The 144,179-nt window shown below is 51.2% G+C and overlaps 3 protein-coding genes across 3 annotated transcripts in view; 2 read left to right on the top strand and 1 right to left on the bottom strand.

Annotated features, from left to right (window-relative positions):
• Window positions 1-3,780: 3,780 nt before the first annotated feature.
• Window positions 3,781-48,723, bottom strand: LOC149430000 (stromal interaction molecule 1-like). The gene is made up of 5 exons (XM_089666268.1): window positions 48,398-48,723; window positions 14,776-14,906; window positions 12,418-12,532; window positions 7,421-7,532; window positions 3,781-3,904 (listed from the first exon to the last, which is right to left on the bottom strand). Exons 1-5 carry the CDS (start codon window positions 48,504-48,506, stop codon window positions 3,781-3,783), a joined length of 591 nt encoding a protein of 196 aa, XP_089522394.1. The 5' UTR covers window positions 48,507-48,723.
• A 7,233-nt stretch (window positions 48,724-55,956) lies between these two features.
• Window positions 55,957-70,174, top strand: LOC149430001 (rho-related GTP-binding protein RhoG-like). Its single transcript, XM_089666267.1, has 2 exons — window positions 55,957-56,880; window positions 68,108-70,174. Exons 1-2 carry the CDS (start codon window positions 56,726-56,728, stop codon window positions 68,703-68,705), a joined length of 753 nt encoding a protein of 250 aa, XP_089522393.1. The 5' UTR covers window positions 55,957-56,725; the 3' UTR covers window positions 68,706-70,174.
• A 69,746-nt stretch (window positions 70,175-139,920) lies between these two features.
• LOC149430002 (rho-related GTP-binding protein RhoG-like) overlaps window positions 139,921-144,179 on the top strand; it is a 9,552-nt gene continuing 5,293 nt past the window's right edge. Inside the window, exon 1 of the mRNA XM_089666266.1 lies at window positions 139,921-140,052. The gene's annotated coding sequence lies outside the window, so the exon portion shown is untranslated. The remainder of the gene's footprint in view (window positions 140,053-144,179) is intronic.

Raw genomic sequence — 144,179 nt, forward strand, 5'->3', positions numbered from 1 at the left:
ATAAACCCAAGTCCTCATATACAGAGCAGGACCCCATGTCGTTGTATACAGGATGTGTCCTACTACACAGTGATGGGGCATCTCCATGGTGGTCACGAAGGTGTAATGAGGACTTGGGTTTATTGGACCTTTGGGTCCGTTTTATGGTCCCTTTGTAGGATTGGCATTCGCCGTTCAGACATTTTATACTTGTGACTCCATAAAGTCCCAGGCGGGACCTTCCTTTGTGCTCTGGACTGTTCATCTGGGATGCCGGCAGGACACTATTATGGGACCCCTGCATCCACGTTGTTACTCCGGCTCTCATGCGCCGTGGTCAGGGCACAGCCGGGCGTGGTCCTCCATATACAGACCTCCGGTGATGTGCTGAGGTATGTGCAGGGCAAAGGGTTTAAATCCCTTCATCACCGGGGACTGATGTGGTGAGAAGGTCGGAGTCCAGGCCATCCTGACCCTTCAGCTTTGGGTGGAGAAGGTGCGGCAATGACCGCTGAAAGGGGCAACGCAGCCTTAGAGATCTGACTGGTCCTCTTCGGGGGTCAGAGGTTAAAGGGGAAGTGTTTGAGAAGGTGAAACGTTGGGGGTGGGGTTAATTCAAGGAGTCAGGCTAAGCTTCTGAAGTGGGGAGGATTAAGTGTTAGGAGGGTCCAAGACGGGGGGGCTTAAGGGTCCAAGACGGGGGGGGCTTAAGGGTCCAAGACGGGGGGGGCTTAAGGGTCCAAGACGGGGGGGGCTTAAGGGTCCAAGACGGGGGGGGGCTTAAGGGTCCAAGACGGGGGGGGGCTTAAGGGTCCAAGACGGGGGGGGCTTAAGGGTCCAAGACGGGGGGGGGCTTAAGGGTCCAAGACGGGGGGGGCTTAAGGGTCCAAGACGGGGGGGGCTTAAGGGTCCAAGACGGGGGGGGCTTAAGGGTCCAAGACGGGGGCTAAGGTTTGGAACAAGGTTAGGGTCCACTTAGAACCTTGACTGGTTTGTATGAATCCCAGTGTCCCCACCAGGAAGATTTCCCCTCACTTCCTGTCCCAGTGTGGGGGAAGAGGAGGGTTTGGGGCTGAATTTCTCCTGACGAGAGTACATATCTGACAGGGGTTCTAACACTTCTTCGCTCTCCATGGAGGGGAGGTCCACCAGTAGAGGTGATCTGTGTGTAGATCTGAAGGCCTCCTTTACAGAGCCGTGTCTGGGCTGGTGACCCCTTTAGCTGGCGCTGGATTGGCTCAGCGAGGGGTTGGCGGTGGATTTTCCAGAGCCTGGCAGCGCGGTCCTCCGGCCTCACTCCCCACATCCGTCACAGTCCCGATTCCCGGAGGACTCCACTTCCTCCTATTATGAAGGAACATTTTGGCCGTTCTTGGCCGCGCGGGTCGGGTTTCACGCCGTGCGAATTTATAAATGAAAAGACCTAAAAATAATCTGTGTTTATGGAAGGCGCTGTGTGTTCTGAGGGGCCGCCGGTTACCAGGGAGAGCGGAATGCACAACTCACAGCAGAAATCTTCCAGAAAACCTCCTTCGGGGGGACAGACGGAACGCAGGAACCCGCCAACCACACACAACCACAGATATTACGGGGCCCAGAAATTCCAACGACAAGTCGCTAACCTGATTAGGATTTCATCTCAGTCACACGGCCTAGTGCTGCAAGATTCATCAGGCTTGTCACAGGAGGAGCCACAGGCAACGCCAAGGCCTGGAGGAGCCACAGGCAACGCCAAGGCCTGGAGGAGCCACAGGCAACGCCAAGGCCTGGAGGAGCCACAGGCAACGCCAAGGCCTGGAGGAGCCACAGGAAACGCCAAGGCCTGGAGGAGCCACAGGAAACGCCAAGGCCTGGAGGAGCCACAGGAAACGCCAAGGCCTGGAGGAGCCACAGGAAACGCCAAGGCCTGGAGGAGCCACAGGCAACGCCAAGGCCTGGAGGAGCCACAGGAAACGCCAAGGCCTGGAGGAGCCACAGGAAACGCCAAGGCCTGGAGGATCCACAGGAAACGCCAAGGCCAGGAGGATCCACAGGAAACGCCAAGGCCAGGAGGATCCACAGGAAACGCCAAGGCCAGGAGGATCCACAGGAAACGCCAAGGCCAGGAGGATCCACAGGAAACGCCAAGGCCAGGAGGATCCACAGGAAACGCCAAGGCCTGGAGGATCCACAAGCCAAGGCCTGGAGGATCCACAAGCCAAGGCCTGGAGGATCCACAAGCCAAGGCCTGGAGGATCCACAGGAAACGCCAAGGCCTGGAGGATCCACAAGCCAAGGCCTGGAGGATCCACAAGAAAAGGCCAGGAGGTGCCCAGGTCAGGCAAACAAGTGTGCAATCAGGTGTCAGCAAAACCTTCACAGCATGATATCCAACAGACAGCCAAATAACCCGAGACTTATAGGGAACAACCCCAGCGATACCCCGCCAAGGTCAGACTGTGAGGGAATCTTTTGTTCACCCTTCTACCTCTTTCACAAGGGAAGGTACCACAGCCAGACTGGTGCATGAGATGCCAGAAGAACGCAAGGATGAACAGGGACCCATCATCCACCACAAGACCAGGAGGATCCACCACAAGACCAGGGAGGATCCACCACAAGACCAGGGAGGATCCACCACAAGACCAGGGAGGATCCACCACAAGACCAGGGAGGATCCACCACAAGACCAGGGAGGATCCACCACAAGACCAGGGAGGATCCACCACAAGACATCTGCTTTATCAACTCCTGGAGACAGGGCCCTTCCCCTCACCAGAGGTAGACTATGGAGTCCAATCAGACTCTGCCGGGGATGTCACCTGCGTGGCACAAGGTCCCAATATCTGAGCACAAGAATATACAAAGTCCAAAGCATACATCAGGTGTCCCCAACAGAGTCCCCCTTCCCATCAGGCGTCCCCTGTTTGGAAGGAGCAGGGGGTTTGTGGGGGGGGATTTGGGTGGAGGGAGGCATTTTTTGGGGGGAGCGAGGCATTTTTCGGGGGGTTCTGGGGTGGAAGGAACAAGGGTGGGTTTGGGTTGGAAGGAATGGGAGTTCTGGGTGGATGGAGGAATTTTTTGGGGGGTTCTGGGGTGGAAGGAACAAGGGTGGGTTTGGGTTGGAAGGAATGGGAGTTCAGGGTGGAGGGAGGAATTTTTTGGGGGGTTCTGGAGTGGAAGGAATGGGGGTTCTGGTTGGAACAGGGTGGGATTTGGGTGGGAGGCAGGCATTTTTTTGGGGGGGTTCTGGGGTCGAAGGAATGGGGGTGGGTTCTGGTTGGAAGGAACAGGAGGTGGAAGGAATCGGGTTCTGAGTGGAGGGAGGCATTTTTCGGGGGGGTTCTGGGGTGGAAGGAACGTGGGTGGGTTTGGGTTGGAAGGAATGGGGGTTCTGGTTGCATTTGGGTGGAGGGAGGCATTTTTCGGGGGGTCCTGGGGTGGAAGGAACGGGGGTGGGTTTGGACTGGAAGGAATGGAGGTTCTGGTTAGAATAAACAAGGGGTTTGGGTGTGGAAGGACCGGGGGGGGGGGGATTTTTGGTGGAGGGAGGCATTTTTCAGGGGTTCTGGGGTGGAAGGAATAGGGGTTCTGGTTGGAAGGAACAGAGCGTTTGGAGGAGGAGGGAGGCATTTTTCGGGGGGGTTCTGGGGTGGAAGGAACATGGGTGGGTTTGGGTTGGAAGGAACAGGGGGTGGAAGGAATGGGGTTCTGGGTGGATGGAGGCATTTTTCGGGGGGTTCTGGGGTGGAAGGAACGGGGGTGGGTTTGGGTTGGAAGGAACAGGGGGGATTTGGGTGGAGGGAGGCATTTTTCGAGGGGTTACTCACACAGTGGGGGTCCGAAGAGCACCGTGTCCAAGGCTTTGAGCTGCATCTTCTGCCTGTGGCTCCTGTCGGTCATCTTCAGGAGGGTCCCCGTCATGGTGGCGTTGGTGACGGCCAACCTGGGGGGGGAGAGAATGGAGTCAGACTGGAGGAAGCCATAGATCGTCCCTCACCTCCAACATTGGCCAAATGAGTGCATTACGTCGGAGCAGCCAATGAGAACTCTCCGCTGACAGGCCTGACACACGGCATTCTGGGTAAGTGAACGATCGATGTCCCACGTGGGGAGAACATTCTTCGATCACCCGGAATGACACGTTATCGCTCAGGACAGTCATAAATTCCACGCAGTCCTCATCGCTCATCACATTGATGATCCTCGGCACCGCGCCCCCCGGGCTCCGAGCAACCAGGAGGACAGGAAACGATCCCGGAGTCACCATGGCGATGACACCAAGGACGAACGATGCTACTGAACCGAGGACACCGAGTTATAGAGAAACCTCCATCTCCTGTGTACGCGGCACGTTCTATTCCGGGTTCTCACCCGCTACTGTCCTGTAGATGTTCCATGCATTGCTGTACCGACCCGTCTAGGCCAGGCAGAGACCCGGGAGATGAGGGCTTCATGGGCCCCATCACTAACCTGCAGCATGTAGAGGACGACCAATCACATTTCATGAGCCCTAGAAGGAGGCTAATCACATGACCAGGGTGGGAGGAGCCATGAGAAATGCTGCGGGCGCCGTGCAACGCCGTCCCGATTTCTACGCAGAGCACTGCTGAGAGCAAACGGCGGCACCGAGCCCATTCCGCGTCTCTTCCGTACTCTCATTGCTAGTCATGTGACCATAGTGAGGTTTGGGGGGGAAGGGGGGGGGGGAAGACAGGGGGCGGAGCCGTATTACAGCGACACCCTCACGTCTCCAAAATTCACAAGTTGTAGACAATTCGGTCCGGGATCTCACCCAAGATGGAACTCCGACATCGGCTCCATACTCCGCGACTCCCGCAGTGATGACACCACCTCGAGTGGTCACATGAGTGGGCGGGAAGACACGCCTCTATTACAAGGTAGGCGGGGCGTCGCCTAAGACGTCCAGAAGATCGCCATCGAAATTGAGGTCTACCTAACCGTAAAATTTGTTAGTTTAGTATGTGGGGGGAGGGGTCAAATTGTAAAACCGCGTCAGATGCAAGGAGGCGGGCGGGAGGTGGGCGTCGGGCGGAAGGAGACCGGGTCGAGGGCGTCGGGCGGAAGGAGACCGGGTCGAGGGCGTCGGGCGGAAGGAGACCGGGTCGAGGGCGTCGGGCGGAAGGAGACCGGGTCGACGGCGCCGGGCGGAAGGAGACCGGGTCGACGGCGCCGGGCGGAAGGAGACCGGGTCGACGGCGCCGGGCGGAAGGAGACCGGGTCGACGGCGCCGGGCGGAAGGAGACCGGGTCGACGGCGCCGGGCGGAAGGAGACCGGGTCGACGGCGTCCGGCGGAAGGAGACCGGGTCGACGGCGCCGGGCGGAAGGAGACCGGGTCGACGGCGCCGGGCGGAAGGAGACCGGGTCGACGGCGCCGGGCGGAAGGAGACCGGGTCGACGGCGCCGGGCGGAAGGAGACCGGTTCGACGGCGCCGGGCGGAAGGAGACCGGGTCGACGGCGCCGGGCGGAAGGAGACCGGGTCGACGGCGCCGGGCGGAAGGAGACCGGGTCGACGGCGCCGGGCGGAGGAGACCGGGTCGACGGCGCCGGGCGGAAGGAGACCGGGTCGACGGCGCCGGGCGGAAGGAGACCGGGTCGACGGCGCCGGGCGGAAGGAGACCGGGTCGACGGCGCCGGGCGGAAGGAGACCGGGTCGACGGCGTCGGGCGGAAGGAGACCGTCGACGGCGTCGGGCGGAAGGAGACCGTCGACGGCGTCGGGCGGAAGGAGACCAGCGACGGGGTCAGGTGGAAGGAGATGGTCGATGGTGTCAGGTGGAAGGAGGCGGTCGATGGCGTCGGGCGGAAGGAGGCGGTCGATGGCGTCGGGCGGATGGAGACTGTTGATGGTGTCAGGTGGAAGGAGACGGTCGATGGTGTCAGGTGGAAGGAGACGGTCGATGGTGTCAGGCGGAAGGAGACGGTCGATGGTGTCAGGCGGAAGGAGACGGTCGACGGCGCCGGGCGGAAGGAGACGGTCGATGGTGTCAGGTGGAAGGAGACGGTCGATGGTGTCAGGTGGAAGGAGACGGTCGATGGTGTCGGGCGGAAGGAGACGGTCGATGGTGTCAGGCGGAAGGAGACGGTCGACGGCGCCGGGCGGAAGGAGACGGTCGATGGTGTCAGGTGGAAGGAGACGGTCGATGGTGTCAGGTGGAAGGAGACGGTCGACGGCGCCGGGCGGAAGGAGACGGTCGATGGTGTCAGGTGGAAGGAGACGGTCGATGGTGTCAGGTGGAAGGAGGCGGTCGATGGCGTCGGGCGGATGGAGACTGTTGATGGTGTCAGGTGGAAGGAGACGGTCGATGGTGTCAGGTGGAAGGAGACGGTCGATGGTGTCAGGCGGAAGGAGACGGTCGATGGTGTCAGGCGGAAGGAGACGGTCGACGGCGCCGGGCGGAAGGAGACGGTCGATGGTGTCAGGTGGAAGGAGACGGTCGATGGTGTCAGGTGGAAGGAGACGGTCGATGGTGTCAGGTGGAAGGAGACGGTCGATGGTGTCAGGTGGAAGGAGACGGTCGATGGTGTCAGGCGGAAGGAGACGGTCGATGGTGTCAGGCGGAAGGAGACGGTCGACGGCGCCGGGCGGAAGGAGACGGTCGATGGTGTCAGGTGGAAGGAGACGGTCGATGGTGTCAGGTGGAAGGAGACGGTAGATGTGTAGAGGACGTCATCATGCTCAGCAGACACACCCTAATTACAACACATCCACTGACACCCCCTTGGACATTTGGATTGGTTGTCTTTAGATCTATGACACCCTCTCTCCGCGGACAACAAAAGGACCCTCAGCCCTGGTTGGACATCACAGTCACGTTCCCGAGACTCGATGACTCAAATACATCAGACTAGATTCAAGTCGAGTTTCCTTGGCCCGAAATTCGTCCGGTTCCTATCGATCTGCATGCGGCCCCCTCTCTGTCCAGCAGACGTCAGACCTCTTTCTGTGGAACATTGGTGGTGGAAGACCCCCCGAGCGTCGCTCGTGCACACGCAGGGGTCGATCTTCAGCCGGACATGAGCGAACCACCATAGAGCGATCTCGGTTACATTCCTGTCTGGAGGTGGCAGCAAACGATGCCGAAACGTCTTCTAGAAACGGTCAGATGTGTGAATGGCGCTGGTTTGGTCGTCTACCATTTATGGGAATAACTCCTGACCCCGGAGGACGATCGCCGTCTGTCTGCTGGTGCTCAGACTGTTGTCCCGCGAGCTGGAGAATCTCCGCACAAGGTGAGATACAAGTGTCAAACTCCTCCCCCTGGGACAAGGGAGGCTCCTCCCCTGCCCTCTTCCATTGGCGTATTTAAGTGGACGAACTACTCAAAAGGCACCACCAATAAGAAATGGGCAATGCAGGGGTTAATGAAGACAGAGGACCACCAGCATGCTGAGAAATGTCTGAATACTCCCGGGGCCACAGACCGAAGGGGCCCTTACCTGGGCATATCCCGACCACTGAGCTGCAGCTTCCGGAACGTCTCCTCGTACTGCGGGAGCTCCACATAGTTCTTCAGCCACTCCACCACCTCGTCCAGCGTCCAGTTATATACTAGGAGACAGGAGAGAGGCGGGGTCACACAACGCAGGGGGCGGGGGGCACACAAAGCCAACCTTGACTCATGTCCTCTCTGCTGACCTCCAGTCCTCTCCGCTGACCTCCAGTCTCCCCGCTGACCTCACACCTTCTCCTGACCTCCAGTCCTCCCCACTGACCTCACACCTTCTCCTGACCTCCAGTCCTCTCCGCTAACCTCACACCCCTTCTGCTGACCTCCAGTCCTCTCCGCTAACCTCACACCCCTTCTCCTGACCTCCAGTCCTCTCCGCTAACCTCACACCCCTTCTGCTGACCTCCAGTCCTCCCCGCTAACCTCACACCTCCACTGTGGACCTCCAGTCCTCCCCGCTGACCTCACACCCCTTCTGCTGACCTCCAGTCCTCTCCGCTAATCTCACACCCCTTCTGCTGACCTCCAGTCCTCCCCGCTGACCTCACACCTCCACTGTGGACCTCCAGTCCTCTCCGCTGACCTCACACCCCTTCTGCTGACCTCCAGTCCTCCCCGCTGACCTCACGCCCTTCTGATTACCTCCAGTCCTCCCCGCTGACCTCACACCCCCACTGTGGACCTCCAGTCCTCTCCGCTGACCTCACACCCCTTCTGCTGACCTCCAGTCCTCCCCGCTGACCTCACGCCCCCTCTGTGGACCTCCAGTCCTCCCGCTGACCTCACGCCCCCTCTGCCAACCTTAAGTCCTCCTCTCTGCTGACCTCAAGTCCTCTCATGCCACCTCTGCCAACTAACCCCCTCCAGTCCTCCATTGCCTGAGAAGCTCCCAACCTCCCGAACTGACCTCCTGCTGTCCTCAGATTGGATCTCAGAAGGTGATGGTCAGATTTTACCACCCCCCCATGTCTTTCTGGCATTCATTCTATGGTTCCATGAACACCCTGCCATGTCACCATGTACAGCAACCGGAGTGAGCTTCCTATTAGACACAACATGGCGAGCAGACTGTATATAGTACTGAGGGCGGGGCGCGGGGGAGGTGTCTATACAGTGGATATAAAAAGTCCCCCCCCATTTCAGAACTTTTCCCTCCTTTTATGTGACCATAAACTGTACAACTCAGGTGAAATACAAAACTGAAATCTTTTAGGTGGGGGGAGGTAAAAATAAAAACACTAAATTAATCTGGTTGCATAAGTGTTCACACCCTTACACTCATTCTTTGGCGACGCCCCTTTTGATTCTGGCACTCCATCTTTTTGGGGAGGAGTCTATCAGCACAGCACATCCTGACTCAGCAATATTTGCCCGCTCTTCCAGATCTGTCAGATTGCGTGTCATCTCCTGCGCACAGCCCTCTTCACATCCCCCACAGATCTTCCATCGGGTTCAGGTCGGGGCTCTGGCTGGGCCATTCCAGAACTTTCCTCTTCTCCTGGTCATCCCATTCCTCTGTGGATTTGGATGGACTCTTTGGGTGGTGGTCACGCTGGAAGGATGAAGTTCCTCTTCATGAAGCCGGAAGGTTTTTGTGCCGATATTGACCGGGATTTGGGACTGTTCTTAATTCCCTCCACATGGACAAAGGCCCCAGTTCCAGATGAAGGAAAACAGCCCCCAAAGCATGATGCTGCCCCCACCATGCTTCACAGTGGGTATGGGGTTCTTCTGGTGATGGGCAGTGTTTTGCATCAAACATATCTTTTGGAATTCTGGCCACAAAGTCCATCCTTGGTGTCACCAGACCAGAACACATCTCCCCACATGCTTCTGGGAGACTTCAGATGTTCTGCAGAACGTAGCCAGGCTTGGATGGTCTTCTTCGTAGGAAGAGTCTTCCGTCTTCCGCTCTACCCCATCGCCCAGACATATGAAGAACACGGGAGATTGGTGTCACATGGACCACACAGCCACGACTTGCCCCATATTCCTGCAGCTCCTGTAATGTTGCTGTAGGCTTCTTGGCCGCCTCCCAGACCAGTCTTCTCCTCGTCTTTTCCTCCATTTTAGAGGGACGTCCAGGTGTTGGTGAGGTCGCTGTTGGTGATGTCACTGCTGCGCCACATTTCCTCCCCTTGATGACGGTCCTCGCTGTGTTCCATGGGATATCTAATGCCTTGGAGATCCTTTTGTCCCCTTCTCCTGACTGATACTTTGTAACAATGAGATCCCTCTGATGCTTTGGAAGTTCTCTGCAGACCATGGCTTCTGCTGTAGGCCTCTTGGCCGCCTCCCAGACCAGTTTTCTTCTCATCTTTTCCTACATTTTGGAAGGATGACCAGTTCTTGGTGACGTCACTGTTGGTGATGCCCAGTTCTTGGTGACGTCACTGTTGGTGATGCCCAGTTCTTGGTGACGTCACTGTTGGTGATGCCCAGTTCTTGGTGACGTCACTGTTGGTGATGCCCAGTTCTTGGTGACGTCACTGTTGGCGATGCCCAGTTCTTGGTGACGTCACTGTTGGCGATGCCCAGTTCTTGGTGACCTCACTGTTGGCGATGCCCAGTTCTTGGTGACGTCACTGTTGGTGATGCCCAGTTCTTGGTGACGTCACTGTTGGTGATGCCCAGTTCTTGGTGACGTCACTGTTGGCGATGTCCAGTTCTTGGTGACCTCACTGTTGGTGATGCCCAGTTCTTGGTGACGTCACTGTTGGTGATGCCCAGTTCTTGGTGACGTCACTGTTGGTGATGCCCAGTTCTTGGTGACCTCACTGTTGGTGATGCCCAGTTCTTGGTGACCTCACTGTTGGTGATGTCCAGTTCTTGGTGACCTCACTGTTGGCGATGTCCAGTTCTTGGTGACCTCACTGTTGGTGATGCCCAGTTCTTGGTGACGTCACTGTTGGTGATGCCCAGTTCTTGGTGATGTCCAGTTCTTGGTGACCTCACTGTTGGCGATGTCCAGTTCTTGGTGACGTCACTGTTGCGTCATGTTTCCTCCACATGATGGTGATGGTCTTCACCGTGTTCCATGGGATATCTAATGCCTTGGACATTCTTCTGTCCCCTTCTCCTGACTGATACTTTGTAACAATGAGGTCCCTCTGATGCTCTGGAAGTTCTCTGCAGACCATGGCTTCTGCTGTAGGCCTCTTGGCCGCCTCCCAGACCAGTTTTCTTCTCATCTTTTCCTACATTTTGGAAGGATGTCCAGTTCTTGGTGACGTCACTGTTGGTGATGTCCAGTTCTTGGTGACGTCACTGTTGCGTCATGTTTCCTCCACATGATGGTGACGGTCTTCACCGTGTTCCATGGGATATCTAATGCCTTGGACATTCTTCTGTCCCCTTCTTCTGACTGATACCTTGTAACAATGAGATCCCTCTGATGCTTTGGAAGTTCTCTGGGGACCATGGCTTTTGCTGTAGGCCTCTTGGCCGCCTCCCAGACCAGTTTTCTTCTCATCTTTTCCTACATTTTGGAAGGATGTCCAGTTCTTGGTGACGTCACTGTTGCGTCATGTTTCCTCCACATGATGGTGACGGTCTTCACCGTGTTCCATGGGATATCTAATGCCTTGGACATTCTTCTGTCCCCTTCTCCTGACTGATACTTTGTAACAATGAGGTCCCTCTGATGCTCTGGAAGTTCTCTGCAGACCATGGCTTCTGCTAAGATGTCAGGAAAGACAGACTAGAACAGCTGGACTTTATTTGGGGGTCATCAGAGGCACATCACATGATGGCGGGTGAGTCCTGACTCCTATTTACCACGATGGCGGGTGTGATTGCTTCATTCTGAACACAGCGACATCCCCACTTATGTAAGCACATTATTTTACGATTTATTTTTACCCCCCCCCCCCCCCCCCAAAGATCCCGGTTTGTTGTTCAGCTGAGCTGTACAGTTTATAGGTCACATTAAAGTTCTGAAATGACTGATCTTTGTCTCATTTATTACATCAAAGAAACCTCATGGGTCGGCACGGGGCTCTAGGACCTCATGGGTCGGCACGGGGCTCTAGGGACCTCATGGGTCGGCACGGGGCTCTAGGGACCTCATGGGTCGGCACGGGGCTCTAGGGACCTCATGGGTCGGCACGGGGCTCTAGGGACCTCATGGGTCGGCACGGGGCTCTAGGGACCTCATGGGTCGGCACGGGTCAGTAGGGGTAGTTATGAATCGGTATCGGTCTGTAGGGGTAGTTATTGATCGGTATCGGTCTGTAGGGGTAGTTATTGATCGGTATCGGTCTGTAGGGGTAGTTATTGATCGGTATCGGTCTGTAGGGGTAGTTATTGATCGGTATCGGTCTGTAGGGGTAGTTATTGATCGGTATCGGTCTGTAGGGGTAGTTATTGATCGGTATCGGTCTGTAGGGGTAGTTATTGATCGGTACGGGTCCGTAGGGGTAGTTATGGGTCGGTATCGGTCTGTAGGGGTAGTTATTGATCGGCACGGGTCAGTAGGGGTAGTTATTGATCGGTATCGGTCTGTAGGGTAGTTATTGATCGGTATCGGTCTGTAGGGGTAGTTATTGATCGGTATCGGTCTGTAGGGGTAGTTATTGATCGGTATCGGTCTGTAGGGTAGTTATTGATCGGTATCGGTCTGTAGGGGTAGTTATTGATCGGTATCGGTCTGTAGGGGTAGTTATTGATCGGTATCGGTCTGTAGGGGTAGTTATTGATCGGTACGGGTCCGTAGGGGTAGTTATGGGTCGGTATCGGTCTGTAGGGGTAGTTATTGATCTCTTCCGAAACGTCATGATATTGATGAAGATTTTTTGGTGTTCTAATTGGAGAAATCCCTTCTAGGAAGGAATGGGGTTCACCCTTGGGACTGAATATTGGACTGGAATACGGGGCACCCGGAAAGCGACTGGTGGGGGTGGGGACGTTTTTTTTTTTTTCTGTTTGTTTTTTTTAAGGGGGGGGGGGAATCTGTTGAGGTTTGGAAGGTTCACAGTCGTCACTCACCCTCAGAGGCCTTCCAGGTGATCCAGAGATCCTCCACACTGATCAGCTTGTCCTCTCCATGGAAGGTGCTGTGCTTCACCGTCGGGTCGTGATAGTTCAGATCTTCCCGCAGGAACTGCCGGGGGAAAAAAAAAAGAGCGCGGTGAGGGCGGTCCATCCCCCAACATGCAACAGGTTCAACCCCCCCACCACCCCATACACACACCTCGCTCCATCATCACTTCCCCCTCACCCCATCATCACTCATGTGCCGGGTTCAACCAACTCCCAAGCCATGTGCCCCAACCACAACCCCCAGTACGCAAACCCCCCCCCCCCCCCCCGCGCGCGCCATTAGCCATGTGCCCCGACCACAACCCCCAGTACGCACCCCCCCCCCCCCGCCATTAGCCATGTGCCCCGACCACAACCCCCAGTACGCACCCCCCCCCCCGCGCCATTAGCCATGTGCCCCGACCACAACCCCCAGTACGCACCCCCCCGACCACAACCCCCAGTACACACCCCCGCGCCATTAGCCATGTGCCCCGACCACAACCCCCAGTACGCACCCCCCCCCCCGCCATTAGCCATGTGCCCCGACCACAACCCCCAGTACGCACCCCCCCGACCACAACCCCCAGTACGCACCCCCGCGCCATTAGCCATGTGCCCCGACCACAACCCCCAGTACGCACCCCCCCCCCCCGCCATTAGCCATGTGCCCCGACCACAACCCCCAGTACGCACCCCCCCCCCCGCCATTAGCCATGTGCCCCGACCACAACCCCCAGTACGCACCCCCCCCCGCCATTAGCCATGTGCCCCGACCACAACCCCCAGTACGCACCCCCCCCCGCGCCATTAGCCATGTGCCCCGACCACAACCCCCAGTACGCACCCCCCCGACCACAACCCCCAGTACGCACCCCCGCGCCATTAGCCATGTGCCCCGACCACAACCCCCAGTACGCACCCCCCCCCCCCCCCGCCATTAGCCATGTGCCCCGACCACAACCCCCAGTACGCACCCCCCCGACCACAACCCCCAGTACGCACCCCCGCGCCATTAGCCATGTGCCCCGACCACAACCCCCAGTACGCACCCCCCCCGCCATTAGCCATGTGCCCCGTCCACAACCCCCAGTACGCACCCCCCCCGCCATTAGCCATGTGCCCCGACCACAACCCCCAGTACGCACCCCCCCGCCATTAGCCATGTGCCCCGACCACAACCCCCAGTACGCACCCCCCCCGCGCCATTAGCCATGTGCCCCGACCACAACCCCCAGTACGCACACCCCCACCCCACGCCATTAGCCATGTGCCCCAACCACAACCCCCAGTACGCACCCCCCCCCCGTGCCATTAGCCATGTGCCCCGACCACAACCCCCAGTACGCACCCCCCTCCCCGCCATTAGCCATGTGCCACAACCCCCAGTACGCACCCCCCTCCCCGCCATTAGCCATGTGCCACAACCCCCAGTACGCACCCCCCTCCCCATTAGCCAGGTGCCCCAACCACAACCCCCAGTATGCACCCCCAAGCGCCATTAGCCATGTGCCTCAACCACAACCCCCAGTATGCACCCCCAAATCCATTAGCCATGTGCCCCAAGCACAACCCCCAGTTTGCACCCCCCCCCCCCCTCCATTAGCCATGTGCCAACCTCCGGCACGCACCAACTCAATCCATCAGGTGTCCACTACGCATCCCCTTCCCCCGCCAAGCCTCCCCTTCCCCCGCCACGTGTCCTCTTCCCTTCCCCCGCCACGCCTCCCCTTCCCTTCCCCCACCACGTGTCCTCTTCCCTTCCCCCTTGCCCCGCGTCCCCTTCCCTTCCCCCGCCACATGTCCTCTTCCCTTCCCCCGTGCCCCGCGTCCCCTTCCCCCTTGCCCCGCGTCCCCTTCCCTTCCCCCTTGCCCCACCACGCGCCCCCCTTGCTCCGCTACGCATCCCCTTCCCTTGTCCCGCCATGCATCCCCTTCCCTTCCCCCACCACGCATCCCCTTCCCTTCCCCCTTGCCCCGCCAAGCATCCCCTTCCCTTCCCCCACCACGTGCCCCCCTTGCTCCGCATCCCCTTCCCTTCCCCCGCCACGCGTCCCCTTCCCTTCCCAAGCCACGCGTCCCCTTCCCTTCCCAAGCCACGCGTCCCCTTCCCTTGCCCCGCCTCCCCTCCCCTTGCCCCGCCTCCCCTTCCCTTGCCCCGCCACCCCTTGCCCCGCCTCCCCTTCCCTTGCCCCGCCTCCCCTTCCCCCGCCTCCCCTTCCCCCGCCTCCCCTTCCCCCGCCACGCATCCCCTTCCCTTCCCCCTCCACGCGCCCCCTTCCCCCTCCATTACACCGAGTGATTGTTTCCCATCAGTGGTCTCACCTCATCGCTCTCTTCCACATCGACGTTCCCATTGGCGTCATCGTCCATCTGCTTGTGTATGCTGACCACGGCCTCGAAACTCAGCAACTCCTCTTCATTGTGACACAGGAGCTCATCGATCCGACAGAACTCTGCAGAAAGAGGCGGAGCCATGAGAGGGCGGCCAATCCCAGCACTAGATACATTGTAGGCGGGTTTCATCTGATGGTGGAATATATTACATGATATATATATGCCCCTCCCCCGGACTGTATACAATGTATATACACGGCTCCACCAATGAGAGGAGGACTCTGAGAACCCATCAGATCCCAATGGGGAGGAATCTCCTGCTGGATCTCTATACTGACCATGGACGGGGATGGGTGATGGGGGGACACCCCATCATTGGATGGAAATGATGGACCTACAGAGGACGGAATTCATAGACACCCCGAAAATCAAAGTGAAGAAATGATGCAGAAAGCCAGTCCATGTTGGTGAAATGTCATTGCAGCAACTCAGAATGGCCCTCAGTAGTCTGTGTGGCCCCCACGTGCTTGTATGCATTTCTGACAACGTCGGGGGAGGGTCCTAATGAGACCACGGATGGTGTCTTGGGAGATTTCCTCCCAGATCTGGACCAGGACATCACTGAGCTCCTGGACAGTCTGAGGTGCAACCTGGGGGCGTCGGATGGACCGAAACATGACATCCCAGAGGGGCTCTATTGGGTTTAGGTCAGGTGAGTGTGGGGGCCATTCAATGGTATCAATTCCTTCACCCTCCAGGAACTGCCTGCATACTCCCCCCACATGAGGCCGGGCATTGTCTGCACCAGGAGGAACCCGGGACCCCCCTGCGCCAGGAGGAACCCAGGACCCACCGCGCCAGGAGGAACCCGGGACCCCCCGCGCCAGGAGGAACACGGGACCCCCCGCGCCAGGAGGAACCCGGGACCCCCCGCGCCAGGAGGAACCCGGGACCCCCCCGCGCCATTGTACAGTCTGACAATGGGTCCAAGGATCTCATCCCGATACCTAATGGCAGTCAGGGTCCATTGTCTAGCCTGTAGAGATCTGTGTCCCTCCATGGATATGCCCCCCCCAGACCATCACTGACCCACCACCAATACGGTCATGCTGAACCATGTTACAGGCAGGAGAACGTTCTCCACGGCTTCTCCAGACCCTTTCACGTGTCACATGTGTTCAGGGGGAACCTGCTCTCATCTGTGAAAAGCACAGGGTGCCAGTGGTGGACCTGACAATTCTGGGGTTCAATGGCCAATGCCAATCCAGCTCTGTGGTGCCAAACAGTGAGCACAGGGCCCACTAGAGGACGTCAGGCCCTCAGGCCACCCTCATGAAGTCTGTTTCTGATTGGTCAGAGACATTCACACCAGTGGCCTGCTGGAGGTCATTCTGTAGGGCTCTGGCAGGACTCATCCTGTTCCTCCTTGTACAAAGGAGCAGATCCCGGTCCTGCTGATGGGTTAAGGACCTTCTACGGCCCTGTCCAGCCCTCCTAGAGGAACTGCCTGTCTCCTGGAATCTCCTCCGTGCTCTCGTCTCCCGGAATCTCCTCCGTGCTCTCGTCTCCCGGAATCTCCTCCGTGCTCTCGTCTCCCGGAACCTCCTCCGTGCTCTCGTCTCCCGGAACCTCCTCCGTGCTCTCGTCTCCCGGAACCTCCTCCGTGCTCCCGTCTCCCGGAACCTCCTCCGTGCTCCCCCCCACCGGAACCTCCTCCGTGCTCCCGTCTCCCGGAACCTCCTCCGTGCTCCCGTCTCCCCGGAACCTCCTCCGTGCTCCCGTCTCCCGGAACCTCCTCCGTGCTCCCGTCTCCCGGAACCTCCTCCGTGCTCCCGTCTCCCGGAACCTCCTCCGTGCCCTCGTCTCCCGGAACCTCCTCCGTGCTCCCGTCTCCCGGAACCTCCTCCGTGCTCCCGTCTCCCGGAACCTCCTCCGTGCTCCCGTCTCCCGGAACCTCCTCCGTGCTCCCGTCTCCCGGAACCTCCTCCGTGCTCCCGTCTCCCGGAACCTCCTCCGTGCTCCCGTCTCCCGGAACCTCCTCCGTGCTCCCGTCTCCCGGAACCTCCTCCGTGCTCCCGTCTCCCGGAACCTCCTCCGTGCTCCCGTCTCCCGGAACCTCCTCCGTGCTCCCGTCTCCCGGAACCTCCTCCGTGCTCCCGTCTCCCGGAACCTCCTCCGTGCTCCCGTCTCCCGGAACCTCCTCCGTGCTCCCGTCTCCCGGAACCTCCTCCGTGCTCCCGTCTCCCGGAACCTCCTCCGTGCTCCCGTCTCCCGGAACCTCCTCCGTGCCCTCGTCTCCCGGAATCTCCTCCGTGCTCCCGTCTCCCGGAATCTCCTCCGTGCTCCCGTCTCCCGGAATCTCCTCCGTGCTCTCGTCTCCCGGAATCTCCTCCGTGCTCTCGTCTCCCGGAATCTCCTCCGTGCTCTCGTCTCCCGGAATCTCCTCCGTGCTCCCGTCTCCCGGAATCTCCTCCGTGCTCTCGTCTCCCGGAATCTCCTCCATGCTCTTGAGACTGTGCTGGGAGACACAGCAAACCTTCTGGCAATGGCAGGTATTGATGGACCATCCTGGAGGAGTTGGACTGCCTGTGTGACCTCTGTAGGGTCCAGGTATGGCCTCATGGTACCAGTAGTGACACTGACCCGAGCCAAATGCAGAACCAGTGAGAGACAGTCAGGGAAGATGAGGAGGGAGAAATGTCAGTGGTCTCCACCTATAACACCATTCCTGTTTTGGGGGTCGTCTCATTGTTGCCCATCTAGTGCCCCTGTTGGTGACTTTATGACTACCAAAGCAGCTGAAACTGAAGAACATCCCCCTCTGCGACTTTCCTGACCAGATCCTCTGCGACTCCCCTGACCAGATCCTCTGCGACTCCCCTGACCAGATCCTCTGCGACTCCCCTGACCAGATCCTCTGCGACTCCCCTGACCAGATCCATATCCCAGGAGGTTCATCGACTTCATGTGACTCGGATCACAAAGTCGTCCTGTCATTTTTTGAACCGTGTACACACACATGTGTACACACATACACACACACACACACAATGTACAGGAGGAGTGCGGCGGTTATTGCGACGGGCGGGAAGTGGAGGAGGAAGTGGCGACAGATGCCATGAGCAGAGATCACACATCTTCAAAGGGAGAGATGCAGCCAGCCAGGTCACCAGAAAGCCACTTGGAGGATGTCTGAGGGGTCAATGATGCCTTATTACTCAGCAGAGACGTGTGCCATGTTACAGGAGACGTGTGCCATGAAGACTCAGCCTGAGGCCGTGTTCCAGGCGACACCACAGAGTTCGGGCCGATCGTTTCCTCTCCCCTCTATGAGGAGTCATCAGACCGGTCAGACCAGCCCAACCTCCCACTGACCTAACTTCCAGGAGAACACCTCGCCAACTGTCACAACCAAACACACCGTCAGGAACCACAAACCATCTCAGAGGGGGGAGGGGTAGATGTCACACAGGACAGTTGGGCATTGGGGGGGTCAGATAGGACTTTTGGGGGACCCATGAGTAGGGGAGAGGTAGATGCACATACTGGGATGAGTCTGATGTGTGAACAATCATCTGCCAAGTGAAACAATCCACAATCAGTTCCAGGCGAGGATCCAGGTCATGTGACCTCCATACACCCAGAAAACCAACAGACTGTCATGGCGGTCGGCCAATCCTCAGGAGTAGAGATCCAGCCAAATCGGTTCTCTTTGTTTTGGATGGAGTGGGGAAGCCTCCAATCATATCTCCCAACACCGACCATCTCCCTCCACCAGTTCTGGACAATGCTGGTCCCCCAGTCATGGTACGAGCGTCCTTCCCCCGGTCCTCTAGTCATGATATGAGCGTCCTCCTCAGGTCCTCCAGTCATGGTACCAGCGACCTCCTCAGGTCCCCCAGTCATGGTACCAGCGTCCCCCTCAGGTCCCCCAGTCATGGTACCAGCGTCCCCCTCAGGTTCCCCAGTCATGGTACCAGCGTCCCCCTCAGGTCCCCCAGTCATGGTACCAGCGTCCCCCTCAGGTCCCCCAGTCATGGTACCAGAGTCCCCCTCAGGTCCCCCAGTCATGGTACCAGCGTCCCCCTCAGGTCCCCCAGTCATGGTACCAGCGTCCCCCTCAGGTCCCCCAGTCATGGTACCAGCGTCCCCCTCAGGTCCCCCAGTCATGGTACCAGCGTCCCCCTCAGGTCCCCCAGTCATGGTACCAGCGTCCCCCTCAGGTCCCCCAGTCATGGTACCAGCGTCCCCCTCAGGTCCCCCAGTCATGGTACCAGAGTCCCCCTCAGGTCCCCCAGTCATGGTACCAGCGTCCCCCTCAGGTCCCCCAGTCATGGTACCAGCGTCCCCCTCAGGTCCCCCAGTCATGGTACCAGCGTCCCCCTCAGGTCCCCCAGTCATGGTACCAGCGTCCCCCTCAGGTCCCCCAGTCATGGTACCAGCGTCCCCCTCAGGTCCCCCAGTCATGGTACCAGCGTCCCCCTCAGGTCCCCCAGTCATGGTACCAGCGTCCCCCTCAGGTCCCCCAGTCATGGTACCAGCGTCCCCCTCAGGTACCCCAGTCATGGTACCAGCGTCCCCCTCAGGTACCCCAGTCATGGTACCAGCGTCCCCCTCAGGTACCCCAGTCATGGTACCAGCGTCCCCCTCAGGTACCCCAGTCATGGTACCAGCGTCCCCCTCAGGTACCCCAGTCATGGTACCAGCGTCCTCCTCAGGTACCCCAGTCATGGTACCAGCGTCCTCCTCAGGTACCCCAGTCATGGTACCAGCGTCCTCCTCAGGTACCCCAGTCATGGTACCAGCGTCCTCCTCAGGTACCCCAGTCATGGTACCAGCGTCCTCCTCAGGTACCCCAGTCATGGTACCAGCGTCCTCCTCAGGTACCCCAGTCATGGTACCAGCGTCCTCCTCAGGTCCCCCAGTCATGGTACCAGAGTCCCCCTCAGGTCCCCCAGTCATGGTACCAGCATCCTCCTCAGGTCCCCCAGTCATGGTACGATCGTCCTCCTCAGGTCCCCCAGTCATGGTATCAGAGTCCCCCTCAGGTCCTCCAGTCATGGTACAATCGTCCTCCTCAGGTCCCCCAGTCATGGTACCAGCGTCCTCCTCAGGTCCCCCAGTCATGGTACCAGCGTCCTCCTCAGGTCCCCCAGTCATGGTACCAGCGTCCTCCTCAGGTCCCCCAGTCATGGTACCAGCGTCCTCCTCAGGTCCCCCAGTCATGGTACCAGCGTCCTCCTCAGGTCCCCCAGTCATGGTACCAGCGTCCCCCTCAGCTCCCCCAGTCATGGTACCAGCGTCCCCCTCAGGTCCCCCAGTCATGGTACCAGCGTCCCCCTCAGGTCCCCCAGTCATGGTACCAGCATCCTTCTCAGGTCCCCCAGTCATGGTACGAGCGTCCTACTCAGGTCCCCCAGTCATGGTACCAGCGTCCCCCTCAGGTCCCCCAGTCATGGTATGAGCGTCCTCCTCAGGTCCCCCAGTCATGGTACCAGAGTCCCCCTCAGGTCCCCCAGTCATGGTACCAGAGTCCCCCTCAGGTCCCCCAGTCATGGTACCAGAGTCCCCCTCAGGTCCCCCAGTCATGGTACCAGCGTCCCCCTCAGTTCCTCCAGTCATGGTACCAGCGTCCTCCTCAGGTCCCCCAGTCATGGTACCAGCGTCCCCCTCAGTTCCTCCAGTCATGGTACCAGCGTCCCCCTCAGGTCCCCCAGTCATGGTACCAGCGTCCTCCTCAGGTCCCCCAGTCATGGTACCAGCGTCCTCCTCAGGTCCCCCAGTCATGGTACCAGCGTCCTCCTCAGGTCCCCCAGTCATGGTACCAGCGTCCCCCTCAGTTCCTCCAGTCATGGTACCAGCATCCTCCTCAGGCCCTCCAGCTGAACGCACACCAATCCTAAACTGACACAGAACAGAAAAGTTTCCTCTATCTGGGTGACAGAGCCGAGTCTGGAATCCAGGTCACCCAAATCCATCATCAGCTGAGGACACGTCCTTCTAATTATCCTGGAGGCCCCTGAAGCCCCCCAGGGCCCCGTCTGCTCTCACTGCTCATTAAACTTCATGGAAGAGAGAAACATTCCGCCTGGATGTGATCGTCTATCAGTGTCCGGGGGACGGGCACAGCGCCAGGCAAGAAAACGTTTTACCAAAAGAGGACGAAAAGACGAGGAAAGATTCAGGTGATGAAAATACAATATCGTGACAGAGCTCGGCCGGAGAGGAGACCACAGACCACGATACCCCTACAGAGCCGGCCAGAGAGGAGACCACAGACCACGATACCCCTACAGAGCCGGCCAGAGAGGAGACCACAGACCACGATACCCCTACAGAGCCGGCCAGAGAGGAGACCACAGACCACGATACCCCTACAGAGCCGGCCAGAGAGGAGATCACGATACCCCGACAGAGCTCGACCAGAGAGGAGACCACAGACCACGATACCCCGACAGAGCCGGCCAGAGAGGAGACCACAGACCACGATACCCCTACAGAGCCGGCCAGAGAGGAGATCACGATACCCCGACAGAGCTCGACCAGAGAGGAGACCACAGACCACGATACCCCGACAGAGCCCGGCCAGAGAGGAGACCACAGACCACGATACCCCTACAGAGCCGGCCAGAGAGGAGACCACAGACCACGATACCCCGACAGAGCCCGGCCAGAGAGGAGACCACAGACCACGATACCCCTACAGAGCCGGCCAGAGAGGAGACCACAGACCACGATACCCCTACAGAGCTCGGCCGGAGAGGAGACCACAGACCACGATACCCCTACAGAGCCGGCCAGAGAGGAGACCACAGACCACGATACCCCTACAGAGCCGGCCGGAGAGAAGATCACAGACCACGATACCCCTACAGAGCCGGCCAGAGAGGAGACCACAATACCCCGACAGAGCTCGGCCAGAGAGGAGACCACAGACCACGATACCCCGACAGAGCTCGGCCGGAGAGGAGACCACAGACCACGATACCCCGACAGAGCTCGGCCGGAGAGGAGACCACAGACCACGATACCCCTACAGAGCCCGGCCAGAGAGGAGACCACAGACCACGATACCCCTACAGAGCCCGGCCAGAGAGGAGACCACAGACCACGATACCCCTACAGAGCCCGGCCAGAGAGGAGACCACAGACCACGATACCCCTACAGAGCCCGGCCAGAGAGGAGACCACAGACCGTGATATCCCGACAGAGCCGTCCAGAGAGGAGACCACAGACCACGATACCCCTACAGAGCCGGCCAGAGAGGAGACCACAGACCACGATACCCCTACAGAGCCGGCCAGAGAGGAGACCACAGACCACGATACCCCTACAGAGCCGGCCAGAGAGGAGACCACAGACCACGATACCCCTACAGAGCCGGCCGGAGAGAAGATCACAGACCACGATACCCCTACAGAGCCGGCCAGAGAGGAGACCACGATACCCCGACAGAGCTCGGCCAGAGAGGAGACCACAGACCACGATACCCCGACAGAGCTCGGCCGGAGAGGAGACCACAGACCACGATACCCCTACAGAGCCCGGCCAGAGAGGAGACCACAGACCACGATACCCCGACAGAGCTCGGCCGGAGAGGAGACCACGATACCCCTACAGAGCCCAGCCAGAGAGGAGACCACAGACCGTGATATCCCGACAGAGCCAGCCAGAGAGGAGACCACAGACCACGATACCCCTACAGAGCCCGGCCAGAGAGGAGACCACAGACCACGATACCCCTACAGAGCCGGCCGGAGAGAAGATCACAGACCACGATACCCCTACAGAGCCGGCCAGAGAGGAGACCACGATACCCCGACAGAGCTCGGCCAGAGAGGAGACCACAGACTGTGATATCCCGACAGAGCCGGCCAGAGAGGAGATCACAGACCACGATACCCGACAGAGCCCGGCCGGAGAGGAGACCACGATACCCCGACAGAGCCCGGCCGGAGAGGAGACCACGATACCCCGACAGAGCCCGGCCGGAGAGGAGACCACGATACCCCGACAGAGCCCGGCCGGAGAGGAGACCACGATACCCCGACAGAGCCCGGCCGGAGAGGAGACCACGATACCCCGACAGAGCCCGGCCGGAGAGGAGACCACGATACCCCGACAGAGCCCGGCCGGAGAGGAGACCACGATACCCCGACAGAGCCCGGCCAGAGAGGAGACCACAGACCGTGATATCCCGACAGAGCCAGCCAGAGAGGAGACCACAGACCACGATACCCCTACAGAGCCCAGCCAGAGAGGAGACCACAGACCACGATACCCCTACAGAGCCCGGCCAGAGAGGAGACCACAGACCACGATACCCCTACAGAGCCCGGCCAGAGAGGAGACCACAGACCACGATACCCCTACAGAGCCCGGCCAGAGAGGAGACCACAGACCGTGATATCCCGACAGAGCCGGCCAGAGAGGAGACCACAGACCGTGATATCCCGACAGAGCCGGCCGGAGAGGAGACCACAGACCACGATACCCCTACAGAGCCGGCCGGAGAGAAGATCACAGACCACGATACCCCTACAGAGCCGGCCAGAGAGGAGACCACGATACCCCGACAGAGCTCGGCCAGAGAGGAGACCACAGACTGTGATATCCCGACAGAGCCGGCCAGAGAGGAGATCACAGACCACGATACCCGACAGAGCCCGGCCGGAGAGGAGACCACGATACCCCGACAGAGCCCGGCCGGAGAGGAGACCACGATACCCCGACAGAGCCCGGCCGGAGAGGAGACCACGATACCCCGACAGAGCCCGGCCGGAGAGGAGACCACGATACCCCGACAGAGCCCGGCCGGAGAGGAGACCACGATACCCCGACAGAGCCCGGCCGGAGAGGAGACCACGATACCCCGACAGAGCCCGGCCGGAGAGGAGACCACGATACCCCGACAGAGCCCGGCCGGAGAGGAGACCACGATACCCCGACAGAGCCCGGCCGGAGAGGAGACCACGATACCCCGACAGAGCCCGGCCGGAGAGGAGACCACAATACCCCGACAGAGCCCGGCCGGAGAGGAGACCACGATACCCCGACAGAGCCCGGCCGGAGAGGAGACCACGATACCCCGACAGAGCCCGGCCGGAGAGGAGACCACGATACCCCGACAGAGCCCGGCCGGAGAGGAGACCACGATACCCCGACAGAGCCCGGCCGGAGAGGAGACCACGATACCCCGACAGAGCCCGGCCGGAGAGGAGACCACGATACCCCGACAGAGCCCGGCCGGAGAGGAGACCACGATACCCCGACAGAGCCCGGCCGGAGAGGAGACCACGATACCCCGACAGAGCCCGGCCGGAGAGGAGACCACGATACCCCGACAGAGCCCGGCCGGAGAGGAGACCACGATACCCCGACAGAGCCCGGCCGGAGAGGAGACCACGATACCCCGACAGAGCCCGGCCGGAGAGGAGACCACGATACCCCGACAGAGCCCGGCCGGAGAGGAGACCACGATACCCCGACAGAGCCCGGCCGGAGAGGAGACCACGATACCCCGACAGAGCCCGGCCGGAGAGGAGACCACGATACCCCGACAGAGCCCGGCCGGAGAGGAGACCACGATACCCCGACAGAGCCCGGCCGGAGAGGAGACCACGATACCCCGACAGAGCCCGGCCGGAGAGGAGACCACGATACCCCGACAGAGCCCGGCCGGAGAGGAGACCACGACACCCCGACAGAGCCCGGCCGGAGAGGAGACCACGATACCCCGACAGAGCCCGGCCGGAGAGGAGACTACGATACCCCGACAGAGCCTGGCCGGAGAGGAGACCACAGACCGTGATATCCCAACATAGACCGATAACATGCGCATGGCCCCCCTGGTGGAAGGGGGCGATGGGTGGGGGGGCCCCAGTGATCACCCATGATGGACGTGGATCTTGTTCGGTGTATTCATAGATATGAAGTCTGTGTGGCGCCATCAGATGAGACTCTCCACGGAGCGCCGGTTATGAGGGTGAAGTCAGCACTTCGGGACAATTCCCACAATCACAATCTGATATGTATCAGGAAATGTGAGATACGGGACCGCGGGGGGGGGGGGGAGGGGGGAGAGGGGCAGGTGACATAAATGACTTTCCGTCTCAGGGATCATTATATTCCGTCCAGGTATGCCCGGATCACATGACTCCCCAGCAATGCCGTGTCTCCCCAACAGGACGGCGCCATCTCTAGTATAGTCTCAGTATACAGTGTACCGGGGAAGGTGGGGTGTTCCGGGGAGAAGTATTCAGTTCACCGGGGGAAGGTGGGGTGTTCCGGGGAGCAGTATACAGTACAACGGGGAAGGTGGGGGGTTCCGGGGAGCAGTATACAGATCACCAGGGAAGGTGGGGGTACCAGGGAGCAGTATACAGTACAACGGGGAAGGTGGGGGTTCCGGGGAGCAGTATACAGTTCACCAGGGAAGGTGGGGGTACCAGGGAGCAGTATACAGTACAACGGGGAAGGTGGGGGTTCCGGGGAGCAGTATACAGTACAACGGGGAAGGTGGGGTACCAGGGAGCAGTATACAGTACAACGGGGGAAGGTGGGGGTTCCGGGGAGCAGTATACAGTTCACCAGGGAAGGTGGGGGTACCAGGGAGCAGTATACAGTACAACGGGGAAGGTGGGGGGTTCCGGGGAGCAGTATACAGTACAACGGGGAAGGTGGGGGGTTCCGTGGAGCAGTATACAGATCACCAGGGAAGGTGGGGGTTCCGGGGAGCAGTATACAGTACAACGGGGAAGGTGGGGGTTCCGGGGAGCAGTATACAGTTCACCAGGGAAGGTGGGGGTTCCGGGGAAGGTGGGGGGTTCCGGGGAGCAGTATACAGTACAACGGGGAAGGTGGGGGTTCCGGGGAAGCCTACGTGGCCGGAGATCAGAAGATCCTACTAGTGACCTCTCAGGGAAGGGAGATATGAAAGATCTAATCAGAGAGTTATTTATAGATGGAGGATAATCCTCCCGGAGGCTGCAAATTCCTCCATCCCGGAACTCCTCACCAATGCCAATACTACCCCCAGATACTATTACCACCACCTCCAGGGACTACTACCACCACCACCACCTCCAGGGACTACTACCACCACCACCACCTCCAGGGACTACTACCACCACCAGATCCAGACAGTACTACCACTGCTACTACCACCAAAACATTATTACTACTACTACTTCCAGATCATATTACTATTAGTACCACCAGTACTTCCAGACCATGCTACTACCACCACCACCTCCTCCAGGCCACTACTACCACCACCTCCAGGCCAGTACTACCACCACCACCTCCAGACCACTACTACCACCACCTCCAGACCACTACTACCACCACCTCCAGACCACTACTACCACCACCTCCAGACCACTACTACCACCACCTCCAGACCACTACTACCACCTCCTCCAGACCACTACTACCACCTCCTCCAGACCACTACTACCACCAACTCCAGACCACTACTACCACCTCCTCCAGGCACTACTACCACCAACTCCAGACCACTACTACCACCTCCTCCAGGCACTACTACCACCAACTCCAGACCACTACTACCACCTCCTCCAGGCACTACTACCACCAACTCCAGACCACTACTACCACCTCCTCCAGGCACTAATACCACCACCACCTCCATACACTACTGCTACCTTCCAGACCACAGTATTACCCAGCACCATTACTGTCCCCATTCTCTGGGCTCCCCTCCTCCATATCCCCATCCCTGGTGCTTCCTATAAGCCAGTTCCCACCTCTGCGGTACCATGCATCCCTGTTTTCACCTTCAAAAGGTTCCATGCATCTCTGTCCCCAATCCTGGGGCTCCCTCTGTCCTTGTCCACACTTCCTGGGTCCCTGCATCTCAGACCCCATTCTTGGGGCTCCCTCTGTCCTTGTCCTCACTTCCTAGGTCCCTGAATCTCTATCCCCAATCCTGGGGCTCCCTCTGTCCTTGTCCTCACTTCCTGGGTCCCTGAATCTCTATCCCCAATCCTGGGGCTCCCTCTGTCCTCACTTCCTGGGTCCCTGCATCGCAGACCCCATTCTTGGGGCTCCCCATCTCTGGTGTTCTCTGCATCCCTGCCACCATTCTCAGGGTTTCCTGCATCTCATTCCATATTCTTGGGGTTCCCCATGTCTGTAGCTCTACTGTAGGCCTGTCCCTCTTTGCAGTGCCATTGTGTCGGTGCCCATTGTCCCAGTGTCCCCATATCTGGTGTCACCGATCCTTCCTCTCCACATTATAACATCCTGTGATCGAGTGACAAGCATCTCAGATATTTCACCTTGTCGGGGGAAGAGTCTGGAAATAGCTCAAGACAATAATCAGAGCAGCTGTTATCCGGCCCGGCTTCTTCCAAGTACTGGAGGCTGGGAAGACCGACCACTGGTGAGTCCAACCACCTGGAGCAAGAGGATGAGACCGACCCCACTTCCACCGAAAAATCAAATGGCCTCCCATGTAATGTTCTACCACCCACCCGCCTCCCGTCCAATGCTCTACCACCCAACCGCATCCGGTCCAATGCTCTACCACCCAACCGCATCCGGTCCAACGCTCTACCACCCAACCGCATCCGGTCCAACGCTCTACCACCCAACCGCATCCGGTCCAACGCTCTACCACCCAACCGCATCCGGTCCAACGCTCTACCACCCAACCGCATCCGGTCCAACGCTCTACCACCCAACCGCATCCGGTCCAACGCTCTACCACCCACCCGCCTCCCGTCCAACGCTCTACCACCCAACCGCATCCAGGTCCACTGCTCTACCACCCAACCGCATCCGGTCCAACGCTCTACCACCCAACCGCATCCGGTCCAACGCTCTACCACCCAACCGCATCCGGTCCAACGCTCTACCACCCAACCGCATCCGGTCCAACGCTCTACCTCCCCCAACCGCCTCCCATCCAACGCTCTACCTCCCCCAACCGCCTCCCATCCAACGCTCTACCTCCCCCAACCGCCTCCCATCCAACGCTCTACCTCCCCCAACCGCCTCCCATCCAACGTTCTACCACCCCAACCGCCTCCCATCCAACGTTCTACCACCCCAACCGCCTCCCATCCAACGTTCTACCACCCCAACCGCCTCCCATCCAACGTTCTACCACCCCAACCGCCTCCCATCCAACGTTCTACCACCCCAACCGCCTCCCATCCAACGTTCTACCACCCCAACCGCCTCCCATCCAACGTTCTACCACCCCAACCGCCTCCCATCCAATGTTCTACCACCCCAACCGCCTCCCATTCAATGTTCTACCACCCAACCGCCTCCCATCCAATGTTCTACACCCCAACCTCCTCCCATCCAATCCTCTACCACCCAACTGCCTCCCATCCAATCCTCTACCACCCAACCGCCTCCCATCCAATGTTCTACCACTCAACCTCTTCCCATCCAATCCTCTACCGCTCAACCTCCTCCTATCTAATGTTCTACCACCCAATCACCTCCCATCCAACCACCTCCTGTATAAATACACCCAGAACACAATGTGAAAGTGACAACGTCACGTATGTATAAAAACACGTCTCAGGGAGAATCTTATCATAGAATACCGGCCCTTCCCCCGCAGAGTCCCATTTCCTCCATAGTGACTCACTTCCTCCTCACCACTAACCCACATTGATGATAACCAGAGCCATGACGACATGAAAACCTCAAACATTAGTCACAGAGGACCTAGATGTCTACAGACCAAATATCCTCCAAACCGTCACTTCTCGCAGATATAACACCAACATATACCATAGCACTTCACATGCCAGTCCACAATGAACTCACACTGGGCCATCTGCTGAAAGTTCCTCCATCTCTCTGGATCTCTAGAAGTTCCTGGTTCTGTAACCCCGCCACCATCCCTGTGCCCATTATGAGGGGTTCCCACCATCCCTGTGCCGAGTCCCCGGATCTGTACACCCGCTGTGCTCATTATGAGGGGTTCCCACCATCCCTGTGCTGAGTTCCCGGGTCTGTACATCCGCTGGGCCCATTATGAGGGCTTCTCACCATCCCTGTGCTGAGTCTGGGGGCCTGCTGGGCCGGATCCTCTTGGTGGAGTCAAGCTGGAGGAAGGTTTACAGTTGCACAGCGACGGGTCTCCAGTAGAGGACAGTTGGTCAGTCTCTGGATTTCACATATGTTATGGTGGGGTTGGTGGACGGGTGACAGTTGTGTAAACACAGAGGAGGCATGAAGGAGATCCCTCCACCCCGGGTCTGTCACCGAGGACATCACAGCTTAATACAGAGTCCATGGGGCCATTCACTAAAGAGGTGGTCATCATCACAAACATCACCACCACAAACACCACCACCACCACAAACATCACCACCATCATCATCACCACAAACATCACCACCATCATCATCACCACAAACACCACCACCACCACAAACATCACCACCATCACCACCACAAACATCACCACCATCATCATCACCACAAACACCACCACCATCACCACCATCATCACCACCACCACCACAACCACCACCATAAACATCACCACCATCACCACCACAAACATCACCACCATCACCACCACAAACACCACCATCATCACCACCACAAACACCACCATCATAAACACCACCACAAACACCACCACCAAGAGTACAATATGGAATAAATACTCCACTAATGATTCTCTCAATCCACACGTGGGGTATTCCCGATGGTATAGGTGGGCGATATTCTAGGAATCTCAGCGAGGAGACATCTATATACAATGTATCGGTGGGGAAATGTTCGGAGCTCCGGGATGGAAAGGAATTGGCACATTGTTCTAGGAGACGTTCTGTGAATGAAGCCACACGATGACCTCCTCCGAGTCTTCTCTGCACTCATTCATAGAACAACCTTCTTCCGCGGCAGTGGTCTGGGGGGAGGGGTGCTGGGATCAGGAGGTGAAGTGGCCCCTGGTGTAGAAGTCCTCTTGAGGTGGACATTGTACAATGATCTCATACCCCCCCCCCCCCCAGGTTGTAGGATGACTCCGCACTGTTTACTGATCTCCTTGGGGAAGGCGGCAGCCATGGATCACATTACAATGACATTAATAGCCGGGCTGACACATGGCCGGGACGTGGAGTAGAATCACACGGACGGGATCGGGCCTAGGAAGGACCATCGCAGAGATCAGCAATCTGCTTCATAGTGCCACGGAATGGCCCTGAGTGTAGGGGTGTGGGGTGCCAGGTGTGGGGAGCTGAATGTTGGGTGTGGGGTTCCAGGTGTAGGGAGCCAAATGTTTGGTGTGGGGTGCCAGGAGTAGGGAGCCAAATGTGGGGTGCCAGGAGTAGGGTTCCAAGTGTACGGGTGCCAAGTGTAGATAGCCAAATGTTGGGTGTAGGGTACCAGGAGTAGGGGTGCCAGGCGGAGGGAGCCAAGTGTGGGGTGCCAGGCGGAGGGAGCCAAGTGTGGGGTGCCAGGCGGAGGGAGCCAAGTGTGGGGTGCCAGGTGTAGAGTGCTCAGCGCTGGGAGTGTAAAGAACATAAAAGAAACTTGAGGACTCATTATGAGACCTTCATTCACCTTCCTCCAGACCAGATCCAGATTTCTGAGGAATTAGATGGTTGCCAGGGGTAGCAGACCCTTCCCCACAGACTGTTGCCAGGGGTAGCAGACCCTTCCCCACAGACGGTTGCCAGGGGTAGCAGACCCTTCCCCACAGACGGTTGCCACGCCCTTCCCCACAGACGGTTGCCAGGGGTAGCAGACCCTTCCCCACAGACGGTTGCCAGGGGTAGCAGACCCTTCCCCACAGACGGTTGCCAGGGGTAGCAGACCCTTCCCCACAGACGGTTGCCAGGGGTAGCAGACCCTTCCCCACAGACGGTTGCCAGGGGTAGCAGACCCTTCCCCACAGACGGTTGCCAGGGGTAGCAGACCCTTCCCCACAGACGGTTGCCAGGGGTAGCAGACCCTTCCCCACAGACGGTTGCCAGGGGTAGCAGACCCTTCCCCACAGACGGTTGCCAGGGGTAGCAGACCCTTCCCCACAGACGGTTGCCAGGTGTAGCAGTCCCTTCCCCACAGACGGTTGCCAGGTGTAGCACACCCTTCCCCACAGACGGTTTCCAGGTGTAGCGGTCCCTTCCCCACAGACGGTTTCCAGGTGTAGCGGTCCCTTCCCCACAGACGGTTGCCAGGTGTAGCGGACCCTTCCCCACAGACGGTTGCCGCACCCTTCCCCACAGACGGTTGCCAGGGGTAGCGGACCCTTCCCCACAGACGGTTGCCAGGGGTAGCGGACCCTTCCCCACAGACGGTTGCCAGGGGTAGCGGACCCTTCCCCACAGACGGTTGCCAGGGGTAGCGGACCCTTCCCCACAGACGGTTGCCAGGGGTAGCGGACCCTTCCCCACAGACGGTTGCCAGGGGTAGCGGACCCTTCCCCACAGACGGTTGCCAGGGGTAGCGGACCCTTCCCCACAGACGGTTGCCAGGGGTAGCGGACCCTTCCCCACAGACGGTTGCCAGGGGTAGCGGACCCTTCCCCACAGACGGTTGCCTGGTGTAGCGGACCCTTCCCCACAGACGGTTGCCAGGTGTAGCGGACCCTTCCCCACAGACGGTTGCCAGGTGTAGCGCACCCTTCCCCACAGACGGTTGCCAGGGGTAGCGGACCCTTCCCCACAGACGGTTGCCAGAGGTAGCGGACCCTTCCCCACAGACGGTTACCAGTGTAGCACACCCTTCCCCACAGTTGGTTGCCAGGGGGTAGCGGACCCTTCCCCACAGACGGTTGCCAGGGGGTAGCAGACCCTTCCCCACAGACGGTTGCCAGGGGGTAGCGGACCCTTCCCCACAGACGGTTGCCAGGGGGTAGCGGACCCTTCCCCACAGACGGTTGCCAGGGGGTAGCGGACCCTTCCCCACAGACGGTTGCAAGGGGGTAGTGGACCCTTCCCCACAGACGGTTGCCAGGGGTAGCGGACCCTTCCCCACAGACGGTTGCCAGGGGTAGCGGACAGACCCCCGAGAGTTCACACCCCCCAGGTTGGGTACGTTTGCACCCATGATCTGGCACAGAAGGTCGGGGAGGAATCACACCTACGAGTCAGAACTTCATAGAGAACACCAGATCCTGAATCCAGATATTCCCCCCTGGCGATGCGAGTCTCGGCACTGACTGCTGCCGGTCTCCTCAGAGGTGGAACATTCCAGAGGTCAGAGGACAGAAGCCAAGGAATGTGAACCAACAACCCACCTGTCTGACCTCACCGCCTGCATGATGAACGGCCCCACACGGCCCCATGTACACTACGGTGAGGGGGGGGGTGTACCGCCTGCATGAAGGTCCCCACACGGCCCCATTTACACTACGGTGAGGGGGGGGGTGTACCGCCTGCATGATGAACGGCCCCACACGGCCCCATGTACACTACGGTGAGGGGGGGGGTGTACCGCCTGCATGAAGGTCCCCACACGGCCCCATTTACACTACGGTGAGGGGGGGGGTGTACCGCCTGCATGATGAACGGCCCCACACGGCCCCATGTACACTACGGTGAGGGGGGGGGTGTACCGCCTGCATGAAGGTCCCCACACGGCCCCATTTACACTACGGTGAGGGGGGGGGTGTACCGCCTGCATGATGAACGGCCCCACACGGCCCCATGTACACTACGGTGAGGGGGGGGGGTGTACCGCCTGCATGATGAACGGCCCCACACGGCCCCATTTACACTACGGTGAGGGGGGGGGCGTTAGGTGGAGGTAGGATAGGATTTCAGGGATCAGTTAAAGGTGGACTGAGCAGGAGATAGCCGGACAGATTGGGGAAGGGAGTTCCAGAGGATGGGAGAGGCCAGTGGAGGGATTGGCAGAGAGGGGTGGAGGACACTGAATGGAGGCCAGTGGAGGGATTGGCAGAGAAGGGGTGGAGGACACTGAATGGAGGCCAGTGGAGGGATTGGCAGAGAGGGGTGGAGGACACTGAATGGAGGCCAGTGGAGGATTGGCAGAGAGGGTGGAGGACACTGAATGGAGGCCAGTGGAGGGATTGGCAGAGAAGGGTGGAGGACACTGAATGGAGGCCAGTGGAGGGATTGGCAGAGAGGGGTGGAGGTCACGGACTGGAGGCCAGTGGAGGGATTGGTAGAGAGGGGTGAAGGATACTGAATGAAGGCCAGTGCAGGGATTGGTAGAGAGGGGTGGAGGACATGGACTGGAGGCCAGTGGAGGGATTGGTAGAGAGGGGTGAAGGATACTGAATGAAGGCCAGTGCAGGGATTGGCAGAGAGGGGTGGAGGACACTGAATGGAGGCCACTGGAGGCATTGGAAGAGAGGGGTCTTGAGGACAGAGCCTTGTAGCACTCCTACAGAATAAGGAAGTGGAGGTGACACTGAAGGTTCGGTGGGATAGAGAGAAGAACCTGGAATGAGTCTTGAAGACGAAGGGCGACGGCTCCACCCGGGGAAGGGCGACGGCTCCACCCGGGGAAGGGCGACGGCTCCACCCGGGGAAGGGCGACGGCTCCACCCGGGAAGGGCGACGGCTCCACCCGGGGAAGGGCGACGGCTCCACCCGGGGAAGGGCGACGGCTCCACCCGGGGAAGGGCGACGGCTCCACCCGGGGAAGGGCGACGGCTCCACCCGGGGAAGGGCGACGGCTCCACCCGGGGAAGGGCGACGGCTCCACCCGGGGAAGGGCGACGGCTCCACCCGGGGAAGGGCGACGGCTCCACCCGGGGAAGGGCGACGGCTCCACCCGGTGATTTGTGGTGCATACATTCAGCATTGCCGGTGTACACACAGGAGCTCACCATTCATTATCCGGGGTAAGAAAGCACAACAAACCTCCCCCCCCAGGGAGAAAAACCATCTCCAGCTGTCCCCAGTGACACCATCAGGCAGAGGAGCGTCTCCAGCTGTCCCCGGTGACACCATCAGGCAGAGGAGCGTCTGCAGCTGTCCCCGGTGACACCGCACCATGTGCTGCTACCTGTCATAGTAAGTCACTTGGAGGAACGTGAACCTACCAGGGCGCTATAAACGAGAAGCCGCTATACAGAGGAGGTCCACAGTCAGCCGACTGCAGAGTCGGGAGTTCACCGATCAGCCAAATCTGAAATCATCTTTAACATGTTCAAGAGAATTCAAAAAGTTATGGATTTTTTATGAAGAGAATCCCTGGAGACCTTTCCATGGAGGTCCTCGTTCAGGCACTTCCCGTTAGAGGGGGACAACATTCTGCCCCGTCTTCCGATGATTGCTCCTCTGTTGTCACATGAACTTCTAAAGGAGGTTACAACTCGCCGTTTGGGGAGACTATACAGAAACCGTTCACCGTTGTCACCATCAGGAGACCCACCCCGAGAAGTGTCATGCAGCCATCAGTGGGGGAGGGGCATGCAGACAGGAAGTGGCTGAAAAGAGGCTGCAGGAGATGAGCAGCACAGAAATATAACAAATAAAGGAGGAAAACAAAACTGGAATTATAATAAAATGACAACTGATGATGATGGATGGATGGATGATGGATGGATGGGTGGATGATGGAGGCGCACAGAGCAAACCTAAATCTCATCCAGTTCCATCTACTGCAGCAGAAGCAATTTATAACGTGTTGGACCCGCGAGCAGGATTTCAGCACAGAGGATGTCCACCGACTGGTGATAAATATGGGTCACCCAACTCTTCACAACCATCTGAGGAGCTCCAGCCGGGATCCCTTTCTGTAGACCCGTAGCAACCCTTTCCCCTTGCCCACAACCCTACCAAACGTCTCAGATCCATTAACAAGCCATCAGTGGTGACAATACCCAAGATCTCCAATCAGAGGTCAAAGTGGACATTTGGAACCAAGGAATTCCATAAGGAGAAACCATGAGTAGGAACAGCACAAGATGTGGCCTAGGAGATCCATCACACAGTCATTTGTAGTGACAACACCCAGGAGATCCATGACAGAGAAGTCTGTGGTGACAACACACGGAACTCAAACCAGAGGTCACCATGGACATTTGGGTCCAGAGAATTCCATAAGAGAACCCCAGGGAGGTGATCCATAGGAGATCCATAGCAGAGTTGACTGCAGTAACAACACCCAGGAGATCCATGACAGAGCAGTCTGTGGTGACAACAGCCGGAGCTCCTACCAGAGATCACCAAGGACATTTGGGTCTAGGACAGGGGTCTCCAAACTATGGCCCTCCAGCTGTTGAAGTACTACAAGTCCCATCATGCCTCTGCGAGTCTTGCCTCTGGCGGTCAGAGTCTTGCAAGGCTTCATGGGACTTGCAGTTCCTCTACACCTGGAGAGCCATAGCTTTGAGACCTGTGAGATCCATAACCAAGCGATCTGTGGTGACAATACGCGGAACTCCAACCAGGGGTCAACATAGACATTTGGGTCTGGAGGATTCATAAGGGAGCCCTAACGAGAATCAGTGAGTAGGAATGACACAGAATGTGACCTCAGAAATCCAGTAGTGACAACACCTGGAACCCCAACCTGAGGTCACTATGGCCATTTGGATCAGACATCACAGAATGTGACCTGTGAGATCCATAACCAAGCCATCTGTGGTGACAATACTCGGAACTCCAACCAGAGGTCAGACATTTGGGTATGGAGGATTCATAAGGGAGCCCTAACGAGAATCAATGAGTAGGAACTGCACAGAACGTGACCATCCATCACACAAAAATCTGCACAGAATGTGAAATCCATGACAGTTGTCTGTAGGAACAACACCTGGAACCCCCAACCAGAGGTCACTATGGCCATTTGGATCTGGAGGATTCTATAGGAAAGCCCCAGGGAGAAGCCATAAGTAGGGACTGCACAAAATGTGACCAGGGAGATCCATGAGAGAGTAGTCTGTAGTGACAAGACCCAGAGATCCATTAACAAGCCATCAGTGGTGACAATACCCAAGATCTCCAATCAGAGGTCACAGTGGACATTTGGATCCAAGGAATTCCATAAGGAGAAACCATGAGTAGGAACAGCAAAAGATGTGACCTAGGAGATCCATGACACAGTCATTTGCAGTGACAACACCCAGGAGATCCATGAAAGAGCCATCTGTGGTGACAACACATGGAACTCCAACCAGAAGTCACCATGGACATTTGGGTTCAGAGAATTCCATAAGAGAACCCCAGGGAGATGATCCATAGGAGATCCATAGCAGAGTTGTCTGTAGTAACACCCAGGAGATCCATGAAAGAGCCATCTGTGGTGACAACACATGGAACTCCAACCAGAAGTCACCATGGACATTTGGGTTCAGAGAATTCCATAAGAGAACCCCAGGGAGATGATCCATAGGAGATCCATAGCAGAGTTGTCTGTAGTAACACCCAGGAGATTCATGACAGAGCAGTCTGTGGTGACAACACATGGAACTCCAACCAGAAGTCACCATGGACATTTGGGTTCAGAGAATTCCATAAGAGAACCCCAGGGAGATGATCCATAGGAGATCCATAGCAGAGTTGTCTGTAGTAACACCCAGGACATTCATGACAGAGCAGTCTGTGGTGACAACAGCCGCAGCTCCTACCAGAGATCACCATGGACATTTGGGTCTAGGACATCCATAACTCCAACCAGAGGTCACTATGTATATCTGGATCCGGAAGATTCCATAGGGGAACCCAAGGGAGAAGACAGTGGGGGCAACACAAGGAGAGAATGAGGCCGATAGGTTGCAAAGGTCATCCATCACAGAGGAGAGGGTGATGGTGAATCCAAACCGCATAGAAAAGTTGAATTCAAGTCTTGATCTCCAACCATCTTCCACACCTCTTGTCCTATGGAAGGATCTTTCAATTAGTAAGACCTGAATTTAAGAAGTTAAGTGCGCTGGGCTCTATTCAAAGCTGCGATACGGCTACTGACCTCTGTCTCCGTGGGGGGGGGCCTCCTCCTCATTTCAATCTGGGCCGGGCAAGTCTTGGGTGCAAGCTCTGATCCTGTGGTCCCACAGCTCTCCCACCTTGTTCCAGCACCGTGCCATATGAGAACGCTTGCCTGCGGTTGCCCATCACATATCAATGTTCCTTCAAATTTGGTGCAGATACAACCTCCTTCTGACCTCCCTGCATATCTAGATGCATCTGGTTGGCTGGCGGTTCATAGAACCGCTCCTTAGCGCATTACACCGCGTCACCAGAGCTCCGGCAGGCAGTCAGGATGTGCAGGCAGATTAAAGGTTCAAGGTGCGTCATGTGATGGGGAGGAGGGCAGAGATATGGAGGAGGAGAGGGAATGGAGGTTGAACATCCCAATCTCCTTTTCGGACAGGTCAGTCCTGAGAGGCTGCTGCAGTAAATCGTGATCTGAAGAGTCTATAGACTGAGAGGCCCCCCCCCCCCCGCAGGGCCCAACACCCCAAATCTCACCCACAGCAAAATTCACTGCTATTGAAGTTTGAAGATTCATCCAGGCCTGTCCTCTTCTAATCCTAAATTCTACCTTCTGAGTCAGAAGAACCCTCTGAAGTCCAAATCTCCTCCCAACCAGATCCAGTTCAGGCAGATTCTCCGAATGCCTTTCCAGTGGTTTGCAAACTCCGAAGAATGCTCACCGGACTCAGAATGTCTTGTCTGTCCTCCCAATCCTCGCCTCCGCAGAGCCCCGCGCCGCCGCAGAGCTTCACTGCTACTGACTACCCGTGTTCTATTCCATCTCCTTCCAATTCCTGTGACCCCAAGAATGCAGCAGAAGTATCCCCCATGAATCTGGTGGAAGCATTTCCATGAATCTGGTGGATTTGTCACCCCATGATCCCATGAATCCTTTAGATATGTCCCCCTGTGACCTCAAGAATCCTGCGGAAGCGTCTCCCCGTGACCCCATAAATCCTGCAGAAGGGTCTCCCCATGACTCCATGAATCCTGTAGATATGTCCCCCTGTGACCGCATGAATCCAGCAGAACGGTCTCCCCGTCACCTCATCACCCCATGAATCCTACGGAAGGGTCTCCCCGTGACCCCATGAAACCTGTGTATGTGTCCCCTCATGAATCCAGTGGAAGGATCTCCCTTTGACCCCATGAATCCTGTAGATAGATCTCTCCCCATTACTCCATGAATCCAGCAGAACAGTCTCCCCGTCACCTCGTGACCCCATGTATCCAGTGAAAGGATCTCCCTCTGACCCCATGAATCTTGTGGAAGGGTCACCATGAATATAGTGGAAGGGTCTCCCAGTGACCCCATGAATCCAGGGGAAGGATCTCCCAGTGACCCCATGAATCCAGGGGAAGGATCTCCCAGTGACCCCATGAATCCAGGGGAAGGATCTCCCAGTGACCCCATGAATCCAGGGGAAGGATCTCCCAGTGACCCCATGAATCCTGTAGATATGTCTCCCAGTGACACACTGAATCCAGCGGAAGGGTCTCCCCGTGACCCCATGAAACCTGTGTGTCACCTCATGAATCCAGGGGAAGGGTCTCCCAGTGACCCCATGAATCCAGGGGAAGGATCTCCCAGTGACCCCATGAATCCAGGGGAAGGGTCTCCCAGTGACCCCATGAATACAGTGGAAGGGTCTCCCAGTGACCCCATGAATCCAGGGGAAGGATCTCCCAGTGACCCCATGAATCCAGGGGAAGGATCTCCCAGTGACCCCATGAATCCAGGGGAAGGATCTCACAGTGACCCCATGAATCCAGGGGAAGGATCTCACAGTGACCCCATGAATCTTGTGGAAGGGTCACCATGAATATAGTGGAAGGGTCTCCCTGTGACCCCATGAATCCTGTAGATATGTCTCCCAGTGACACACTGAATCCAGCGGAAGGGTCTCCCTGTGACCCCATGAAACCTGTGTGTCACCTCATGAATCCAGGGGAAGGGTCTCCCAGTGACCCCATGAATCCAGGGGAAGGATCTCCCAGTGACCCCATGAATCCAGGGGAAGGGTCTCCCAGTGACCCCATGAATACAGTGGAAGGGTCTCCCAGTGACCCCATGAATACAGGGGAAGGGTCTCCCAGTGACCCCATGAATACAGTGGAAGGGTCTCCCAGTGACACCATGAATCCAGCAAAAGGGTGTCCCAGTAATTTCATGAATCCTGTGGATGTGTCACCTAAATCTGAGCTGGTATCAGCCTCTCGCAGTCCACTGTGCAGCAACACTCAGACTGGGAGAGGGAGGACGAGCCACTTCTGTGTACGGCAGAGCTCATGGGCTAATGAGGGACACGCTGACAGGAGGAGACAGCAGAGAGGAAGAGACAGCAGAGGGGGGGGGGGGGGGACAAGACCTATAAACATGTTACTGAATTGTATCAGGGAAAATTCCAGTCTCCTCCCCTCTGCCAGACAGGGGATGTGCTGTGTGACAGAGCTGTGTAAATGTGAGGACTGGATGGACCAATAGAAATCCTCGCTCTCATTTCTGTATTTATCGGTTTGCCCGGAGCTCAGCTTTCATCTCCAGTGTAGCGGGGGGAAGGAGACTCTGCAGGGCCCCGGCCAGCAGGGGATCAGATGACGGCGCTCTTTATTGATCCTGCTGTTGGAGAGTTGCCACCAGTGGTAGGATCTCTAGTATGACATAACCCACATCATCTCCAGACCTCCAGGGTCAGGCTACTTCTTGGCAGTCAGATCTAGAACAAAGTTCCTGCCAGATACATGGAGCCACGCCATGAAATCACCGCTCCGAGACCCCCGAGGAGGAAAACTTTCCAAGGAGAGGTTGGAGACAAGGTGGAGGGGGCCTTGACCTCGGAGCTCAGGACATTCCTGAACACATGCTGGGTCAGCACCTCGGCAGAGTCTGGAAACTTCATTTCATCGTCAGAGCAGCTTAGAGACCATACAGGAAACCACAAGAGACGCTCGGCCTCCACAGCAAGGCAACATTTCCATTCTGCTACAGAGGACACGTAGGCCAACTCTACGGCAAGGCAACATTTCCATCGAACACGTAGGCCAACTCTACGGCAAGGCAGCATTTCCACCAAACACGTAGGCCAACTCTACAGCAAGGCAACGGTCCCACCAAACACGTAGGCCAACTCTACAGCAAGGCAGCGTTTCCACCGAACACGTAGGCCAACTCTACGGCAAGGCAGCATTTCCACCAAACACGTAGGCCAACTCTACGGCAAGGCAGCATTTCCACCAAACACGTAGGCCAACTCTACGGCAAGGCAGCATTTCCACCAAACACGTAGGCCAACTCTACGGCAAGGCAGCATTTCCACCAAACACGTAGGCCAACTCTACGGCAAGGCAACGGTCCCACCAAACACGTAGGCCAACTCTACGGCAAGGCAACGGTCCCACCAAACACGTAGGCCAACTCTACGGCAAGGCAACGGTCCCACCAAACACGTAGGCCAACTCTACGGCAAGGCAGCATTTCCACCAAACACGTAGGCCAACTCTACGGCAAGGCAGCATTTCCACCGAACACGTAGGCCAACTCTACGGCAAGGCAACGTTTCCACCGAACACGTAGGCCAACTCTACGGCAAGGCAGCATTTCCACCGAACACGTAGGCCAACTCTACAGCAAGGCAGCGTTTCCACCGAACACGTAGGCCAACTCTACGGCAAGGCAACATTTCCACCAAACACGTAGGCCAACTCTACGGCAAGGATACATTTCCACCAAACACGTAGGCCAACTCTACGGCAAGGCAGCATTTCCACCAAACACGTAGGCCAACTCTACGGCAAGGCAGCATTTCCACCGAACACGTAGGCCAACTCTACGGCAAGGCAACGTTTCCACCAAACACGTAGGCCAACTCTACGGCAAGGCAGCATTTCCACCAAACACGTAGGCCAACTCTACGGCAAGGCAGCATTTCCACCAAACACGTAGGCCAACTCTACGGCAAGGCAGCATTTCCACCAAACACGTAGGCCAACTCTACGGCAAGGCAGCATTTCCACCAAACACGTAGGCCAACTCTACGGCAAGGCAGCATTTCCACCAAACACGTAGGCCAACTCTACGGCAAGGCATCATTTCCACCAAACAATTTACAGTGCTGGGCTAACAACTCAAAGATGGACCCACCACGGGACCAGCCACAGTGATGGAGGTCAGGAGGACACTGGGCCTTCCTGTTTGACCAGGTACCTCAATCAACCCTTCCCATCACTGCTGGCATACCTTCATGATACAGTTCTGGGTTACCAACTCATAGGACAAGTGATGGAGGTCAGGAGAACACTTGGCCTTCTTATGCCATGGGGCACCTCAAAGAACCAATGTCACCCTTCCCGTCACTGCTGGTGTTTTTGAGAATGCTGGTTTACCATCTCAGACCTAGGCCCACCATGGGATGAGACACAGCGATGGAGGTCAGGAGGACAATGGGTCTGTGTGAGAGGGCCACAGGGTACTTCAAGGAACCAATTTCACCCTTCCCGTCACTGCTGATGTTTTTGAGAATGCTGGTTTACCATCTCAGACCTAGGCCCACCATGGGATGAGACACAGCGATGGAGGTCAGGAGGACAATGGGTCTGTGTGAGAGGGCCACAGGGTACTACAAGGAACCAATTTCACCCTTCTTGTCACTGCTGTTGTCTATTTTAGAATGCTGGTTTACCATCTCAGACCTAGGCCCACCATGGGATCAGACACAGTGATGGAGGTCAGGAGGACACTGGGTCTGTGTGAGAGGGCCACATGATACTTCAAGGAACCAATTTAAATTGAATAGACATCTGCAATGATGGGAAGGGTGAAATTGGTTCCTTGAAGTACCCTCTGGGGCCCCGAAAGGCCTAGTGTTCTTCTGAGCTCTATCTCTTGTCCTAAGTTGGGTATCTCTGAAACGGGAATCCACTGAAAAGCGAAGAGATGCCAGCAACAACGGGAAGGGAGAAATTGGTTCCTTGAGATGTCTAGTGGCACAGGAAGGCCCAGAGTCCCCAAAGATGTCCATCACTTGTCCCAAGGTGGGTGACGGCAAGGGATAGAGTGCTCGGTTACCATCTCTGACACAGACCCACCTTAGGAAGAATAATGGAGGTCAGGAGGACACTGGGCTTTCCTGTGCCACAGGTACCTCAAAGCCATTTTCACCCTTCCCTTCACTGCTGACTTCAACAGTGTTGAGTTGCCATGTGAGACCTAGACCCACCATCTGAGACCTAGACCCACCATCTGAGACCTAGACCCACCATCTGAGACCTAGACCCACCATGTGACCAGCCATAGTGGTGGAGGTCAGGAGGATACTGGACCGTGCGGTCTACAGCAGTATATTCTAGATAGAAAAAGACCTGCTCTACCTGAAGTTGGCAGATATCGTATATCTAGGTATAAGCTTCCAGAGATTACCGCCCCCCGCAGTCATGGCATGAGGAAACATGTAGAAGGTCTGACAGAGCAGACTTCGTGGGTCATCGTCAAGGTCACCGGCACTTTTGTTATGGGTCACCATTAAGAACCGGCAGCGGGGCACAGAATCCAAAGAAGTCCTCAGACTGCCCAACACTCTCCATGGGATAGAAGGCTCTCAGGTCTCCAGGTCACGGAACATCTATTAGTCACATCCACCTGGACCTCGGGAATACGGAAGAGGCTTTGTGGGGTCTCCAAGAAACTTCTCCAGCTCTAATGAGAGTCAGGAATCAATCAGCATCTGCCTTGACATTCCATGAGGCTCTCGTCCATATGACTGATCATGCAAGCTTTGTAGTAGGCCAACGCTGCCAGAAAATCAGTCTACAGAACTGGAATTGCTAGACATTTGTGCCCATTATGAGGGGTTCCCACCATCCCTGTGCCGAGTTCCCGGGTCTGTACACCCGCTGTGCCCATTATGAGGGGTTCCCACCATCCCTGTGCCGAGTTCCCGGGTCTGTACACCCACTGTGCCCATTATGAGGGGTTCCCACCATCCCTGTGCTGAATATCCGGGTCTGTACACCCACTGTGCCCATTATGAGGGGTTCCCACCATCCCTGTGCTGAATATCCGGGTCTGTACACCCACTGTGCCCATTATGAGGGGTTCCCACCATCCCTGTGCCGAGTTCCCGGGTCTGTACACCCACTGTGCCCATTATGAGGGGTTCCCACCATCCCTGTGCCGAGTTCCCGGGTCTGTACACCCGCTGTGCCCACTATGAGGAGTTCCCACCATCCCTGTGCCCATTATGAGGGGTTCCCACCATCCCTGTGCCCATTATCAGGGGTTCCCACCATCCCATATGTGCAGGATCAGAGCTGGGAATTCTGGGGTGGAGATCTCATGGTGGAGACATCCAAGGGGTGGAGTCAGCCCACCAGGCTCCACTTACAACTAAATTCTGACTTTTGGGTAGACTGCCCCTTTAACACCCTGCTGGTGGTGCACATGAATCTCCTTCATGGTGAGGCCGGCCAGACCCAGCGAGGAGATATTTACATTCATCAAAGCTGCACCTTCCCCTCCGCCCGGAACACACCAAACAAAGCTGCCCGGCCAACGCAACGCGTGGTCACCTCAGATGTGTTGTGGAAACAGATCCAGAGACCGGAACCGTCCATGTGAGGGCCGACCAAGGATGACTGCAACCCACCTTCAAATTACTTGTATTCACCTGGACCTCCCTCGTCTCCCCGCTGGAGGGACCCGGACCTCCCTCGTCTCCCCGCTGGAGGGACCCGGACCTCCCCCTCGTCTCCCCGCTGGAGGGACCCGGACCTCCCTCGTCCCCACGCTGGAGGGACCCGGACCTCCCTCGTCCCCACGCTGGAGGGACCAAATATCCCCTCCGGCGAGGGAACCGGACCTCCCTCGCCCCCCCAGTGAGGGACCCGGACCTCCCTTGCCCCCCCGGTGAGGGACCCGGACCTCCCTAGTCCCCCCGGCGAGGGACCAGGTCTTCCCTCCAGCGAGAGACCCGGACCTCCCTCTTCCCCCCCGGTGAGGAACCCGGACCTTCCCTCCAGCGAGAGACCCGGACCTCCCTCTTCCCCCCGGCGAGGAACCCGGACCTCCCTCATTCCCCCTGGTGAGGGACCCTAAAGTGAGAATAGTCCCCCCCCAGCACAGCAGGTATACAGACACGCCCCCATCCTCGCACATGGAACATGCAGACTGGGCTTTCTGCTTCGTAGTGTTGCACGGTGGTTGGACTTTACTGCTCCTCTCAGTCTACGGAGCCAACCATAAATCCAACTCCATCATACACCTACAGATGACCGAGGAGACATCCGAGCACATGGGAGAAATGAGACAACAACTGCCCTACAGGAAACCCCCCACCCACCCACCAGGGGCTCTACTGCAGGACATGGGTCGCTGTATGCCGCAGGTTCAGGTATTTTAGGGGTACTGCAGCACATGTGGGAGGAGAGCGGGCAAACTGAACGCAAGAAAGGGGGGCTTTTCATGGCCACATCCACCCCCATCTCCACCAACTAGAGTCACACAATGCAATTCTGCCCAGGAGCTGCCCCTCCCACCATTCATGTGCTCATGGAACCAAACATTTCACCTCAAGACCACGAGAAGTCCACAACTCCAATGTAGATAACTTCATCAGTATCTGACCCCAGGTGTCCTTTCACTGGGGACATGCTGAAACTTCTCAGCGATTGCTGGTAACCCCTCAGAAGAGCCATACGCTCCCAGTACAGGGCTATCTGCTCCACCCAACTTGCCCCAGGACGCTATTTCTTCACCACAGGTCATCCAATGATCATCTGAGATCTTCAAAACCTCCAAACCCCCAGAAGACCGGCTGATGTCCCTTCCGGGGCTTTGGGCGTTTTCACGTTCTCAGATGATCATTGCATGACCTCTGACCTGGGCTACTATTCCAAAACTAGCCAACTTCAGGAGACACCTGAGGACAGCCCGGAGGTGGACTATACCAAGACTAGCCAACTTCAGGAGACCACTGAGAACAGCCCGGAGGTGGACTATACCAAGACTAGCCAACTTCAGGAGACCCCTGAGGACAGCCCGGAGGTGGACTATACCAAGACTAGCCAACTTCAGGAGACCCCTGAGGACAGCCCGGAGGTGGACTATACCAAGACTAGCCAACTTCAGGAGACCCCTGAGGGCAGCCTGGAGGTGGACTATACCAAGACTAGCCAACTTCAGGAGACCCCTGAGAATAGCCTGGAGGTGGACCTATACCAAGACTAGCTAATTTCAGACCACTGAGAACAGCCCGGAGGTGGACTATACCAAGACTAGCCAACTTCAGGAGACCCCAGAGAACAGCCCAGAGGTGGACTATACCAAGACTAGCCAACTTCAGGAGACCCCTGAGAATAGCCTGGAGGTGGACCTATACCAAGACTAGCTAATTTCAGACCACTGAGAACAGCCCGGAGGTGGACTATACCAAGACTAGCCAACTTCAGGAGACCCCTGAGAATAGCCTGGAGGTGAACTATACCAAGACTAGCGAACTTCAGGAGACCCCTGAGAACAGCCCAGAGGTGGACCTATACCAAGACTAGCTAATTTCAGGAGACCACTGAGAACAGCCCGGAGGTGGCCTATACCAAGACTAGCCAACTTCAGGAGACCCCTGAGAACAGCCTGGAGGTGAACTATACCAAGACTAGCCAACTTCAGGAGACCCCTGAGAACAGCCCAGAGGTGGACCTATACCAAGACTAGCTAATTTCAGGAGACCCCTGAGAACAGCCCAGAGGTGAACTATTCCAAGACTAGTCAACTTCAGGAGACCCCTGAGGACAGCCCAGAGGTAGACCTATACCAAGACTACCAATTTCAGGAGACCCCTGAGAATAGCCTGGAGGTGAACTATTCCAAGACTAGTCAACTTCAGGAGACCCCTGAGGACAGCCCAGAGGTGGACTATACCAAGACCAGCCAACTTTAGGAGACCCCAGAGAACAGCCCAGAGGTGGACTATACCAAGACTAGCCAACTTCAGGAGACCCCTGAGAACAGCCTGGAGGTGAACTATACCAAGACTAGCCAACTTCAGGAGACCCCTGAGAACAGCCCAGAGGTGGACTATACCAAGACTAGCCAACTTCAGGAGCACCGAGGCCTGGGGAGGGTACTATATCCAGACTAGACAACTTCAGGAGCCCACTGCCAAAACTTTTTACTACAAATCCCAAACAAGTCATCACATGGTCCAGCTGTCCAAACTCCGAGTGAGCCTCCACTGATGTAACATGTAGTCTGGAGGACAATCCATGGAGACCCATGAAGGATGGGATTCCAGTTCAGGAGGGCAGAATTTCCAAGATGAAGAACATGAGGGGACAACCTCAAGCTAACTGGAGGAAAGTCTAAATGTCATCTTAGAAAGTATTTTATTACTGAAAGGGTAGCTGATGGTTGGAAGAGACTTCCGGCAGAGGTAGGTCGGCAGAGGTAGGTCGGCAGTAGGAGGAGTCACACATGGTTGGGACAAACACTGAAAAAAGGGGGGAAATAAAGACCAAAGCCAACAATGTGGCAGACTGGATGGAGGACTTCCTCTGCCGTCACTCATGTATCTCATCAATGTGGGACGGAAAGGGACCAACTCATCACCAGACCAGCCGGGCGACCATCACTGACCAACAGGAGACTACGAGACCCTCACCTCTGATGGCACCCCGACCAATGTACCTCGGGGAGGGGGGGGGGAATGAACAAAATGGAGGCTCCCTGGACAACGGGGGGTCATATTGGGGTTCTCTGGACATAAACACGGTTCACCCCAACAAAGAAATACGTTACGGGTCAACGGGAGCCTTCACCTCAAGTGACCACTGCACTCCCATCCAGGTCTACGGAAACACAAAACCTACTTGAAGCAGGACAGGCGCGGGCCCCAGACCGGGGACAGGCGCGGGCCCCAGACCGGGGACAGCTGCCATTGTGACCAATAGTGAAGCAGCCATCCGGCAGGCTGCTAGGGGGCACCACAGAGGGGAACGAGACAAGGGGACATCCGGGGTATACAAGGAGGACGGCCATGGAAGACAGTTGGGGGGGATGCTCTATGGAGGGGCCCCCTGGTAGGCTCTATGGAGGGGCCCCGGCATGTCTTACCTGCCTGCAGGGGTTCCTCTGAAGGGGCCCTCTCCAGTACGCTCTGCATGAAGGGGACCCCCGGTACACTCTATGGAGGGGCCCTGGCATGTCTTACCTGCCTGCAGGGATTCCTCTGGAGGAGCCTCCCAGTACTGTATGGAGGGGCCCCCTGGTAGGCTCTATGGAGGGGCCCCCCTGGCATGTCTTACCTGCCTGCAGGAATTACTCCGGAAGGGCCCCCCAGTACTGTAAGAGGGGCCCCAGCGTGTCTTACCTGCCTGCATGGATTCCTCTGGAGGGGCCCCCCAGTACTGTATGGAGGGGCCCCCCGGTAGGCTCTATGGAGGGGCCCCGGCGTGTCTTACCTGCCTGCAGGGATTCCTCCGGAGGGGCCCCCAGTAATGTATGGAGGGGCCACCCAATACTATATGGAGGGACCCCGGCATGTCTTACCTACCTGCAGGGATTCCTCCAGAGGGGCCCCACAGTACTGTATGGAGGGGCCCCCCGGTACACTCACTGGAGGGGCCCCAGCGAGTCTTACCTGCCTGCAGGGACTCCTCCGGAGGGCCCCCCCAGTAATGTATGGAGGGGCCCCCATACTGTACAGAGGGGGCCCCCCAGAAGGCTCTATGGAGGGGCCCCCAGAAGGCTCTATGGAGGGGCCCCTGGTACGATCAATGAAGGGGCCCCGGCGTGTCTTACCTGCCTGCAGGGATTTCTCCGTAGGGGCCCCCGGTACTGTATGAAGGGGCCCCCGGTACGATCTATGGAGAGGCCCCGGGGTACAATCTATGGAGGGGCCCCGGCGTGTCTTACCTGCCTGCAGGGATTCCTCCGGAGGTTCCCCCGGTACTGTATGGAGGGGACCCCAGAAGATCTATGGAAGGGCCCCCGGTACGATCTACGGAGGGGCCCCCCGTACGATCTACGGAGGGGCCCCCCGTACGATCTATGGAGGGGCCCCCAGCGTGTCTTACCTGCCTGCAGGGATTCCTCCGGAGGGGCCCAGGTACTGTATGGAGGGGTCCCCCGGTACGCTCTATGGAGGGGCCCCGGCGTGTCTTACCTGCCTGCAGAGACTCCTCCGGAGGGCCCCCCCCAGTAATGTATGGAGGGTCCCCGGTACTGTATGGAGGGGGCCCCCAGAAGGATCTATGGAGGGGCCCCAGCGTGTCTTACCTGCCTGCATGGATTCCTCTGGAGGGGCCCCCAGTACTGTATGGAGGGACCCCCGGTACGATCTATGGAGGGGCCCCGGCGTGTCTTACCTGCCTGCATGGATTCCTCTGGAGGGGCCCCCAGTACTGTATGGAGGGACCCCCGGTACGATCTATGGAGGGGCCCCGGCGTGTCTTACCTGCCAGCAGAGACTCCTCCGGAGGGCCCTCCCCTGTAATGTATGGAGGGGCCCCGGTACTGTATGGAGGGGGCCCCCCAGAAGGATCTATGGAGGGGCCCCCCGGTACGATCTATGGAGGGGCCCCCCGGTACGATCTATGGAGGGGGCCCCCCGGTACGATCTATGGAGGGGGCCCCCCGGTACGATCTATGGAGGGGGCCCCCCGGTACGATCTATGGAGGGGGCCCCCCGGTACGATCTATGGAGGGGGCCCCGGCGTGTCTTACCTGCCTGCAGGGATTCCTCCGGAGGGGCCCCGGTGGGTCTCTCGGCCCGTCCCTGGTTGAGGAAGGACGCGCACACAATCCACACCACCAGCCGGGACCACAAATCCATCGCTGGGCCCAGGAGCTGACACTTCAATACACATCCATCCCGGGGGAGGGGCCACACCGACCGGCCATGTGACGAGACCCCGCCCACACACCGTGCGATGTCACTCCGATCCCTATATACCGATCCTTATCCTCCGATCTCTGAGGACGGTGCGGCCTCCGCTCCTCTCTGCGGCTTCTCCACACCGCTGACGTCACAGATCTCCGCCCCTCCGGCACAGCGCTCCGCCCACAGCTCGCTTCCTCGCCTCCCACGTCACTTCTAATGTCGCCGCTCCAACCCTGACGTCACGAAGCTCCACCCCTATTCCACGCGGCTCCCCATTCCCCTGACCCTGAAAGATCGCTGTCACAGGTCTCCGCCCCACTGTCTGGCCCGCCCACATCTCTCGGTTCCCACCCCCGACTCATGATGTCACAGGAATTCCGCGCCCCCTCTTCCCATGTATGGACGGTCGCCGCTCCCTTTCCTCACCTATCCGCCCCGCCCATAGCTCAGATATATCCGCCCCGTTCACCATTACTCCTCCCCTTTTCCTGATTCCCGCCCCCACCTTTGACATCGGTAAGAAGGGCCCTATAAGTCTTCGTCTCTCACACGCCCCGCCCCCCACAGTTAGCCCCGCCCAAACAGGTGTCGCTGATTCATAACAGCAAAACTCACCGCAAGAAGGGGCGGGGTAGGAGGAGGAGTCATACAGTGAGGGGCGGGGATAGGCGGGATGAAGAATGATTGGATATAAAGGAGGCGGAGCTGACATATAATAGAGGCGGAGCCTAGAGGAGGCGAGGTGAAGGGCGATGACATCAGAGACAAGGCGGAGCTCACCTGCTATAACCTGATATGTGGGCGGGATTAGTCCAAATGGCGGTCAGGTGACACAGAGATCCAATCTGATTGGTCCATTCATCTGTCATCCATCATCCATCCCTCCATCATCCCTCCATCCATCATCCATCCATCATCTGTCCTCATCTTCCGTCATCTGTCATCCATCATCCATCCATCATCCCTCCATCCATCATCCCTCCATCCATCATCCCTCCATCCATCCATCCATCCATCCCTCCATCCATCATCCCTCCATCCATCATCCATCCGTCCATCATCCCTCCATCCATCATCCATCCGTCCATCATCCCTCCATCCATCATCCCTCCATCCATCATCCATCCGTCCATCATCCCTCCATCCATCATCCCTCCATCCATCATCCATCCATCATCTGTCCTCATCTTCCGTCATCTGTCATCCATCATCCATCCATCATCCCTCCATCCATCATCCCTCCATCCATCCATCCATCCCTCCATCCATCATCCCTCCCTCCATCATCCCTCCATCATCCATCCATCATCCCTCCATCATCCATCCATCATCCCTCCCTCCATCATCCATCCATCATCCCTCCATCCATCATCCCTCCATCCATCCATCCATCCCTCCATCCATCATCCCTCCCTCCATCATCCCTCCATCATCCATCCATCATCCCTCCCTCCATCATCCATCCATCATCCCTCCCTCCATCATCCATCCATCATCCCTCCATCCATCATCCCTCCATCCATCCATCCATCCATCCCTCCATCCATCATCCCTCCCTCCATCATCCCTCCATCATCCATCCATCATCCCTCCCTCCATCATCCATCCATCATCCCTCCATCCATCATCCCTCCATCCATCCATCCATCCCTCCATCCATCATCCCTCCATCATCCATCCATCATCCCTCCCTCCATCATCCATCCATCATCTGTCCTCATCTTCCGTCATCTGTCATCCATCATCCATCCATCATCCCTCCCTCCATCATCCATCCATCATCCCTCCCTCCATCATCCATCCATCCATCCCTCCATCCATCATCCCTCCCTCCATCATCCCTCCATCATCCATCCATCATCCCTCCCTTCATCCATCCCTCCATCATCCATCATCCCTCCCTCCATCATCCATCCATCCATCATCCCTCCCTTCATCCATCCCTCCATCATCCCTCATCCACCCCTCCATCATCCATCCATCCATCCATCCATCATCCCTCCCTTCATCCATCCATCCCTCCATCATCCATCCATCATCCCTCCCTCCATCATCCATCCATCATCCCTCCCTCCATCATCCATCCATCCATCCATAATCCCTCCATCATCCCTCCCTTCATCCATCCATCCATCCATCCATCATCCCTCCATCATCCATCCATCATCCCTCCATCCATCATCCATCCATCCATCCATCATCCCTCCATCCATCATCCGTCCATCATCCCTCCATCATCCATCATCCCTCCATCATCCCTCCCTCCATCATCCATCCATCCATCCATCCATCATCCCTCCCTCCATCATCCATCCATCCATCATCCCTCCCTCCATCATCCATCATCCCGCCATCATCCCTCCATCCATCATCCACCCATCATCCCTCCCTTCATCCATCCCTCCATCATCCCTCCATCATCCTTTCCTCCATAATCCATCCATCATCCCTCCATCATCCCTCCCTCCATCATCCCTCCCTCCATCATCCATCCATCCATCATCCCTCCCTCCATCATCCATCCATCCATCATCCCTCCATCCATCATCCATCCCTCCATCCATCCAACCAACCATCATCCATCCCTCCATCATCCATCCATCCCTCATCCATCCCTCCATCATCTCTCCATCATCCATCCATCCATCATCCATCCATCATCCATCATCCATCCCTCCATCATCAATCAATCATCCCTCCATCATCCCTCCATCCATCCATCATCCCTCCATCCATCATCCCTCCATCATCCATCCATCCATCCATCATTCTCCCATCATCCTTCATCCCTTCATCCCTCCCTCCATCCATCATCCTTCGAGCCTCCATCATCCATCCATCCATAATCCCTCCATCATCCATCATCCCTCCAACATCCCTCCGTCCATCATCAATCTATAATCCATCCATCATCCATCCATCCATCATCCCTCCATCATCCATCCATCCATCCATCATCCCTCCATCATCCATCCCTCCATCATCCATCCCTCCATCATCCCTCCATCCATCATCCATCCATCCATCATCCATCCCTCCATCATCCCTCCATCATCCATCCATCCATCATCCCTTCATCCATCCATCCATCCATCATCCCTCCATCATCCATCCCTCCATCATCCATCCCTCCATCATCCCTCCATCCATCATCCCTCCATCCATCATCCATCAATCCCTCCATCATCCATCCATCCATCATCCCTCCATCATCCCTCCATCATCCATCCATCCATCATCCCTCCATCCATCATCCTCCATCCATCCATCCCTCCATCATCCTACATCCATCCATCATCCCTTCATCCATCCATCATCCCTCCATCATCCATCCATCATCCCTCCATCATCCATCCATCATCCATCCCTCCATCCATAATCCCTCCATCATCCCTCCATCCATCATCAATCTATAATCCATCCATCCATCCCTCCATCATCCTACATCCATCCATCATCCCTTCATCCATCCATCCATCCATCATCCCTCCATCATCCATCCATCATCCCTCCATCATCCATCCCTCCATCCATCATCCATCCATCATCCATCCCTCCATCCATCATCCATCCCTCCATCCATCATCCTTCGTGCCTCCATCATCCATCCATCCATAATCCCTCCATCATCCCTCCATCCATCATCAATCTATAATCCATCCCTCCATCATCCATCCATCATCCCTTCCTCCATCATCCATAATCCCTCAATCATCCCTCCATCATCCCTCCATCATCCATCCATCATCACTCCATCCATCATCCCTCCATCATCTATCCCTCCATCATCCTTCATCCCTCCATCATCCATAATCCCTCAATCATCCCTCCATCATCCATCCATCATCCCTCCATCATCTATCCCTCCATCATCCATCCATCATCCTTCATCCCTCCATCATCCATCATCCCTCCATCATCCCTCCATCATCCTTCATCCCTTCATCCATCCATCATCCATCCATCCATCATCCCTCCATCATCCATCCACCCATCCATCCCTCCATCATCCTTCATCCATCCATCATCCCTCCATCCATCCATCATCCTTCATCCCTCCATCCATCCAACCATTATCCATCCATCATCCATCCATCATCCCTCCATCATCCTTCATCCCTTCATCCATCCATCATCCATCCATCCATCATCCCTCGATCATCCATCCACCCATCCATCCCTCCATCATCCTCCATCCATCCATCATCCCTCCATCCATCCATCATCCTTCATCCCTCCATCCATCCAACCATTATCCATCCATCATCCATCCATCATCCTTCATCCATCATCCTCTATCCATCCATCATCCCTCCATCATCCTTCATCCCTTCATCCATCCATCATCTATCCATCCATCCATCCATCCATCCATCATCCATCCACCCATCCATCCCTCCATCATCCTCCATCCATCCATCATCCCTCCATCCCTCCATCATCCTCCATCCATCCATCATCCCTCCATCCATCCATCATCCTTCATCCATCCATCCAACCATTATCCATCCATCATCCATCCATCATCCTTCATCCATCATCCTCTATCCATCCATCATCCCTCCATCATCCTTCATCCCTTCATCCATCCATCATCTATCCATCCATCCATCCATCCATCATCCATCCACCCATCCATCCCTCCATCATCCTCCATCCATCCATCATCCCTCCATCCATCCATCATCCTTCATCCATCCATCATCCATCCATCATCCCTCCATCATCCATCCATCCATCATCCCTCCATCCATCCAACCATTATCCATCCATCATCCCTCCATCCTCTTTCATCCATCATCCCTCCATCCATCATCCATCCACCCAACCATCATCCCTCCATCATCCATCCATCCTCTTTCATTCATCATCCCTCCATCCATCCATCATCCCTCCATCATCCCTCCATCCATTATCCCTCCATCATCCATCCATCCATCATCCCTCCATCCATCATCCCTCCATCCATCCATCATCCCTCCATCCATTTTCCATCCATCCATCATCCCTCCATCCATCATCCCTCCATCATCCCTCCATCCATCATCCCTCCATCCATCATCCATCCATCCATCCATCATCAATCCATCATCCATCCATCCATCATCCCTCCATCATCCCTCCATCAGCCATCCATCCATCATCCCTCCATCATCCATCCATCCATCCATCATCCCTCCATCATCCATCCATCCATCCATCCATCATCCCTCCATCATCCCTCCATCCATCATCCATCATCCCTCCATCATCCTATCCATCCATCATCCATCCATCATCCCTCCATCATCCATCCATCCATCAGCCATCCCTCCATCATCCATCGATCCATCAGCCATCCATCATCCCTCCATCATCCATCATCCATCCATCATCCCTCCATCATCCATCCATCCATCATCCATCATCCCTCCATCATTCATCCCTCCATCATCCTTCATCCATCCATCATCCATCCATCCATCCATCATCCATCCATCATCCCTCCATCATCCATCCATCCATCATCCCTCCATCATTCATCCATCCATCATCCTCCATCCATCCATCATCCATCCAACCAACCATCATCCATCCATCCATCCATCATCCCTCCATCATCCATCCATCCATCCATCATCCCTCCATCATTCATTCCTCCATCATCCTTCATCCATCCATCATCCATCCATCCATCATCCATCCATCATCCCTCCATCATCCATCCATCCATCATCCCTCCATCATTCATCCATCCATCATCCTCCATCCATCCATCATCCCTCCATCCATCCATCATCCCTCCATCCATCATCCATTCATCCATCCATCCATCATCCCTCCATCCATCATCCATCCATCCATCATCCCTCCATCCATCATCCATCCAACCATCATCCATCCATCTATCATCCATCCATCATCCATCCATCATCCCTCCATCCATCCATCATCCCTCCATCCATCAATCCATCATTCCTCCATCCATCATCCCTCCATCCATCATCCATTCATCCATCCATCCATCATCCCTCCATCCATCATCCATCCATCCATCATCCCTCCATCCATCATCCATCCATCCATCATCCATCCAACCATCATCCATCCATCTATCATCCATCCATCATCCATCCATCATCCATCCAACCATCCATCCATCCATCATCCATCCAACCATCCCTCCATCCATCATCCCTCCATCCATCATCCTTCATCCATCCATCATCCCTCCATCCATCATCCATCCAACCATCATCCATCCATCATTCCTCCATCCATCCATTATCCATCATCCCTCCATCCCTTCATCATCCATCCATCCAACCATCATCCATCCATCATCCATCCAACCATCCTCCATCCATCCATCCATCATCCATCCAACCATCCTCCATCCATCCATCATCCATCCATCATCCAACCATCCTCCATCCATCCATCCATCATCCATCCATCCATCCATCCATCCATCATCCAATCATCATCCATCCCTCCATCATCTTTCATCCATCATCCCTCCATCCATCATCCCTCCATCCATCCATCATCCCTCCATCCATCATCCCTCCATCCATCCATCATCCCTCCATCCATCATCCATCCATCATCTTTCATCCATCATCCATCCATCCATCATCCCTCCATCCATCATTCCTCCATCCATCATCCTTCCATCCATCATCCCTCCATCCATCATCCTTCCATCCATCCATCATCCCTCCATCATCCATCTTCCATCCATCATCCCTCCATCATCCATCCATCCATCCATCATCCATCCATCATCCCTCCATCCATCCATCCATCATCCATCCACCATCCCTCCATCCTTCCATCCATCTGCTGTGGAGAAGATGAGGGACATTTCTTCATACTTCCTGGTCCATCCCTCCATCCTTCCATCCATCTGCTGTAGAGAAGATGAGGGACATTTCTTCATACTTCCTGCTCCATCCTTCCATCCATCTGCTGTGGAGAAGATGAGGGACATTTCTTCATACTTCCTGGTCCATCCTTCCATCCATCTGCTGTGGAGAAGATGAGGGACATTTCTTCATACTTCCTGCTCCATCCTTCCATCCATCTGCTGTGGAGAAGATGAGGGACATTTCTTCATACTTCCTGGTCCATCCTTCCATCCATCTGCTGTGGAGAAGATGAGGGGACATTTCATCATACTTCCTGGTCCATCCCTCCATCCTTCCATCCATCTGCTGTGGAGAAGATGAGGGACATTTCTTCATACTTCCTGGTCCATCCTTCCATCCATCTGCTGTGGAGAAGATGAGGGGACATTTCATCATACTTCCTGGTCCATCCTTCCATCCTTCCATCCATCTGCTGTGGAGAAGATGAGGGACATTTCTTCATACTTCCTGGTCCATCCCTCCATCCTTCCATCCATCTGCTGTGGAGAAGATGAGGGGACATTTCTTCATACTTCCTGGTCCATCCTTCCATCCATCTGCTGTGGAGAAGATGAGGGACATTTCTTCATACTTCCTGGTCCATCCTTCCATCCATCTGCTGTGGAGAAGATGAGGGACATTTCTTCATACTTCCTGCTCCATCCTTCCATCCATCTGCTGTGGAGAAGATGAGGGGACATTTCTTCATACTTCCTGGTCCATCCCTCCATCCTTCCATCCATCTGCTGTGGAGAAGATGAGGGACATTTCTTCATACTTCCTGGTCCATCCTTCCATCCATCTGCTGTGGAGAAGATGAGGGACATTTCTTCATACTTCCTGGTCCATCCTTCCATCCATCTGCTGTGGAGAAGATGAGGGACATTTCTTCATACTTCCTGGTCCATCCTTCCATCCTTCCATCCATCTGCTGTGGAGAAGATGAGGGACATTTCTTCATACTTCCTGGTCCATCCTTCCATCCATCTGCTGTGGAGAAGATGAGGGGACATTTCTTCATACTTCCTGGTTCATCCTTCCATCCTTCCATCCATCTGCTGTGGAGAAGATGAGGGGACATTTCTTCATACTTCCTGGTCCATCCTTCCATCCTTCCATCCATCTGCTGTGGAGAAGATGAGGGACATTTCTTCATACTTCCTGGTCATGCCTCTGTGAGGTTTGGGCAGATGTGATTTCACAATGTACGGATGATGTCATCACACGTGGCTCCGCCTCCTTCCTCTTGCATCATAACCCCACAGAGGAGATCTCCCGTAAATGCTCCTCGATGATCACATTGGTGAGTCCAGCTCAGCCTTGTCTCCTCCTGTGGTGGCCTCAGCCGGGACCCTCAATATCGCAGTCTCATTGGTTGGCTCAGATCAACGGCCTAAAGGTGATAGGATCTCCAAGGACAGGAGAAGGATTCTGAGGTCAGTGGGTTTACTGGAATACTCATAGCTGCACTACTGACCAGATTTCCTGGCAACCCTTCAGTCCTGATATAAAGATCTGCTGTACATATACCCATCCCCCCCCCTTACTCTGTGGGTTCAGACCAAGTCCCACCCCCCCATCGAGGATTTGGGGGGACTTCCTTGTGCCAACCGTCTATATCTTCCTTCCTATAACAATCTGTCCCGAGGGGAGGAAAGTGCAACCGCGGCATTGCCTGCAGGGTCAGAGTCACTGGTAGTAGTACTCAGTGGTGGTAGTAGTACTCAGTGGTGGTAGTAGTACTCAGTGGTGGTAGTAATACTCAGTGGTGGTAGTACTCAGTGGTAGTAGTACTCAGTGGTAGTAGTACTCAGTGGTGGTAGTACTCAGTGGTGGTAGTACTCAGTGGTAGTAGTACTCAGTGGTAGTAGTACTCAGTAGTGGTGGTAGTACTCAGTGGTGGTAGTAGTACTCAGTGGTAGTAGTACTCAGTGGTGGTAGTACTCAGTGGTGGTAGTAATACTCAGTGGTGGTAGTAGTACTCAGTGGTAGTAGTACTCAGTGGTGGTAGTAGTACTCAGTGGTGGTAGTACTCAGTGGTCGTAGTACTCAGTGGTGGTAGTAATACTCAGTGGTGGTAGTAGTACTCAGTGGTAGTAGTACTCAGTGGTGGTAGTACTCAGTGGTGGTAGTAATACTCAGTGGTGGTAGTAATACTCAGTGGTGGTAGTAGTACTCAGTGGTCGTAGTACTCAGTGGTGGTAGTAATACTCAGTGGTGGTAGTACTCAGTGGTGGTAGTACTCAGTGGTGGTAGTAGTACTCAGTGGTGGTAGTACTCAGTGGTAGTAGTACTCAGTGGTGGTAGTAATACTCAGTGGTGGTAGTACTCATTGATGGTAGTAATACTCAGTGGTGGTAGTACTCAGTGGTGGTAGTAATACTCAGTGGTGGTAGTAGTACTCAGTGGTGGTAGTACTCAGTGGTGGTAGTAGTACTCAGTGGTGGTAGTACTCAGTGGTGGTAGTACTCAGTGGTAGTAGTACTCAGTGGTGGTAGTACTCATTGGTGGTAGTAATACTCAGTGGTGGTAGTAGTACTCAGTGGTGGTAGTACTCAGTGGTGGTAGTAGTACTCAGTGGTGGTAGTACTCAGTGGTGGTAGTACTCAGTGGTAGTAGTACTCAGTGGTGGTAGTACTCAGTGGTGGTAGTACTCAGTGGTGGTAGTAATACTCAGTGGTGGTAGTAGTACTCAGTGGTGGTAGTAGTACTCAGTGGTGGTAGTACTCAGTGGTGGTAGTACTCAGTGGTGGTAGTACTCAGTGGTAGTAGTACTCAGTGGTGGTAGTACTCAGTGGTAGTAGTACTCAGTGGTGGTAGTACTCAGTGGTAGTAGTACTCAGTGGTGGTAGTAGAACTCAGTGGTGGTAGTACTCAGTGGTGGTAGTAATACTCAGTGGTGGTAGTACTCAGTGGTGGTAGTAATACTCAGTGGTGGTAGTAGTACTCAGTGGTGGTAGTACTCAGTGGTAGTAGTACTCAGTGGTGGTAGTACTCAGTGGTAGTAGTACTCAGTGGTAGTAGTACTCAGTGGTGGTAGTACTCAGTGGTAGTAGTACTCAGTGGTGGTAGTACTCAGTGGTAGTAGTACTCAGTGGTAGTAGTGCTCAGTGGTGGTAGTACTCAGTGGTAGTAGTACTCAGTAGTAGTAGTACTCAGTGGTGGTAGTAGTACTCAGTGGTGGTAGTACTCAGTGGTGGTAGTAATACTCAGTGGTGGTGGTAGTAGTACTCAGTGGTGGTAGTACATAGTGGTGATAGTAGTACTCAGTGGTGGTAGTACTCAGTGGTGGTAGTACTCAGTGGTAGTAGTACTCAGTGGTGGTAGTACTCAGTGGTAGTAGTACTCAGTGGTAGTAGTACTCAGTGGTGGTGGTGGTAGTACTCAGTAGTGGTGGTAGTACTCAGTGGTGGTAGTAGTACTCAGTGGTGGTAGTACTCAGAGGTGGTAGTACTCAGTGGTGGTAGTACTCAGTGGTGGTAGTACTCAGTGGTAGTAGTACTCAGTGGTAGTAGTACTCAGTGGTGGTAGTACTCAGTGGTGGTAGAAGTACTCAGTGGTGGTAGTACTCAGTGGTGGTGGTACTCAGTGGTAGTAGTACTCAGTGGTGGTAGTACTCAGTGGTTGTAGTAGTACTCAGTGGTGGTGGTACTCAGTGGTTGTAGTAGTACTCAGTGGTGGTAGCAGTACTCAGTGGTAGTAGTACTCAGTGGTAGTAGTAATCAGTGATGGTGGTAGTACTCAGTGGTGGTAGTACTCAGTGGTGGTAGTACTCAGTGGTAGCAGTACTCAGTGGTAGTAGTACTCAGTGGTGGTAGTAGTACTCAGTGGTAGTAGTATTCAGTGGTATTAGTACTCAGTGGTGGTAGTAGTACTCAGTGGTGGTAGTACTCAGTGGTAGTAGTACTCAGTAGTAGTAGTACTCAGTGGTGGTAGTAGTACTCAGTGGTAGTAGTATTCAGTGGTATTAGTACTCAGTGGTGGTAGTAGTACTCAGTGGTGGTAGTACTCAGTGGTGGTAGTACTCAGTGGTAGTAGTACTCAGTAGTAGTAGTACTCAGTGGTGGTAGTACTCAGTGGTAGTAGTACTCAGTAGTAGTAGTACTCAGTGGTAGTAGTACTCAGTGGTGGTAGTACTCAGTGGTAGTAGTACTCAGTAGTAGTAGTACTCAGTGGTGGTAGTAGTACTCAGTGGTAGTATTCAGTGGTATTAGTACTCAGTGGTGGTGGTAGTAGTACTCAGTGGTAGTAGTACTCAGTGGTGGTAGTACTCAGTGGTGGTAGTAGTACTCAGTGGTAGTAGTACTCAGTGGTAGTAGTACTCAGTGGTGGTAGTACTCAGTGGTGGTAGTAGTACTCAGTGGTAGTAGTACTCAGTGGTAGTAGTACTCAGTGGTAGTAATACTCAGTGGTGGTAGTACTCAGTGGTAGTAGTACTCAGTGGTGGTAGTAGTACTCAGTGGTGGTAGTACTCAGTGGTAGTAGTACTCAGTGGTGGTAGTACTCAGTGGTAGTAGTACTCAGTGGTGGTAGTACTCAGTGGTGGTAGTACTCAGTGGTAGTTGTACTCAGTGGTAGTAGTACTCAGTGGTGGTAGTACTCAGTGGTGGTGGTGGTAGTAGTACTCAGTGGTAGTAGTACTCAGTGGTGGTAGTACTCAGTGGTAGTAGTACTCAGTGGTGGTAGTACTCAGTGGTAGTAGTACTCAGTGGTGGTAGTACTCAGTGGTGGTAGTACTCAGTGGTGGTAGTACTCAGTGGTAGTAGTACTCAGTGGTGGTAGTATTCAGTGGTATTAGTACTCAGTGGTGGTAGTACTCAGTGGTATTAGTACTCAGTGGTGGTAGTAGTACTCAGTGGTGGTAGTACTCAGTGGTGGTAGTACTCAGTGGTAGTAGTACTCAGTGGTGGTAGTAGTACTCAGTGGTAGTAGTATTCAGTGGTATTAGTACTCAGTGGTGGTAGTAGTACTCAGTGGTAGTAGTACTCAGTGGTGGTAGTACTCAGTGGTGGTAGTACTCAGTGGTAGTTTTTCTCAGTGGTGGTAGTACTCAGTGGTGGTAGTACTCAGTGGTAGTAGTACTCAGTGGTGGTAGTACTCAGTGGTGGTAGTACTCAGTGGTGGTAGTACTCAGTGGTAGTAGTACTCAGTGGTGGTAGTACTCAGTGGTAGTAGTACTCAGTGGTGGTAGTACTCAGTGGTAGTAGTACTCAGTGGTAGTAGTACTCAGTGGAGGTAGTACTCAGTGGTGGTAGTACTCAGTGGTATCAGTACTCAGTGGTGGTAGTACTCAGTGGTGGTAGTACTCAGTGGTGGTAGTACTCAGTAGTATTAGTACTCAGTGGTAGTAGTACTCAGTGGTGGTAGTACTCAGTGGTAGTAGTACTCAGTGGTGGTAGTAGTACTCAGTGGTAGTAGTACTCAGTGGTAGTAGTACTCAGTGGTGGTAGTACTCAGTGGTGGTAGTAGTACTCAGTGGTGGTAGTACTCAGTGGTGGTAGTAGTACTCAGTGGTAGTAGTACTCAGTGGTGGTAGTACTCAGTGGTAGTAGTACTCAGTGGTAGTAGTACTCAGTAGTGGTGGTAGTACTCAGTGGTGGTAGTAGTACTCAGTGGTGGTAGTACTCAGAGGTGGTAGTACTCAGTGGTGGTAGTACTCAGTGGTGGTAGTACTCAGTGGTAGTAGTACTCAGTGGTAGTAGTACTCAGTGGTGGTAGTACTCAGTGGTGGTGGTGGTAGTAGTACTCAGTGGTAGTAGTACTCAGTGGTGGTAGTAGTACTCAGTGGTGGTAGTACTCAGTGGTAGTAGTACTCAGTGGTGGTAGTACTCAGTGGTAGTAGTACTCAGTGGTGGTAGTACTCAGTGGTGGTAGTACTCAGTGGTAGTAGTACTCAGTGGTAGTAGTACTCAGTGGTGGTAGTACTCAGTGGTGGTGGTGGTAGTAGTACTCAGTGGTAGTAGTACTCAGTGGTGGTAGTACTCAGTGGTAGTAGTACTCAGTGGTGGTAGTACTCAGTGGTAGTAGTACTCAGTGGTGGTAGTACTCAGTGGTAGTAGTACTCAGTGGTGGTAGTAGTACTCAGTGGTAGTAGTATTCAGTGGTATTAGTACTCAGTGGTGGTAGTAGTACTCAGTGGTAGTAGTACTCAGTGGTATTAGTACTCAGTGGTGGTAGTAGTACTCAGTGGTGGTAGTACTCAGTGGTGGTAGTACTCAGTGGTAGTAGTACTCAGTGGTGGTAGTAGTACTCAGTGGTAGTAGTATTCAGTGGTATTAGTACTCAGTGGTGGTAGTAGTACTCAGTGGTAGTAGTACTCAGTGGTGGTAGTACTCAGTGGTGGTAGTACTCAGTGGTAGTAGTACTCAGTGGTGGTAGTACTCAGTGGTGGTAGTACTCAGTGGTAGTAGTACTCAGTGGTGGTAGTACTCAGTGGTGGTAGTACTCAGTGGTGGTAGTACTCAGTGGTAGTAGTACTCAGTGGTGGTAGTACTCAGTGGTAGTAGTACTCAGTGGTGGTAGTACTCAGTGGTAGTAGTACTCAGTGGTAGTAGTACTCAGTGGAGGTAGTACTCAGTGGTGGTAGTACTCAGTGGTATCAGTACTCAGTGGTGGTAGTACTCAGTGGTGGTAGTACTCAGTGGTGGTAGTACTCAGTAGTATTAGTACTCAGTGGTAGTAGTACTCAGTGGTGGTAGTACTCAGTGGTGGTAGTAGTACTCAGTGGTAGTAGTACTCAGTGGTAGTAGTACTCAGTGGTGGTAGTAGTACTCAGTGGTAGTAGTACTCAGTGGTGGTAGTACTCAGTGGTAGTAGTACTCAGTGGTGGTAGTACTCAGTGGTGGTAGTACTCAGTGGTGGTAGTAGTACTCAGTGGTAGTAGTACTCAGTGGTAGTAGTACTCAGTGGTGGTAGTAGTACTCAGTGGTAGTAGTACTCAGTGGTGGTAGTAGTACTCAGTGGTAGTAGTACTCAGTGGTGGTAGTAGTACTCAGTGGTAGTAGTACTCAGTGGTAGTAGTACTCAGTGGTGGTAGTAGTACTCAGTGGTAGTAGTACTCAGTGGTGGTAGTACTCAGTGGTGGTAGTACTCAGTGGTGGTAGTAGTACTCAGTGGTAGTAGTACTCAGTGGTAGTAGTACTCAGTGGTGGTAGTAGTACTCAGTGGTGGTAGTAGTACTCAGTGGTAGTAGTACTCAGTGGTGGTAGTACTCAGTGGTAGTAGTAGTGGTAGTAGTACTCAGTGGTAGTAGTACTCAGTGGTAGTAGTACTCAGTGGTGGTAGTACTCAGTGGTGGTAGTAGTACTCAGTGGTAGTAGTACTCAGTGGTGGTAGTACTCAGTGGTAGTAGTAGTGGTGGTAGTACTCAGTGGTAGTAGTACTCAGTGGTAGTAGTACTCAGTGGTAGTAGTACTCAGTGGTGGTAGTACTCAGTGGTAGTAGTACTCAGTGGTAGTAGTACTCAGTGGTGGTAGTACTCAGTGGTGGTAGTAGTACTCAGTGGTAGTAGTACTCAGTGGTGGTAGTACTCAGTGGTGGTAGTAGTACTCAGTGGTGGTAGTACTCAGTGGTGGTAGTATTCAGTGGTAGTAGTACTCAGTGGTAGTAGTACTCAGTGGTGGTAGTAGTACTCAGTGGTAGTAGTACTCAGTGGTGGTAGTACTCAGTGGTAGTAGTACTCAGTGGTGGTAGTAGTACTCAGTGGTAGTAGTACTCAGTGGTGGTAGTAGTACTCAGTGGTGGTAGTACTCAGTGGTGGTAGTACTCAGTGGTAGTAGTACTCAGTGGTGGTAGTACTCAGTGGTAGTAGTACTCAGTGGTAGTAGTACTCAGTGGTGGTAGTACTCAGTGGTAGTAGTACTCAGTGGTGGTAGTAGTCAGTGGTGGTAGTAGTACTCAGTGGTAGTAGTACTCAGTGGTGGTAGTACTCAGTGGTAGTAGTAGTGGTGGTAGTACTCAGTGGTAGTAGTACTCAGTGGTAGTAGTACTCAGTGGTAGTAGTACTCAGTGGTGGTAGTAGTACTCAGTGGTAGTAGTACTCAGTGGTGGTAGTAGTACTCAGTGGTGGTAGTACTCAGTGGTGGTAGTACTCAGTGGTAGTAGTACTCAGTGGTGGTAGTACTCAGTGGTAGTAGTACTCAGTGGTGGTAGTACTCAGTGGTAGTAGTAGTGGTGGTAGTACTCAGTGGTAGTAGTACTCAGTGGTAGTAGTACTCAGTGGTAGTAGTACTCAGTGGTGGTAGTACTCAGTGGTAGTAGTACTCAGTGGTAGTAGTACTCAGTGGTGGTAGTAGTACTCAGTGGTAGTAGTACTCAGTGGTGGTAGTACTCAGTGGTGGTAGTAGTACTCAGTGGTGGTAGTACTCAGTGGTGGTAGTACTCAGTGGTAGTAGTACTCAGTGGTAGTAGTACTCAGTGGTGGTAGTAGTACTCAGTGGTAGTAGTACTCAGTGGTAGTAGTACTCAGTGGTGGTAGTAGTACTCAGTGGTAGTAGTACTCAGTGGTGGTAGTACTCAGTGGTGGTAGTAGTACTCAGTGGTGGTAGTACTCAGTGGTAGTAGTACTCAGTGGTGGTAGTACTCAGTGGTGGTAGTACTCAGTGGTAGTAGTACTCAGTGGTAGTAGTACTCAGTGGTGGTAGTAGTACTCAGTGGTAGTAGTACTCAGTGGTGGTAGTACTCAGTGGTAGTAGTACTCAGTGGTGGTAGTAGTACTCAGTGGTAGTAGTACTCAGTGGTGGTAGTAGTACTCAGTGGTGGTAGTACTCAGTGGTGGTAGTACTCAGTGGTAGTAGTACTCAGTGGTGGTAGTACTCAGTGGTAGTAGTACTCAGTGGTAGTAGTACTCAGTGGTGGTAGTACTCAGTGGTAGTAGTACTCAGTGGTGGTAGTACTCAGTGGTGGTAGTAGTACTCAGTGGTAGTAGTACTCAGTGGTGGTAGTACTCAGTGGTAGTAGTAGTGGTGGTAGTACTCAGTGGTAGTAGTACTCAGTGGTAGTAGTACTCAGTGGTAGTAGTAGTGGTGGTAGTACTCAGTGGTAGTAGTACTCAGTGGTGGTAGTACTCAGTGGTGGTAGTAGTACTCAGTGGTGGTAGTACTCAGTGGTAGTAGTACTCAGTGGTGGTAGTAGTACTCAGTGGTGGTAGTACTCAGTGGTGGTAGTACTCAGTGGTAGTAGTACTCAGTGGTAGTAGTACTCAGTGGTGGTAGTACTCAGTGGTAGTAGTACTCAGTGGTAGTAGTACTCAGTGGTGGTAGTACTCAGTGGTGGTAGTACTCAGTGGTGGTAGTAGTACTCAGTGGTAGTAGTACTCAGTGGTGGTAGTACTCAGTGGTGGTAGTACTCAGTGGTAGTAGTACTCAGTGGTGGTAGTACTCAGTGGTGGTAGTAGTACTCAGTGGTGGTAGTACTCAGTGGTAGTAGTACTCAGTGGTGGTAGTACTCAGTGGTAGTAGTACTCAGTGGTGGTAGTACTCAGTGGTAGTAGTACTCAGTGGTGGTAGTACTCAGTGGTGGTAGTACTCAGTGGTGGTAGTAGTACTCAGTGGTGGTAGTAGTACTCAGTGGTAGTAGTACTCAGTGGTGGTAGTACTCAGTGGTGGTAGTACTCAGTGGTAGTAGTACTCAGTGGTGGTAGTACTCAGTGGTGGTAGTAGTACTCAGTGGTGGTAGTACTCAGTGGTAGTAGTACTCAGTGGTGGTAGTACTCAGTGGTAGTAGTACTCAGTGGTGGTAGTACTCAGTGGTGGTAGTACTCAGTGGTGGTAGTAGTACTCAGTGGTGGTAGTACTCAGTGGTAGTAGTACTCAGTGGTGGTAGTACTCAGTGGTGGTAGTAGTACTCAGTGGTGGTAGTACTCAGTGGTGGTAGTACTCAGTGGTGGTGGTACTCAGTGGTAGTAGTACTCAGTGGTAGTAGTACTCAGTGGTAGTAGTACTCAGTGGTAGTAGTAGTACTCAGTGGTGGTAGTACTCAGTGGTGGTAGTACTCAGTGGTAGTAGTACTCAGTGGTAGTAGTACTCAGTGGTGGTAGTACTCAGTGGTAGTAGTACTCAGTGGTGGTAGTACTCAGTGGTAGTAGTACTCAGTGGTAGTAGTACTCAGTGGTAGTAGTACTCAGTGGTGGTAGTACTCAGTGGTAGTAGTACTCAGTGGTGGTAGTACTCAGTGGTAGTAGTACTCAGTGGTGGTAGTACTCAGTGGTAGTAGTACTCAGTGGTAGTAGTAGTACTCAGTGGTGGTAGTACTCAGTGGTGGTAGTACTCAGTGGTAGTAGTACTCAGTGGTAGTAGTACTCAGTGGTGGTAGTACTCAGTGGTAGTAGTACTCAGTGGTGGTAGTACTCAGTGGTAGTAGTACTCAGTGGTAGTAGTACTCAGTGGTAGTAGTACTCAGTGGTGGTAGTACTCAGTGGTAGTAGTACTCAGTGGTGGTAGTACTCAGTGGTAGTAGTACTCAGTGGTAGTAGTACTCAGTGGTGGTAGTACTCAGTGGTAGTAGTACTCAGTGGTGGTAGTACTCAGTGGTAGTAGTACTCAGTGGTGGTAGTACTCAGTGGTAGTAGTACTCAGTGGTGGTAGTACTCAGTGGTGGTAGTACTCAGTGGTAGTAGTATTGCAGTCAACTGGTGTGTAGAAGGCGGTGTCCTGTATTGAGGGGCGTGGCCTGGATCCCGCTGATGATGATTGGCTGCCTGGATGGGAATTCTCGTCACTCCCAGATTCTGGAACGTCTTCCAATCTAGAACTGGGGATCAGGAGTGGGAGGAGCCGAGCTCTTCTGGGTTCGGTCAGACGAATTGGGAGACGAATTTGTCAGATAAAAAATACCCATTTTCTGGGCTAACAGGAAAGGGGGTGTCAAAAAATAGCATGAGGGGCACAATGTCTGCAGCCCCCCAGGAAATCCATACCAGACCCTAAATCTGAGCATGTAGCCTGGCTGGCCAAGAAGGGGGGAGGGCGAGCGTGCACCCCCCTCCCTGAACCATCCCAGAGCACACACCCTCAACATGGGGAGGGGCCCCGCCAGGGTGACCCCCATCTCAGCCAAGCCCATTGTCCCCATGTAGGTGAGGACAAGGTCCTCATCCCCACCACCCTGAGCTGTGGTTTTGGGGGTCTGCAGGTGGGGGGGGCTTATAGGAACCCATTTAGATGTCTACATCTACTATATGAACATCGGCTTTATCAGAATGCATGTTCCAGGGTCTGATGGATGGGGGGCGGTAATATCTTCTACAAACTCTGATTTCCCAGCTACAAGCTGAAGTCGTTGTGGTGGAATCTTCTCCTCACTATGAAGAGTTGGGGTTCTCCTCACTATGAAGAGTTGGGGTTCTCCTCACTATGAAGAGTTGGGGTTCTCCTCACTATGAAGAGTTGGGGTTCTCCTCACTATGAAGAGTTGGGGTTCTCCTCTCTTTGAAGAGTTGGGGTTCTCCTCACTATGAAGAGTTGGGGTTCTCCTCACTATGAAGAGTTGGGGTTCTCCTCTCTTTGAAGAGTTGGGGTTCTCCTCACTATGAAGAGTTGGGGTTCTCCTCACTTTGAAGAGTTGGGGTTCTCCTCACTATGAAGAGTTGGGGTTCTCCTCACTTTGAAGAGTTGGGGTTCTCTTCACTTTGAAGAGTTGGGGTTCTCTTCACTTGGAATAATTGGGGTTCTCCTCACTATGAAGAGTTGGGGTTCTCCTCTCTTTTGAAGAGTTGGGGTTCTCCTCACTATGAAGAGTTGGGGTTCTCCTCACTTTGAAGAGTTGGGGTTCTCCTCACTATGAAGAGTTGGGGTTCTCTTCACTTTGAAGAGTTGGGGTTCTCTTCACTTGGAATAATTGGGGTTCTCCTCACTATGAAGAGTTGGGATTCTCCTCACTTTGAAGAGTTGGGGTTCTCCTCACTATGAAGAGTTGGGGTTCTCCTCTCTTTGAAGAGTTGGGGTTCTCCTCACTATGAAGAGTTGGGGTTCTCCTCTCTTTGAAGAGTTGGGGTTCTCCTCACTTTGAAGAGTTGGGGTTCTCCTCACTATGAAGAGTTGGGGTTCTCCTCTCTTTGAAGAGTTGGGGTTCTCCTCTATTTGAAGAGTTGGGGTTCTCCTCACTATTAAGAGTTGGGGTTCTCCTCTCTTTGAAGAGTTGGGGTTCTCCTCTCTTTGAAGAGTTGGGGTTCTCCTCTATTTGAAGAGTTGGGGTTCTCCTCACTATGAAGAGTTGGGGTTCTCCTCACTATTAAGAGTTGGGGTTCTCCTCTCTTTGAAGAGTTGGGGTTCTCCTCTCTTTGAAGAGTTGGGGTTCTCCTCACTATGAAGAGTTGGGGTTCTCCTCTCTTTGAAGAGTTGGGGTTCTCCTCTATTCACATGACTGACTTCTACTAGAGGAGTGAGACTCTGTTTTGGGGCGAAGATTAGAATCATTGTGACTATCATCCAGGATGTGATGGGCGCCAACAGTCTGCACAGCGATTTACCCCGCGAGGGCAGACAGGACACCGACCATACAATTCAATTCATGGAGATCTTGGTGTCGGTGTCCCTGACCATGATACGGAGACCAGCTGGTTGTCCAGCCCCCGCCTATATGAAGGATTGGTTGTAGGGAGGCGGGTCCTTGACAGATATGTTCGATGTTGACGTTTCGTACATCTGACTTGGGTCTCTTTTCCAGGTGGCTGAGATTGGACACGATGGAAACCAGGCAGAGCATCAAGTGTGTGGTAGTCGGGGATGGAGCTGTAGGGAAGACTTCTCTTCTCATCTGTTACACCACCAATACCTTCCCTGATGGACATATCCCCACAGTGTTTGACAACTACAGTGCCCAGATGACTGTGGATGGAAAAACCGTGAGCCTAAACTTGTGGGACACAGCCGGCCAGGAAGAGTATGACCGACTAAGGACATTGTCTTACCCCCAGACCAATGTCTTCATCATCTGCTTCTCCATTGCCAATCCACCATCTTACGAGAACGTAAAGCACAAGTGGTATCCTGAAGTGGGCCACCATTGTCCTAACGTTCCCATCCTCCTGGTGGGCACCAAGAAGGATCTGAGAAGCAACCCGGATGTCATCAAAAAGCTAAAGGAGCAGAAGCAGCTTCCAATCACCTACCAACAAGGCGTCAGCTTGTCCAAGCAGATCCACGCAGTGAAGTACATGGAGTGCTCAGCGCTGAACCGAGAAGGCATCCAAGACGTTTTCTCAGAGTCAGTGAGAGCCGTTGTCAGCCCCGTAATAAAGAAGAGTCCATGCTTCTTACTGTGAAAAGAAAAAGCCTCCAAGAGTATGATCTGGTCACTGTGGCCTCCTTCTGTTGATCTCAGATCACGTGACTTTGTCCTGAAGAACCACAACCTACATAGACCACAAGGACCAACATTACAGAATCTTCTATGTGTTCCTTACGTAAAATGTTCATTGGACCAAAGAGAGCCCAGACAGAGCTTGATATTTCAGACACCTCCAGCAATGACTTCAATGGTTCCATCTGCTCCTCTGTTGGCACCTCAGAACATTCCTGGAATGTGAGAAGATGTCTCGTGTTTTCTGTGGCACCACCTGAGATTGTTGAGGTTTAAAGACAGGACAGAACTATGCAAATTCTTCTCAGATCAGGAGACATTTTTTATCACAGTGTCTCGTTTTTTCGTATTTAATCGTCTTTTACTTCTTATTTTTTGCTTCTCGAAGAAACCAGGAGCCATGTCACCATATGTGAAGCTTGAGGACTTGGAAGAACTCTTGCTTGGCACTCTTTGCATCTAAACTGGTCAGATCATGTAACTCCAATGGAAAGGCAGCTTGAGGGTTCCCTATGGTTCTAACAGTCAGGACACATGAGGAAGAATTTAAACTTTGTGTGGCCACTACCTGTGTACAGCATGCCATACGTGGTCAGGTCTGAAGGAGACAATTCCAGAGCTTCTCCTCTGATACAGCTCCTGGTATCACATAGAATTGCGGACCCTTGGAATCCCCTCATCACGTCTAATGTTTCATAGCCTGCGTGCCCACCATTTTTATACGGCACGTGACCTATAGAGAGGTTTTTGTTTTGAAGGACACAGGAGAGGGGTGGAGGGGTGCCACAGCTCCGACATAGAAATGTACATGCTGTGCCGAATTTCAGGGTGTTTAGGGGGTCACACTGAAGAGGGACCGGGTACAAACGACAGATTCAGGTATTCTGGTGACCTTGTGCCAAATCGCCTGGTGAACTTCATTGTCCTTCACCTTTCTTGACATCTGCCGGCTAATGAACACTGATAGTCCTGCCGGGTACAATGTATAGTAAGTCACCAGAGTGTTACCCCTTGTCTGGCCACTCTCCTGCCAGAGCTCCAAGGAGTCCATTGTCTCATTATTTGCAGGGATACCCCCCCCCCTTCAACAAACATGCCAACGTCTTCAAGGGCCCCAACTTAGCCGGCAGAAGACTTACCCTAAAGACTGTACACAACTTACTGCTATGAGCACAATTTATAACATCTTCATGTTCCTCTGATTCCAGAAGGTCCAGGTTCCTCCTTAGTCCTCTCCTGCCTTGGTACCATTCTGTCGGGGCCCCATGCCGCTCTTGTATTCCGTAGATCTGCAGTTTATGGTGGTTTGGTTGGAACGTAAGGTAGCACTCAAGCGAAGCCTTCTTATAGCGTACACTACGAGGAAGTCCTCCTCCTATACTCTGCTTGTCTGACCATACTCTGACAATATACTTTGTTACTTCGCCACAACGTGTCGAGTCTCATTTCACGGCGACCCCAAGAGATTACCGACAATTATTCATTTCTACCTACTGACATGCAGACCGGAAATGTCGGCGGTGTTGAGGGCTTTGCCAAGATCAAGGTAAGAACAGAGGACCCAACATAAGCAGAGCCTCCCGCAGGGGTAGCACTACACTGATATGCAGCAAAGCCTGATATGCCCCCCCCCCCCCCCCCCCGGGTTTCTGGAGATCTTTACAGTTGCACCATTTCTGGTCTATGTTGCCCTCACCGAGACATTGTCCCCTCAATCTGATTCCCCCAATCCAATTCCCCCCAATCTGGTTCCCCCAAATCCAATTCCCCCCAATCTGCTTCCCCCAAATCCAATTCCCCCAAATCTGATTCCCCCAATCCGATTCCCCCCAATCTGATTCCCCCAATCCAATTCCTCCCAATCTGGCTCCCCCAAATCCAATTCCCCCCAATCTGGTTCCCCCAAATCCAATTCCCCCCAATCTGATTCCCCCAATCCGATTCCTCCCAATCTGTTTCCCCAAATCCAATTCCCCCCAATCTGGTTCCCCCAAATCCAATTCCCCCCCAATCTGATTCCCCAATCCGATTCCCCCCAATTTTATTCCCCCAATCCAATTCCCCCCAATCTGGTTCCCCCAAATCCAATTCCCCCCAATCTGGTTCCCCCAAATCCGATTCCTCCCCCCAATCCAAATTCCCCACAATCTGGTTCCCCCAATCTGATTCCCCCCAATCTGATTCTCCCAATCCAATTTCCCCAATCCGATTCCCCTCAATTTGATCCCCCCAATCTGATTCCCCCAATCCGATTCCCCCCAATCTGATTCCCCCAAATCTCGTTGCCCCAATCCGAATTCCCCCAATCTGATTCCCCCAATCCGATTCCCCCCAATTCTACTCCCCCAATCCAATTCCCCCAATCTAATTCCCCCCAATCTAATTGCCCCAATACGATTCCCCCCAATCTGATTACCTCAATCAAATTCCCCCAATCAGATTCCCCCCAATCCGATTCCCCCCAATCTGATTCCCCCCAATCTGATTATTCCCAATCTGATTCCCCCCAATCCGATTCCCCCCAAGCCGATTTCTCCCAATCTGTTTCCCCCAATTCCCCAATCTGATTCCCCCAATCTGATTCCCCCAATCTGATTCCCCCCAATCCGATTCCCCCAATCCGATTCCCCCTAATCTGATTCTTCCCAATCTGATTCCTCCAATCTGATTCCCCCAATCTGATTCCCCCCAATCCGATTCCTCCCAATCCGACTCCCCCAATCTGTTTCCCCCAATTCCCCAATCCAGTTCCTCCAATCTGATTCCCCAAATCTGATTCCCCCCAATCTGTTTCCCCCAATTCCACAATCCAGTTCCTCCAGTCTGATTCCCCAAATCTGATTCCCCAAATCTGATTCTCCCCAATCTGATTCCCCCCAATCGTATTCCTCCCAATCTGATTCCCCCCAATCTGATTCCTCCCAACCCGTTTGCCCCCAATCTGATTCCTCCCAACCCTTTTCCCCCCAATCTGATTCCTCCAATTCCCCCAATTCCCCAGTCTGATTCTTCCCAATCTGATTCCCCCAATCTGTTTCCCCCAATTCCCCAATCTGATTCCTCCCAATCTGATTCCCCCAATCTGATTCCTCCCAATCTGATTCCCCCAATCTGATTCCCCCCAATCTGATTCCTCCAATCTGATTCCTCCAATCTGATTCCTCTAATCCAATTCCCCCCAATCTGATTCCCCCAATCCGATTCCCCCCAATCCGATTCCCCCAATCTGTATGCAGTAGGGTTTTCTCCCGGTACATTTGGCAGTGACACATTTTCATCGAACAGTAAAGGACCGGCTTTGAATGGCAGATAAGATTTGGCCAGCATTTCCCGGTTCTTGCTGCTGGCCCATTTCTCTCAGACTCTCATGAAGAATCGGGAATCGGAGACCCGGGTTTGGGGTGCTGAAATTGGTGGGTGTAACCAGGGGCGGACTGACAACTCATGGGGCCCCCGGGCAATAGGGGATCATGGAGCCCCTGTGTCCTTGCCCAAACTCAAAAAAACCTATGAAAAAAGGTACCAGGGGCATCTCATGGGGCCCCCTACTGACCCCGGGCCCTCGGGCAGTGCCCGAGTTTCCAAATGGTCAGTCCGCCCCTGGGTGTAACTAGTGTGAGACAGTTTGAGAACTTGCCTATCTGCATCCAATAATTGGTAAAGCCTGATATGTTCCCCTTGGGTTTCTGGAGAACTTCACAGTTGCACCATTTCTGGTCCAGGTTGCCTTCATCGAGACGTTGTTCTCTTTGAATTACTGTGTGTGGGAAAGGGTCTTGCTCCATACACCTGATCAGTATTATTAGTTATGTGCCATCAACCTGAGTCTGAGTCCTAGCGACTCGATGAATGGGAGATCCAAGAAGAAGTCGGCTTTGTGCTAGTGTGGTGAGATCCTCCAGTGTCATCCCCACAGCTGTAGTCAATGTGTCCCACCACCTAGTAGTCGGTCTCCCTCTTTGTCTGGTTCCTTCAACCTTCCCAAACATGATTTCCTTCTCAAGTGGTCGTGCTTTGTTGGGTTTTCAGCCTTCCTCTGGACCATCTGTGGGTGTAGGATTAGAACCTTTCTTTAATGGTTGAACCTGGATGGACTTTTGTCTTTTTGCAGCCAGACTAACTATGGAACTATCTCTCCAGTGTGACCAGAATAGGACAGTCGTAACGTCATCATTTGGGGCTTCCAGTGACGTAGCCGGTTTGATCTCTTCCACAATGGATCTGTTAGTTCTATGGGAGTCCACGGCACGCATAAAATCCTTCTCCAGCACCAAACCTCAAACGAGTCGATCTTCTTCTGTCCTGTTTCCGATGTGTCCGGCTTTCACCTCCGTAACTGAGAGGATGAGTGCGTGGACGAGTCTGATCTTGGTTTTCAGTCTGGTTTTTTTTACCTTTGCTTTGTGGAGAGTCTTCATTGTGTGGCTACTAGAGATGAGCGAATCGAACCAGGCGAACCGGAATTCGAGTCGAATTTCAGGAAATATTCGATTCGCGTCGAATCCGAAATTTTGCCTACTTCGGGTGCGCGAATCGAACATTTCCCGATCAGCCGGTAAAAGTGTCCCTGCAGTGAGCTCCGCTATTTCTGACAGTTCTCTGACAGAAGGAACACATGTTTAGCGGTTGAAACATTGTATCTATTAGTTTCCATTTAGGATACAGATGTTTCAACCGCTGTACATGTGAAGAAGCTGTCAGAGAACTGTCAGAAATAGAGGAACTCTGCACATACACTTTTTGCCGGAAACCGCTGTATGGAGGGAATGTCCCAGAACTGTCAGAAATAGACTATTTATGACAGTTCTGGGACTGTCCTTCCATACAGCGGTTGAAACATTGTATCTATTTGTTTCCATAAATGGATCCATTTATGGAAACAAATAGATACAATGTTTCAACCGCTGTATGGAAGGAATGTCCCAGAACTGTCATAAATAGTCTATTTCTGACAGTTCTATGACATTCCCTCCATACAGCGGTTGAAACCGCTGTATGGAGTGAATGTCCCAGAACTGTCAGAAATAGACAGAAACTGTCACAGAACTGTCCTTCTTCTCATCCTTCTCCTTCTTCTCATCCTTCTTCTCATCCTTCTTCTCATCCTTCTCCTTCTTCTCATCCTTCTCCTTCTTCTCATCCTTCTCCTTCTTCTCATCCTTCTCCTTCTTCTCATCCTTCTTCTCATCCTTCTCCTTCTTCTCATCCTTCTCCTTCTTCTCATCCTTCTCCTTCTTCTCATCCTTCTCCTTCTCCATCTTCTCATCCTTCTCCTTTTCCTTCTTCTCATCCTTCTCCTTCTGCTTCTCCTTCTCCTTCTCCTTCTCCTTCTTCTCATCCTTCTCCTTCTTCTCATCCTTCTCCTTCTTCTCATCCTTCTCCTTCTCCTTCTTCTCATCCTTCTCCTTCTCCTTCTTCTCATCCTTCTCCATCTTCTCATCCTTCTCCTTCTTCTCATCCTTCTCCTTCTCCTTCTTCTCATCCTTCTCCTTCTTCTCATCCTTCTCCTTCTCCATCTTCTCATCCTTCTCCTTCTTCTCATCCTTCTCCTTCTTCTCATCCTTCTCCTTCTCCTTCTTCTCATCCTTCTCCTTCTCCTTCTTCTCATTCTTCTCCTTCTCCTTCTCCTTCTTCTCATCCTTCTCCTTCTTCTCATCCTTCTCCTTCTCCTTCTTCTCATCCTTCTCCTTCTCCTTCTCCTTCTTCTCATCCTTCTCCTTCTCCTTCTTCTCATCCTTCTCCTTCTCCTTCTTCTCATCCTTCTCCTTCTCCTTCCTCATCTCCAAGGGCATTTAAATTAAAGGTACAGTGTTCTGCACTAATTTAAAGGCTCTCTGAAGCCTAGAAACCCTTTTTATAAGTCATCTTCGTAGCGAAGAAATTCGCATCGAATCGAATTTCACACTGGAATTCGCCGAATCAGCCGAATCGAATTTTTGAGAAATTCGCTCATCTCTAGTGGCTACCAAGTGCTACTCTGCAGAGGATTTCATCCATGTTTGTAGGCAGGTGGTTAGCACTCGGCTGCCCAAGTCAGAGGGGAGGAGTTAATGTTTTACTGCATTTCCCGGTGTGTGCATGGGCTCCTGCTGGGGTCCAGACTCCCTCCCGTGTTCTATAAAAGGGAAGAGGTCCGGATCCTGGGAGAGCACTTAGGGAAATGGATGGCGAACTCGAAGACTTGCTGGGACCTATGGTCCTCTCTGGATCACTGATTTGCTGGAAGAACCCAGGAACATGGACCTCTCTGCTTGAGCAAGCATGGACCTCCCTCTAAGAGATTTCTCCTGTGCAGGTAACCCGGGGCAGCCACAGTCAGGTGTAGTTATGAACGGAATGTTACACACGGTGCAAAGTTTCCGGAAAACGTTGACTCAGCTGCTCAGAGCCCGGTCTGAAGACAGGTAGAGGGGTGCATGTGAGGTCCTGGCATGAGATTAAAGAACTTGGGTCCTTAACCACCATATGGGGAATGTGTATCATCGCTACAGCAAAGGTTCATGAGTACAAGGAGAAACAGCAACTAGTCATTGGTGTGGTACCTGATAGGTGACAGGATCTCTGGGAGCGAGGGGGTCAGTGCTTGGACTCCTTCCCCAGCTGTCCGTCCTCATCAGTCCCGGGAGTAGACTAGTGTTATGGAGATATCTGGTCTCCTGGTATGGAACGGGAAGAGTTACCTTCAGCACGTATGAGGTACCTACTGTGTGCTTGGTGGGTCTATTACTGGGAGTGAGGTAACAGAGGTACGCTGACTGGAGGAGAGGGCAGAGGCTCAGCCTGTCCCTCCGAATGCATCACATACATCAGTACAAGTGTGTAGGACATGGGGCAAAGAAGTTTAAGAAGGAACTCCGTGTTGCAGGTACGGCACACATGTTGGGAGACAGTCTTAATGTTTGACTTTTTACTTGACCGCGGCTCTTGCCGGTCCCTGGGCAATAGTGAGCACACCTTGCCCCGTGTAAAGGTCAGTGACCCTGTTCAATGCCTGGCGTAATCCAAACAAACCCTGAGTGGGAACTTCCCATGTGGCCCGCCTTGGTGCCCAACGAGAGAGGGAAACATGGAGGATGTGACGGACAACTTACCAACCCCCCCCAGATGTTGGTTGTTTCCTTGTTTACGAGAGACATCAGGGGACTCCAATGCGTCAACCTCACAACCGTCCTCAGTTTCTGTGCTGATGATCTTCGTTTTGTGTCTGTTCAGTTCTACTCCCATCTTACGACTTTCAGCTCCATATCACTATTATATCATGTTTATGGAGGAAGGCTCCGACCAATCTCTGACTGATAGACAACGGTGGGCCGAGGACCTCCAGATATCCTTCCCAGGAGGCCAGGAGAACCCAATCTTGTATGCCACACCAACCGCCTCTCTCACCACCTCTCCTATCAGGAAACAAACTACTGACAGTACAGAGTTCCCCAATCCCTCCAATCTATCCTTCCATCCATGACATCCTTCCATCCATGCCATCCTTCCATCCATACCCTTCCCAGGAGGCCAGGAGAACCCAATCTTGTATGCCACACCCATCGCCTCTCTCACCACCTCTCCTATCAGGAAACAAACTACTGACAGTACAGAGTTCCCCAATCCCTCCAATCTCTCCTTCCATCCATGACATCCTTCCATCCATACCCTTCCCAGGAGGCCAGGAGAACCCAATCTTGTATGCCACACCCATCTCCTCTCTCACCACCTCTCCTATCAGGAAACAAACTACTGACAGTACAGAGTTCCCCAATCCCTCAAATCTATCCTTCCATCCAGTCTATCCTTCCATCCATGCCATCCTTCCATCCATGACATCCTTCCATCCATGACATCCTTCCATCCATACCCTTCCCAGGAGGCCAGGAGAACCCAATCTTGTATGCCACACCCACCACCTCTCCTATCAGGAAACAAACTACTGACAGTACAGAGTTCCCCAATCCCTCCAATCTATCCTTCCATCCAATCTATCCTTCCATCCATGCCATCCTTCCATCCATACCCTTCCCAGGAGGCCAGGAGAACCCAATCTTGTATGCCACACCCACCACCTCTCCTATCAGGAAACAAACTACTGACAGTACAGAGTTCCCCAATCCCTCAAATCTATCCTTCCGTCCATGACATCCTTCTATCCATGCCATCCTTCCATCCATGACATCCTTCCATCCATGACATCCTTCCATCCATGACATCCTTCTATCCATGCCATTCTTCCATCCATGACATCCTTCCATCCATGACATCCTTCTATCCATGACATCCTTCCATCCATGACATCCTTCCATCCATGACATCCTTCCATCCATGACATCCTTCCATCCATGCCATCCTTCTATCCATGACATCCTTCCATCTATGACATCCTTCCATCCATGACATCCTTCCATCCATGACATCCTTCCATCCATGACATCCTTCCATCCATGACATCCTTCTATCCATGACATCCTTCCATCCATGACATCCTTCCATCCATGACATCCTTCCATCCATGCCATCCATGACATCCTTCCATCCATGACATCCTTCCATCCATGACATCCTTCCATCCATGACATCCTTCCTTCCATCCATGACATCCTTCTATCCATGACATCCTTCCATCCATGACATCCTTCCATCCATGACATCCTTCCATCCATGACATCCTTCCATCCATGACATCCTTCCATCCATGACATCCTTCCTTCCATCCATGACATCCTTCTATCCATGACATCCTTCCATCCATGACATCCTTCCATCCATGCCATCCATGACATCCTTCCATCCATGACATCCTTCCATCCATGACATCCTTCCATCCATGACATCCTTCCTTCCATCCATGACATCCTTCTATCCATGACATCCTTCCATCCATGACATCCTTCCATCCATGCCATCCATGACATCCTTCTATCCATGACATCCTTCCATCCATGCCATCCATGACATCCTTCCATCCATGACATCCTTCCATCCATGACATCTTTCCATCCATGACATCCTTCCATCCATGACATCCTTCTATCCATGACATCCTTCCATCCATGACATCCTTCCATCCATGCCATCCTTCTATCCATGACATCCTTCCATCCATGACATCCTTCCATCCATGACATCCTTCCATCCATACCCTTCCCAGGAGGCCAGGAGAACCCAATCTTGTATGTCACAATTTGAAAAATGCTTCTCTATTCAATCCTCCCACTCAATCACATGGTTATATTAATGTATTCAGAGACACAGTCCTGAAAGAAGTTGATAATATCAATATCAAGAAAAATCGTAGCCATGAATATCTTAATAAGGCCATTGATTCTCTTTTGAATGAGAAAGATCTTGTCATTCGCCCTGCGGACAAGGGTGGGGGTGTTGTGGTGATGGATAAGTATGTCCAGGAGGTTTAGAACATTTTAGGAGACACTGAAACGTACCGATTATTACCGAAGGATCCCCTCCAAGAATATAAAACATCACTTAAAGCTATCATCGCAGCAGGATACCAAAAGAATGTGATGAACAAAAAAGAAAAGGCATTCCTTTGTCCGGTAGCCCCTAGACTACCAATCATGTACATACGTCCGAAAATACATAAGGGCCCTATAAATCCCCCAGGCAGACCCATAATTAGTGGGAGGGTCCTTAAGCTCACGAGCAGGCGAGTACATTGATCATTTTCTGCAGCCTCTAGTGACTAGGACCCCATCTTATCTTAGGGACACGAAACAGGTTCTTTTGGACATTAAAGATTTAATCACAGAACCTGATACATACAGTGGGGATGGAAAGTTTGGGCCCCCCAGCTACAAATGTGTATTAATGTGCATAAAGAAGCCAAGGAAAGATGGACAAATCTCCAAAAGGCATCAAATTCCAGATTAGACATTCTTATAATATGTCAACAAAAGTTAGATTTTATTTCCATCATTTACACTTTCAAAATAACAGAAAACAAAAAAATGGCGTCTGCAAAAGTTTGGGCCCCCTGCAGAGTTAATATCTTGTACTGCCCCCTTTGGCAAGTATCACGGCTTGTAAACGCTTTTTGTAGCCAGCCAAGAGTCTTTCAGTTCTTGTTTGAGGTATCTTTGCCCATTCTTCCTTACAAAAGTCTTCCAGTTCTTTGAGATTTCTGGGCTGTCTGTCAGCACGGCTCTTTTAAGGTCTATCCATAGATTTTCAATGATGTTGAGGTCAGGAGATTGTGAAGGCCATGGCAAAACCTTCAGTTTACGCCTCTTGATGTAATCCCCCGTGGATTTCCAGGTGTGTTTAGGATCATTATCCATTTGTAGAAGCCATCCTCTCTTTAACTTCAGCTTTTTCACAGATGGCATCAAGTTACCATCCAAAATTTGCTGAAATTTTATTGAATCCATTTTTCCTTCTACTGGTGAGATGTTCCCTGTGCCACTGGCTGCAACACAACCCCAAAGCATGATTGATCCAACCCCATGCTTCACAGTTGGACAGAGGTTCTTTTCATTCAATTCTGTGCCCCTTCTTCTCCTTTGCTCATTCCGGCAAAAAGTTCAATTTTAACCTCATCGGTCCACAGAACTTGTTTCCAAAATGCATCAGGCTTGTCTATATGTTCATTTGCAAAGTTCAAACGATGATTTTTGTGGTGAGGACGTAGAAGAGGTTTTCTTCTGATGACTCTTCCATGAAGCCCATATTTGTACAAGTATCTCTTTATAGTGGAATAGTGACCACAACTCCAGTGTCTGCCAGATCTTTCTGGAGGGATCGTGCCGTCAAACGTGGGTTTTGAATTGTTTTTCTCACAATCCTGCGAGCTGTTCTGTCTGATATTTTTCTTGGTCTTCCAGATCTTGCTTTAACTTCCACTGTTCCTGATGACTGCCATTTCTTAATGACATTCCGAACAGAGGATATTGACATGTGAAAACGCTTTGCTATCTTCTTATAGCCTTCTCCGGCTTTGTGAGCGTCAACTATTTTCAGTTTCAGTTTTCTAGACAACTGCTTAGAAGAAGCCATGGTGCTGATTGTTGGGGCAAGGTCAGATGAGTCGGGGCATTTAAAACCTTTGGGATGGACATCACCTGGTCTTCCCAGACGATGATTGAGAACAATCCATGACACTGGCAGGTCTCAGCTTGGCAAAGGGGGCAGTGCATGCTATAAATTCTGCAGGGGGCCCAAACTTTTGCAGACGCCATTTTTTTGTTTTCTGTGATTTTGAAAGTGTAAATGATGGAAATAAAATCTAACTTTTGTTGACATATTATAAGAATGTCTAATCTGGAATTTGATGCCTTTTGGAGATTTTTCCATCTTTCCTTGGCTTCTTTATGCACATTAATACACATTTTTAGCTGGGGGGCCCAAACTTTCCATCCCCACTGTACCTAGTCACGGCTGACGTCTCGTCCCTCTACACTAATGTAGCACATCATGATGGAATGGATGCAGTGAAATTTTATTTGAACGATTTTATCGGAATGCCGATTTTACAAAAGGAGTTTATTTTGAACTGATTAGAATTCGCAATGACCAGCAATTATTTTTGGTTTTGACGGCAATTTTTATTTACAAATCGAGGGTGTGGCCATGGGAGCGAAGTTCGCTCCTAGCCCGGCCAATCTCTTTATGGCAAGATGGGAGGAAGATATTATCTATGCAAGAGATTGGCCAGAGCTGTATTTTTATAGAAGATACATTGACGATATTTTACTTATATGGAAGGGGGAGGAGCAAGCACTTAATAATTTTTTTAAATCCTTGAATAATAATAATTTAAATATCAAATTAACTTATGAATATAGTAAGAAGAGTATTAACTTTTTGGATTTAACGCTCATGAATCTGAATGGCGGAATAGTAACACACTCCTTCTTTAACCCCTTGACGCCGACGTAACACAAATATGCGGCCTCACGGACCTGGGCTTTTTTTCCGTGGGGCCGCATATTTGCGTACCTGTCTTTGTGTTGGGAGCGCGCCCCTCAGTGCGCTCCCAGCACCGAGACCGCGGTGTCACTGAGAGCACCGGGTCCCGTTCTAACGATCGGGACCCCCGGTCCCGGGTCACATGATCGCTGTGATAGCCTCTGATTGGCTATCACAGTGATCAGTCACTGTGCAGCCCGGCCCCCTTGTTTTTTTTTTTTCTCTCTCTATGAATGGAGAAGAGAGATACATTGTATCTCTCGAACTCCTGTCAGAGAGAAGAAAAAAAAAAAAAGTTTGTAAAAAAAAAAAAAAAAAAAAAGATAAATAAATAAATAAATATTAAAAAAATAAAATAAAAAATAAAAAAAAATACCTAGATCAAGGTTTGATCTAGTTCAGTGCCAGGGTTAGTGTTTAGGTCAGGGTCAAGGTCAAAGGTCAGGGTCAAAGGTCAAGATTTAAAAAGAAATTGGTATCAGTGTCAGTTAGTGTTAATGTCAGTGTCAGTTAGTGTCAGTGTGTTTTAGGTGAAAAAAAAAAAAAAAAGACAAAAACAAAATGCGCACTGTTGTTTCTGGGCTGTACTCCGGGTACAAACAACAAATAACATACACATATATGGTATCGCTGCGATCGTCAAGAGCTGGAGAATTTATTTTGGGTTGCTCTTTGGTGGTAGGTTATGGTCATAACAAGAAACACATAGCTAAATAAAAAAAAAGGATTTTTTTTTTACTATTTTGGGCCAGTTTTCCTTTGATAATAAAAAAAAAATCAGGAGATATCCGTTACCATTTACCACCAAATGAAAGCCCAATTTGTCCTGAAAAAATCGCGGTATAATCCACCTGGATGTGCAAAGTAGTTGTGATGATATGGATGGTTTTACTATCACATGTCAACGGTGCAGAATTGTGCTTAGGTAGGCAGGAAGGGGGTAGAAGTGCCCTGTAGGCAGGAAGGGGGTAGAAGTGTCCGGTAGGCAGGAAGGGGGTAGAAGTGCCCTGTAGGCAGGAAGGGGGTAGAAGTGCCCTGTAGGCGGGAAGGGGGTAGAAGTGTCCGGTAGGCAGGAAGGGGGTAGAAGTGTCCTGAAGGCAGGAAGGGGGTAGAAGTGCCCGGTAGGCAGGAAGGGGGTAGAAGTGTCCTGTAGGCAGGAAGGGGGTAGAAGCGTCCTGTAGGCAGGAAGGGGGTAGAAGTGCCCGGTAGGCAGGAAGGGGGTAGAAGTGCCCTGTAGGCAGGAAGGGGGTAGAAGTGCCCTGTAGGCAGGAAGGGGGTAGAAGTGCCCTGTAGGCAGGAAGGGGGTAGAAGTGTCCGGTAGGCAGGAAGGGGGTAGAAGTGTCCGGTAGGCAGGAAGGGGGTAGAAGTGTCCTGTAGGCAGGAAGGGGGTAGAAGTGCCCGGTAGGCAGGAAGGGGGTAGAAGTGCCCTGTAGGCAGGAAGGGGGTAGAAGTGTCCTGTAGGCAGGAAGGGGGTAGAAGTGCCCTGTAGGCAGGAAGGGGGTTGAAGTGCCCGGTAGGCAGGAAGGGGGTAGAAGTGTCCGGTAGGCAGGAAGGGGGTAGAAGTGCCCGGTAGGCAGGAAGGGGGTAGAAGTGTCCTGTAGGCAGGAAGGGGGTAGAAGTGCCCGGTGGGCAGGAAGGGGGTAGAAGTGCCCGGTAGGCAGGAAGGGGGTAGAAGTGCCCTGTAGGCAGGAAGGGGGTAGAAGTGCCCTGTAGGCAGGAAGGGGGTAGAAGTGCCCGGTAGGCAGGAAGGGGGTAGAAGTGCCCTGTAGGCAGGAAGGGGGTAGAAGTGCCCGGTAGGCAGGAAGGGGGTAGAAGTGCCTGGTAGGCAGGAAGGGGGTAGAAGTGCCCTGTAGGCAGGAAGGGGGTAGAAGTGCCCGGTAGGCAAGTGGTAAAAACTACAATATTGATCATTTCATAACCTGCAATAACAGGTACGTGGTTTATCTGCTTCAATGCCCATGTAACAAACAGTACGTAGGCCGTACAACACGATGCCTAAGGGACCGTTTACGTGAACACGTTTACAACATCAAACGTGGATACAAGGAACACTCCCTTAGGCGTGAAGGGGTTAAGGATTCTGACAGGAATAGTTACATTCCCAAACACATAGTTGTCACCATTCCAACTGGCTTTCTAATATCCCGAAAGGTCAATTCCAGGGAATAAGGAGGAATTGTACCAACCTGGACACATACTATACAAGCCAATGTTTTATAACATAGATTCCTAGAGAGAGGCTACGATGAATCTGCACTAATTTGCACTTTGGATGAGGTCGCTAACCTTGACAGGAAATTATTATTGAATGGAGTGGCCAAATCACGCCCGTCCAAAGCGGGCCCCTTGGTCACCACCTATTCCAATCAACATAAAACAATACGCAGAATCATAAAGAATAATTGGAAGATTCTTAAAGCTGACCCCACACTAGCACAAATCTCGCCGGACAGACCTGAAATCACCTTTAGGAGGGCACCTCCTTTACGTAATAAAATTGCCCCCAACGTGATTAACCCTCCCCCGAATATCACATTTTTTAATAACTTAGTTGGGTGTTACCCCGGTAACAAGTGTGTGATCTGCACATGTAATGGGGATAGAAAAAGGAGAGTGGATAACTTTATGTCCTTAACTAGTTGCCGACCGCAGATAGCCGAATGACGGCTTCACTGCGGCCGGACAGTTCTGGGCGGACGTCATACGGACACAGCTGATCACGTGATGTGGTAAAAGGCCAATCACAGCGGCCTTTTACCACGTGATCAGCGGTGTCCAATGACAGGCTGATCACAGGGAAATGCAAGTGCCGGTTCTCGGCTGCACTCTCCTCACACTGTCAGATCGTGAGGAAAGTAGTGCCGAGAACCGGCAGTTGTCAGAGGAGGGATCGGCACCGATCATCAGGGCACTGATGATCGGTGCCCAGCAGTGCCACCCGCAAGTTCCGCCCACCTGTGCCCAGCAGTGCGCCCACTAGCTCCGCCCACCTGTGCCCAGCAGTGCACCCACCTGTGCCCAGAAGTGCCACCTACCTGTGCCCAGAAGTGTCACCCACCTGTGCCCAGAAGTGCCACCTACCTGTGCCCAGAAGTGTCACCCACCTGTGCCACTCTGCAGTGTCACACACCTGTGCCCAGAAGTGCCACCTACCTGTGCCCACCCACCAGTGCTGCCCACCAGTGCCACCCATCAGTGCAGCCCAGCAGTGCTGCCAGTCAGTGCCACCAGTCAGTGCCCAGCGGTTGTGCCAGTCAGTGCCGCCAGTCAGTGCCCAGCAGTGATGCCAGTCAGTGCCGTCTATCACTACCCATCATCAGTGTCACCTATCAGTGCTGCATATTAGTGCCGCCTATCCGTGACACCTCATTAGTACTGCCTATCAGTGCCCTTTAGTGCTGCCTATCAGTGCCCATCAGTGCCGCCTATCAGTGCCCATCAGTGCCGCCTATCAGTGCCCATCAGTGCTGCCTCATCAACGCACATCAGTGAAGGAGAAAAAATATCTGTTTGAAAAATTTTATAATAGAAACAAAGAAACTTTTTTTTTTTTTCAAATTTTTTGCACTTTTTTTTATTTATAGCGCAAAAAGTAAAGCGCCCAGCGGGGAGGAAATACCACCAAAAGAAAGCTCTATTTGTGAGAAAAAAATGATCAAAATTTCATATGGGTACAATGTTGCATGACCGCGCAATTGTCAATCAAAGTGCGGCAGCGCTGAAAGCTGAAAACTGGCCTGGTAAGGAAGGGGGTAGAAGTGTCCTGTAGGCAGGAAGGGGGTAGAAGTGTCCTGTAGGCAGGAAGGGGGTAGAAATGCCTGGTAGGCAGGAAGGGGGTAGAAGTGCCCGGTAGGCAGGAAGGGGGTAGAAGTGCCCTGTAGGCAGGAAGGGGGTAGAAGTGCCCTGTAGGCGGGAAGGGGGTAGAAGTGCCCGGTAGGCAGGAAGGGGGTAGAAGTGCCCTGTAGGCAGGAAGGGGGTAGAAGTGCCCGGTAGGCAGGAAGGGGGTAGAAGTGCCTGGTAGGCAGGAAGGGGGTAGAAGTGCCCGGTAGGCAGGAAGGGGGTAGAAGTGTCCGGTAGGCAGGAAGGGGGTAGAAGTGCCCGGTAGGCAGGAAGGGGGTAGAAGTGTCCGGTAGGCAGGAAGGGGGTAGAAGTGCCCGGTAGGCAGGAAGGGGGTAGAAGTGCCCGGTAGGCAGGAAGGGGGTAGAAGTGTCCGGTAGGCAGGAAGGGGGTAGAAGTGCCCGGTAGGCAGGAAGGGGGTAGAAGTGTCCGGTAGGCAGGAAGGGGGTAGAAGTGTCCGGTAGGCAGGAAGGGGGTAGAAGTGTCCGGTAGGCAGGAAGGGGGTAGAAGTGCCCTGTAGGCAGGAAGGGGGTAGAAGTGCCCTGTAGGCAGGAAGCGGGTAGAAGTGTCCTGTAGGCAGGAAGGGGGTAGAAGTGTCCGGTAGGCAGGAAGGGGGTAGAAGTGCCCGGTAGGCAGGAAGGGGGTAGAAGTGTCCTGTAGGCAGGAAGGGGGTAGAAGTGTCCTGTAGGCAGGAAGGGGGTAGAAGTGCCCTGTAGGCAGGAAGCGGGTAGAAGTGCCCTGTAGGCAGGAAGGGGGTAGAAGTGCCCGGTAGGCAGGAAGGGGGTAGAAGTGTCCTGTAGGCAGGAAGGGGGTAGAAGTGTCCTGTAGGCAGGAAGGGGGTAGAAGTGTCCGGTAGGCAGGAAGGGGGTAGAAGTGTCCTGTAGGCAGGAAGGGGGTAGAAGTGCCCGGTAGGCAGGAAGGGGGTAGAAGTGCCCTTTAGGCAGGAAGGGGGTAGAAGTGTCCTGTAGGCAGGAAGCGGGTAGAAGTGTCCTGTAGGCAGGAAGGGGGTAGAAGTGTCCTGTAGGCAGGAAGGGGGTAGAAGTGCCCTGTAGGCAGGAAGGGGGTAGAAGTGCCCGGTAGGCAGGAAGCGGGTAGAAGTGTCCTGTAGGCAGGAAGGGGGTAGAAGTGTCCGGTAGGTAGGAAGGGGGTAGAAGTGTCCTGTAGGCAGGAAGGGGGTAGAAGTGCCCGGTAGGCAGGAAGGGGGTAGAAGTGCCCGGTAGGCAAGTGGTAAAAACTACAATATTGATCATTTCATAACCTGCAATAGCAGGTACGCGGTTTATCTGCTTCAATGCCCATGTAACAAACAGTACGTAGGCCGTACAACACGACGCCTAAGGGACCGTTTACGTGAACACGTTTACAACATCAAACGTGGATACAAGGAACACTCCCTCTCCAACCATTATGGAAGGTGTCACCACAGAGATCCATCATCTTTAACATGTACGGCAATGGAAGTTGTAGAAACAAATTGGAGAGGGAAAAACAAAAAACGGGATGTATCGCAGATGGAGTCCAGATGGATCTCTGAGATTGGACCCACGCACCCTAAAGGACTCAATGTTGAAATGGATATAAATTGTTTTATAGATAATAGCTAACATTTTATCCGTTTTAACACATTTTTGTCCTTTTTAATGTATCATACATTTTATTACCGCCTAACATATATTTTTTATGGTTTGTTTTAGGTCATTGCGAATTCTATTTTTTAAAAGAATTTTAAAATTTTAACATTCTAATTTTTACGATCCTAATTCATAATCCTTGGATCTCTATATTGTATTATTTTATAATTGATGCTTTACATATCACTATGGCTATTTTTAATATTTTCTATACTTCTACACGTTTTGGATATTTTGATTAAAAATGTATTACCGTATATACTCGAGTATAAGCCGACCCGAATATAAGCCGAGGTACCTAATCTTACCACAAAAAACTGGGAAAAACTATTGACTCGAGTAAAAGCCGAGAGGGGAGGAATAGTGCCCCATCGTTGGTGTCAGTGAGAGGAATAGTGCCCCATCATTGGTGTCAGTGGGAGGAATAGTGCCCCATCATTGGTGTCAGTGGGAGGAATAGTGCCCCATCATTGGTGTCAGTGGGAGGAGGAATAGTGCTCCATCATTGGTGTCAGTGGGAGGAATAGTGCTCCATCATTGGTGTCAGTGGGAGGAATAGTGCCCCATCATTGGTGTCAGTGAGAGGAATAGTGCCCCATCATTGGTGTCAGTGGGAGGAATAGTGCCCCATCATTGGTGTCAGTGGGAGGAATAGTGCCCCATCATTGGTATCAGTGGGAGGAATAGTGCCCCATCATTGGTGTCAGTGGGAGGAATAGTGCCCCATCATTGGTGTCAGTGGGAGGAATAGTGTCCCATCATTGGTGTCAGTGGGAGGAATAGTGCCCCATCGTTGGTGTCAGTGGGGGGAGGAATAGTGCCCCATCGTTGGTGTCAGTGGGAGGAATAGTGCCCCATCATTGGTGTTAGTGGGGGGGAGGAATAGTGCCCCATCGTTGGTGTCAGTGGGAGGAATAGTGCCCCATAATTGGTGTTAGTGGGGGGGAGGAATAGTGCCCCATCATTGGTGTCAGTGGGGGGAGGAATAGTGCCCCATCATTGGTGTCAGTGGGGGGAGGAATAGTGCCCCATCGTTGGTGTCAGTGGGGGGAAGAATAGTGCCCCATCGTTGGTGTTAGTGGGGGGAGGAATAGTGCCCCATCATTGGTGTCAGTGGGGGGAGGAATAGCGCCCCATCATTGGTGTCAGTGGGGGGAGGAATAGTGCCCCATCGTTGGTGTCAGTGGGGGGAGGAATAGTGCCCCATCGTTGGTGTCAGTGGGGGGAGGAATAGTGCCCCATCGTTGGTGTCAGTGGGGGGGAGGAATAGTGCCCCATCGTTGGTGTCAGTGGGGGGAGGAATAGTGCCCCATCGTTGGTATCAGTGGGAGGAATAGTGCCCCATCGTTGGTGTCAGTGGGGGGGAGGAATAGTGCCCCATCGTTGGTGTCAGTGGGGGGAGGAATAGTGCCCCATCATTGGTGTCAGTGGGAGGAATAGTGCCCCATCATTGGTGTCAGTGGGAGGAATAGTGCCCCATCATCGGTGTCAGTGGGAGGAATAGTGCCCCATCATTGGTGTCAGTGGGAGGAATAGTGCCCCATCATTGGTGTCAGTGGGAGGAATAGTGCCCCATCATTGGTGTCAGTGGGAGGAATAGTGCCCCATCGTTGGTATCAGTGGGAGGAATAGTGCCCCATCGTTGGTGTCAGTGGGGGGGAGGAATAGTGCCCCATCGTTGGTGTCAGTGGGAGGAATAGTGCCCCATAATTGGTGTTAGTGGGGGGGAGGAATAGTGCCCCATCATTGGTGTCAGTGGGGGGAGGAATAGTGCCCCATCGTTGGTGTCAGTGGGGGGAAGAATAGTGCCCCATCATTGGTGTTAGTGGGGGGGAGGAATAGTGCCCCATCGTTGGTGTCAGTGGGGGGAGGAATAGTGCCCCATCATTGGTGTCAGTGGGGGGAGGAATAGTGCCCCATCATTGGTGTCAGTGGGGGGAGGAATAGCGCCCCATCATTGGTGTCAGTGGGGGGAGGAATAGTGCCCCATCGTTGGTGTCAGTGGGGGGAGGAATAGTGCCCCATCGTTGGTGTCAGTGGGGGGAGGAATAGTGCCCCATCGTTGGTGTCAGTGGGGGGGAGGAATAGTGCCCCATCGTTGGTGTCAGTGGGGGGAGGAATAGTGCCCCATCGTTGGTATCAGTGGGAGGAATAGTGCCCCATCGTTGGTGTCAGTGGGGGGGGAGGAATAGTGCCCCATCGTTGGTGTCAGTGGGGGGAGGAATAGTGCCCCATCATTGGTGTCAGTGGGAGGAATAGTGCCCCATCATTGGTGTCAGTGGGAGGAATAGTGCCCCATCATCGGTGTCAGTGGGAGGAATAGTGCCCCATCATTGGTGTCAGTGGGAGGAATAGTGCCCCATCATTGGTGTCAGTGGGAGGAATAGTGCCCCATCATTGGTGTCAGTGGGAGGAATAGTGCCCCATCGTTGGTATCAGTGGGAGGAATAGTGCCCCATCGTTGGTGTCAGTGGGAGGAATAGTGCCCCATCGTTGGTGTCAGTGGGAGGAATAGTGCCCCATCGTTGGTGTCAGTGGGAGGAATAGTGCCCCATCGTTGGTGTCAGTGGGAGGAATAGTGCCCCATCATTGGTGTCAGTGGGAGGAATAGTGCCCCGTCATTGGTGTCAGTGGGAGGAATAGTGCCCCATTATTGGTGTCAGTGAGAGGAATAGTGCCCCATCATTGGTGTCAGTGGGAGGAATAGTGCCCCATTATTGGTGTCAGTGAGAGGAATAGTGCCCCATCATTGGTGTCAGTGGGGGGAGGAATAGTGCCCCATCGTTGGTGTCAGTGGGAGGAATAGTGCCCCATCATTGGTGTCAGTGGGAGGAATAGTGTCCCATCGTTGGTGTCAGTGGGGGGAATAGTGCCCCATCATTGGTGTCAGTGGGAGGAATAGTACCCCATTATTGGTGTCAGTGGGAGGAATAGTGTCCCATCATTGGTGTCAGTGGGGGGAGGAATAGTGCCCCATCGTTGGTGTCAGTGAGAGGAATAGTGCCCCATCGTTGGTGTCAGTGGGGGGAGGAATAGTGTCCCATCATTGGTGTCAGTGAGAGGAATAGTGCCCCATCATTGGTGTCAGTGGGAGGAATAGTGCCCCATCGTTGGTGTCAGTGGGGGGAGGAATAGCGCCCCATCATTGGTGTCAGTGGGGGGAGGAATAGTGCCCCATCATTGGTGTTAGTGGGGGGGAGGAATAGTGCCCCATCGTTGGTGTCAGTGGGGGGAGGAATAGCGCCCCATCGTTGGTGTCAGTGGGGGGGAGGAATAGTGCCCCATCATTGGTATCAGTGGGAGGAATAGTGCCCCATCATTGGTGTCAGTGGGAGGAATAGTGCCCCATCGTTGGTGTCAGTGGGGGGAGGAATAGCGCCCCATCATTGGTGTCAGTGGGGGGAGGAATAGTGCCCCATCATTGGTGTTAGTGGGGGGGAGGAATAGTGCCCCATCGTTGGTGTCAGTGGGGGGAGGAATAGCGCCCCATCGTTGGTGTCAGTGGGGGGGAGGAATAGTGCCCCATCATTGGTGTCAGTGGGGGGAGGAAGAGTGCCCCATCGTTGGTGTCAGTGGGGGGAGGAAGAGTGCCCCATCGTTGGTGTCAGTGGGGGGAGGAATAGTGCCCCATCGTTGTTGTCAGTGGGGGGAGGAATAGTGCCCCATCGTTGGTGTCAGTGGGAGGAATAGTGCCCCATCGTTGGTGTCAGTGGGGGGAGGAATAGTGCCCCATCATTGGTGACCCCTGCTCCAGCCTGGGCTCGCTCCCTCCCTCTCCCATGGTACAGACACTTACCGGTCAGATGTCTTCCTTCTCCGGCCGCGCTCCTCCTCTTCACTCGCTCGATCTTCGCGGTGCCGCTGGGCTCCTCCTCTCCAAGCTCCACCTCCTCGCCGGTGATTGGGCGCCTTATACTCGAGTATATACGGTATGTGATTTTAGTTATGATTAGTACATGAGATATCATCCTGACCTCACTCTATGTTCTTCTGACCCACATTTTATGTTTTTTTATCTATCTTTATGTCTCCGCGTGTCACCATCCCGAATCGGAGGTCACCATCATTTTCAGATTGATCTATCTTTATGTCTCCGCGTGTCACCATCCCGAATCGGAGGTCACCATCATTTTCAGATTGATCTATCTTTATGTCTCCGCGTGTCACCATCCCGAATCGGAGATCACCATCATTTTCAGATTGATCTATCTTTATGTCTCCGCGTGTCACCATCCCGAATCGGAGGTCACCATCATTTTCAGATTGATCTATCTTTATGTCTCCGCGTGTCACCATCCCGAATCGGAGGTCACCATCATTTTCAGATTGATCTATCTTTATGTCTCCGCGTGTCACCATCCCGAATCGGAGGTCACCATCATTTTCAGATTGATCTATCTTTATGTCTCCGCGTGTCACCATCCCGAATCGGAGGTCACCATCATTTTCAGATTGATCTATCTGTATGTCTCCGCGTGTCACCATCCCGAATCGGAGGTCACCATCATTTTCAGATTGATCTATCTTTATGTCTCCGCGTGTCACCATCCCGAATCGGAGGTCACCATCATTTTCAGATTGATCTATCTTTATGTCTCCGCGTGTCACCATCCCGAATCGGAGGTCACCATCATTTTCAGATTGATCTATCTGTATGTCTCCGCGTGTCACCATCCCGAATCGGAGGTCACCATCATTTTCAGATTGATCTATCTTTATGTCTCCGCGTGTCACCATCCCGAATCGGAGGTCACCATCATTTTCAGATTGATCTATCTGTATGTCTCCGCGTGTCACCATCCCGAATCGGAGGTCACCATCATTTTCAGATTGATCTATCTTTATGTCTCCGCGTGTCACCATCCCGAATCGGAGGTCACCATCATTTTCAGATTGATCTATCTTTATGTCTCCGCGTGTCACCATCCCGAATCGGAGGTCACCATCATTTTCAGATTGATCTATCTGTATGTCTCCGCGTGTCACCATCCCGAATCGGAGGTCACCATCATTTTCAGATTGATCTATGTGTATGTCTCCGCGTGTCACCATCCCGAATCGGAGGTCACCATCATTTTCAGATTGATCTATCTGTATGTCTCCGCGTGTCACCATCCCGAATCGGAGGTCACCATCATTTTCAGATTGATCTATCTGTATGTCTCCGCGTGTCACCATCCCGAATCGGAGGTCACCATCATTTTCAGATTGATGTATCTTTATGTCTCCGCGTGTCACCATCCCGAATCGGAGGTCACCATCATTTTCAGATTGATCTATCTGTATGTCTCCGCGTGTCACCATCCCGAATCGGAGGTCACCATCATTTTCAGATTGATCTATCTGTATGTCTCCGCGTGTCACCATCCCGAATCGGAGGTCACCATCATTTTCAGATTGATCTATCTTTATGTCTCCGCGTGTCACCATCCCGAATCGGAGGTCACCATCATTTTCAGATTGATCTATCTTTATGTCTCCGCGTGTCACCATCCCGAATCGGAGGTCACCATCATTTTCAGATTGATCTATCTGTATGTCTCCGCGTGTCACCATCCCGAATCGGAGGTCACCATCATTTTCAGATTGATCTATCTGTATGTCTCCGCGTGTCACCATCCCGAATCGGAGGTCACCATCATTTTCAGATTGATCTATCTGTATGTCTCCGCGTGTCACCATCCCGAATCGGAGGTCACCATCATTTTCAGATTGATCTATCTTTATGTCTCCGCGTGTCACCATCCCGAATCGGAGGTCACCATCATTTTCAGATTGATCTATCTTTATGTCTCCGCGTGTCACCATCCCGAATCGGAGGTCACCATCATTTTCAGATTGATCTATCTTTATGTCTCCGCGTGTCACCATCCCGAATCGGAGATCACCATCATTTTCAGATTGATCTATCTTTATGTCTCCGCGTGTCACCATCCCGAATCGGAGGTCACCATCATTTTCAGATTGATCTATCTTTATGTCTCCGCGTGTCACCATCCCGAATCGGAGGTCACCATCATTTTCAGATTGATCTATCTTTATGTCTCCGCGTGTCACCATCCCGAATCGGAGGTCACCATCATTTTCAGATTGATCTATCTGTATGTCTCCGCGTGTCACCATCCCGAATCGGAGGTCACCATCATTTTCAGATTGATGTATCTGTATGTCTCCGCGTGTCACCATCCCGAATCGGAGGTCACCATCATTTTCAGATTGATCTATCTTTATGTCTCCGCGTGTCACCATCCCGAATCGGAGGTCACCATCATTTTCAGATTGATCTATCTTTATGTCTCCGCGTGTCACCATCCCGAATCGGAGGTCACCATCATTTTCAGATTGATCTATCTTTATGTCTCCGCGTGTCACCATCCCGAATCGGAGATCACCATCATTTTCAGATTGATGTATCTTTATGTCTCCGCGTGTCACCATCCCGAATCGGAGGTCACCATCATTTTCAGATTGATGTATCTTTATGTCTCCGCGTGTCACCATCCCGAATCGGAGGTCACCATCATTTTCAGATTGATCTATCTTTATGTCTCCGCGTGTCACCATCCCGAATCGGAGATCAGCATCATTTTCAGATTGATCTATCTGTATGTCTCCGCGTGTCACCATCCCGAATCGGAGGTCACCATCATTTTCAGATTGATCTATCTTTATGTCTCCGCGTGTCACCATCCCGAATCGGAGGTCACCATCATTTTCAGATTGATCTATCTTTATGTCTCCGCGTGTCACCATCCCGAATCGGAGGTCACCATCATTTTCAGATTGATCTATCTGTATGTCTCCGCGTGTCACCATCCCGAATCGGAGGTCACCATCATTTTCAGATTGATCTATCTTTATGTCTCCGCGTGTCACCATCCCGAATCGGAGGTCACCATCATTTTCAGATTGATCTATCTTTATGTCTCCGCGTGTCACCATCCCGAATCGGAGGTCACCATCATTTTCAGATTGATCTATCTTTATGTCTCCGCGTGTCACCATCCCGAATCGGAGATCACCATCATTTTCAGATTGATGTATCTTTATGTCTCCGCGTGTCACCATCCCGAATCGGAGGTCACCATCATTTTCAGATTGATGTATCTTTATGTCTCCGCGTGTCACCATCCCGAATCGGAGGTCACCATCATTTTCAGATTGATCTATCTTTATGTCTCCGCGTGTCACCATCCCGAATCGGAGGTCACCATCATTTTCAGATTGATGTATCTTTATGTCTCCGCGTGTCACCATCCCGAATCGGAGGTCACCGTCATTTTCAGATTGATGTATCTTTATGTCTCCGCGTGTCACCATCCCGAATCGGAGATCAGCGTCATTTTCAGATTGATGTATCTTTATGTCTCCGCGTGTCACCATCCCGAATCGGAGGTCACCATCATTTTCAGATTGATCTATCTTTATGTCTCCGCGTGTCACCATCCCGAATCGGAGATCAGCATCATTTTCAGATTGATCTATCTGTATGTCTCCGCGTGTCACCATCCCGAATCGGAGGTCACCATCATTTTCAGATTGATGTATCTTTATGTCTCCGCGTGTCACCATCCCGAATCGGAGGTCACCATCATTTTCAGATTGATCTATCTGTATGTCTCCGCGTGTCACCATCCCGAATCGGAGGTCACCATCATTTTCAGATTGATCTATGTTTATGTCTCCGCGTGTCACCATCCCGAATCGGAGATCACCATCATTTTCAGATTGATCTATCTTTATGTCTCCGCGTGTCACCATCCCGAATCGGAGGTCACCATCATTTTCAGATTGATCTATGTGTATGTCTCCGCGTGTCACCATCCCGAATCGGAGGTCACCATCATTTTCAGATTGATCTATGTGTATGTCTCCGCGTGTCACCATCCCGAATCGGAGGTCACCATCATTTTCAGATTGATCTATCTTTATGTCTCCGCGTGTCACCATCCCGAATCGGAGGTCACCATCATTTTCAGATTGATCTATGTGTATGTCTCCGCGTGTCACCATCCCGAATCGGAGGTCACCATCATTTTCAGATTGATCTATCTTTATGTCTCCGCGTGTCACCATCCCGAATCGGAGGTCACCATCATTTTCAGATTGATCTATCTTTATGTCTCCGCGTGTCACCATCCCGAATCGGAGGTCACCATCATTTTCAGATTGATCTATCTTTATGTCTCCGCGTGTCACCATCCCGAATCGGAGGTCACCATCATTTTCAGATTGATCTATCTGTATGTCTCCGCGTGTCACCATCCCGAATCGGAGGTCACCATCATTTTCAGATTGATCTATCTTTATGTCTCCGCGTGTCACCATCCCGAATCGGAGGTCACCATCATTTTCAGATTGATCTATCTGTATGACTCCGCGTGTCACCATCCCGAATCGGAGGTCACCATCATTTTCAGATTGATCTATCTGTATGTCTCCGCGTGTCACCATCCCGAATCGGAGGTCACCGTCATTTTCAGATTGATCTATCTGTATGTCTCCGCGTGTCACCATCCCGAATCGGAGGTCACCATCATTTTCAGATTGATCTATCTTTATGTCTCCGCGTGTCACCATCCCGAATCGGAGGTCACCATCATTTTCAGATTGATCTATCTTTATGTCTCCGCGTGTCACCATCCCGAATCGGAGATCACCATCATTTTCAGATTGATGTATCTTTATGTCTCCGCGTGTCACCATCCCGAATCGGAGGTCACCATCATTTTCAGATTGATGTATCTTTATGTCTCCGCGTGTCACCATCCCGAATCGGAGATCACCATCATTTTCAGATTGATCTATCTGTATGTCTCCGCGTGTCACCATCCCGAATCGGAGGTCACCATCATTTTCAGATTGATCTATCTTTATGTCTCCGCGTGTCACCATCCCGAATCGGAGATCAGCATCATTTTCAGATTGATCTATCTGTATGTCTCCGCGTGTCACCATCCCGAATCGGAGGTCACCATCATTTTCAGATTGATCTATCTTTATGTCTCCGCGTGTCACCATCCCGAATCGGAGATCAGCATCATTTTCAGATTGATCTATCTTTATGTCTCCGCGTGTCACCATCCCGAATCGGAGGTCACCATCATTTTCAGATTGATCTATCTTTATGTCTCCGCGTGTCACCATCCCGAATCGGAGGTCACCATCATTTTCAGATTGATCTATCTGTATGTCTCCGCGTGTCACCATCCCGAATCGGAGGTCACCATCATTTTCAGATTGATCTATCTTTATGTCTCCGCGTGTCATTATCCCGAATCGGAGGTCACCATCATTTTCAGATTGATCTATCTTTATGTCTCCGCGTGTCACCATCCCGAATCGGAGGTCACCATCATTTTCAGATTGATCTATCTTTATGTCTCCGCGTGTCACCATCCCGAATCGGAGGTCACCATCATTTTCAGATTGATCTATCTGTATGTCTCCGCGTGTCACCATCCCGAATCGGAGGTCACCATCATTTTCAGATTGATCTATCTGTATGTCTCCGCGTGTCACCATCCCGAATCGGAGGTCACCATCATTTTCAGATTGATCTATGTGTATGTCTCCGCGTGTCACCATCCCGAATCGGAGGTCACCATCATTTTCAGATTGATCTATCTGTATGTCTCCGCGTGTCACCATCCCGAATCGGAGGTCACCATCATTTTCAGATTGATCTATCTTTATGTCTCCGCGTGTCACCATCCCGAATCGGAGGTCACCATCATTTTCAGATTGATCTATCTGTATGTCTCCGCGTGTCACCATCCCGAATCGGAGGTCACCGTCATTTTCAGATTGATCTATCTTTATGTCTCCGCGTGTCACCATCCCGAATCGGAGGTCACCATCATTTTCAGATTGATCTATCTTTATGTCTCCGCGTGTCACCATCCCGAATCGGAGGTCACCATCATTTTCAGATTGATCTATCTTTATGTCTCCGCGTGTCACCATCCCGAATCGGAGGTCACCATCATTTTCAGATTGATCTATCTGTATGTCTCCGCGTGTCACCATCCCGAATCGGAGGTCACCATCATTTTCAGATTGATCTATCTTTATGTCTCCGCGTGTCACCATCCCGAATCGGAGGTCACCATCATTTTCAGATTGATCTATCTTTATGTCTCCGCGTGTCACCATCCCGAATCGGAGGTCACCATCATTTTCAGATTGATCTATCTGTATGTCTCCGCGTGTCACCATCCCGAATCGGAGGTCACCATCATTTTCAGATTGATCTATCTTTATGTCTCCGCGTGTCACCATCCCGAATCGGAGGTCACCATCATTTTCAGATTGATCTATCTGTATGACTCCGCGTGTCACCATCCCGAATCGGAGGTCACCATCATTTTCAGATTGATCTATCTGTATGTCTCCGCGTGTCACCATCCCGAATCGGAGGTCACCGTCATTTTCAGATTGATCTATCTTTATGTCTCCGCGTGTCACCATCCCGAATCGGAGGTCACCATCATTTTCAGATTGATCTATCTTTATGTCTCCGCGTGTCACCATCCCGAATCGGAGATCACCATCATTTTCAGATTGATGTATCTTTATGTCTCCGCGTGTCACCATCCCGAATCGGAGGTCACCATCATTTTCAGATTGATGTATCTTTATGTCTCCGCGTGTCACCATCCCGAATCGGAGATCACCATCATTTTCAGATTGATCTATCTGTATGTCTCCGCGTGTCACCATCCCGAATCGGAGGTCACCATCATTTTCAGATTGATCTATCTTTATGTCTCCGCGTGTCACCATCCCGAATCGGAGATCAGCATCATTTTCAGATTGATCTATCTGTATGTCTCCGCGTGTCACCATCCCGAATCGGAGGTCACCATCATTTTCAGATTGATCTATCTTTATGTCTCCGCGTGTCACCATCCCGAATCGGAGATCAGCATCATTTTCAGATTGATCTATCTTTATGTCTCCGCGTGTCACCATCCCGAATCGGAGGTCACCATCATTTTCAGATTGATCTATCTTTATGTCTCCGCGTGTCACCATCCCGAATCGGAGGTCACCATCATTTTCAGATTGATCTATCTGTATGTCTCCGCGTGTCACCATCCCGAATCGGAGGTCACCATCATTTTCAGATTGATCTATCTTTATGTCTCCGCGTGTCATTATCCCGAATCGGAGGTCACCATCATTTTCAGATTGATCTATCTTTATGTCTCCGCGTGTCACCATCCCGAATCGGAGGTCACCATCATTTTCAGATTGATCTATCTTTATGTCTCCGCGTGTCACCATCCCGAATCGGAGGTCACCATCATTTTCAGATTGATCTATCTGTATGTCTCCGCGTGTCACCATCCCGAATCGGAGGTCACCATCATTTTCAGATTGATCTATCTGTATGTCTCCGCGTGTCACCATCCCGAATCGGAGGTCACCATCATTTTCAGATTGATCTATGTGTATGTCTCCGCGTGTCACCATCCCGAATCGGAGGTCACCATCATTTTCAGATTGATCTATCTGTATGTCTCCGCGTGTCACCATCCCGAATCGGAGGTCACCATCATTTTCAGATTGATCTATCTTTATGTCTCCGCGTGTCACCATCCCGAATCGGAGGTCACCATCATTTTCAGATTGATCTATGTGTATGTCTCCGCGTGTCACCATCCCGAATTGGAGGTCACCATCATTTTCAGATTGATCTATCTTTATGTCTCCGCGTGTCACCATCCCGAATCGGAGGTCACCATCATTTTCAGATTGATCTATCTTTATGTCTCCGCGTGTCACCATCCCGAATCGGAGGTCACCATCATTTTCAGATTGATCTATCTTTATGTCTCCGCGTGTCACCATCCCGAATCGGAGGTCACCATCATTTTTAGATTGATCTATCTTTATGTCTCCGCGTGTCACCATCCCGAATCGGAGGTCACCATCATTTTCAGATTGATGTATCTTTATGTCTCCGCGTGTCACCATCCCGAATCGGAGGTCACCATCATTTTCAGATTGATCTATCTTTATGTCTCCGCGTGTCACCATCCCGAATCGGAGATCAGCATCATTTTCAGATTGATCTATCTGTATGTCTCCGCGTGTCACCATCCCGAATCGGAGGTCACCATCATTTTCAGATTGATCTATCTTTATGTCTCCGCGTGTCACCATCCCGAATCGGAGATCAGCATCATTTTCAGATTGATCTATCTTTATGTCTCCGCGTGTCACCATCCCGAATCGGAGGTCACCATCATTTTCAGATTGATCTATCTTTATGTCTCCGCGTGTCACCATCCCGAATCGGAGGTCACCATCATTTTCAGATTGATCTATCTGTATGTCTCCGCGTGTCACCATCCCGAATCGGAGGTCACCATCATTTTCAGATTGATCTATCTGTATGTCTCCGCGTGTCACCATCCCGAATCGGAGGTCACCATCATTTTCAGATTGATCTATCTGTATGTCTCCGCGTGTCACCATCCCGAATCGGAGGTCACCATCATTTTCAGATTGATCTATCTTTATGTCTCCGCGTGTCACCATCCCGAATCGGAGGTCACCATCATTTTCAGATTGATCTATCTTTATGTCTCCGCGTGTCACCATCCCGAATCGGAGGTCACCATCATTTTCAGATTGATGTATCTTTATGTCTCCGCGTGTCACCATCCCGAATCGGAGGTCACCATCATTTTCAGATTGATCTATCTTTATGTCTGCGCGTGTCACCATCCCGAATCGGAGGTCACCATCATTTTCAGATTGATCTATCTGTATGTCTCCGCGTGTCACCATCCCGAATCGGAGGTCACCATCATTTTCAGATTGATCTATCTTTATGTCTCCGCGTGTCACCATCCCGAATCGGAGGTCACCATCATTTTCAGATTGATCTATCTTTATGTCTAAGCGTGTCACCATCCCGAATCGGAGGTCACCATCATTTTCAGATTGATCTATCTTTATGTCTCCGCGTGTCACCATCCCGAATCGGAGATCACCATCATTTTCAGATTGATCTATCTTTATGTCTCCGCGTGTCACCATCCCGAATCGGAGATCAGCATCATTTTCAGATTGATCTATCTTTATGTCTCCGCGTGTCACCATCCCGAATCGGAGGTCACCATCATTTTCAGATTGATCTATCTGTATGTCTCCGCGTGTCACCATCCCGAATCGGAGGTCACCATCATTTTCAGATTGATCTATCTTTATGTCTCCGCGTGTCACCATCCCGAATCGGAGGTCACCATCATTTTCAGATTGATCTATCTTTATGTCTCCGCGTGTCACCATCCCGAATCGGAGGTCACCATCATTTTCAGATTGATCTATCTTTATGTCTCCGCGTGTCACCATCCCGAATCGGAGGTCACCATCATTTTCAGATTGATGTATCTTTATGTCTCCGCGTGTCACCATCCCGAATCGGAGGTCACCATCATTTTCAGATTGATCTATCTTTATGTCTCCGCGTGTCACCATCCCGAATCGGAGGTCACCATCATTTTCAGATTGATCTATCTTTATGTCTCCGCGTGTCACCATCCCGAATCGGAGGTCACCATCATTTTCAGATTGATCTATCTGTATGTCTCCGCGTGTCACCATCCCGAATCGGAGGTCACCATCATTTTCAGATTGATCTATCTGTATGTCTCCGCGTGTCACCATCCCGAATCGGAGATCACCATCATTTTCAGATTGATCTATCTTTATGTCTCCGCGTGTCACCATCCCGAATCGGAGGTCACCATCATTTTCAGATTGATCTATCTGTATGTCTCCGCGTGTCACCATCCCGAATCGGAGGTCACCATCATTTTCAGATTGATCTATCTTTATGTCTCCGCGTGTCACCATCCCGAATCGGAGGTCACCATCATTTTCAGATTGATCTATCTGTATGTCTCCGCGTGTCACCATCCCGAATCGGAGATCACCATCATTTTCAGATTGATCTATCTGTATGTCTCCGCGTGTCACCATCCCGAATCGGAGGTCACCATCATTTTCAGATTGATCTATCTTTATGTCTCCGCGTGTCACCATCCCGAATCGGAGGTCACCATCATTTTCAGATTGATCTATCTTTATGTCTCCGCGTGTCACCATCCCGAATCGGAGGTCACCATCATTTTCAGATTGATCTATCTTTATGTCTCCGCGTGTCACCATCCCGAATCGGAGGTCACCATCATTTTCAGATTGATCTATCTGTATGTCTCGGCGTGTCACCATCCCGAATCGGAGGTCACCATCATTTTCAGATTGATCTATCTTTATGTCTCCGCGTGTCACCATCCCGAATCGGAGGTCACCATCATTTTCAGATTGATCTATCTTTATGTCTCCGCGTGTCACCATCCCGAATCGGAGGTCACCATCATTTTCAGATTGATCTATCTGTATGTCTCCGCGTGTCACCATCCCGAATCGGAGGTCACCATCATTTTCAGATTGATCTATGTTTATGTCTCCGCGTGTCACCATCCCGAATCGGAGGTCACCATCATTTTCAGATTGATCTATCTGTATGTCTCCGCGTGTCACCATCCCGAATCGGAGGTCACCATCATTTTCAGATTGATCTATCTTTATGTCTCCGCGTGTCACCATCCCGAATCGGAGGTCACCATCATTTTCAGATTGATCTATCTGTATGTCTCCGCGTGTCACCATCCCGAATCGGAGGTCACCATCATTTTCAGATTGATCTATCTTTATGTCTCCGCGTGTCACCATCCCGAATCGGAGGTCACCATCATTTTCAGATTGATCTATCTGTATGTCTCCGCGTGTCACCATCCCGAATCGGAGATCACCATCATTTTCAGATTGATCTATCTGTATGTCTCCGCGTGTCACCATCCCGAATCGGAGGTCACCATCATTTTCAGATTGATCTATCTGTATGTCTCCGCGTGTCACCATCCCGAATCGGAGGTCACCATCATTTTCAGATTGATCTATCTGTATGTCTCCGCGTGTCACCATCCCGAATCGGAGGTCACCATCATTTTCAGATTGATCTATCTTTATGTCTCCGCGTGTCACCATCCCGAATCGGAGATCACCATCATTTTCAGATTGATCTATCTGTATGTCTCCGCGTGTCACCATCCCGAATCGGAGGTCACCGTCATTTTCAGATTGATCTATCTTTATGTCTCCGCGTGTCACCATCCCGAATCGGAGGTCACCATCATTTTCAGATTGATGTATCTTTATGTCTCCGCGTGTCACCATCCCGAATCGGAGGTCACCATCATTTTCAGATTGATGTATCTTTATGTCTCCGCGTGTCACCATCCCGAATCGGAGGTCACCATCATTTTCAGATTGATGTATCTTTATGTCTCCGCGTGTCACCATCCCGAATCGGAGGTCACCATCATTTTCAGATTGATCTATCTGTATGTCTCCGCGTGTCACCATCCCGAATCGGAGGTCACCGTCATTTTCAGATTGATCTATCTTTATGTCTCCGCGTGTCACCATCCCGAATCGGAGGTCACCATCATTTTCAGATTGATCTATCTTTATGTCTCCGCGTGTCACCATCCCGAATCGGAGGTCACCATCATTTTCAGATTGATCTATGTGTATGTCTCCGCGTGTCACCATCCCGAATCGGAGGTCACCATCATTTTCAGATTGATCTATCTTTATGTCTCCGCATGTCACCATCCCGAATCGGAGGTCACCATCATTTTCAGATTGATCTATCTTTATGTCTCCGCGTGTCACCATCCCGAATCGGAGGTCACCATCATTTTCAGATTGATCTATCTGTATGTCTCCGCGTGTCACCATCCCGAATCGGAGGTCACCATCATTTTCAGATTGATCTATCTGTATGTCTCCGCGTGTCACCATCCCGAATCGGAGGTCAGCATCATTTTCAGATTGATCTATGTGTATGTCTCCGCGTGTCACCATCCCGAATCGGAGATCACCATCATTTTCAGATTGATCTATGTGTATGTCTCCGCGTGTCACCATCCCGAATCGGAGGTCACCGTCATTTTCAGATTGATCTATCTTTATGTCTCCGCGTGTCACCATCCCGAATCGGAGGTCACCATCATTTTCAGATTGATGTATCTTTATGTCTCCGCGTGTCACCATCCCGAATCGGAGGTCACCATCATTTTCAGATTGATGTATCTTTATGTCTCCGCGTGTCACCATCCCGAATCGGAGGTCACCATCATTTTCAGATTGATGTATCTTTATGTCTCCGCGTGTCACCATCCCGAATCGGAGGTCACCATCATTTTCAGATTGATCTATCTGTATGTCTCCGCGTGTCACCATCCCGAATCGGAGGTCACCATCATTTTCAGATTGATCTATCTGTATGTCTCCGCGTGTCACCATCCCGAATCGGAGGTCACCATCATTTTCAGATTGATCTATCTGTATGTCTCCGCGTGTCACCATCCCGAATCGGAGGTCACCATCATTTTCAGATTGATCTATCTTTATGTCTCCGCGTGTCACCATCCCGAATCGGAGGTCACCATCATTTTCAGATTGATCTATCTGTATGTCTCCGCGTGTCACCATCCCGAATCGGAGGTCACCATCATTTTCAGATTGATCTATCTTTATGTCTCCGCGTGTCACCATCCCGAATCGGAGGTCACCATCATTTTCAGATTGATCTATCTGTATGTCTCCGCGTGTCACCATCCCGAATCGGAGGTCACCATCATTTTCAGATTGATCTATCTTTATGTCTCCGCGTGTCACCATCCCGAATCGGAGGTCACCATCATTTTCAGATTGATCTATCTTTATGTCTCCGCGTGTCACCATCCCGAATCGGAGGTCACCATCATTTTCAGATTGATCTATCTTTATGTCTCCGCGTGTCACCATCCCGAATCGGAGGTCACCATCATTTTCAGATTGATCTATCTGTATGTGTCCGCGTGTCACCATCCCGAATCGGAGGTCACCATCATTTTCAGATTGATCTATGTGTATGTCTCCGCGTGTCACCATCCCGAATCGGAGGTCACCATCATTTTCAGATTGATCTATCTCTATGTCTCCGCGTGTCACCATCCCGAATCGGAGGTCACCATCATTTTCAGATTGATGTATCTTTATGTCTCCGCGTGTCACCATCCCGAATCGGAGATCAGCGTCATTTTCAGATTGATCTATCTGTATGTCTCCGCGTGTCACCATCCCGAATCGGAGGTCACCATCATTTTCAGATTGATCTATCTTTATGTCTCCGCGTGTCACCATCCCGAATCGGAGGTCACCATCATTTTCAGATTGATCTATCTGTATGTCTCCGCGTGTCACCATCCCGAATCGGAGGTCACCATCATTTTCAGATTGATCTATCTTTATGTCTCCGCGTGTCACCATCCCGAATCGGAGGTCACCATCATTTTCAGATTGATCTATCTGTATGTCTCCGCGTGTCACCATCCCGAATCGGAGATCACCATCATTTTCAGATTGATCTATCTGTATGTCTCCGCGTGTCACCATCCCGAATCGGAGATCACCATCATTTTCAGATTGATCTATCTTTATGTCTCCGCGTGTCACCATCCCGAATCGGAGGTCACCATCATTTTCAGATTGATCTATCTTTATGTCTCCGCGTGTCACCATCCCGAATCGGAGGTCACCATCATTTTCAGATTGATCTATCTGTATGTCTCCGCGTGTCACCATCCCGAATCGGAGGTCACCATCATTTTCAGATTGATCTATCTTTATGTCTCCGCGTGTCACCATCCCGAATCGGAGGTCACCATCATTTTCAGATTGATCTATCTTTATGTCTCCGCGTGTCACCATCCCGAATCGGAGGTCACCATCATTTTCAGATTGATCTATCTGTATGTCTCCGCGTGTCACCATCCCGAATCGGAGGTCACCATCATTTTCAGATTGATGTATCTGTATGTCTCCGCGTGTCACCATCCCGAATCGGAGGTCACCATCATTTTCAGATTGATCTATCTGTATGTCTCCGCGTGTCACCATCCCGAATCGGAGGTCACCATCATTTTCAGATTGATCTATCTTTATGTCTCCGCGTGTCACCATCCCGAATCGGAGATCAGCGTCATTTTCAGATTGATCTATCTTTATGTCTCCGCGTGTCACCATCCCGAATCGGAGGTCACCATCATTTTCAGATTGATCTATCTGTATGTCTCCGCGTGTCACCATCCCGAATCGGAGGTCACCATCATTTTCAGATTGATCTATCTTTATGTCTCCGCGTGTCACCATCCCGAATCGGAGATCAGCGTCATTTTCAGATTGATCTATCTTTATGTCTCCGCGTGTCACCATCCCGAATCGGAGGTCACCATCATTTTCAGATTGATCTATCTGTATGTCTCCGCGTGTCACCATCCCGAATCGGAGGTCACCATCATTTTCAGATTGATCTATCTTTATGTCTCCGCGTGTCACCATCCCGAATCGGAGGTCACCATCATTTTCAGATTGATCTATCTTTATGTCTCCGCGTGTCACCATCCCGAATCGGAGGTCACCATCATTTTCAGATTGATCTATCTTTATGCCTCCGCGTGTCACCATCCCGAATCGGAGGTCACCATCATTTTCAGATTGATCTATCTGTATGTCTCCGCGTGTCACCATCCCGAATCGGAGATCAGCATCATTTTCAGATTGATCTATCTGTATGTCTCCGCGTGTCACCATCCCGAATCGGAGGTCACCATCATTTTCAGATTGATCTATCTGTATGTCTCCGCGTGTCACCATCCCGAATCGGAGGTCACCATCATTTTCAGATTGATCTATCTTTATGTCTCCGCGTGTCACCATCCCGAATCGGAGGTCACCATCATTTTCAGATTGATCTATCTTTATGTCTCCGCGTGTCACCATCCCGAATCGGAGGTCACCATCATTTTCAGATTGATCTATCTTTATGTCTCCGCGTGTCACCATCCCGAATCGGAGGTCACCATCATTTTCAGATTGATCTATCTTTATGTCTCCGCGTGTCACCATCCCGAATCGGAGGTCACCATCATTTTCAGATTGATCTATCTGTATGTCTCCGCGTGTCACCATCCCGAATCGGAGGTCACCATCATTTTCAGATTGATCTATCTGTATGTCTCCGCGTGTCACCATCCCGAATCGGAGGTCACCATCATTTTCAGATTGATCTATCTTTATGTCTCCGCGTGTCACCATCCCGAATCGGAGGTCACCATCATTTTCAGATTGATCTATCTTTATGTCTCCGCGTGTCACCATCCCGAATCGGAGGTCACCATCATTTTCAGATTGATCTATCTGTATGTCTCCGCGTGTCACCATCCCGAATCGGAGGTCACCATCATTTTCAGATTGATCTATCTTTATGTCTCCGCGTGTCACCATCCCGAATCGGAGGTCACCATCATTTTCAGATTGATCTATCTTTATGTCTCCGCGTGTCACCATCCCGAATCGGAGGTCACCATCATTTTCAGATTGATCTATCTTTATGTCTCCGCGTGTCACCATCCCGAATCGGAGGTCACCATCATTTTCAGATTGATCTATCTGTATGTCTCCGCGTGTCACCATCCCGAATCGGAGGTCACCATCATTTTCAGATTGATCTATCTTTATGTCTCCGCGTGTCACCATCCCGAATCGGAGGTCACCATCATTTTCAGATTGATCTATCTCTATGTCTCCGCGTGTCACCATCCCGAATCGGAGGTCACCATCATTTTCAGATTGATCTATCTCTATGTCTCCGCGTGTCACCATCCCGAATCGGAGGTCACCATCATTTTCAGATTGATCTATCTTTATGTCTCCGCGTGTCACCATCCCGAATCGGAGGTCACCATCATTTTCAGATTGATCTATCTTTATGTCTCCGCGTGTCACCATCCCGAATCGGAGGTCACCATCATTTTCAGATTGATCTATCTGTATGTCTCCGCGTGTCACCATCCCGAATCGGAGGTCACCATCATTTTCAGATTGATCTATCTGTATGTCTCCGCGTGTCACCATCCCGAATCGGAGGTCACCATCATTTTCAGATTGATCTATCTTTATGTCTCCGCGTGTCACCATCCCGAATCGGAGATCACCATCATTTTCAGATTGATCTATCTTTATGTCTCCGCGTGTCACCATCCCGAATCGGAGGTCACCATCATTTTCAGATTGATCTATCTTTATGTCTCCGCGTGTCACCATCCCGAATCGGAGGTCACCATCATTTTCAGATTGATCTATCTGTATGTCTCCGCGTGTCACCATCCCGAATCGGAGGTCACCATCATTTTCAGATTGATCTATCTTTATGTCTCCGCGTGTCACCATCCCGAATCGGAGGTCACCATCATTTTCAGATTGATCTATCTGTATGTCTCCGCGTGTCACCATCCCGAATCGGAGGTCACCATCATTTTCAGATTGATCTATCTTTATGTCTCCGCGTGTCACCATCCCGAATCGGAGGTCACCATCATTTTCAGATTGATCTATCTGTATGTCTCCGCGTGTCACCATCCCGAATCGGAGGTCACCATCATTTTCAGATTGATCTATCTTTATGTCTCCGCGTGTCACCATCCCGAATCGGAGGTCACCATCATTTTCAGATTGATCTATCTTTATGTCTCCGCGTGTCACCATCCCGAATCGGAGATCACCATCATTTTCAGATTGATCTATCTGTATGTCTCCGCGTGTCACCATCCCGAATCGGAGGTCAGCATCATTTTCAGATTGATCTATCTTTATGTCTCCGCGTGTCACCATCCCGAATCGGAGATCACCATCATTTTCAGATTGATCTATCTGTATGTCTCCGCGTGTCACCATCCCGAATCGGAGGTCACCATCATTTTCAGATTGATCTATCTTTATGTCTCCGCGTGTCACCATCCCGAATCGGAGGTCACCATCATTTTCAGATTGATCTATCTTTATGTCTCCGCGTGTCACCATCCCGAATCGGAGGTCACCATCATTTTCAGATTGATCTATCTTTATGTCTCCGCGTGTCACCATCCCGAATCGGAGGTCACCATCATTTTCAGATTGATCTATCTGTATGTCTCCGCGTGTCACCATCCCGAATCGGAGGTCACCATCATTTTCAGATTGATGTATCTTTATGTCTCCGCGTGTCACCATCCCGAATCGGAGATCACCATCATTTTCAGATTGATCTATCTGTATGTCTCCGCGTGTCACCATCCCGAATCGGAGGTCACCATCATTTTCAGATTGATCTATCTGTATGTCTCCGCGTGTCACCATCCCGAATCGGAGGTCACCATCATTTTCAGATTGATGTATCTTTATGTCTCCGCGTGTCACCATCCCGAATCGGAGATCACCATCATTTTCAGATTGATGTATCTTTATGTCTCCGCGTGTCACCATCCCGAGTCGGAGGTCACCATCATTTTCAGATTGATCTATCTTTATGTCTCCGCGTGTCACCATCCCGAATCGGAGGTCACCATCATTTTCAGATTGATCTATCTCTATGTCTCCGCGTGTCACCATCCCGAATCGGAGGTCACCATCATTTTCAGATTGATCTATCTTTATGTCTCCGCGTGTCACCATCCCGAATCGGAGGTCACCATCATTTTCAGATTGATCTATCTTTATGTCTCCGCGTGTCACCATCCCGAATCGGAGGTCACCATCAGTTTCAGATTGATCTATGTGTATGTCTCCGCGTGTCACCATCCCGAATCGGAGGTCACCATCATTTTCAGATTGATCTATCTTTATGTCTCCGCATGTCACCATCCCGAATCGGAGGTCACCATCATTTTCAGATTGATCTATCTTTATGTCTCCGCGTGTCACCATCCCGAATCGGAGGTCACCATCATTTTCAGATTGATCTATCTTTATGTCTCCGCGTGTCACCATCCCGAATCGGAGGTCACCATCATTTTCAGATTGATCTATCTGTATGTCTCCGCGTGTCACCATCCCGAATCGGAGGTCACCATCATTTTCAGATTGATCTATCTGTATGTCTCCGCGTGTCACCATCCCGAATCGGAGATCACCATCATTTTCAGATTGATCTATCTGTATGTCTCCGCGTGTCACCATCCCGAATCGGAGGTCACCGTCATTTTCAGATTGATCTATCTTTATGTCTCCGCGTGTCACCATCCCGAATCGGAGGTCACCATCATTTTCAGATTGATCTATCTGTATGTCTCCGCGTGTCACCATCCCGAATCGTAGGTCACCATCATTTTCAGATTGATGTATCTTTATGTCTCCGCGTGTCACCATCCCGAATCGGAGGTCACCATCATTTTCAGATTGATGTATCTTTATGTCTCCGCGTGTCACCATCCCGAATCGGAGGTCACCATCATTTTCAGATTGATCTATCTGTATGTCTCCGCGTGTCACCATCCCGAATCGGAGGTCACCATCATTTTCAGATTGATCTATCTGTATGTCTCCGCGTGTCACCATCCCGAATCGGAGGTCACCATCATTTTCAGATTGATCTATCTGTATGTCTCCGCGTGTCACCATCCCGAATCGGAGGTCACCATCATTTTCAGATTGATCTATCTTTATGTCTCCGCGTGTCACCATCCCGAATCGGAGGTCACCATCATTTTCAGATTGATCTATCTGTATGTCTCCGCGTGTCACCATCCCGAATCGGAGGTCACCATCATTTTCAGATTGATCTATCTGTATGTCTCCGCGTGTCACCATCCCGAATCGGAGGTCACCATCATTTTCAGATTGATCTATCTGTATGTCTCCGCGTGTCACCATCCCGAATCGGAGGTCACCATCATTTTCAGATTGATCTATCTTTATGTCTCCGCGTGTCACCATCCCGAATCGGAGGTCACCATCATTTTCAGATTGATCTATGTGTATGTCTCCGCGTGTCACCATCCCGAATCGGAGGTCACCATCATTTTCAGATTGATCTATCTTTATGTCTCCGCGTGTCACCATCCCGAATCGGAGGTCACCATCATTTTCAGATTGATCTATCTGTATGTCTCCGCGTGTCACCATCCCGAATCGGAGGTCACCATCATTTTCAGATTGATCTATCTGTATGTCTCCGCGTGTCACCATCCCGAATCGGAGGTCACCATCATTTTCAGATTGATCTATCTTTATGTCTCCGCGTGTCACCATCCCGAATCGGAGGTCACCATCATTTTCAGATTGATCTATCTTTATGTCTCCGCGTGTCACCATCCCGAATCGGAGGTCACCATCATTTTCAGATTGATCTATCTGTATGTCTCCGCGTGTCACCATCCCGAATCGGAGGTCACCATCATTTTCAGATTGATCTATGTGTATGTCTCCGCGTGTCACCATCCCGAATCGGAGGTCACCATCATTTTCAGATTGATCTATCTTTATGTCTCCGCGTGTCACCATCCCGAATCGGAGGTCACCATCATTTTCAGATTGATCTATCTGTATGTCTCCGCGTGTCACCATCCCGAATCGGAGGTCACCATCATTTTCAGATTGATCTATCTTTATGTCTCCGCGTGTCACCATCCCGAATCGGAGGTCACCATCATTTTCAGATTGATCTATGTGTATGTCTCCGCGTGTCACCATCCCGAATCGGAGGTCACCATCATTTTCAGATTGATCTATCTTTATGTCTCCGCGTGTCACCATCCCGAATCGGAGGTCACCGTCATTTTCAGATTGATCTATCTGTATGTCTCCGCGTGTCACCATCCCGAATCGGAGGTCACCATCATTTTCAGATTGATCTATCTTTATGTCTCCGCGTGTCACCATCCCGAATCGGAGGTCACCATCATTTTCAGCTTGATCTATCTTTATGTCTCCGCGTGTCACCATCCCGAATCGGAGATCAGCGTCATTTTCAGATTGATCTATCTTTATGTCTCCGCGTGTCACCATCCCGAATCGGAGGTCACCATCATTTTCAGATTGATCTATCTTTATGTCTCCGCGTGTCACCATCCCGAATCGGAGGTCACCATCATTTTCAGATTGATCTATCTGTATGTCTCCGCGTGTCACCATCCCGAATCGGAGGTCACCATCATTTTCAGATTGATCTATCTTTATGTCTCCGCGTGTCACCATCCCGAATCGGAGGTCACCATCATTTTCAGATTGATCTATCTCTATGTCTCCGCGTGTCACCATCCCGAATCGGAGGTCACCATCATTTTCAGATTGATCTATCTGTATGTCTCCGCGTGTCACCATCCCGAATCGGAGGTCACCATCATTTTCAGATTGATCTATCTTTATGTCTCCGCGTGTCACCATCCCGAATCGGAGGTCACCATCATTTTCAGATTGATCTATCTTTATGTCTCCGCGTGTCACCATCCCGAATCGGAGGTCACCATCATTTTCAGATTGATCTATCTTTATGTCTCCGCGTGTCACCATCCCGAATCGGAGGTCACCATCATTTTCAGATTGATCTATGTGTATGTCTCCGCGTGTCACCATCCCGAATCGGAGGTCACCATCATTTTCAGATTGATCTATCTTTATGTCTCCGCGTGTCACCATCCCGAATCGGAGGTCACCATCATTTTCAGATTGATCTATCTGTATGTCTCCGCGTGTCACCATCCCGAATCGGAGGTCACCATCATTTTCAGATTGATCTATCTGTATGTCTCCGCGTGTAACCATCCCGAATCGGAGGTCACCATCATTTTCAGATTGATGTATCTTTATGTCTCCGCGTGTCACCATCCCGAATCGGAGGTCACCATCATTTTCAGATTGATGTATCTTTATGTCTCCGCGTGTCACCATCCCGAATCGGAGGTCACCATCATTTTCAGATTGATCTATCTGTATGTCTCCGCGTGTCACCATCCCGAATCGGAGGTCACCATCATTTTCAGATTGATCTATCTTTATGTCTCCGCGTGTCACCATCCCGAATCGGAGGTCACCATCATTTTCAGATTGATCTATCTTTATGTCTCCGCGTGTCACCATCCCGAATCGGAGGTCACCATCATTTTCAGATTGATCTATATTTATGTCTCCGCGTGTCACCATCCCGAATCGGAGGTCACCATCATTTTCAGATTGATCTATCTGTATGTCTCCGCGTTTCACCATCCCGAATGGGAGGTCACCATCATTTTCAGATTGATCTATCTTTATGTCTCCGCGTGTCACCATCCCGAATCGGAGGTCACCATCATTTTCAGATTGATCTATCTCTATGTCTCCGCGTGTCACCATCCCGAATCGGAGGTCACCATCATTTTCAGATTGATCTATCTTTATGTCTCCGCGTTTCACCATCCCGAATCGGAGGTCACCATCATTTTCAGATTGATCTATCTTTATGTCTCCGCGTGTCACCATCCCGAATCGGAGGTCACCATCATTTTCAGATTTATGTATCTTTATGTCTCCGCGTGTCACCATCCCGAATCGGAGGTCACCATCATTTTCAGATTGATCTATCTGTATGTCTCCGCGTGTCACCATCCCGAATCGGAGGTCACCATCATTTTCAGATTGATCTATCTTTATGTCTCCGCGTGTCACCATCCCGAATCGGAGGTCACCATCATTTTCAGATTGATCTATCTTTATGTCTCCGCGTGTCACCATCCCGAATCGGAGGTCACCATCATTTTCAGATTGATCTATCTGTATGTCTCCGCGTGTCACCATCCCGAATCGGAGGTCACCATCATTTTCAGATTGATCTATCTTTATGTCTCCGCGTGTCACCATCCCGAATCGGAGGTCACCATCATTTTCAGATTGATGTATCTCTATGTCTCCGCGTGTCACCATCCCGAATCGGAGGTCACCATCATTTTCAGATTGATCTATGTTTATGTCTCCGCGTGTCACCATCCCGAATCGGAGGTCACCATCATTTTCAGATTGATCTATCTTTATGTCTCCGCGTGTCACCATCCCGAATCGGAGGTCACCATCATTTTCAGATTGATCTATCTTTATGTCTCCGCGTGTCACCATCCCGAATCGGAGGTCACCATCATTTTCAGATTGATCTATCTGTATGTCTCCGCGTGTAACCATCCCGAATCGGAGGTCACCATCATTTTCAGATTGATGTATCTTTATGTCTCCGCGTGTCACCATCCCGAATCGGAGGTCACCATCATTTTCAGATTGATGTATCTTTATGTCTCCGCGTGTCACCATCCCGAATCGGAGGTCACCATCATTTTCAGATTGATCTATCTGTATGTCTCCGCGTGTCACCATCCCGAATCGGAGGTCACCATCATTTTCAGATTGATCTATCTTTATGTCTCCGCGTGTCACCATCCCGAATCGGAGGTCACCATCATTTTCAGATTGATCTATCTGTATGTCTCCGCGTGTCACCATCCCGAATCGGAGGTCACCATCATTTTCAGATTGATCTATCTTTATGTCTCCGCGTGTCACCATCCCGAATCGGAGGTCACCATCATTTTCAGATTGATCTATATTTATGTCTCCGCGTGTCACCATCCCGAATCGGAGGTCACCATCATTTTCAGATTGATCTATCTGTATGTCTCCGCGTGTCACCATCCCGAATCGGAGGTCACCATCATTTTCAGATTGATCTATCTTTATGTCTCCGCGTGTCACCATCCCGAATCGGAGGTCACCATCATTTTCAGATTGATCTATATTTATGTCTCCGCGTGTCACCATCCCGAATCGGAGGTCACCATCATTTTCAGATTGATCTATCTCTATGTCTCCGCGTGTCACCATCCCGAATCGGAGGTCACCATCATTTTCAGATTGATCTATCTGTATGTCTCCGCGTGTCACCATCCCGAATCGGAGGTCACCATCATTTTCAGATTGATCTATCTTTATGTCTCCGCGTGTCACCATCCCGAATCGGAGGTCACCATCATTTTCAGATTGATCTATCTTTATGTCTCCGCGTGTCACCATCCCGAATCGGAGGTCACCATCATTTTCAGATTGATCTATCTGTGTGTCTCCGCGTGTCACCATCCCGAATCGGAGGTCACCATCATTTTCAGATTGATCTATCTTTATGTCTCCGCGTGTCACCATCCCGAATCGGAGGTCACCATCATTTTCAGATTGATCTATCTCTATGTCTCCGCGTGTCACCATCCCGAATCGGAGGTCACCATCATTTTCAGATTGATCTATCTGTATGTCTCCGCGTGTCACCATCCCGAATCGGAGGTCACCATCATTTTCAGATTGATCTATCTTTATGTCTCCGCGTGTCACCATCCCGAATCGGAGGTCACCATCATTTTCAGATTGATCTATCTGTATGTCTCCGCGTGTCACCATCCCGAATCGGAGGTCACCATCATTTTCAGATTGATCTATCTTTATGTCTCCGCGTTTCACCATCCCGAATCGGAGGTCACCATCATTTTCAGATTGATCTATCTTTATGTCTCCGCGTGTCACCATCCCGAATCGGAGGTCACCATCATTTTCAGATTGATCTATCTTTATGTCTCCGCGTGTCACCATCCCGAATCGGAGGTCACCATCATTTTCAGATTGATCTATCTTTATGTCTCCGCGTGTCACCATCCCGAATCGGAGGTCACCATCATTTTCAGATTGATCTATCTGTATGTCTCCGCGTGTCACCATCCCGAATCGGAGATCACCATCATTTTCAGATTGATCTATCTTTATGTCTCCGCGTGTCACCATCCCGAATCGGAGGTCACCATCATTTTCAGATTGATCTATCTGTATGTCTCCGCGTGTCACCATCCCGAATCGGAGGTCACCATCATTTTCAGATTGATCTATCTTTATGTCTCCGCGTGTCACCATCCCGAATCGGAGGTCACCATCATTTTCAGATTGATCTATCTTTATGTCTCCGCGTGTCACCATCCCGAATCGGAGGTCACCATCATTTTCAGATTGATCTATCTGTATGTCTCCGCGTGTCACCATCCCGAATCGGAGGTCACCATCATTTTCAGATTGATCTATCTTTATGTCTCCGCGTGTCACCATCCCGAATCGGAGGTCACCATCATTTTCAGATTGATCTATCTCTATGTCTCCGCGTGTCACCATCCCGAATCGGAGGTCACCATCATTTTCAGATTGATCTATCTGTATGTCTCCGCGTGTCACCATCCCGAATCGGAGGTCACCATCATTTTCAGATTGATCTATCTTTATGTCTCCGCGTGTCACTATCCCGAATCGGAGGTCACCATCATTTTCAGATTGATCTATCTGTATGTCTCCGCGTGTCACCATCCCGAATCGGAGGTCACCATCATTTTCAGATTGATCTATCTTTATGTCTCCGCGTGTCACCATCCCGAATCGGAGGTCACCATCATTTTCAGATTGATCTATCTTTATGTCTCCGCGTGTCACCATCCCGAATCGGAGGTCACCATCATTTTCAGATTGATCTATCTGTATGTCTCCGCGTGTCACCATCCCGAATCGGAGGTCACCATCATTTTCAGATTGATCTATCTTTATGTCTCCGTGTGTCACCATCCCGAATCGGAGGTCACCATCATTTTCAGATTGATCTATCTGTATGTCTCCGCGTGTCACCATCCCGAATCGGAGGTCACCATCATTTTCAGATTGATCTATCTTTATGTCTTCGCGTGTCACCATCCCGAATCGGAGGTCACCATCATTTTCAGATTGATGTATCTTTATGTCTCCGCGTGTCACCATCCCGAATCGGAGGTCACCATCATTTTCAGATTGATCTATCTGTATGTCTCCGCGTGTCACCATCCCGAATCGGAGGTCACCATCATTTTCAGATTGATCTATCTGTATGTCTCCGCGTGTCACCATCCCGAATCGGAGGTCACCATCATTTTCAGATTGATCTATCTTTATGTCTCCGCGTGTCACCATCCCGAATCGGAGGTCACCATCATTTTCAGATTGATCTATCTTTATGTCTCCGCGTGTCACCATCCCGAATCGGAGGTCACCATCATTTTCAGATTGATCTATCTTTATGTCTCCGCGTGTCACCATCCCGAATCGGAGGTCACCATCATTTTCAGATTGATCTATCTTTATGTCTCCGCGTGTCACCATCCCGAATCGGAGGTCACCATCATTTTCAGATTGATCTATCTGTATGTCTCCGCGTGTCACCATCCCGAATCGGAGGTCACCATCATTTTCAGATTGATCTATCTTTATGTCTCCGCGTGTCACCATCCCGAATCGGAGGTCACCATCATTTTCAGATTGATCTATCTGTATGTCTCCGCGTGTCACCATCCCGAATCGGAGGTCACCATCATTTTCAGATTGATCTATCTTTATGTCTCCGCGTGTCACCATCCCGAATCGGAGGTCACCATCATTTTCAGATTGATCTATCTTTATGTCTCCGCGTGTCACCATCCCGAATCGGAGGTCACCATCATTTTCAGATTGATCTATCTGTATGTCTCCGCGTGTCACCATCCCGAATCGGAGGTCACCATCATTTTCAGATTGATCTATCTGTATGTCTCCGCGTGTCACCATCCCGAATCGGAGGTCACCATCATTTTCAGATTGATCTATCTTTATGTCTCCGCGTGTCACCATCCCGAATCGGAGGTCACCATCATTATCAGATTGATCTATCTGTATGTCTCCGCGTGTCACCATCCCGAATCGGAGGTCACCATCATTTTCAGATTGATCTATCTTTATGTCTCCGCGTGTCACCATCCCGAATCGGAGGTCACCATCATTTTCAGATTGATCTATCTTTATGTCTCCGCGTGTCACCATCCCGAATCGGAGGTCACCATCATTTTCAGATTGATCTATCTGTATGTCTCCGCGTGTCACCATCCCGAATCGGAGGTCACCATCATTTTCAGATTGATCTATCTTTATGTATCCGCGTGTCACCATCCCGAATCGGAGGTCACCATCATTTTCAGATTGATCTATCTTTATGTCTCCGCGTGTCACCATCCCGAATCGGAGGTCACCATCATTTTCAGATTGATCTATCTGTATGTCTCCGCGTGTCACCATCCCGAATCGGAGGTCACCATCATTTTCAGATTGATCTATCTGTATGTCTCCGCGTGTCACCATCCCGAATCGGAGGTCACCATCATTTTCAGATTGATCTATCTGTATGTCTCCGCGTGTCACCATCCCGAATCGGAGGTCACCATCATTTTCAGATTGATCTATCTTTATGTCTCCGCGTGTCACCATCCCGAATCGGAGGTCACCATCATTTTCAGATTGATCTATCTTTATGTCTCCGCGTGTCACCATCCCGAATCGGAGGTCACCATCATTTTCAGATTGATCTATCTTTATGTCTCCGCGTGTCACCATCCCGAATCGGAGGTCACCATCATTTTCAGATTGATCTATCTTTATGTCTCCGCGTGTCACCATCCCGAATCGGAGGTCACCATCATTTTCAGATTGATGTATCTGTATGTCTCCGCGTGTCACCATCCCGAATCGGAGGTCACCATCATTTTCAGATTGATGTATCTTTATGTCTCCGCGTGTCACCATCCCGAATCGGAGGTCACCATCATTTTCAGATTGATGTATCTTTATGTCTCCGCGTGTCACCATCCCGAATCGGAGGTCACCATCATTTTCAGATTGATCTATCTTTATGTCTCCGCGTGTCACCATCCCGAATCGGAGGTCACCATCATTTTCAGATTGATCTATCTGTATGTCTCCGCGTGTCACCATCCCGAATCGGAGGTCACCATCATTTTCAGATTGATCTATCTGTATGTCTCCGCGTGTCACCATCCCGAATCGGAGGTCACCATCATTTTCAGATTGATCTATCTGTATGTCTCCGCGTGTCACCATCCCGAATCGGAGGTCACCATCATTTTCAGATTGATCTATCTTTATGTCTCCGCGTGTCACCATCCCGAATCGGAGGTCACCATCATTTTCAGATTGATCTATCTTTATGTCTCCGCGTGTCACCATTCCGAATCGGAGGTCACCATCATTTTCAGATTGATCTATCTGTATGTCTCCGCGTGTCACCATCCCGAATCGGAGGTCACCATCATTTTCAGATTGATCTATCTGTATGTCTCCGCGTGTCACCATCCCGAATCGGAGGTCACCATCATTTTCAGATTGATCTATCTTTATGTCTCCGCGTGTCACCATCCCGAATCGGAGGTCACCATCATTTTCAGATTGATGTATCTTTATGTCTCCGCGTGTCACCATCCCGAATCGGAGGTCACCATCATTTTCAGATTGATGTATCTTTATGTCTCCGCGTGTCACCATCCCGAATCGGAGGTCACCATCATTTTCAGATTGATCTATCTTTATGTCTCCGCGTGTCACCATCCCGAATCGGAGGTCACCATCATTTTCAGATTGATGTATCTTTATGTCTCCGCGTGTCACCATCCCGAATCGGAGGTCACCATCATTTTCAGATTGATCTATCTTTATGTCTCCGCGTGTCACCATCCCGAATCGGAGGTCACCATCATTTTCAGATTGATCTATCTGTATGTCTCCGCGTGTCACCATCCCGAATCGGAGGTCACCATCATTTTCAGATTGATCTATCTGTATGTCTCCGCGTGTCACCATCCCGAATCGGAGGTCACCATCATTTTCAGATTGATCTATCTGTATGTCTCCGCGTGTCACCATCCCGAATCGGAGGTCACCATCATTTTCAGATTGATCTATCTGTATGTCTCCGCGTGTCACCATCCCGAATCGGAGGTCACCATCATTTTCAGATTGATGTATCTTTATGTCTCCGCGTGTCACCATCCCGAATCGGAGGTCACCATCATTTTCAGATTGATGTATCTTTATGTCTCCGCGTGTCACCATCCCGAATCGGAGGTCACCATCATTTTCAGATTGATCTATCTGTATGTCTCCGCGTGTCACCATCCCGAATCGGAGGTCACCATCATTTTCAGATTGATCTATCTTTATGTCTCCGCGTGTCACCATCCCGAATCGGAGGTCACCATCATTTTCAGATTGATCTATCTTTATGTCTCCGCGTGTCACCATCCCGAATCGGAGGTCACCATCATTTTCAGATTGATCTATCTTTATGTCTCCGCGTGTCACCATCCCGAATCGGAGGTCACCATCATTTTCAGATTGATCTATCTGTATGTCTCCGCGTGTCACCATCCCGAATCGGAGGTCACCATCATTTTCAGATTGATCTATCTGTATGTCTCCGCGTGTCACCATCCCGAATCGGAGGTCACCATCATTTTCAGATTGATCTATCTGTATGTCTCCGCGTGTCACCATCCCGAATCGGAGGTCACCATCATTTTCAGATTGATCTATCTGTATGTCTCCGCGTGTCACCATCCCGAATCGGAGGTCACCATCATTTTCAGATTGATGTATCTTTATGTCTCCGCGTGTCACCATCCCGAATCGGAGGTCACCATCATTTTCAGATTGATCTATCTTTATGTCTCCGCGTGTCACCATCCCGAATCGGAGGTCACCATCATTTTCAGATTGATGTATCTTTATGTCTCCGCGTGTCACCATCCCGAATCGGAGGTCACCATCATTTTCAGATTGATCTATCTGTATGTCTCCGCGTGTCACCATCCCGAATCGGAGGTCACCATCATTTTCAGATTGATCTATCTTTATGTCTCCGCGTGTCACCATCCCGAATCGGAGGTCACCATCATTTTCAGATTGATCTATCTTTATGTCTCCGCGTGTCACCATCCCGAATCGGAGGTCACCATCATTTTCAGATTGATCTATCTTTATGTCTCCGCGTGTCACCATCCCGAATCGGAGGTCACCATCATTTTCAGATTGATCTATCTTTATGTCTCCGCGTGTCACCATCCCGAATCGGAGGTCACCATCATTTTCAGATTGATCTATCTGTATGTCTCCGCGTGTCACCATCCCGAATCGGAGGTCACCATCATTTTCAGATTGATCTATGTTTATGTCTCCGCGTGTCACCATCCCGAATCGGAGGTCACCATCATTTTCAGATTGATCTATCTTTATGTCTCCGCGTGTCACCATCCCGAATCGGAGGTCACCATCATTTTCAGATTGATCTATCTGTATGTCTCCGCGTGTCACCATCCCGAATCGGAGGTCACCATCATTTTCAGATTGATGTATCTTTATGTCTCCGCGTGTCACCATCCCGAATCGGAGGTCACCATCATTTTCAGATTGATCTATCTGTATGTCTCCGCGTGTCACCATCCCGAATCGGAGGTCACCATCATTTTCAGATTGATCTATGTTTATGTCTCCGCGTGTCACCATCCCGAATCGGAGATCAACGTCATTTTCAGATTGATCTATCTTTATGTCTCCGCGTGTCACCATCCCGAATCGGAGGTCACCATCATTTTCAGATTGATCTATCTTTATGTCTCCGCGTGTCACCATCCCGAATCGGAGGTCACCATCATTTTCAGATTGATCTATCTTTATGTCTCCGCGTGTCACCATCCCGAATCGGAGGTCACCATCATTTTCAGATTGATCTATCTTTATGTCTCCGCGTGTCACCATCCCGAATCGGAGGTCAGCATCATTTTCAGATTGATCTATCTGTATGTCTCCGCGTGTCACCATCCCGAATCGGAGGTCACCATCATTTTCAGATTGATCTATCTTTATGTCTCCGCGTGTCACCATCCCGAATCGGAGGTCACCATCATTTTCAGATTGATCTATCTGTATGTCTCCGCGTGTCACCATCCCGAATCGGAGGTCACCATCATTTTCAGATTGATCTATCTTTATGTCTCCGCGTGTCACCATCCCGAATCGGAGGTCACCATCATTTTCAGATTGATCTATCTGTATGTCTCCGCATGTCACCATCCCGAATCGGAGGTCACCATCATTTTCAGATTGATCTATCTTTATGTCTCCGCGTGTCACCATCCCGAATCGGAGGTCACCATCATTTTCAGATTGATCTATCTGTATGTCTCCGCGTGTCACCATCCCGAATCGGAGGTCACCATCATTTTCAGATCGATCTATCTTTATGTCTCCGCGTGTCACCATCCCGAATCGGAGGTCACCATCATTTTCAGATCGATCTATCTTTATGTCTCCGCATGTCACCATCCCGAATCGGAGGTCACCATCATTTTCAGATCGATCTATCTTTATGTCTCCGCGTGTCACCATCCCGAATCGGAGGTCACCATCATTTTCAGATCGATCTATCTGTATGTCTCCGCGTGTCACCATCCCGAATCGGAGGTCACCATCATTTTCAGATCGATCTATCTTTATGTCTCCGCGTGTCACCATCCCGAATCGGAGGTCACCATCATTTTCAGATTGATCTATCTTTATGTCTCCGCGTGTCACCATCCCGAATCGGAGGTCACCATCATTTTCAGATTGATCTATCTTTATGTCTCCGCGTGTCACCATCCCGAATCGGAGGTCAGCATCATTTTCAGATTGATCTATCTGTATGTCTCCGCGTGTCACCATCCCGAATCGGAGGTCACCATCATTTTCAGATTGATCTATCTTTATGTCTCCGCGTGTCACCATCCCGAATCGGAGGTCACCATCATTTTCAGATTGATCTATCTGTATGTCTCCGCGTGTCACCATCCCGAATCGGAGGTCACCATCATTTTCAGATTGATCTATCTTTATGTCTCCGCGTGTCACCATCCCGAATCGGAGGTCACCATCATTTTCAGATTGATCTATCTGTATGTCTCCGCGTGTCACCATCCCGAATCGGAGATCAACGTCATTTTCAGATTGATCTATCTTTATGTCTCCGCGTGTCACCATCCCGAATCGGAGGTCACCATCATTTTCAGATTGATCTATCTTTATGTCTCCGCGTGTCACCATCCCGAATCGGAGGTCACCATCATTTTCAGATTGATCTATCTGTATGTCTCCGCGTGTCACCATCCCGAATCGGAGATCAACGTCATTTTCAGATTGATCTATCTTTATGTCTCCGCGTGTCACCATCCCGAATCGGAGGTCACCATCATTTTCAGATTGATCTATCTTTATGTCTCCGCGTGTCACCATCCCGAATCGGAGGTCACCATCATTTTCAGATTGATCTATCTTTATGTCTCCGCGTGTCACCATCCCGAATCGGAGATCACCATCATTTTCAGATTGATGTATCTTTATGTCTCCGCGTGTCACCATCCCGAATCGGAGGTCACCATCATTTTCAGATTGATCTATCTTTATGTCTCCGCGTGTCACCATCCCGAATCGGAGGTCAGCATCATTTTCAGATTGATCTATCTGTATGTCTCCGCGTGTCACCATCCCGAATCGGAGGTCACCATCATTTTCAGATTGATCTATCTGTATGTCTCCGCGTGTCACCATCCCGAATCGGAGATCAACGTCATTTTCAGATTGATCTATCTTTATGTCTCCGCGTGTCACCATCCCGAATCGGAGGTCACCATCATTTTCAGATTGATCTATCTTTATGTCTCCGCGTGTCACCATCCCGAATCGGAGGTCACCATCATTTTCAGATTGATCTATCTTTATGTCTCCGCGTGTCACCATCCCGAATCGGAGGTCACCATCATTTTCAGATTGATCTATCTGTATGTCTCCGCGTGTCACCATCCCGAATCGGAGGTCACCATCATTTTCAGATTGATCTATCTGTATGTCTCCGCGTGTCACCATCCCGAATCGGAGGTCACCATCATTTTCAGATTGATCTATCTTTATGTCTCCGCGTGTCACCATCCCGAATCGGAGGTCACCATCATTTTCAGATTGATGTATCTTTATGTCTCCGCGTGTCACCATCCCGAATCGGAGGTCACCATCATTTTCAGATTGATGTATCTTTATGTCTCCGCGTGTCACCATCCCGAATCGGAGGTCACCATCATTTTCAGATTGATCTATCTTTATGTCTCCGCGTGTCACCATCCCGAATCGGAGGTCACCATCATTTTCAGATTGATCTATCTCTATGTCTCCGCGTGTCACCATCCCGAATCGGAGGTCACCATCATTTTCAGATTGATCTATCTCTATGTCTCCGCGTGTCACCATCCCGAATCGGAGGTCACCATCATTTTCAGATTGATCTATGTGTATGTCTCCGCGTGTCACCATCCCGAATCGGAGGTCACCATCATTTTCAGATTGATCTATGTGTATGTCTCCGCGTGTCACCATCCCGAATCGGAGGTCACCATCATTTTCAGATTGATCTATCTTTATGTCTCCGCGTGTCACCATCCCGAATCGGAGGTCACCATCATTTTCAGATTGATCTATCTTTATGTCTCCGCGTGTCACCATCCCGAATCGGAGGTCACCATCATTTTCAGATTGATCTATCTTTATGTCTCCGCGTGTCACCATCCCGAATCGGAGGTCACCATCATTTTCAGATTGATCTATCTTTATGTCTCCGCGTGTCACCATCCCGAATCGGAGGTCACCATCATTTTCAGATTGATCTATCTGTATGTCTCCGCGTGTCACCATCCCGAATCGGAGGTCACCATCATTTTCAGATTGATCTATCTTTATGTCTCCGCGTGTCACCATCCCGAATCGGAGGTCACCATCATTTTCAGATTGATCTATCTGTATGTCTCCGCGTGTCACCATCCCGAATCGGAGGTCACCATCATTTTCAGATTGATCTATCTTTATGTCTCCGCGTGTCACCATCCCGAATCGGAGGTCACCATCATTTTCAGATTGATCTATCTTTATGTCTCCGCGTGTCACCATCCCGAATCGGAGGTCACCATCATTTTCAGATTGATGTATCTTTATGTCTCCGCGTGTCACCATCCCGAATCGGAGGTCACCATCATTTTCAGATTGATGTATCTTTATGTCTCCGCGTGTCACCATCCCGAATCGGAGGTCACCATCATTTTCAGATTGATCTATCTCTATGTCTCCGCGTGTCACCATCCCGAATCGGAGGTCACCATCATTTTCAGATTGATCTATCTCTATGTCTCCGCGTGTCACCATCCCGAATCGGAGGTCACCATCATTTTCAGATTGATCTATGTGTATGTCTCCGCGTGTCACCATCCCGAATCGGAGGTCACCATCATTTTCAGATTGATCTATCTTTATGTCTCCGCGTGTCACCATCCCGAATCGGAGGTCACCATCATTTTCAGATTGATCTATCTTTATGTCTCCGCGTGTCACCATCCCGAATCGGAGGTCACCATCATTTTCAGATTGATCTATCTTTATGTCTCCGCGTGTCACCATCCCGAATCGGAGGTCACCATCATTTTCAGATTGATCTATCTGTATGTCTCCGCGTGTCACCATCCCGAATCGGAGGTCACCATCATTTTCAGATTGATCTATCTTTATGTCTCCGCGTGTCACCATCCCGAATCGGAGGTCACCATCATTTTCAGATTGATCTATCTTTATGTCTCCGCGTGTCACCATCCCGAATCGGAGGTCACCATCATTTTCAGATTGATCTATCTTTATGTCTCCGCGTGTCACCATCCCGAATCGGAGGTCACCATCATTTTCAGATTGATCTATCTTTATGTCTCCGCGTGTCACCATCCCGAATCGGAGGTCACCATCATTTTCAGATTGATCTATCTGTATGTCTCCGCGTGTCACCATCCCGAATCGGAGGTCACCATCATTTTCAGATTGATCTATCTTTATGTCTCCGCGTGTCACCATCCCGAATCGGAGGTCACCATCATTTTCAGATTTATCTATCTTTATGTCTCCGCGTGTCACCATCCCGAATCGGAGGTCACCATCATTTTCAGATTGATCTATCTGTATGTCTCCGCGTGTCACCATCCCGAATCGGAGGTCACCATCATTTTCAGATTGATCTATCTTTATGTCTCCGCGTGTCACCATCCCGAATCGGAGGTCACCATCATTTTCAGATTGATCTATCTTTATGTCTCCGCGTGTCACCATCCCGAATCGGAGGTCACCATCATTTTCAGATTGATCTATCTTTATGTCTCCGCGTGTCACCATCCCGAATCGGAGGTCACCATCATTTTCAGATTGATCTATCTTTATGTCTCCGCGTGTCACCATCCCGAATCGGAGGTCACCATCATTTTCAGATTGATCTATCTTTATGTCTCCGCGTGTCACCATCCCGAATCGGAGGTCACCATCATTTTCAGATTGATCTATCTGTATGTCTCCGCGTGTCACCATCCCGAATCGGAGGTCACCATCATTTTCAGATTGATCTATCTGTATGTCTCCGCGTGTCACCATCCCGAATCGGAGGTCACCATCATTTTCAGATTGATCTATCTGTATGTCTCCGCGTGTCACCATCCCGAATCGGAGGTCACCATCATTTTCAGATTGATCTATCTTTATGTCTCCGCGTGTCACCATCCCGAATCGGAGGTCACCGTCATTTTCAGATTGATCTATCTTTATGTCTCCGCGTGTCACCATCCCGAATCGGAGGTCACCATCATTTTCAGATTGATCTATGTGTATGTCTCCGCGTGTCACCATCCCGAATCGGAGGTCACCATCATTTTCAGATTGATCTATCTTTATGTCTCCGCGTGTCACCATCCCGAATCGGAGGTCACCATCATTTTCAGATTGATCTATCTGTATGTCTCCGCGTGTCACCATCCCGAATCGGAGGTCACCATCAGTTTCAGATTGATCTATGTGTATGTCTCCGCCTGTCACCATCCCGAATCGGAGGTCACCATCATTTTCAGATTGATGTATCTTTATGTCTCCGCGTGTCACCATCCCGAATCGGAGGTCACCATCATTTTCAGATTGATCTATCTTTATGTCTCCGCGTGTCACCATCCCGAATCGGAGGTCACCATCATTTTCAGATTGATCTATCTGTATGTCTCCGCGTGTCACCATCCCGAATCGGAGGTCACCATCATTTTCAGATTGATCTATCTGTATGTCTCCGCGTGTCACCATCCCGAATCGGAGGTCACCATCATTTTCAGATTGATCTATCTGTATGTCTCCGCGTGTCACCATCCCGAATCGGAGGTCACCATCATTTTCAGATTGATCTATCTTTATGTCTCCGCGTGTCACCATCCCGAATCGGAGGTCACCATCATTTTCAGATTGATCTATCTTTATGTCTCCGCGTGTCACCATCCCGAATCGGAGGTCACCATCATTTTCAGATTGATCTATGTGTATGTCTCCGCGTGTCACCATCCCGAATCGGAGGTCACCATCATTTTCAGATTGATCTATCTTTATGTCTCCGCGTGTCACCATCCCGAATCGGAGGTCACCATCATTTTCAGATTGATCTATCTGTATGTCTCCGCGTGTCACCATCCCGAATCGGAGGTCACCATCAGTTTCAGATTGATCTATGTGTATGTCTCCGCCTGTCACCATCCCGAATCGGAGGTCACCATCATTTTCAGATTGATGTATCTTTATGTCTCCGCGTGTCACCATCCCGAATCGGAGGTCACCATCATTTTCAGATTGATATATCTTTATGTCTCCGCGTGTCACCATCCCGAATCGGAGGTCACCATCATTTTCAGATTGATCTATCTTTATGTCTCCGCGTGTCACCATCCCGAATCGGAGGTCACCATCATTTTCAGATTGATCTATCTTTATGTCTCCGCGTGTCACCATCCCGAATCGGAGGTCACCATCATTTTCAGATTGATCTATCTTTATGTCTCCGCGTGTCACCATCCCGAATCGGAGGTCACCATCATTTTCAGATTGATCTATCTTTATGTCTCCGCGTGTCACCATCCCGAATCGGAGGTCACCATCATTTTCAGATTGATCTATCTGTATGTCTCCGCGTGTCACCATCCCGAATCGGAGGTCACCATCATTTTCAGATTGATCTATCTTTATGTCTCCGCGTGTCACCATCCCGAATCGGAGGTCACCATCATTTTCAGATTGATCTATCTGTATGTCTCCGCGTGTCACCATCCCGAATCGGAGGTCACCATCATTTTCAGATTGATCTATCTGTATGTCTCCGCGTGTCACCATCCCGAATCGGAGGTCACCATCATTTTCAGATTGATCTATCTTTATGTCTCCGCGTGTCACCATCCCGAATCGGAGGTCACCATCATTTTCAGATTGATCTATCTGTATGTCTCCGCGTGTCACCATCCCGAATCGGAGGTCACCATCATTTTCAGATTGATCTATCTGTATGTCTCCGCGTGTCACCATCCCGAATCGGAGGTCACCATCATTTTCAGATTGATGTATCTTTATGTCTCCGCGTGTCACCATCCCGAATCGGAGGTCACCATCATTTTCAGATTGATCTATCTGTATGTCTCCGCGTGTCACCATCCCGAATCGGAGGTCACCATCATTTTCAGATTGATCTATCTTTATGTCTCCGCGTGTCACCATCCCGAATCGGAGGTCACCATCATTTTCAGATTGATGTATCTTTATGTCTCCGCGTGTCACCATCCCGAATCGGAGGTCACCATCATTTTCAGATTGATCTATCTTTATGTCTCCGCGTGTCACCATCCCGAATCGGAGGTCACCATCATTTTCAGATTGATCTATCTTTATGTCTCCGCGTGTCACCATCCCGAATCGGAGGTCACCATCATTTTCAGATTGATCTATCTCTATGTCTCCGCGTGTCACCATCCCGAATCGGAGGTCACCATCATTTTCAGATTGATCTATGTGTATGTCTCCGCGTGTCACCATCCCGAATCGGAGGTCACCATCATTTTCAGATTGATCTATCTTTATGTCTCCGCGTGTCACCATCCCGAATCGGAGGTCACCATCATTTTCAGATTGATCTATCTTTATGTCTCCGCGTGTCACCATCCCGAATCGGAGGTCACCATCATTTTCAGATTGATCTATCTTTATGTCTCCGCGTGTCACCATCCCGAATCGGAGGTCACCATCATTTTCAGATTGATCTATCTTTATGTCTCCGCGTGTCACCATCCCGAATCGGAGGTCACCATCATTTTCAGATTGATCTATCTGTATGTCTCCGCGTGTCACCATCCCGAATCGGAGGTCACCATCATTTTCAGATTGATCTATCTTTATGTCTCCGCGTGTCACCATCCCGAATCGGAGGTCACCATCATTTTCAGATTGATCTATCTGTATGTCTCCGCGTGTCACCATCCCGAATCGGAGGTCACCATCATTTTCAGATTGATCTATCTTTATGTCTCCGCGTGTCACCATCCCGAATCGGAGGTCACCATCATTTTCAGATTGATGTATCTTTATGTCTCCGCGTGTCACCATCCCGAATCGGAGGTCACCATCATTTTCAGATTGATCTATCTTTATGTCTCCGCGTGTCACCATCCCGAATCGGAGGTCACCATCATTTTCAGATTGATCTATCTTTATGTCTCCGCGTGTCACCATCCCGAATCGGAGGTCACCATCATTTTCAGATTGATCTATCTTTATGTCTCCGCGTGTCACCATCCCGAATCGGAGGTCACCATCATTTTCAGATTGATCTATCTCTATGTCTCCGCGTGTCACCATCCCGAATCGGAGGTCACCATCATTTTCAGATTGATCTATCTCTATGTCTCCGCGTGTCACCATCCCGAATCGGAGGTCACCATCATTTTCAGATTGATCTATGTGTATGTCTCCGCGTGTCACCATCCCGAATCGGAGGTCACCATCATTTTCAGATTGATCTATCTTTATGTCTCCGCGTGTCACCATCCCGAATCGGAGGTCACCATCATTTTCAGATTGATCTATCTTTATGTCTCCGCGTGTCACCATCCCGAATCGGAGGTCACCATCATTTTCAGATTGATCTATCTTTATGTCTCCGCGTGTCACCATCCCGAATCGGAGGTCACCATCATTTTCAGATTGATCTATCTTTATGTCTCCGCGTGTCACCATCCCGAATCGGAGGTCACCATCATTTTCAGATTGATCTATCTGTATGTCTCCGCGTGTCACCATCCCGAATCGGAGGTCACCATCATTTTCAGATTGATCTATCTTTATGTCTCCGCGTGTCACCATCCCGAATCGGAGGTCACCATCATTTTCAGATTGATCTATCTTTATGTCTCCGCGTGTCACCATCCCGAATCGGAGGTCACCATCATTTTCAGATTGATCTATCTTTATGTCTCCGCGTGTCACCATCCCGAATCGGAGGTCACCATCATTTTCAGATTGATGTATCTTTATGTCTCCGCGTGTCACCATCCCGAATCGGAGGTCACCATCATTTTCAGATTGATCTATCTTTATGTCTCCGCGTGTCACCATCCCGAATCGGAGGTCACCATCATTTTCAGATTGATCTATCTGTATGTCTCCGCGTGTCACCATCCCGAATCGGAGGTCACCATCATTTTCAGATTGATCTATCTGTATGTCTCCGCGTGTCACCATCCCGAATCGGAGGTCACCATCATTTTCAGATTTATCTATCTTTATGTCTCCGCGTGTCACCATCCCGAATCGGAGGTCACCATCATTTTCAGATTGATCTATCTTTATGTCTCCGCGTGTCACCATCCCGAATCGGAGGTCACCATCATTTTCAGATTGATCTATCTGTATGTCTCCGCGTGTCACCATCCCGAATCGGAGGTCACCATCATTTTCAGATTGATCTATCTGTATGTCTCCGCGTGTCACCATCCCGAATCGGAGGTCACCATCATTTTCAGATTGATCTATCTTTATGTCTCCGCGTGTCACCATCCCGAATCGGAGGTCACCATCATTTTCAGATTGATCTATCTGTATGTCTCCGCGTGTCACCATCCCGAATCGGAGGTCACCATCATTTTCAGATTGATCTATCTGTATGTCTCCGCGTGTCACCATCCCGAATCGGAGGTCACCATCATTTTCAGATTGATGTATCTTTATGTCTCCGCGTGTCACCATCCCGAATCGGAGGTCACCATCATTTTCAGATTGATCTATCTGTATGTCTCCGCGTGTCACCATCCCGAATCGGAGGTCACCATCATTTTCAGATTGATCTATCTTTATGTCTCCGCGTGTCACCATCCCGAATCGGAGGTCACCATCATTTTCAGATTGATGTATCTTTATGTCTCCGCGTGTCACCATCCCGAATCGGAGGTCACCATCATTTTCAGATTGATGTATCTTTATGTCTCCGCGTGTCACCATCCCGAATCGGAGGTCACCATCATTTTCAGATTGATCTATCTTTATGTCTCCGCGTGTCACCATCCCGAATCGGAGGTCACCATCATTTTCAGATTGATCTATCTCTATGTCTCCGCGTGTCACCATCCCGAATCGGAGGTCACCATCATTTTCAGATTGATCTATCTCTATGTCTCCGCGTGTCACCATCCCGAATCGGAGGTCACCATCATTTTCAGATTGATCTATGTGTATGTCTCCGCGTGTCACCATCCCGAATCGGAGGTCACCATCATTTTCAGATTGATCTATCTTTATGTCTCCGCGTGTCACCATCCCGAATCGGAGGTCACCATCATTTTCAGATTGATCTATCTTTATGTCTCCGCGTGTCACCATCCCGAATCGGAGGTCACCATCATTTTCAGATTGATCTATCTTTATGTCTCCGCGTGTCACCATCCCGAATCGGAGGTCACCATCATTTTCAGATTGATCTATCTTTATGTCTCCGCGTGTCACCATCCCGAATCGGAGGTCACCATCATTTTCAGATTGATCTATCTGTATGTCTCCGCGTGTCACCATCCCGAATCGGAGGTCACCATCATTTTCAGATTGATCTATCTTTATGTCTCCGCGTGTCACCATCCCGAATCGGAGGTCACCATCATTTTCAGATTGATCTATCTGTATGTCTCCGCGTGTCACCATCCCGAATCGGAGGTCACCATCATTTTCAGATTGATCTATCTTTATGTCTCCGCGTGTCACCATCCCGAATCGGAGGTCACCATCATTTTCAGATTGATCTATCTTTATGTCTCCGCGTGTCACCATCCCGAATCGGAGGTCACCATCATTTTCAGATTGATGTATCTTTATGTCTCCGCGTGTCACCATCCCGAATCGGAGGTCACCATCATTTTCAGATTGATCTATCTTTATGTCTCCGCGTGTCACCATCCCGAATCGGAGGTCACCATCATTTTCAGATTGATCTATCTCTATGTCTCCGCGTGTCACCATCCCGAATCGGAGGTCACCATCATTTTCAGATTGATCTATCTCTATGTCTCCGCGTGTCACCATCCCGAATCGGAGGTCACCATCATTTTCAGATTGATCTATGTGTATGTCTCCGCGTGTCACCATCCCGAATCGGAGGTCACCATCATTTTCAGATTGATCTATCTTTATGTCTCCGCGTGTCACCATCCCGAATCGGAGGTCACCATCATTTTCAGATTGATCTATCTTTATGTCTCCGCGTGTCACCATCCCGAATCGGAGGTCACCATCATTTTCAGATTGATCTATCTTTATGTCTCCGCGTGTCACCATCCCGAATCGGAGGTCACCATCATTTTCAGATTGATCTATCTTTATGTCTCCGCGTGTCACCATCCCGAATCGGAGGTCACCATCATTTTCAGATTGATCTATCTGTATGTCTCCGCGTGTCACCATCCCGAATCGGAGGTCACCATCATTTTCAGATTGATCTATCTTTATGTCTCCGCGTGTCACCATCCCGAATCGGAGGTCACCATCATTTTCAGATTGATCTATCTGTATGTCTCCGCGTGTCACCATCCCGAATCGGAGGTCACCATCATTTTCAGATTGATCTATCTTTATGTCTCCGCGTGTCACCATCCCGAATCGGAGGTCACCATCATTTTCAGATTGATCTATCTTTATGTCTCCGCGTGTCACCATCCCGAATCGGAGGTCACCATCATTTTCAGATTGATCTATCTTTATGTCTCCGCGTGTCACCATCCCGAATCGGAGGTCACCATCATTTTCAGATTGATGTATCTTTATGTCTCCGCGTGTCACCATCCCGAATCGGAGGTCACCATCATTTTCAGATTGATGTATCTTTATGTCTCCGCGTGTCACCATCCCGAATCGGAGGTCACCATCATTTTCAGATTGATCTATCTCTATGTCTCCGCGTGTCACCATCCCGAATCGGAGGTCACCATCATTTTCAGATTGATCTATCTCTATGTCTCCGCGTGTCACCATCCCGAATCGGAGGTCACCATCATTTTCAGATTGATCTATGTGTATGTCTCCGCGTGTCACCATCCCGAATCGGAGGTCACCATCATTTTCAGATTGATCTATCTTTATGTCTCCGCGTGTCACCATCCCGAATCGGAGGTCACCATCATTTTCAGATTGATCTATCTTTATGTCTCCGCGTGTCACCATCCCGAATCGGAGGTCACCATCATTTTCAGATTGATCTATCTTTATGTCTCCGCGTGTCACCATCCCGAATCGGAGGTCACCATCATTTTCAGATTGATCTATCTTTATGTCTCCGCGTGTCACCATCCCGAATCGGAGGTCACCATCATTTTCAGATTGATGTATCTTTATGTCTCCGCGTGTCACCATCCCGAATCGGAGGTCACCATCATTTTCAGATTGATCTATCTTTATGTCTCCGCGTGTCACCATCCCGAATCGGAGGTCACCATCATTTTCAGATTGATCTATCTGTATGTCTCCGCGTGTCACCATCCCGAATCGGAGGTCACCATCATTTTCAGATTGATCTATCTGTATGTCTCCGCGTGTCACCATCCCGAATCGGAGGTCACCATCATTTTCAGATTGATCTATCTTTATGTCTCCGCGTGTCACCATCCCGAATCGGAGGTCACCGTCATTTTCAGATTGATGTATCTGTATGTCTCCGCGTGTCACCATCCCGAATCGGAGGTCACCATCATTTTCAGATTGATCTATCTTTATGTCTCCGCGTGTCACCATCCCGAATCGGAGGTCACCATCATTTTCAGATTTATCTATCTTTATGTCTCCGCGTGTCACCATCCCGAATCGGAGGTCACCGTCATTTTCAGATTGATGTATCTTTATGTCTCCGCGTGTCACCATCCCGAATCGGAGGTCACCGTCATTTTCAGATTGATCTATCTTTATGTCTCCGCGTGTCACCATCCCGAATCGGAGGTCACCATCATTTTCAGATTGATCTATCTTTATGTCTCCGCGTGTCACCATCCCGAATCGGAGGTCACCATCATTTTCAGATTGATCTATCTTTATGTCTCCGCGTGTCACCATCCCGAATCGGAGGTCACCATCATTTTCAGATTGATCTATCTTTATGTCTCCGCGTGTCACCATCCCGAATCGGAGGTCACCATCATTTTCAGATTGATCTATCTGTATGTCTCCGCGTGTCACCATCCCGAATCGGAGGTCACCATCATTTTCAGATTGATCTATCTGTATGTCTCCGCGTGTCACCATCCCGAATCGGAGGTCACCATCATTTTCAGATTGATCTATCTGTATGTCTCCGCGTGTCACCATCCCGAATCGGAGGTCACCGTCATTTTCAGATTGATCTATCTTTATGTCTCCGCGTGTCACCATCCCGAATCGGAGGTCACCGTCATTTTCAGATTGATCTATCTTTATGTCTCCGCGTGTCACCATCCCGAATCGGAGGTCACCATCATTTTCAGATTGATCTATGTGTATGTCTCCGCGTGTCACCATCCCGAATCGGAGGTCACCATCATTTTCAGATTGATCTATCTTTATGTCTCCGCGTGTCACCATCCCGAATCGGAGGTCACCATCATTTTCAGATTGATCTATCTGTATGTCTCCGCGTGTCACCATCCCGAATCGGAGGTCACCATCAGTTTCAGATTGATCTATGTGTATGTCTCCGCCTGTCACCATCCCGAATCGGAGGTCACCATCATTTTCAGATTGATGTATCTTTATGTCTCCGCGTGTCACCATCCCGAATCGGAGGTCACCATCATTTTCAGATTGATCTATCTTTATGTCTCCGCGTGTCACCATCCCGAATCGGAGGTCACCATCATTTTCAGATTGATCTATCTGTATGTCTCCGCGTGTCACCATCCCGAATCGGAGGTCACCATCATTTTCAGATTGATCTATCTGTATGTCTCCGCGTGTCACCATCCCGAATCGGAGGTCACCATCATTTTCAGATTGATCTATCTGTATGTCTCCGCGTGTCACCATCCCGAATCGGAGGTCACCATCATTTTCAGATTGATCTATCTTTATGTCTCCGCGTGTCACCATCCCGAATCGGAGGTCACCATCATTTTCAGATTGATCTATCTTTATGTCTCCGCGTGTCACCATCCCGAATCGGAGGTCACCATCATTTTCAGATTGATCTATGTGTATGTCTCCGCGTGTCACCATCCCGAATCGGAGGTCACCATCATTTTCAGATTGATCTATCTTTATGTCTCCGCGTGTCACCATCCCGAATCGGAGGTCACCATCATTTTCAGATTGATCTATCTGTATGTCTCCGCGTGTCACCATCCCGAATCGGAGGTCACCATCAGTTTCAGATTGATCTATGTGTATGTCTCCGCCTGTCACCATCCCGAATCGGAGGTCACCATCATTTTCAGATTGATGTATCTTTATGTCTCCGCGTGTCACCATCCCGAATCGGAGGTCACCATCATTTTCAGATTGATATATCTTTATGTCTCCGCGTGTCACCATCCCGAATCGGAGGTCACCATCATTTTCAGATTGATCTATCTTTATGTCTCCGCGTGTCACCATCCCGAATCGGAGGTCACCATCATTTTCAGATTGATCTATCTTTATGTCTCCGCGTGTCACCATCCCGAATCGGAGGTCACCATCATTTTCAGATTGATCTATCTTTATGTCTCCGCGTGTCACCATCCCGAATCGGAGGTCACCATCATTTTCAGATTGATCTATCTTTATGTCTCCGCGTGTCACCATCCCGAATCGGAGGTCACCATCATTTTCAGATTGATCTATCTGTATGTCTCCGCGTGTCACCATCCCGAATCGGAGGTCACCATCATTTTCAGATTGATCTATCTTTATGTCTCCGCGTGTCACCATCCCGAATCGGAGGTCACCATCATTTTCAGATTGATCTATCTGTATGTCTCCGCCTGTCACCATCCCGAATCGGAGGTCACCATCATTTTCAGATTGATCTATCTTTATGTCTCCGCGTGTCACCATCCCGAATCGGAGGTCACCATCATTTTCAGATTGATCTATCTTTATGTCTCCGCGTGTCACCATCCCGAATCGGAGGTCACCATCATTTTCAGATTGATCTATCTGTATGTCTCCGCGTGTCACCATCCCGAATCGGAGGTCACCATCATTTTCAGATTGATCTATCTTTATGTCTCCGCGTGTCACCATCCCGAATCGGAGGTCACCATCATTTTCAGATTGATCTATGTTTATGTCTCCGCGTGTCACCATCCCGAATCGGAGGTCACCATCATTTTCAGATTGATCTATCTGTATGTCTCCGCGTGTCACCATCCCGAATCGGAGATCAGCATCATTTTCAGATTGATCTATCTGTATGTCTCCGCGTGTCACCATCCCGAATCGGAGGTCACCATCATTTTCAGATTGATCTATCTTTGGGGGGGGTTTCAGCGGGGGCTCCATGCCGGCACCTAAGTACATAGGGGTGCTTTTATAAACAATCCCGATACCTGTCAGCTTCTAACTAGCAATATTGGTTTTTACTACACATGCGCATTGCTGTCATTTATATACGGTGTTTATTATATATATATATATATGCGCGAATGATGTCATAATATTTGCGTATGACCAGTACATCCGGAGGCCCGTACACATTACCCTGGTGTTGAAGAGTGAGGATATCGCACTCAGTACAATTTTCTTCCCTTCCCTTGGTTGTCTCGATTGTTGGCGGTGACACAGTCCCCCCTTTTTGCACTCCAGTAAAATGGCGCCCGCACATGCGCGATTGAGACGGCGGATTTGGCGCATTAGCGCACTTCAGCTCCACGCATATGACTACTGCGCTTGTGTGGACTTCAACAAAATGGCGCATTTCCAGAGACATTTGTCTACCACAAAATGTCGCACGCTTATTGCACGTGCGCGAATTTTCGTATATAAATGCATTGTCATACGTCCTGTGCCCAGAGCATACCCCCTAGGAGTAAGTGCGGTTGGACGAAACGCGTCAGCGAGGAACTGCGGCACAGTGACGTTTTACTGCCGCCGGCACCACTGGGGTCCTGGCGGCCAACTTACTTTCTTGTCTGGTCAGTATTGTGTTTTTATACCCTTTTTGCTGGATGGAATAAACACACGCATGTTCAAACGGTATCACGCTCTTCTGGTCTCCTTTTCTCTCTGGGGCTCTTTGGTGAGCTTCCAACTACCTACAGAGTCAAGAGCAATAGGGGACAGAGCCATGCGTGACAGCTGAGGGTCCACAACGCAGAACTAGACCAGACCTTGCTTCAGATGAGTCCTGGAGTCATACCTTAAGAGGGGTCATCTCTTACATGCGCATATTGATTGTGCATCTGGTGAGTGCGCAATCTTATACCAATTTTGGATATTGCCACATATCGTTTTTTGGTCATCGCCATATACCAACAGGGATCCAACTGATCCCCCACTTCACCTACTGAGGAGATTGTGAACTGAGCACCTATACCATATCGAGTCACTCTGTCAGTGACAGTATAAGAACTTAATGTACCTGCGTTTTTGCAGTTATACACCTTTGCACTTTGATATGTAATTTTGTGTGTTTTATTTGTTTTTATAAGCGCTGCAATCTTATCTTTATTTGTATGTCACACCCACCGCCTCTCTCACCACCTCTCCTATCAGGAAACAAACTACTGACAGTACAGAGTTCCCCAATCCCTTCCAATCTATCCTTCCATCCATGACATCCTTCCATCCATGTCGTCCTTCCATCCATGACATCCTTACATCCATGTCATCCTTCCATCCATGACATCCTTCCATCCATACCCTTCCCAGGAGGCCAGGAGAACCCAATCGTGTATGCCACACCCACCACCTCTCCTATCAGGAAACAAACTACTGACAGTACAGAGTTCCCCAATCCCTCCAATCTACCCTTCCATCCAATCCTATCCTTCCTTCCATCCATGCCATCCTTACATCCATGACATCCTTCCATCCATGACATCCTTACATCCATGACATCCTTCCATCCATGACATCCTTCCATCCATGCCATCCTTACATCCATGACATCCTTCCATCCATGCCATCCATGACATCCTTCCATCCATGACATCCTTCCATCCATGACATCCTTCCATCCATGACATCCTTCCATCCATGACATCCTTCCTTCCATCCATGACATCCTTCTATCCATGACATCCTTCCATCCATGACATCCTTCCATCCATGACATCCTTCCATCCATGACATCCTTCCATCCATGACATCCTTCCATCCATGCCATCCTTACATCCATGACATCCTTCCATCCATGCCATCCTTACATCCATGACATCCTTCCATCCATGACATCCTTCCATCCATACCCTTCCCAGGAGGCCAGGAGAACCCAATCGTGTATGCCACACCCACCACCTCTCCTATCAGGAAACAAACTACTGACAGTACAGAGTTCCCCAATCCCTCCAATCTATCCTTCCATCCATGACATCCTTCCATCCATGTCATCCTTCCATCCATGCCATCCTTCCATCCATACCCTTCCCAGGAGGCAAGGAGAACCCAATCTTGTATGTCACACCCACCGCCTCTCTCACCACCTCTCCTATCAGGAAACAAACTACTGACAGTACAGAGTTCCCCAATCCCTCCAATCTACCCTTCCATCCAATCTATCCTTCCATCCATGCCATCCTTACATCCATGACATCCTTCCATCCATGACATCCTTCCATCCATACCCTTCCCAGGAGGCCAGGAGAACCCAATCGTGTATGCCACACCCACCACCTCTCCTATCAGGAAACAAACTACTGACAGTACAGAGTTCCCCAATCCCTCCAATCTATCCTTCCATCCATGACATCTTTCCATCCATGACATCCTTCCATCCATACCCTTCCCAGGAGGCCAGGAGAACCCAATCTTGTATGCCACACCCACCGCCTCTCTCACCACCTCTACTATCAGGAAACAAACTACTGACAGTACAGAGTTCCCCAATCCTTCCAATCTATCCTTCCATCCATGCCATCCTTCCATCCATGTCGTCCTTCCATCCATGACATCCTTCTGTCCTTCCATCCATGACATCCTTCCATCCATACCTTTCCCAGGAGGCCAGGAGAACCCAATCTTGTATGTCACACCCACCGCCTCTCTCACCACCTCTCCTATCAGGAAACAAACTACTGACAGTACAGAGTTCCCCAATCCCTCCAATCTATCCTTCCATCCATGCCATCCTTCCATCCATGACATCCTTCCATCCATGACATCCTTCCATCCATACCCTTCCCAGGAGGCCAGGAGAACCCAATCGTGTATGCCACACCCACCACCTCTCCTATCAGGAAACAAACTACTGACAGTACAGAGTTCCCCAATCCCTCCAATCTACCCTTCCATCCAATCTATCCTTCCTTCCATCCATGCCATCCTTACATCCATGACATCCTTCCATCCATGACATCCTTACATCCATGACATCCTTCCATCCATGACATCCTTCCATCCATGCCATCCTTACATCCATGACATCCTTCCATCCATGACATCCTTCCATCCATGACATCCTTCCATCCATGACATCCTTCCATCCATGCCATCCTTACATCCATGACATCCTTCCATCCATGACATCCTTCCATCCATACCCTTCCCAGGAAGCCAGGAGAACCCAATCGTGTATGCCACACCCACCACCTCTCCTATCAGGAAACAAACTACTGACAGTACAGAGTTCCCCAATCCCTCCAATCTATCCTTCCATCCAATCTATCCTTCCATCCATGCCATCCTTCCATCCATGTCATCCTTACATCCATGACATCCTTCCATCCATACCCTTCCCAGGAGGCCAGGAGAACCCAATCGTGTATGCCACACCCACCACCTCTCCTATCAGGAAACAAACTACTGACAGTACAGAGTTCCCCAATCCCTCCAATCTATCCTTCCATCCATGACATCTTTCCATCCATGACATCCTTCCATCCATACCCTTCCCAGGAGGCCAGGAGAACCCAATCTTGTATGCCACACCCACCGCCTCTCTCACCACCTCTACTATCAGGAAACAAACTACTGACAGTACAGAGTTCCCCAATCCTTCCAATCTATCCTTCCATCCATGCCATCCTTCCATCCATGTCGTCCTTCCATCCATGACATCCTTCTGTCCTTCCATCCATGACATCCTTCCATCCATACCTTTCCCAGGAGGCCAGGAGAACCCAATCTTGTATGTCACACCCACCGCCTCTCTCACCACCTCTCCTATCAGGAAACAAACTACTGACAGTACAGAGTTCCCCAATCCCTCCAATCTATCCTTCCATCCATGTCATCCTTCCATCCATGCCATCCTTCCATCCATGCCATCCTTCTGTCCTTCCATCCATGACATCCTTCCATCCATACCCTTCCCAGGAGGCCAGGAGAACCCAATCTTGTATGCCACCCAACCGCCTCTCTCACTACCTCTCCTATCAGGAAACAAACTACTGACAGTACAGAATTCCCCAATCCCTCCAATCTATCCTTCCATCCAAGCCATCCTTCCATCCATGCCATCCTTCATTCCATGACATCCTTCCGTCCATGACATCCTTCAGTCCATGACATCCTTCCGTCCATGACATCCTTCAGTCCATGACATCCTTCCGTCCATGACATCCTTCCATCCATGCCATCCTTCAGTCCATGACATCCTTCCGTCCATGACATCCTTCCATCCATGACATCCTTCTATCCATGACATCCTTCCGTCCATGACATCCTTCCGTCCATGCCATCCTTCCGTCCATGACATCCTTCCATCCATGCCATCCTTCCGTCCATGACATCCTTCCGTCCATGACATCCTTCCGTCCATGACATCCTTCCATCCATGCCATCCTTCCATCCATGACATCCTTCCATCCATGACATCCTTCCAAGATGGTCCAGACTTCCCAACCCCTCCAATCTCTCCTTCCATCCATGCCATCCTTCCGTCCATGACATCCTTCCGTCCATGACATCCTTCCGTCCATGCCATCCTTCCGTCCATGACATCCTTCCGTCCATGACATCCTTCCGTCCATGACATCCTTCCGTCCATGTCATCCTTCCATCCATGCCATCCTTCCATCAACCCAAGCCTTTTGGTCCTTGTGGGGTACCCTCTGCTCAGCCTTGTAGGATCATCAACTTTGGCTTCACCGGCTTGCTGCTCTTGGGTTAGAGGCTTAGTCCTCACAAGGAACGAGACTGCGATCTCCTCTACTGTCCTCCTTGCCTTTCTGCTTGATCGCTTCTCGGCCTTTTGGCTGTGCCCATCGATTTGTATGGACTCAATCTTCAATAGTTGTGTGGCTGATGATCTCCCGCTTCTCTGCTATCACCTAAGACTGACTGTCAGGTTGCAGCACCCTCCCCCTCCCTTCCTGATTTCCTGAGCTTAGGAAAGGTGTGATTTCACAATGTACAGATGATGTCATCCCACATGGCCCCGCCTCCTTCCTCTTGCATCATAACCCCACAGAGGAAATAGAAATGCTCCCTGATGAGTCCAGCTCAGCCTTGTCTCCTCTTGTGGTGGTGATAGCTGGGATCCCCAACACTGTCTCAGAGCTTCACTCAGATCTGGAAGGATGGAGGAGCTTCTAGGAAAGGAGGAAAGCTTCTGAGGTCAGTGGATTGACTGGAATACTCATAGCTGCTCTGCTGACCAGGTTTCTGAACTTGGCAACCCTTCAGTCCTGAGGTACATAGAGAGGGCATGGGCTGATGACATTGTGAGGAGTCCTAGTGTCCCCCCCCAATATAATGTCTTCCTCTCTCACCTCCCACCCCCACCCCCCTTCTCCATCACCTGTTCTATGCTTTATCTCATGTATACCCATACCCCTCCCATCCCTCCTCTTACCCTGTGGGTTCAAGTCCTATCCCACTTGGCAGGAACCAAAGACATTTGGGGGGAACTACCCTGCGCTAACCTTTCTATATTAGTGCCCCCCCCTTCACTGCCCCATGCATGGCTTCACCTCCCCTGCCCTGTCATCCATTTGCCTGGGGATGTCCTAATCCTGGGGGGTCCTAGTCCTGGGGGAGTTCTGTGACTGGGAAAAGCCTGAGAGGTCCTAATCCTAGCGGAGTTCTGCAGCTAGGAAAAGCCTGGGGGTCCTAATCCTGGGGGGTCCTAATCCTGGGGGAGTTCTGTGACTGGGAAAAGCCTGGGGGGTCCTAATCCTGGGGGGTCCTAATCCTGGGGGGTCCTAATCCTGGGGGGGTCCTAATCCTGGGGGAGTTCTGCGACTGGGAAAAGCCTGGGGGGTCCTAATCCTGGGGGGTCCTAGTCCTGGGGGAGTTCTGCGACTGGGAAAAGCCTTTGCAGATGTCGGTTTGTAGACCTCAGTGAACGTCCCGGGCTGGTGGGCTCTCTCGGTAGTTGGTGGAGCTCCCTGTCATTGTGGAGGTTCCGGTATGGGGGGTTACGGACAGACAGATACCGGGACAGTCTGCAGGACCAGGACGTCACATCTGCCCATCCCGGGTACAACGTTCTCCAGGTTCCTCACAACAGCAATGAGAAATGTGAATGATTGTACCGGAGAGAAGAACCGCAATTAGTATTTGTGTGAAGGGGAACAATGTCCAATTCCTTCAAATAAAATCCCGGGGGTCCTAATCCTGGACAGGGTTCTAATCCTGGGGAGGTCCTAATCCTGGGGGGAGGGGAGTTCTAATCCTTGGGGGGTCCTAAATCTGGGGGGGTTCTAATTCTGGGGGGGCTTCTAATCCTGGGGAGGGTTCTAATCCTGGGGAGGTCCTACTCCTGGGGGGAGTTCTAATCCTGGGGGCACCTAATCCTGGGGGGGTCCTAATCCTGGGGGGGTCCTAATCCGTGGGGGGTCCTTAACCTTGGGGGTCCTAGTCCTGGGGGGCTCCTAATCCTGAGGGGGTCCTAATCCTGGGGGTAGGTTCTAATCTTGAGGGGGGTCCTAATCCTGAGAGGTCCTAATCCTGAGGGGAGTCCTAATCCTGAGGGGGTCCTAATCCTGAGGTGGGTCTTAATTCCTGGGGGGTCCTAATGCTGGGGGAGATCCTAATCCTGGGGGGTCCTAATCCTGGGAGTCCTAATCCTAAAAGTGGTCCTAATCCTGGGGGGTCCAAATCCTGGGGGAGGTCCTAATCCTGAGAGGTCCTAATCCTGAAGGGGGTTCTAATTCTGGGGGGTCCTAATGCTGAAGGAGGTCCTAATCCTGAGAGGTCCTAATACTGAGGGGGGTCCCAATCCTGGGGGGGATCCTAATCCTGGGGAGGTCTTAATCCTTGAGCGGTCCTAATGCCGGGGAAGGTCCTAATTCTGGGGGGTCCTAATCCTAAATGGTCCTAATCCTGAGGGGGGGTCCCAATCCTGGGGAGGTCTTAATCCTCGGGGGGGTCCTAATGCCGGGGAAGGTCCTAATTCTGGGGGGTCCTAATCCTGAGGGGGGTCCCAATCCTGGGGAGGTCTTAATCCTCAGGGGTCTTAATGCCGGGGAAGGTCCTAATTCTGGGGGGTCCTAATCCTGCCTGAGAAGCTGATATTTACAGGAGAAAAGGATTTCCTTGCAGCACAGAGACCCCCCCATCCCCCGAAGGGTCTTCTAGGTATTTGGGGGGTCCTCTGGAGGGGTCTGTGTGCAGCAATGGAAGTCGTAACCATAGAAACCATCTCACTCTCTATTCTTTGTAAATATCACATCGGACGGCTAGAATCCTACAGAGCCCCCAAAATACACAGCAGAGTCTAAGGGGGCCCCTCACACAATGTAGAAATGTCTGCAGCCCCCCAGGAAATCCATACCAGACCCTAAATCTGAGCATGTAGCCTGGCTGGCCAAGAAGGGGGGAGGGCGAGCGTGCACCCCCCTCCCTGAACCATCCCAGAGCACACACCCTCAACATGGGGAGGTACCCCGCCAGGGTGACCCCCATCCAAGACAAGCCCATTGTCCCCATGTAGGTGAGGACAAGGTCCTCATCCCCACCACCCTGAGTTGTGGTTTTGGGGGTCTGCAGGCTGGGGGGGGGGCTTATAGGAACCTATTTAGATGTCTACATCTACTACAGTTGTGACCAAAATTATTCAACCCCCACTGAAATTGAGTGTTTTGGCCAGTTTGACATTGCTTTTGATCATTCAGTCATCTTGCTTACATTTACATTAAAGAGGCACTTGTAGGTCAGACAAATATAACATAACAGTTATAATGAAATAACCACAAATGTCTTTTCTGTGCTCACAGCATTATCAGTTTTATTCAACCCCCAAGTGACATTCAATCTTAGTACTTAGTACAGCATCCTTTTACAGTTATAACAGCTTTTAAACGTGAAGCATAGCTTGACACAAGTGTCTTGCAGCGATCTACGGGTATCTTCGCCCATTCTTCATGGGCAAAGGCCTCCAGTTCAGTCACATTCTTAGGCTTGCGCACTGCAACTGCTTTCTTTAAGTCCCACCAGAGGTTCTCAATCGGATTTAAGTCTGGTGACTGCGATGGCCACTCCAAAATGTTCCAGCCTTTCCTCTGCAACCATGCTCTAGTGGACTTGGAGGTATGCTTGGGATCATTGTCCTGTTGAAAGGTCCAACGTCTCCCAAGCCTCAGGTGTGTGACGGACTGCATCACGTTTCCATCCAATATCTCCTGGTACTGAAGAGAATTCATGGTACCTTGCACACGCTGAAGCTTCCCTGTACCTGCAGAAGCAAAACAGCCCCAAAGCATGATTGACCCTCCACCATGCTTCACAGTAGGCAAGGTGTTCTTTTCATCATAGGCCTTGTTCTTCCTCCTCCAAACATAGCGTTGATCCATGGGCCCAAACAGTTCTAATTTTGTTTCATCAGTCCACAGAACACTATCCCACAACTTTTGTGGTTTGTCCACATGGCTTTTGGCATACTGCAGTCGACTCTTCTTATTCTTTGGAGACAGCAAGGGGGTACGCCTGGGAGTTCTGGCACGGAGGCCTTCATTACGCAGTGTGCGTCTTATTGTCTGGGCTGAAACTTCTGTACCCACATCTGACAAATCTTTTCTCAGTTCCTCAGCAGTCACACGGGGACTTCTCTCCACTCTACGCTTCAGGTAGCGCACAGCAGTCGAAGTCAGCATCTTCTTTCTGCCACGACCAGGTAGCGTTTCAACAGTGCCCTTTGCCTTGAATTTGCGAATGATGCTTCCTAAGGTGTCTCTTGGTATGTTTAACATCTTTGCAATCTTCTTATAGCCATTGCCCTTCCTGTGAAGAGAAATCACCTCTTCTCTTGTCTTCCTGGACCATTCTCTTGCCTTCACCATGTTTGTAACCACACCAGTAAATGTCTAGAAGGAGCTGAGTATCACAGTCATTTTAAAGCTGCCTAATTGGTGCTTATTATGCTTGATTGCTGCTCGGTGACATCCACAGGTGTTTTCAATACCTGATGGAAAGCACCTGTATGAACCTCTGTTCTTCAGAGTGGTAGTCTTTAAGGGGTTGAATAATTGTGGCAATGAAGAAACCACATAAGAACCATTTACTACTGTATTACATAAACAATTGATGTCATTTTAGTTGCATTTGGGTAGTTACAACGTCCTTGTAGGATTTGATTCTGAATACAATTCCAAATGTACACTATAGTCCCTAAACCCCTTTCCAGCATTGGGGGTTGAATAATTTTGGTCACAACTGTATATGAACATCGGCTTTATCAGAATGCATGTTCCAGGGTCTGATGGATGGGGGGCGGTAAAATCTTCTACAAACTCTGATTTCCC

Source organism: Staurois parvus, unplaced genomic scaffold, assembly GCF_062004578.1.
Source record: "Staurois parvus isolate SC_StPar_1 unplaced genomic scaffold, SC_StPar_1.0 ptg002646l, whole genome shotgun sequence".
Taxonomy (NCBI): Eukaryota; Metazoa; Chordata; class Amphibia; order Anura; family Ranidae; genus Staurois; species Staurois parvus.

Excerpts from the sequence above, each read along its gene's own strand:
- LOC149430000 (XM_089666268.1), bottom strand. The coding sequence starts at position 48,506 with ATGGATTTGTGGTCCCGGCTGGTGGTGTGGATTGTGTGCGCGTCCTTC. Across the intron at positions 14,907-48,397 it reads GGAGGAATCCCTGCAGGCAG|AGTTCTGTCGGATCGATGAG; the intron begins GTAAGACACGCC and ends CTCTTTCTGCAG. Across the intron at positions 3,905-7,420 it reads AGTGGTCGGGATATGCCCAG|GTTGGCCGTCACCAACGCCA; the intron begins GTAAGGGCCCCT and ends CTCCCCCCCCAG.
- LOC149430001 (XM_089666267.1), top strand. The coding sequence starts at position 56,726 with ATGCTCCTCGATGATCACATTGGTGAGTCCAGCTCAGCCTTGTCTCCT. Across the intron at positions 56,881-68,107 it reads GACAGGAGAAGGATTCTGAG|GTGGCTGAGATTGGACACGA; the intron begins GTCAGTGGGTTT and ends TCTCTTTTCCAG.